We start from the raw sequence: 144,179 nt of genomic DNA on the forward strand, positions 1-144,179 counted from the left end.
TGGAATTTAACTCACTTAGGTTCAGACTTTCTGTGACAGGCAAACACATGTTTGTGGATGCTGGATTTATGTGCATAAACGCCAGCTGGGTAATCACAAATCAAGTATCTGCACACACATATACTTACATTCCAAGTAAACATAGGCAAACAACTCACGTTAAGGATAAGGATTCTCTTCTAAATCGGATATGAGCCAGTATCTGGGAGGCATTACTAGCTTCTACATTCAGATTAGTAAGAGGTAAGGTCTCTGAAAATAGATGAAGAATTATATGATTGAAAACATGAAGACTGAGAATATGTTTGAATTTCATTTGAGCATATGTCTATGAGACCAGATGGAAGTCACTCAATAGTACTGACGATACAGTACGTATGAGGACCAGCTGAGGGAACTAGGGTTGTTCAATCTGAAAGAGAGACTAAGGAGACACCTTCTCTCCCTCTAAAGCTATGTGAAAGGAGGTTGCAGCAAGGAGAATGTCATTCTCTTTTCTCAGGTGACAAGTGATAGGACATGAGGAAGTGGTCTCAAAGTTCGCCAGAGGAGGTTTATATTCTGTATCAGAAATAATTTCTTCATGGAGTGGGTGAAGAATATTCAGGGAGGAAATGGCTAGCAAGAACAGGTATTGTTCATTTCCTCCTGCTGTAGATGCTACACCTGACATTCTTTCACTTATTCATTGTAGGTGGCTCAGAAATTAGTTGAAAAGAGGTTACTCCTGAATTACGCTCCTGAGAGCCTGTCTATTCTTGATTAGATTTTTTAACTCATTTGTCAAAATGGGGGTTGGAACTACATGATCCTTGAGGTCCCTTCCAACCCGGGTAATTCTGTGATTCTGTGATTCTGTGAAAATTGGTAACTTCTGCCTTTCATAAGGTGTTTGATTTAGTACCATATGTGAGTTTTATTATAAAATTAGTATTTTATAAACCAATAAAGAACACATTAGATGTATTAAGAATCATTAATTGGCAGATGCCCAAATGCAGCTGTCAGTGGAAAGTCATCAAATGAGGCATATTTTAACAGAATGATCCCTTTGCAGAGATTAATTCAATAATGTAATATTAATGCTCTGGAAAAAATACACAATATCACTGCTAGCAGCATTTGTGTACGACACAGAGCTTACCTAAGTGGCAGACAATAATGATGAAGACACACAGCTTGTCAGTCTGGGTGCACTCAAAAAGCCCCAATCTTTTTAAATGCCAAGTATTTCTAGGTTGAAGTATCTGGACATTGCCTCTCAAATTAAATACTGCACATAGAACAGGCACTCTGTGAGAACCACACTGAGCAAACTACTGAACAGGAGATTTCAGTGTGATGACGTAGTAAAAGAGGGGTTAAAAAGTCATTGCAAGTATGTAAATTGAGTAGAGGTTGGGTAGCAGTGCATATCTCTGTATGGGACACAGATAAGACCGGCACAGGAATGATAGAGGAGAAACTTCCAAGAATTGTCACTGCCTAAACACATAGTCAGACACCTTGCTCACTGCCATTGTTCAGCACACCCATTTCTTTTTTATGTGTAGCAACCAGTGGACAAAAAGTATGAGCTGTTTCAGGAGCAGTGGAGTACCATACATAACCACTGGACAGCATAACATCACTATGCTCACAGCCTATTTTCCTTTGCCCTTCACCTTTTTCATTGGTAACAGTGTTGCTCAGCACATTCACACCTCAGTGTGGTGAGAAGTACACGATCCTGTATCCTATATCCATGCTTCCCCACAGCTCGATCTGGTACACATGGGAAACTTGTTTTTCCTCAGTATTAAGAGAACAGAAAATATACATGTTTTTAAGGAGTAAAACCTTCTCAGTTATTTGTTGTTCTGGATTTATTTTTTTTTTCAATGAAATTTTGCACAAGATTCCCATCAGCCAACATTCTATAGATCCTGATAAAGATTTAAGAGCCCTCCTTGGGGTTGTGCTCAGTCTCCTGACCCTTTCATACCTATACAGTCAGACTAAATACACACTACATTTTGTCAGCAGAACTCAACTTGTTGATTCAATGAGAACTGGAGAAGTATTCTTAATTCTACTCAAAATATCTGTGCTCATTTAATTCTGGAAATGAAGTGTGATATGTGGCTGCATATTTCTGTGCTATTGGATAGACATAAACCAATTAAATATACTTTTATTTCTTTTTCAGTTAAATAAATCTTTTCAAACACATTATTTATTTCCTTAAAATAAATATTTATGTAATAAAACAATAAATGTTTACTATAAATCTTCAAATAAACTTTCTAAGAGAAACTGATGTCCACCTTTCTTCTTGGCTTGTGACTGACATGATAAATGACATATCTTACAGGTTTTTGCTTTAAAGAAATGTTTCCCTTCCTTAACATGTTATTCAGACTACATAACTGAAATAAGCATATATAAGCTATGATTGTTGGTTTAGAATATTACAAGTTATTCAATACATATCTACTGTTTAATGTTCTTGGAGTAACTGTATTTCAGAAGACTGGCCTCCTTAGAAAATAGAGGAATGTCTTATAAGGTCTTTCGATGTGCACATCTCCTAGTTAACTAGTTTAGGCCTCATAGGCAAACATTTCAGTTTCATACGTAAAAACATCACATGATAAATCATTCTTGTTACTCTATTAATATAAAATACTCCCCTCTCCCCCAGTAAATTACAATATATGTTTAATTGTCCCACAGCACTTGCCTAAAAACATACCTGCTTTCTGCTTGCGTCAGTATGGAGTTTTAGTAAATATCAACATATATACTATATTAAACATTGGCAAATACAAAAATGTGCTCAGTGCTAATTTCCTCCTTTTTATGCCTGGATCTGATGGGAAGATCATTTCAGGTCACTCCCACACCAGGAAAATATTTAACTCCTGACCAGCTCCTGCATAAGAGCAAACACATATTCACACTCAAGCATTCACTCAGGCTTCTCATCCTCTCAGAGTAGGATAAACCTTCTTTGCCAAGACAGGCTCCTGTCCTCTCCTACCTCTCAGTTCTTCGAGAATCTCCACGTCATCTGAGCTGGAGTTTGCAATTCTCCTGAACACTTTTTGGAGAGATTATATGAGAGGCCATGAACAGAACAGAATAACTTTACTATCAGGGGAGATGGCAAACACAATACAGACTCTCTCAAAAGAGGAAGATTGCAACATTTATCTAAAAAAATCATCTGAAGTTGTTATCATAAATTCTTCCTCTTCTTGCATTCACAGATGAATTTTCTTTATGGATAATGTAGTGCTCAGTAGAATGAAAGCAGGCTAGCTTCTAAACATGCCAAGTTTTTCCCTGTAATCCCAGAGGAAAACTGTGATTAATATGCATCTTTGTTTAAGAATTTACTCACAGAGGTAGTACAGTTAATTAATATATTTTAGAGATGCCAGCCATCCTAAATCATTGGTAAATACAAGTCCAGGGAATCACAGACTGATGCAGAATCAATCAATGAGGTGTAATAGATTGCTATGATTAACCCAGTCTAACAGGTTCCCATAGAAGGAGTGACTGATTTCCAATCAGAAATCCTTGGATTCATGACAGGGAAGTTACCAACTGCTTCTTTTAAGAAGTAGGTCTGGAATTTTTAAAACTAGTTTCTGTACAGTTTTTGGTTTTTTTCCTACTGTGAACTCTTTAAATTGCCTTTTAACCATTACTGACATACATTTTTTTGTTCATTATCTTTAGGTAGAACTAGAACAAAACTCTCCCAATTAAACAACAACAACAACAAAAAATGTTAAAACTTGCATAGTAGTCATTGCTACTACCCACCTCTCCGTGAAAATGTGACAGAAGAAAATGGTACAATTTGTACACAAAAGAATAGACAAAGCATGGCTGAAGAAGGTAGTACTGTGATGTACTTGAAGGCAAGTGCTATTGAAGCACAGGTAGTTCTTGAGAAGAGAAAATGAAAGTTTTCCAAAACTGCTAGGAAGAATGAGCTGCCATTTTGCAGTAAGTTTGAGCCTCAGAAAATCCTGATTTCTAGTGAAATAGATATTGCCTGGCCACACTTAGTTTTCAGGCTCCCAAATCTTCTGGTGGTATTCAGTCATTCTGAAAGGTAGACACATTTGGATATACAGAAATACATAGATTTGGGCTCTGGACACGCAGCTTCTTTTGAAGGAGAGCCATCTCCAGCTTCCCTTGTCTGACTGCATAGTTAGCAACAGCTCTGTTTGTTCTCAGTTTCCTGCCACAAATGGCAAGTATGCAATTGTGTTTGTGTTAAATGAGAGATTGTGGCATTATAATAGAACTTTCATGCAATAAGATAGATATCCTAGTACTTTATGGATGGTTAGACTGGATGGTCATGGAGGTCTCTTGGTGATTCTGTGATTCTGTGACTACAAGTAGAAGGTCTGAGTCTCCATTGCTGTTTGAGTAGAGGCTGAGTTTTTCAAGAATTTGATTGACCTCAGAAAAACAAGTATCAAGATTTAGAGGCAATGAGTCCTTAGATCTGGTACAGTTGCCTATGATTTCAAGATTTGTTTGTTGTTTTTTTTGTGTGTGTTTTTGTTTTGTTTTTTAAGAAAGCAGACAAAAATAAAACCATGGCATACATACATCCCAAAAGCTACTTTACTGTTCAGTATGCAGAGAATGTGCTAAGAGTCACTTCCTGTTAAGATGCACTGCGATGTCTTTTATTGATCCACTACCATGCAGTAGTTTGGAAAGACCAAGCCTGCATGCCTCACACTTCTGAAAACTTTTATTCATCATTATTAAGAACATCTTGGAAGAAGTTCAAGCAATAATATAATACATTCCTTTTTCTTTGCTCATGAAGAGTAGACTGAGCACATTTCACTATACGCAAGAAAGGGAGAACATATTTACACAGCATCTCTTTGAAGATTAAGGTCTTAATTAAATACATTGTATTAAGAAAGCATTTTCCTTTTGGAGACCTACATTTTCATTACAAGTAAATGGTGTGAAACGGCTTACTCTTGGCATTTAATAATTTAAGAAGGAAATATTCTCTTTTCTGTCCTGATTCTGTGCAGCATGTATGCAATTTCAGTTTCCCAGTATGCCTCCCTTGCCAGTATTGCCAGCAGTTTTCCCTAGATAGGATGAGATGAATAATGCCTTAGAAGTAATAGGCAAGGCATATACACCTAGCTCATGTGTAGCTCACATTTGGTTAAATGTATTCCAATTATTTTGACTAAAATTATCACCTCTAGCTGTTTTTGTTGTACAGACTCCTTCAGATAAGTACCCCATAGCTGTACCACTACATCCCAAAAAAATCACACTATGACTAAAGGTTCAAAATTAACAGTGTAAAACATTTGGAGTTTAGATTATGTAAAGAAACCTGTCTCAGGATAGATGGAGTACCTTCAAAATGCTGCAGTAAATTTAATTTGGCTGAAGGAGAAGCAATGAGCAATTTAAGCATAATGAAGAAGAAATAATAGTCTATTATATGTTCAGAGAGATGTAAGGGGAAGAGAATTATGGCAACTTGGAAAAAAATATATAGTTAAAGGTGTAGGTATAATCGTAAACATATATACAGATAGACTTTGGGAAGATGTAATTCACTGAGGATAAGGAAAACATTCCATGGGAAAACAAACTTGCATATGTCAAGTCAGAAAATTTTAACCTAAATAACAGGAACAATTGGAGTATTGTGTCCAATTCTGTGCTACTCAGTTAAAAAAAAAAAAAAAAAAAAAAAAGCAAGGACCTCCTAGTAGGATTCCAGTGGAGGGCCACAAAGACAATGGGCCTGGAGCATCTCCCCTATGGGGAAAGTCTGAGTGACCTGGGTCTCAGAGGGGATCTGATCAATGTCTATAAACATCTAAGATGCAGGAGGCAAAGGGACAAGCCTAGACCTTTTTCAGTGGTGTGTGGCAATAGACAAGGGGAAACAGACATAAACTGGTGCATAGGAAGTTCTGCACAAATATGCATAAGGACTTCTTTGAGGTAAGGGTGACTGAGCACTGGAACAGGCTGCCCAGGGAGGTTGTGGAGTCTCTTTCTCTAGAGATACTCAAGACCCACCTGGACACCTATCTGTGCAACCTGGTCTAGGGAGCCTGCTTTGGTAGGGGGGTTGGACTCAATGATTTCTAGAGATCTCTTCCAGCCCCAACAATTCTGTGACTCTGTGATTCTATAATATTCCATGGGTATGTGCTTGTACATCTAGGGCTGACTGAAGTCCTGTCTGGTCTTGTTTCCAACAATGGGCAGGGGCAGATGCCCAGGAAGGATATATGAATGCTACAAGCAGGCAGTTGTGTTCCCGTGATGAACTGCATATATTCTTATAACTCTTGTATCTCAAGAACTCCCTGAGTCAGTGGCTGTGGCCGTACTTTTTTTTTTTTTTTTTCTGTCTGTAATGGTCTTATACAAATATTTCATTTATGAAAATGTCTCTGGAAGTCATTTATATTTTCAGCATCTATAGTGCCATGTGGCATTGAAGGACAAATTTGAATTATAGGTCACATGAAAACACGCCTCCTTTTGTGTTTTCCAAGTATGATTACAGACCATTTTGGATGGTGATTCTTTGTCCTTATATTTAAAAATAAATGAAATAAAGTTATTTGGTTTCTCCAAGCCATTCATGAGTTTGTGTGCCTCAAGCCCCACAGGCTACTTTCTGTGCTTAACTGTCCTATTGCATTTATTCCCCATGTGCAGACACTGTTACATCATCTTTGTTATTCCTCTTAGTGAATTTTTAGTTTTATTATGCCTTCTCTGTGCCAGTCAACTTATGAATGCCCTTTCTAGACTGACTGCTGATGGCAGTCAATAGCACTGCAATAGGAAGACAATCTCTTTTGTAAATAATGCACCAACACTTGGTGCGTTCTTATCTAATAAATGAAATCAATCAAAATTATATAATTGATTTTCATTCAATTAGCAAATCAAAAAAGAAAGCAAGCCCTTACACATGGGAATTACATGTATCCTACATGTACAATATACATCCTAAGGGTTTTCCATCTTGAGCTCAACTTGGCCACTTCAGTAAGAGGGAACAAGAAATTCTTTAACAAATATATAACAGTTACAGGAGGACCAAGAAGAATCTCCATTCCTTACTGGATGTGGCTGGGAATCTGACCACTGATGATAAGGAAAAGGCTGAGGTTCTCAATGCCTTCTTTATGTCTGTCTTTAAAAGTCATACCAGGTATCCTCAGGATACTCTACTCTCTGACCTGGTAGTCTCAGTCGGAGTGCAAAATAAAACGTCCATGATTCAGGAGGAAACAGTAAGAGACCTGTACTGCCACAAGTCCATGTGGCCAGATGAGATCCATCTGAGAGTTTTGAGATGTAAAGAAAAAAAGATGTAAAGCCATCATGAGAGTAAGGAAAGTTTCATGGTGTGTTTAACCTCTGCTACACCCAAACCCTTCAGTGGAAAATGTCTTCTTGTACAAACTGTGCTTTGTTTCCCTCTGGACAACAGCAAAAGCAAACCTTACTAAAGGAAAAAATTCGAAAGTTTAAAATATTTCCCTCCCTCTCTGTGTCATGCAGGTGCAAGCAGTTTCTGCTGATCTCTGATACTGAACCAATATACAAAATTCAAAAAGCATGAAATTAAGCACTATTGCTCTGCTCTGGAAAAAAAAAAAATGTACACCATGGTTGTAGATGTTATACAGGTAATAAAGCAGAAGGATGAGTTACTTACTCTACTACTTAGAGCAGGTGCAAGCGTTAGCTAAAATTTTTAGAAGCATAGGAGCTCATTATCTGATTATATTTCTAGTTCAGGAAATCAGCAAGTAAGTAACTTACAGTGTTCCTTTTATTCTCTAATCTTTGTTGGTTGCATCGGTGAAAATAACTGATATGTTTACCGCCTTTGGTTTCTCTTGACAGAAATTAAACAATAGAGCAGCTCCAATCTAAGAATTCCTTTTCCATGGGAATTTGTATTAGTTTCAATCCATTGACATAATCAAACAGAATATAATCCAAGTTTTACTTCAAAAAAATTAATGTTAAGCATTCAGGCTCTTTAATAATAATATCATTTTAATATTGGTAATCAGAATACTATTTCCAACAAGAAATGAAATCATTTTAACTATTGTAGTTATGTATGTCATGAAATCATTGTAAAATTAAAGACATTTTGAAAAGGAAAACCAAAGGCTAACATATCATTTTACTCAAAATGCTCTTGCACATAAAAACTGCAAACTAGAATATTGAAATCAACACCAGTCATACTATAAGCCTGTGGTAGACCTGTCACAACACAAAATGTCCCTTTGGGAAACTTTGATCTCAAGATAGCTGACAGTTACATTCTCTGACTTTCCAAAATGATTTTTCTGATAGTACCTATACATTTCTCCCCAGGGTGCCATACTCAGTGAGGGTATGTGACAAAAATTCCTCAAGAGACTAAGAACCATATCAAATATCATTTATGGGGGGAAAAAAAAGAAGGAAAAAAAAAAGAAAAAGGTTTGCACATTTCAAATCCAAGTCATCATCCATTCTGTAACCAGCCTTCATGGCCTCCCATTATTTATTGACTTCAGCCCATAACACAAATTCACTTCAGTAATCTGACAACCACAAATTACACTATAAACAAGCAGCAACAAATGCGTTGAGCAGGTGCCTGGATGTTGCATCTAAAAAACACACATTTGCTGGTAGTAATTTGTAATAGAGAAATTCCTTTTTGAACTAAAATAAATTAAAAAACTATATTAATATTGCACATTTTTTGTGCAAGGGAAAATGATGATAAGGTAAAAATTAATTATTTCCAGGGGAAAATACTCAAGCAAAGCAACATTTAATGCATTTTACTGTCTATGCAGAGATGTAAATTGCTGTCACTGGGTTTTATAGTGCACTGATAAGGTGTTTCCAGGAAAGGGAAACTAGGCAGAAAATTGGTATCATTGCACATAGCTGATATGCTTATATTTAATAATTATGAACAGCTGATCCTTGAATAATAAACAGGGTGGAAGGGGGGAGTGGTTTCAAAATCAAACAACCAAAAATAAATGCCTACAGCTGCTGAGTTATGAAAACGTCGCTTGATTAATTACCTTGAAAAGGAAAAAAAAAAAAAAAAAAAGCTTATCTCCTCACTTTTCTGTGAAAAAAAATAACCACAAAACCTCAGAATTGATAAAATTAGAAGACAGGATGCTGGCGACAAATGGAGAATAAAGAAATCCCTATATATGTGGACCATCTACTTCCTTTTGTAATGTAGGGACATCATCAAAGAAAAATTAAAGGTAATGGACCTTAATAAAGAAGCAAAGAATCAGTGGTAATAATTCATGTCTTTTCTGAAAGCTTCCATTAATATGCACCCCCAAAAAAGGTGTAAGTATGTCGTTCACAAGCATTCTGACTTGAGATGAATCTAAGGTAATGCTGGCCTGAATTTTAAACAATCCACACTGAGCTAAGGTTTCCCTCTGCGTTTTATCAAAACATTACAGTGTGGAGTATTCTGATACTGTGAACTAAAGAGTTGGCCAAAGTCAAGTTTTCATCGCAAGACTGCTTATTAAGTCAGTTTTTTTAAGCTTATTTAAGTCAGCTGATGTTCTGGCAGATATATGCATATTTTGCTAATTAGATTTCATTTTTTGGTTTTAAGGCCATTATGCCTTAAAGTGACAGCAAACCATACCCCTTGAAGAACAAGGTATTTGATATATCTCTTGGAAGGAGATACACTTCCAAACACTTTCTTCAGAGCTGTAAAATTATTTCATTATCAAGTTTAGTCCACAAATGCTTTGTAGTTTGAAAGCAATTGCACTACAATGACACAAGATGTTATAATGGTTTAATGTGCTTGTACATGGGGCCAGACAAGATCACTCTGGTGCAATGCACGGGTCTAATTATTTTAAAGAAAAGTAATATGTATGAAGAATGAAATAAAGAGAGATTGGCATGATCTGTGATAAGCCTTGTATCTTTTATCCTTTGTTGCTGTTTTCTGAAAAGAAGATGCTTTATTTCACAGAATCATAGAATCACAGACCCACAGGATCACCCAGTCCAACCATCCACGCATCACCAATAGTTCTCACTAAACCATGGTCTTCGACACAATGTCTAAACATTCCTTGAACACCTCCAGGGTCTGTAACTCCACCACCTCCCTGGGCAGCCCATTCCACTGCCTGACCACTCTTTCAGAGAAGTAGTATTTCATAATGTCCAGCCTGAACCTCCCCTGGCACAGCTTGAAGCCATTCCCTCTAGTCCTATCACAAGTTACATGAGAGAAGACGCCAACCCCCAGCTCACTACAACCTCCCTTCAGGTAGTTATAGAGAGCAATAATGGCTCCCCTGGGCCTCCTCCAGACTGAACAACCCCAGCTTCTTCAGCTGGTCCTTATAAAACTTAAGTTTATTTTTACTTCGGATCTTTGTTATCCAAGAATTAAGAGGACCTAATACTAATGTAAAGCCTTAATAACTAGAAAATTTTCAGTTGATAGTCTGATGAACAGCTGTGCTTTGTGTTTTATGCCGATCACTTTAATATTTCAGGTTATTTTCATGTTTGTTGGAATTGTGGTCTGGACTGTGAAAGTTTATATGCAGTAAAAAAACGAACTGTAAGCTTTTGAATGTTGCAATTTTTCAGCATTATGTCAATAGAGATAATAAAAATCAATTTCATATTCAATTTTGCAATTTTTCAGTTAGTACATCAAGATAAAATCAGATTTTGATATATATGTTGTTTCCATTAAGACCAACATCTAAACCCCGGCTTCTTTATCAGGGTTAGGCTTTCTGCAGGGATTCTGGGACTGGATATGGTAAAATCAGTCTAATTCCAAATTTTTTGCTTCATGAAGAAGTGACGCCTATTAAGGAAATGTATTGGTTTTCAGAGATTGAAATAAAAAACATTGCCATCAAATTGTATAATTAACTGCATCCTCTATCATTACCACTGCTGTAACATTTTAAGAATGATTTTTATTAATAGTAAATAATTTTTACTATTACTAGTAATTTTTTTTTTTTTTTTTTTTTTTGCAGATAGATATGAATAGAATCGTAGCATAAAAAAAATATTCTGTCTATTTTGACCAATATAACATATTTTTATCCATATACACATTTCTTGGTTGTTAATCTCCAGCATTTTCAACAGCAAGGTCAATGGGAGAATAATTGTTTGAGAGCCTGGTAATCTATCTGGAGGGGAAGGAACACTGTCAGTCGGGGTTCAGGTGCTGAGGTTCCCAGTGACAGGATGGGGGTCAATGGACATAAATGACAACAAAGGAAGTTCCACAAAGAACTCTAGTTTGAGAGTTACAGAGTACTGGAACAGGCTGCTCAGTGAGGTCACGGAGTCAAAAACTCATCTGGATGCTTTCCTGTGTAACATACTCTAAGGAACCTGCTTTAGCAGAAGGATTGGATTAGGTGATCTGTTGAGGTCACATCTAACCTCTGTAATTCTGTGGTTTACAGTGTTGTTTAAACACCACTAATTTTGAAATAAATCTCTCTGCTCACATTTCCACTAGGTGTTCCTGTAACCTATGCTATGAGAGTTCTATTTTAGCCTGCTGAGGTTGTGTGACCAGTAATTAATTTCCCAGGTAAGTTTCTGTGACTTCATGGAAGCTGGATCTACATTGATGCTCCATTTGGTTGGAAGGTGTGTATGACCTTTAGCTTGTACAAAAACACTGGTGCCTGACAGCAAAAGCTTAGCTCTATTAGCCATTAGGGATCTAGTGGGATTGCTCTTCCCAACTACCTGTTTTGATGACACCACACCTGTACCCTGTTCCTCTATTGTTGGTGCCCATTGCAACACCGTTCTTTCAGGCCAAACACAAAACTGGGCCTCCTCCCAGCCTGCAGCCTCGACTCCTCTGGTAAGAAGCAAAGGTTTCAACCAGATCCCCTGTATGGGCTCACTGGGCATGTTGCACTTTACCCATATCACTGTGAAGGTGTAATGTGTTAGCTGTATAAAGTTTAATGTTGGACAGAAAGAAATAGGTTTTTTTCCAAACCCTGTAAAAATCAAGTCAAGATCAGTCAATTAACATTTGTTTTTCACATATGGGTTTTTCTTTAAGTGCTAGCAAGCCAGACAAACACTCCCAAATACAACACAAAAATATATACATATTTTAATTTTCATTTGGTCATATTTTATTTAACAGAATGTTATTCTTCCTCAGTATCCAACAGTGATTTAAAGTAGTAGTATTCTCCAAAGCAGCCCACTGATCACAGAGAACTGATGATATTTAAATATACACTGTAAAGAGTGACATGTTTCACAAGTTACTTAATCTTCAGATTTTAGGTTGGAACACAACAGATCATAAGTAACAATCTTACTAGGTCAAAGAATAAAATTCAAACTGACAACAAGTTGTGAAAATAGAATACTTAATGAAAATATACATAGAGAGAACATGATTGATAGACTTGTCCTGACTTTACAAATCTCAGACCCCCTGAGTCCTAACAATACTAAATTAGAAACGAACAAACAAAATTTATCCTGAGGATACAAGCACTGTTTGTAAATTACTTCTGTAACTTCTGAATTCTTGATGTGGTGCTATAGGCTTTTCTGCAGGGCTCTGAAGTAGATTACTGCATGCAACAAACAAAAACTGAAAGTATTCAGTTGCTACTACTACACAAGTATTAGAGAACAGAGAGGCTTAAGGCACAGATAGCCAACCTAGCTTCTGCAATTTTAGGTGTTGCCATGACTAGCTACTAATCACCATCCTCTAGGATGTTTTAATAGATTACACGAATGCTTTTACATGTGTATGAAAGCAGAATCAACAGGCAGGGAGAGTAGTTCACAACATTCATTGGAAAAGGACTACTGCTATAATCTACTGCTGCTTAATTGTTGGGGCCGTAATCCTTAGCTGAAGAGTGATAATTAGCAGCCATGAGAAGGCAACACCTTAAATCACAAGAGCTGTCTCAAGTGATTGTCTATCTACACCTTTATGGATTCCTAGCAAAAATCTTTGTATAATCTTCTTTGTATTCATCTATGGCGAAGTCAGGCTCTACTCTCATCTTCCATTTCACTCTGGACGGGATATTCACTCACCAGAGATTTCTGTAAGGGAAATATTTTAAATAATGGTTTTCAAGCTCCTGTCTGTAGATTGTCAGTGTTTTGTTGGTTGATGGTTTGTTTGTTTATTTTTATAGTTTTCCACAATTATACACAGAATGAATTATACACAGAAAACAAGATGTTGTGGAAAGCAAGGGGTAAGAGAAGAATGAATTCATATGGGAAAAGTTAGCAGGGTACATTTCATACAACAGACCATGAAAATGCTAGAGCCCACTGATTTAAGAGACATTACTGTCAAGCTGAAGCCTAGTTACCTGCAAAACATTTTTACTTATTTTTAATACTGCTAGGTATTCTACAAGTGTCCATCTGAACAAATTCACAGCTTTAAAATATTTTCTACTGCTTAATTTGTTCTGCCACTGAAGCATGAAAGATGCACAGGAACCTCAGGGAAAATTGTATTTTAGGGAAACTGATTACACGCTAAGTCTCATCAAGGATACAATGCAACCAAACACTGAAAATCTTTAATTCATTATAATCTTAGGCAACACTTGCAACCATCACCAATTTAGTATTTTTAGATTTAAGTGTAGTGCTTAAAATTGTTACTTTCCTTTAAATCATCTCCTCTCTGGCTACTACTAATATCACCAGCAGACCTGTTACAGGACACACCATTCGCAACAACTTGAAAGATGCATGATTATCACATAGCACCAAGGTGTATAGGGGAGGTCTCTGTACCATTTATGCTCACAGCCTTCTACACATAACAGGAGCAGATACAGATGTTAGGGCAAAACAGACTTGAATCCATTCTCCTGTTAAGTTTCCTCTGCAGCAGGGACTTGTAGAAATCAGGTTTAAATACATCAAAATCACAATTGATTTGAAAAGAGAGAAATATTTTTTTTTTCCACCCTTCTCATGGCAGATTTGACATTGGGCTACATAAGGACTCTTTAATATCAATTATAGAGAAAATGAAAGCCTCTCTCACCACTGTATTCCAATTACTGCTCTGTTCACTTCCACCTCCCCATTGTCCTTTACTCTGCAGGCCTCACACCTATATTTTTGGGTGTATGGCTCCTTGCCTTCTCTTCCTGTGTGACTTCCTCAGCCAGGCAGGGCACAGGAGTTTGCATCTTTCTACAGGTGCCCAAGTCTCAGTCAGCCAGGGTCTCCTCTCTAGCTGAGAATCTGGTGGCAAGCACTGAACCGTTTAGTCGTTCTCAGGCTCAACTGCTTTGTCTGTGATTTCACAAGATGCTCAGAAGCATCTTCTGAAGATTTGGGAAATTCCATTATAACAATACCAGTGAAATAGTGTGGGAAGAATTGGGAACTCTGCTCGTAAAATATGTGGTAGACCTTCACATCATTTTTGCCATTCCAGCTTTCTATCACAGGCCATTTTCTGTACTTAATTATTGCATTTTATCATTTTTCTATTTATCTCTTCCCTTTCTGTTTTCTCTCCTTAAATTTTTATTAATCAAGGGATCCCATTTGAGATGCTTGCCTTTAAACATTGCTGTGCATCACTGATGACATAGCAGCATTTTAAGGAGTCACAGAAGTATTTCCATATTAAATACAAATCCTAATTAATTTCCATGATTTGTCTGCTGTTGAGATATTTTCCAGTAAATTGACATATTTGCTAAAAGAAAATAGATTTGTCACACCTTTGTTAGAGAGTACTTATTGTTTGCAGTCAGTACAGAAACAAATGTTGCCTGACCAGAGTTCCCATAGACAAAACACTTTGGTCATTTATTTTTTTAACATGAATAGCATGCTATAAGGGAACATCCACATTTTCCATTAGAGCAGTGTTTCCTTCCTATATGAATTCTGCAAAATTATCACCAGCTCAGACTTTGAACTCACTGTAGAAAGCTTCTTTTTCAGTTCTAAACTTGAGTTTGATATATCCACTATTAAACAAAGCAGTTTATATACACAAAACTTTGGTGAATGAATGACAAATTACTGTGAGCTTGTGACCTATGCTTCAGCTGCACCAATGCCCACTATACAACAACTCATCGTTTTTTAAACAGCAAAATCAAGTAGCAAGTTTCACATTCCATCGGGGCTCAGTGCTGTATTTGTGACAACAGACTTACATAAAGGAAACAAACTAAGATCCCAAAATCTGATAGGAAAAATTTCCCACTCAAATGGAAGCTGAAATGCAGACAGAATGATATATCAAATTTAATGTGCTGAATACAGACCGTTGAAACAGCATCATTAAGAGTTACAAGGTAATACAGAATGTGAAGTCCTATCTAGTTAATCTGCACATTCACTGGAGGTCACTTAAGAATGCCTCCAAATGAAATGTCAGTGTTCCTTGTATGTTTAACAGGAAATTAGTATTGTTCAAAGCTGTGATGAAGAGATCCTCCCTTGGCAAGTTCAGAGTTCTCTATTGGGCAGACAACAGTAAAAAGTTTTTCAACAATTAGATGTGGAAAATGTTATTTCATCTTGGGGACATAGTTCGTTTTTACCAATTCCTCAGCAGAAGGCACATACATTCAGATATAACTCAAGCAAACCATCCCTGGTTTGCAAAGGGCTCAAGCTAAAATGCTTAGGACATTTCTAAGGAAACTGGGCATGACGGAATAAACAGACAGACATTCTTCTCACACAAAAGATTTTCTCTCTTTCAGTTCAAACCAGACTGAGTGATCAAAGCAGTGCTTTTGCCATACGTAAACTCAGTATGAATGTCTTCTATTGAGATTTGAACATCTCTGCCTGTTTCCATATTGCTACCTGAGAAATGGGATAACTAGTATTTTCTTGATTTCATAGCGTGCTTTGAACTTTTTGGATAAAAGTCTTATTCTCAGCACCACAAACGCATGCACAGAAGCTTCTCACATAATGCCTTTCATTAAAAGGACTTTACACAGCTAGCCATGTGATTTTTTCAGTACAATTCTTTGAGATCTTTTCCCTTGTTTTTCACACTGATATTCTGACAAATATTTCCTAGTACCATGTTGATAGCTCGCAAGGACTTTCCCCAGAGGCAAATTAAAATTATCTAAAACAAATTCAGCTTCCCCCTGCCGACAGTCCTCTTTTAATATTGTAAACAAAATCCTGAAGTCTTATTTTGAATTCTTTTCTCGTGTATACCTTCTTCAAAAGGTGACTTTTTCAAAAATCTGAAAAATTCAATGCACCAGTAACAAAAATAATACATTAACAGGGACTTGACAAGAGCTTATTGCAAATTGATTTCCAGGTAATTCTGAATGGTAGGATTACATTTGGCAAAGTATTTAATTTCCCAAAGAGAAATAATGAAAATAAATAATAAAAGAAATTAACATGAGACCATCAAGTTACAATTTTGTCAGATATTGTGCTTAGGCTTTGCTGTGTCTGTTTAAATGATACAAATAACATTCCATGCAATGTAAAAACAATTCTTTAAGAGAGACACAACTGAAGAAAATCTGCTCTTCCACACAACAATACAGCTGACATCTTGAGGTCCATTCTACACCTATTTTCTTTAACTCTGTGTTGTTTATGTATACCATTATAAATATCTTTAGTGATAGGCATCTCATGTTTGCAGAGTGCAAAACATCTTTTTAAATATGCTATACAATAAATTTACATTTCTGTAAAGAAAGGCTTCTTAAAGCTATTATACACCTATTACCTACTGGGAACCTGCATGTTTGTTGGAGATAAGTGGGACTGATTACCTGTCTTCATAAGGCCAACAGACTTGCACAATGTGATTATAGAATCAAGGAGCTTTAGGGCATTAAGGTTTCCATGACTTTTCCATATATGTTCAATAAAGTCTGTCATTGAAAAGACTCTAAGAGAGCATTTTTTGTTCTTGCCTAAAGCATTAAATCTATTTGACACTTTTTTTTCTCTTTTTATTTTTATTTTTATTTTTTTCACTTAGCTTGTTGAACAGGTAAATCCAGTCTTTCCACTAAGTCCTTCATATGGCAGGATTCTTCTTATATGCATATCAGCATGCGTAAGCACAACAAGATTTATTCTACCCAATATACAACAAAGGTCAGAAATAAAAATGACCCTCACAAACATTTGAATTTTATTTTTAGCACTTCAGTTCTGCTATAAAAATTCAACATTAAGTGTTATTATAATAAAGATTGGAAAAAGTTTTCAGTCCAAATTTCAGCTATTAAAAATTAACCTATCTATAAAGATTTTCTACAACAAGCTAGGGAAAGAAGGAAACCCTTTATGTACTCTAATGAGTAAAAGAGAAACGCATTCAAAGAGTAACAAGAGCATGTGACAAAAAATTGCTTTTCTCATCTGTTTTTGGATTTTCTTCCAGTGTCACAACTGCAGTTACCACTGCAAGAATTTGGTTCAGTGAAATAAAACTGTAGCCAAGAAGACCTGTAGCCCAACTCCTTAACAGTGAGGATCTTATTGAAAAAGTAGGTTTGTTCTTGGTGAAAGATGAAGACCCAATAATGCAAATATAACCTACTTTTACTAACTGGAAATAATAATTAATGCTCATTAATTTCAAGCTGAAATCAGGTATCAGAAAACATTACATAAATTACAGCTAATAAAGAACTCACAAACAAAACAGATTTATCAGTTGGTATGCAGAAGCTTCATACAGTTGAGCAGATATACTTTTGTACAAAGATACTCTTCAGGATTAAGAGGCATTTGCGTTTTCTGTCCAGACAGCTGGTATAATCCACAGTCAGCGCTGGGCAGGCTTACACCAATGTTTGGCCCAAGTATACAAAAGCATCCATGAAGACTTTGATCACTATTGTGTCACAGTTTGCACAAATGTGACTAAATCCCAGAGCCCTTACAAAGTGAACATTTCTACTGATATTACAGTTTATCTAACAAGGATTTAAGAATCAGCTACAGCAATATACTATTCCACTAGCCATAGATGTGGGAATGTATAACATACATTCAAATATGGCACTTACATACTCTAGAGATATATTCTACCTAAATAGCATGATGTTACAAGATTCATGAAAAATAGAACAAAACTGTAGATAAGAACTCTTCATATTTTCAAGCCCATCAAAGTGTGGAAGTAGTATTACAGTACCTTCATCTACTGAAAACTTGTAGGACAGACTGCAAAGATGTAGGCAGCTAAAGTTCCCATTCACCCTTTCTGCAACTGCCACTGATTAATACTTCTCAAGTTCAGGCTCTGTATCTTTTCCCTTTGCATTTCATAACAGGTCATGAAAATAAAAATAAGAGAGTGGAAAGGAGATTATTAGTTCAGACAAGTTTCTGCAATATGCATGTTGAAGCATATTTTATTTATCAGTATTCCTAATGAACTGCTTTATCTACGTACTGCCTGAGCTAATCAAGGGTGATGCTGGAAGAGACTGGCTTATCTCAGCACTGAGGAATGCCAAAGTTGCCACCATGGATAAATTCTGAGATTTCCAAGATTTCTCTTAACTCTCCAGAGTCCACCAATTCTTAAATCTGGAATCATTCTGAGCAAGGAGAGGTGACCTATAACCAGCAATTTTGAAATTTCAGTGAACACTTAAGTGACGGAGGAAACTCTTACCACAGAGCTTCAGAGGCATGGTACCTATGAGCTATTGCCTCCCTAGTGGTCATCTGTTGAGCATATTATAAATGACTGCATTGTTCAGACGTGCTGTTGCAATATCTCCAGTTATCTGGATGTTTAGGTTAGCATCCTGTGCTATCTCATCCTGATCGCAGTTAGCCCTAATAAGAAATGCCTGTCTAGATCAAAGGATGTATTCTTGTCTCAGTATATAATAAATTGCACTCACATCAATGCACAACAACCATTACACAGCCCCTGCATTTCAGCTAACTTAATACCTAGTGAAACCTGTTGCTCTTTTGAGGTAAAACATATTTTTCCATTGTGGCACATGTTAAATGTATACACTTACACTACAAAAACAAACAAACAAAAAAAAAAGTGCCCCAAATACATAGGCTGAGGTGTTTGACTACAACTTATTTGTATTAATCCTTGCTTGGTGTGGGATGCTGTGGTTCTATGGAAAGTTGTACTATATTAATCATGACATCTCAATATACAATCTATAATATATCTAGAGTACATTGAATAGGTATGATTTCCTGAATAAACCTTCGATTAAATATTCTTGTCTAACAATGTCACCTTCTATGTTTGTCAGAGATTGGTAAAAATATATATATGTGTGTATCCAAGTCTCCCAATGCACAGGATTCAGTGATTAACTTTTAAACTCTGCTGCCAGGCTTTACCTTCAAACATTGGTTCTTGCACTGAACTTAGAGGATTATTTTCTCACTACAAGGGAGAAGAGAGTTCTGAAAAACTTCTTGACGTGCACCCAAAATTCAAGAGAAATAACTCCAATATAGCCCACATTACAGAACCTAGATTAGGGTAACAAGCCAGGTTACTTGCAAACTATAAATAAAAAGTTAAGGAAGAAACCACACAGACTCATACAGCCAAACATCAAAGCTGTCAAAGAGTTGGTTCCAGCTCATCAGTTATCTTCTTCACAATGCTACATGGTTTATGCTAAATCACAATTCTAAGCCACAAAGTTAGTTGGAAATAAATTCCTACATTTAGGAAATACTTGACTGGTTACAGCATCCCCAAGTTCTTATAATTGCTCTTTATCTTTGCACACTGCTGAGCATTGCAGAGAATATACTGTATATTGCAGTCAATATACTAGCTGCAGTATGGCTTCCTACAAGAAGGACAACATTTAGTTGGTTTGATACTTTTTCTTGTCCAGTATGTGTTTCTCTATGTGTGTGCACGCATGTGTGTATGCATGCACATTTTCTACTCCTTTGTACAGTGCACATCACTGACATGTTTAGTAGTCACTCATAGCATTTTGTTTACCATAACTTAGAAAGTCAAAGTGGAAGATTATATTGTATTTACAAACAAGTTGGCACTTACATAATAAATTATTGATTCCTATTTTTAAGTTATTTTCCTTCTTTCTTCTTTTTCACCCCAGGGCATCCAGAATTCAGGCAGAATAGTAAAATCTTATGCCTGCTTCCATTATGCTACGTAAACATGAGTAAATAGGATTCCAGCTGGTACACTCCTTCCCAATGGTTTGCTTGTTGCTGAGTGTCTTCCACTTCAGTTCACGTTTGATGCTCAGAACTGTTAGTCAAGGGAAAGCAAAGGCTGCATGTTTTCTTCCTCATTCTTATCCATGCGTTTTAGCACCCCAGGATCCACCACCGACTGAGACCTGAAAAAGGGGAACATGCTTATTTGACATTTCTAGATGAAAACGAATGTATATCTCAGCTTTCTTTTGCTTTTCCTTTCTGCCTGGAGTTAAAAACAATGATACTGTTACACTTGAGCATCCAACCACTGCAAATGCTTAGAAAATACCTTTAAAGAGTGGATACATGCATTTAAAGAGCTCTGTGTTGGTTTGTGGAAATAGGGGCAAGAAGTGCAAAAAAGAAGATCCTTTCTTCAGTGAAGGAGAGAAGGAAAGTGTGTCCTTTGCACACAACAAAGAGCAAACTAAGCTGTCTATTGTATTGACATAAGCACTGACCCTCTCTACCAGAAAGCAGTTGTCTGGTAAAGAAGGTATAATTCAGCGACCCAGATGGCTAATGGCATGCTGCAATTAGTGGCATGTATTAGCTAGAGGCCTATTTGTTCCTTTTCCGAACAGCACTTAATGCAACAGAGCATGCTCCTGAGCCAACCCTGGGGAAGCCTGCCATGGCCAGCAGGATTTCTGAAGCAGTGAACACATCTGTCAGACTCACTTGTCAGCTCAGTTAAACACAGCAGAAAAGGATGGCAAAAGGGCAAATTCAGTGATGACTGTAAACCTTCTCCAGATTCTCTGATTCAGCACAGAAGCATGACACTGGTATGGATATCATGCGATGGCCATTTGCAAGGGAGAAAGAAGAATCCCCAGCATCAAGAAAAATCAAAATATTCTGTTGGAAACAAAGTCTGAAGTGGTAAGAATGAGTATCACATCGTGTCACAAACTTGTCCAAAAACAGACACTTCTTGGGTACAGTAAAAGAAACATTTGATAGATGTTTCCTTTAAAGTGTGATGAATCTCATGCTAGAGATGCAAATCTCTCTTCCTTCCAAAGGAAGGAAATGTTGAAAAGACATGACTAGAACATGTGTGCATCTCAATAATGTAGGCACAATTTTTTTACCAGAAGAAGCACTACAGATTTTCCCATCTGAATGTCTACAGCACAGAGAAAAAGGTTTATGAATTTAAGATAAAAACATATTATCAATATCCCACTCTAGAATGATCCCCTGATGCCAATGAATGAGGCTGCTTGCAGGAGTTGATTCGTTTTTTCCCGCAAACTATAAGAAAACATTTAAAAAAACAAACAAGGAAAAACATCTGAATCAAACCTTATTTGAATACTTTAAATACAAGGATACTTTCTAACAATAATAACAGTCAAGAAAATCAGCTTTAAAAATCTGATGGTCTCTCTTCTGATAAACACAATTAAAAAATTTTAATTAATACTGCATAGCAACCATCATCTAGATTGTTAGTCAGCTCAACAGGGAAAAAGTTAAACCAATGAATTAAAAAAGCTTTTTTTAAATCTCTACAAGGAACTGTTCAAAGCTGATTAAAATTTGCTGGTGGGAAACTGTACTAGAAAATCCAGTTCATCAAGATAAAAAAAATGCTGTGGGAGCATACTAATTTCAAAGAATTCCCAATTGAATAATACTAGTACTAATAGCAGACTGAGCCTTCTTAGGCTGCCAATATCTGGGAAACCAGTTTCCATTCCACATTTGTGGATCTGAAGAAGAGATAAAAAGTCTGCAAACCTGGACTCAAATTCCCAGGGAGGCAGTTAGGACCATAAATTCTCAGGTCCTCCAAGCTTCCCAATTCTATGGCAGATGTGAAAATGAAACTGCACAAATCCTGACCTATGGCTTGCAAGTTCAGGAGAACAAATTCTTTGTAGGAGAAGAAGAATTAGATTTCATTCAATTTAAATCAACATTTACTGTCTTCCAATTCAGCAATTCATGCACAAAAGGGAACATAAAACATGTTACATAAAAGGGAAAGAATTTGTGTAAATCCATAACTTCTTTTATTTCTGTCTCCCAAACAACTTTACAGACATTGCTGAATATATTCTCACAGATCACAATAGGCCAGAGCTGTAATGCAAAGTCCCATTGCAGAGGCAAGGAACCAAAACTATACACAGATAATTTGCAAACTTGGTCAATCCAGACATCTGTGCTGTGGAGTTAGATGTGCAAATCCTTGTGACTCCATCTGAATGCCTCAGCCATGACAGCCATGGGTGTACAAACTAAATACAATTACTGAGGCAGCTGCAGCAGTGCCACAGTGTGAGGTTTACGCTACTTGGTGGGTTAATTTCCCCTTATTTCCACCTGTCTACCCATGATTAGTATCTTTAACCCACCTCTTCATGGACTTGGGAGAGAGGTCCTTTTCTATATCTTTTGCTGGAGCATTGTAGGAGTCTGCATTGCATTCACTGTCATCATCATATTCATGGTCTAGCAGTGTTCTTGCCCATGTCCCCATGTCATATGGGGGCAACATTCCTCCAAACTCTGAAGGCAGGATCTCAGGATGTATTAGCTGATGTAGACTGTTGAGGTTATTACCGTGAAGGAATATCTGTATTTATATAAAAAGATAAAGCAGTTTCACAAAAATCATCAAAGCCCAAATTACATCATCATTATTACATGATACTGTACAGTTTCAATATTATTTCTATGTTGAGCTAACAGTGATAGCCACCAAGGCACACATTACTTCTACCTTAAGTACAGTCAATGTTCATATACCTACAAAGCAACTAAAGCATTGATGTTTGCAGGACAAGCAACTTAAGGATTGCCCTTGCAGTCAAGAATGCCAGCCTTAAGCAGGGCTGCATCAAAAGAAGCATAGACAGCAGGTCAAGGGAGGTGATCCTGCCCCTCTACTCTGTGCTGGTGAGGCCTCATCTGGAGTGCTGCGTCCAGATGTGGAGTCCTCAGGACAGGGGAGACACAGACCTGCTGAAGCACACATCCAGAGGAGTGCCACAAAAATGATCCAAGGCATGGAACACCTCTCCTACAAGGATAGGCTGAAAAAGCTGGGGTCAACAGCCACTGCTTCAGATGTCTTAATAAATATTTAGATACCTAACTGATTTGCACAAATATTCCACTGCCCTGTCGCTTATTTTTAATCTTGTAACAAACCCAGGAGGTATACTGTACTTCCCGGTTGTTGATAGAAGGTCCTTGATTTAAGATAGGTCTCAAACACATCTGGCACTGTAATGTTCTTTGCTGAAGCTGTAGTCAATGAAGTGCAACTGTATCCTGCATAATGAGTTTTCATTTACATATTTATAACAGATATTATATAAAAACCTTTGTAGTCTATAGTTCAAAATCTGTGAATACCAGAGGCCTCCAAAGCATAATCTGACAGTAAAAAATAGGTAAACACCAAGGATCATTGTAGCCTTGTAGACTGTGTTTGCAGAGAAAAAAACAGCTCCTTAGAGACCTGACCTTGTAAGCAAACAAACAAAAAATATCACCACATTCTTTGTAATGATTTTGAATGGAATGCTATGTTTTGCTGGATGACAAATTTCTTGTTACAGAAATAATATCATTCTACATGCTATTGCCACCAAGCTCTAATTTAATTGCACTGATGCAAATGCTGCAAATTAAGCAACAACAGAGAAACTGCCTGTGCTCATGCACAGACACATGCACACATATTTCCTTTCACTGACTTTAGCTCAAGTGACTATTTTCAAGCTACTGTGCACCAGCTGTGTATTTTACTTCATACTAATATCAAATAACTAGAAAAGAACTTGATATTAATACGTCTATCATAAAAGAAAGACACAAATCATTCCAAAATGTTATTGCTACAACTTCCTTATAAAAATTGCAATACTGACAATACCATTACATAACCCAGAAGGAATCATATGCCTGTATGTAAAAATACATTTAAAAACACTGCTTTACAGTGTCCTTGAGGGATAAAGTTACAGGTGTCTGTAAAACCAGTAAATTAATTGCAATTGCAATTAAAAAATTTCCAACAATAATAAGCCGATGTATATCTATGTATATTACGATACATCTACTGACTACAATTACCAGGTTGCAAAGAATGAAAAAAGAAGTATACCCTTTTTCGTGTCTTCTCCTTTAGAAAGGGTCGTATAACAGTGTAGAGGGCGTGAATATACCATGGTTGGTTGACAAAATGTATTCCTCCAAACCGAGCTGGAAAACTGTCCTGTACATTGGAAAAAAATAATAATAGATGCAACGTGAGTTACTTGCTAGCAAAGTAGCACCACACTTTTTTTTTTACTTTTTTTTTTTAATGCTGAATGCTTTCATTTTTATAACTTACATGAAAAGAAATATTTTTCAAAAACAGCATCCTTTCAGTGTGTTTCAGCCTTCAGTACCAAGGAGCAACACATCCTGAGCAGAATGGTTAAGAACTGTAATGAAACAGCTATGACATTCAAAAAACAAGAACGGACACAGTATTTCTAGCCTATAGAAATGCTTTGAACACACATTTGTCCATAATTTATCTACGCAATACATTTTTCTCCTTCCCACTTCTTTAGAATTGTATTCATTTTCATTACTTATCACTACCAGTGTCACTGAAGAGCACCAGAAATGTCCCTCTGACTTCAACTACTGTTAAAAATGTCTCCAGCATTTCTCATATTTCATAAAGTTCAGAATACATTAGACATCATGCATGAATGTGTTACACAATATCCAGCACCATAATTTTTCTCATGTTGTCAGAAGCCTTCTGGGAAAAGGTATGGATGGAATATCTGTATTGAAGAAATGACTTTTTTTCTGATCAAAAAACACAAAGTGTAGATAACTCCCCAGTAAAGTTTCTGATTCACATTTTCAGTTTCTAAGTGAAGAGAATATGCCAGAGGATCTGGCTATCTGAAGAGGGCAAACACTCTGTCTTGGAATACTATTGCCAAATTCATCACATGTCCTGATTCTGTCTTCACCTGATTGATCATACTCTCAAGCAATGCAATAAGCTGCTGCTGCTTCCCATGTTGCCTAGACTTACAGGCATAATTTGATGCTACTTTCATCATCTGATGAATGCCTCCCTTTTTGTTTCCTCAGGTTATGTCAGAACCTTTATGATGTTCAGGTATACAAGTTTATTAAATGAATGGCCTCCTTTTGAACGTTTATTCAACATGTGATACACATCCCAGGCAATCACAATAGTCACTTATATCAAAACCATATTTCCTTACAGCAGCAGCAGTTCTCATCTCTTGCTTGACAATACAGTTACAGACAACACGTTTGCCAGCTACATGTCCTGCTCTTGCGTGGCTGCAATAATGCAGATTCAGGCCAGCGTCAGAGGGATCAGAAGCTCGGAATGAGGCAATCAAATATTTTGTCAGGACCACCTGTATGAATGTACTTTTATTTTTTAACCTCTTCTGGAGATAAGATAGCAGAACATATACAAGTATCCACCAGTCTGGATATATAAATATAACCCACAATGCACCACTTGAAGCATGCTGTCAAATAAGGAAAGCAGGAAGGAAACCTTTAATGAAATGTGTGCCCCGGTGGCGCAAGTGGTAGGAATGCCGCCTTGCAACACCAGGGCCCGGGGTTCGAATCCCTCCTGTGGTGCAAGTGGTAGAAGTGCCGCTCTGCAGCACAGAGGCCCGAATCCCGGGAGTTGGACTCGATGATCTCTAAGGTCCCTTCCAACCCACACGAGACTATTACTATTACTATTACTAATGAAATGTCTCCAGATAGTAATATACTTTGAAGAAGTATACGTGCCAAGAAACCTCCATAGTTCTGCAAGTCTGTACAGAACTGCTGCAAAAAAGAGGAGAGGCCATTTGATCCTCTGAACAGTGCCATTCAGATACTGGTAGGCATTCCTAACCAAGGAAGTCTTATCCGCTTACAAGCAACATGGCACAATGCAAAATTGTAATCAGAATGTAATCACACATGCAGGTGCCTTATACAGAACTGACAAATGCAGACACACATATGCATGAGATTCCGTTGTTGAAAATCTCAATCTATGTGATTAATATAGTATCTCCTTTTTCCCTTCTCTCTGTCACCCTTTTACTTCGTGCCACTTACCTTGTAATTCCAACATGTGTGTGGATTCAAGGAAGAAATACTTAATACCAAGCAGGCAATACCTTAAAAATATTCTGCAGAGAGGCTGACAGGTAAAACAGATACTACTAACACCTAGATGGCCACAGATGGCCAATGTGATTAACAGTCTATTTGGAAGATTTTCTCCAGGAATATTTCATTACCAAAAGCCTTGAAATAAAACAATCCTACTGGAAGACTGTGCTACTTCCTAAATGCTCATTTCCTGCCAACACTAAACATCAGACAGGATGGTTGATAATCTGACATGTAATTCACCCTGTTCAATATCATAAATCCCCAAGCACCATTTTGAGAACACAACCTCTGATCTATGAAAGGTAGTAAATTATGACCCTATCACAGGAACCCAAAGAATCCATTGGGAAGGATAAATCACTGGATGACACCTTAACCTTTTGTTGCAGGAGATACCATTCATCTATAGAAGACTGTATTTGGTTTATCCAGCAAGGAAGTGGATAAAGCCTTGTGAAGCAGGCTGCATACACAAAAGAACAATCACTATATCTGCAGAGGATATCTTTTGCTAGTGCCATCTATATGTATTTGAAGGTATCTTCAGAATTAACACTGGTAACAGTATTAAGGTTTGCAAGGATCAAACACTTCTTATAATCTAATACGGAAAACAACAAATTGAACAGGACATTTCTAATAGTAATGCCTTCCTGCATACTTTTTATAAGCTTTTTAAATTAATACAAGTACCCCCAAAATTACCCACACAAAGCTATGGAATGTTTATTCTTTGCTGCTGAAAAAAATGCCTCCCACAGAAACTAACAACTTTTTTAATGAAAAGATCTCAATAGGCTATGCACAGATGCACACAGCAGAGAGCCAACAGCAATTGCATTCTACTGTGTTCTCAAAACGGATTCCCTGACAATTTGTGGTTATTTATGGAGATAGTACATTTCTAAGAGATAAATGGGGTATGTTTAGAAAGTACCACATTGACACTTAGGATTTTCCTTCATCTTGGAATCCATTTACATGGACGATTGTGAATATGCCTGCAATGATCCCCCAACAGGACATGCCGTTTGACATTACAAGCAGCTCATCTTGTGTTTTTCAGTAATTTGAAAGGCATTTTCCAAACCTGACAGAAGTTCTTGGATATTTAGCATTTTATTTGACTGCTCTCATGCCCAATTTCAGTCCTAAGTGGGTACCCAAAAAATTTAGGCTCAGGATGAGAAAGACCGACTTGGTCAAAATATTCTAGCATTATCAACAGCACTGAGAGTAGAATTCAAAATATCCTGAATGCAGATTAAAAACAAAAAACAACAAACTAACTAACTAACTAAACAAGAACAAACAAACAAATAAACCTAGCCACATCAGCACATAAGACCAAACAAACAAAAAATAAGGCAGAGTAATCAACAACAGCTGCTGGAGAAAGAAGTGTTAGAAGGTTGTCTGTCTCTTCTCAAGTGTCTCTGACTAGTGCACTGGGATTTGCCAGACAGATGGCCATCCTACACAAACAGCAGGTAAGAATTTTCTCCGAATCACTGACTCTTGTGTGTTGTGTTTTGATTTGGTTTTATGTAGATTAAGTCACAGGTATGGTGGTAGTTACAACTGCCTCTCTAGACATACTGTATTTCAACAGAAAAGCCTGTAATCTATGAATCATACAAATCTTTAGTAAAAGATATCCCATGCCAGAAAAAAAAAAAGAAAAAAAAAAAAAAGAAAGAAAAAAATAAGAAATGGAGATCAGCTACAAAGCAATCCATGCATTTTACTTGAAAAGTAATAAGTTAGATAGGGAATTAGCTAAGCACTGAAAAGATTTAACTATATATACACAACACGAGGATTTTAACATTCACAATAAGCTATAACTGCTAAGCAGAAAACAACATAAGAGGTACTCCAGATATCTTGTGATATGGCCATTCCACCAACACAGGCAGACAGGTACCTGGAATTAAGGCCTGTATTCCTTCTGATACAAGGCACATAAATGACAATTGACAGTGTGCTGTCAGGAAGCGGTGCAGCCTTACTCTATAGTCCTGTTTGCAGGACTGGGAGACTGCCACTGCATGGTAGTAACTGACCTCCCCTCTGATATCTCCAGTCCAGGTCAGTTGTGGCCCAACACATTCTACTTTTCTGGGTTTCCAACCCTGACAGCAGAGTTTTGCTCACACACAGAAGTTTTTTCTCTTCCTCTCACAATTCGTAAGACCTGTCTCCCTTCACTTTCTTCCCAAGGAGTCAGCTGCTGTCTCATCTTACCACAGCACACACTGAGAGGCCAGGTTTCCTCCTGCTTTGCACCACATCCCACCTGTGCTAGGCTCAACCATGATTTGAAGAAGCTCCCTTGGATTCAGAGGGAATCCTGGCCTTCTCTAAAGAAACTGACAGCCTGAAGAAACATCTGTAGCACGTATAATGACACCAAAACCAGCACACAATATTATCAGCAGTACTTAAGGGAGGAAAGAGACACATTCCAATTGAGTATCCAAGTCGTCTTAGTGGTGTGAGCATTGTTACTGTACTAAGAGACAACAAAAATATGAAAAATAAAAGAGCTTTTTAAAGTCACAGTATTCTCGTCTCAACATAAAATGTGTCTGCATTTAAATACCCCCAGATATTTTCGTTCCCCCAGACAAAATCAGTACTGAGATAATCTACATTTTGATAGCTGTTAAAAATGGAGTTCCAGTCACAACTGGGACTACTGAAAGCATAGAGAGGCATTTACAGCCCAGCCACATCTTGACTGCATAAGCACATTGCCCACCACCAATAGCTTGTCCAGACACACCTTACCATAATAACACTGTGTTTAGGCACATGTGCTCTGGGGTTCGATTCTGAGGGTTTGTTGTCCTTTTGGGAAGTGAAACTGTTTTTGTGGACAGTCTCGAGACATCCTTCAATGGTCTGTCTAGACAATTATAACAAACACACTCACATGCTTTACTTAGGACTATGTTTGAGTGCTGTGCTGAATTTAGGCTGTGTTTGAGTGCTGTGCTGAATTCAGGTCATAGCATCCACGGGCAACAAGAGGCTACAGGGTAAAAACCATGAAAATTGTATCTTTGAAATAAAAATTACAAGTTCAAAGGTGGCATATTAAACTATTAATATCTTAAAAGTCACTTAAGAGTTATCTGTGAAGATGAAAATTTCAGATCTCCTCCAGTTATTCAAAAAAGTTGAGCACTTCAGAGAAAAAAAGAAATTATGATGAACCCAAACAGTATTTTCATAATGGAAAGCTCCATGAGAAAAATACTGAAACGTTCAGTAAGATGAAAGTTGCAGCACGTCTAAACTTAATTTTCAGTATGTTAAGGAGGAAACTACACAAAATCAGAGACAGAAAAGCTCTGACTGTAAAATTAAAGCTTCACTTCCTTGGCACTACAAGATTTGAAGTAGCAAAGGAAAAAAGGCCCACTGCTGTGCACAAAAGAAAATTTTTGCTCCTAAACTGTAATTTTCATAGAAGGAATTATAAAATAAAGCATTTCTAATACCAAACTTCCTGCAGACATCCATCCTTGACAAAAGTATTTACAAAGTCTTAAAAATAAAAACAAAAAAATGTAACTGTGCTCAGGGCATGGCTTTAGACTGGGACTATATCCACTGGTATGGTGGGATGATTATGAGACAGGATTCCAGAAGAATTTGGACTGTTAGGCTTATGGAATACCAGAAGGCAGATGCTATCTATAACCATGCTAGAGAGAATAAATGACAGATGAAGAAAAACTCATTCAAACAAAGAACAACAGTGAAACCCAAACAGAAGTGTAACAGTTTACCATGACCACAGCTTGGCTGAAAAATATCAGAGACGCTCTAATCATGAACGTAAAACATGGGGAATAAGCAGCCTAACTCATTTTCATAGAATCATGGAATATCCCAAGTTAGAAGGATTATAAAGTCAGTCAGAGACTTTGAGACAATTGTTACTAAATTAAGAAGAAGCTGATCTCCAGTTTGTAGCAACAGGAGACTTCACCTTGTGATCTCCCTATTTCTCTGTACTAAACTTTTTGAAGTTTAAATTCCAAAACTTTGTTAATGTAAAGATATTCCAGATACTAATGCAGATGTTTACTTGTCATCTATTATAGACCGCTTTTACTTCTATACTGCTGAAAAAGCAAACGGACATTTCATTTTTCAAGTTTCAATTTTTTCAAAGGTGGTGAAGTTTTTCATGATCTCTGAAATATTTGTAACATCTACATAATTTGAATCAAAACTAATGTTCAATGAAAGAGATATTAACTAAGAAATTTCCTCCAATCTAAAAATATATGGATATATTCATATGTTACAGTGAGTAGCTTTAATGATTTTCCTCTGTAAGAGTAAGGTGTTGTTATCCCCCAGCTGAAGCTTTTCATTTTCACTAAACAACATTAAACCATTTCTAAGACAAACTAAAAGTGCCCAAATAAATTTTTGTTCCTCTGTTCAACTAAAAGACTACTACCTAAAGGCAAATTAACATCATTCAGTGACATTCCTACCAAATAAGATTTAATTGTCTAGAACTGGATGTTGTCATTTTGCTAAGCTTCCAGTGAGGCAATTTGACTTTTGGCAGTCCTCCTTTTCATTCCTATTAGTCCTTTTATCTTACAGCTCATATAGAAATATGTTTAATTGAATGAGTTGAGAACAGACAGAAATGATATCCATACAGTGAGAATGTTGCTCTTTTTGCTGAAGTATCTGCTATAATTTCAAATAATCTTGCATCTTTCATTCCAATATGTTAATCATAAAAACTGTATATTGGAGAGATTAATTATGTGGATAGTGATTTAAAAGACATCAATGTGTGTGCATATTTATATATAAATATGACAATATATAAATCTATATAGAATTCATGTTTCCATTATTTAAGGAACTCCACTCGCTGTCATTTATTTTTAATTACATGCACTTTATAAAGAAAATATTTTAAATAAAAGCTCTCCTCTGCATTTAGAATTACTTTGTTTCTGTAAATTAACTTTAAGAGTTTTTTTGCCTGATATTTTGTTGGAGCTAAAGCTCAGTTAGAGATTTTGTGAAATTCTTTATGCAATATTTTCTTGTTTTTACAGGGGTTTGGGGGTTTGAGTATTTTTTTTTCCCTTTGCTCAATTTTCATCTTGAATTTGGAAAAATGAAGAATTTAATTAAAGGAAATTAAAAGGAAATTATGGAAAGGAAGGAAATTAAAAAATGCTGTTTTCCAAGGAGAATTTTATCTTCAGCTACAAATCCTGGCTCTTCTGTTAATTTTGCATAACACTTCAACAGTTTGGAACGTGAGATAATGGAAAGGAAAAAAAAATAATAAAATGAAATAAAATAATTCCTTTTCAAAGTGTAATGCTATTCTCAAATTGGCAAAACCAGAAAAACAGAAAGAGATAGTCAGTAGAATAGGTTCTTCCATACAATTTTCTTTTCCTGTGATGGAAACAGTTTTTTTACAATAGGCAATTATCAGATGTGGAAATCCCCATAGGGGAAAAAAAGTCCGTTTTCTAGGCAGCTTGTGAATGTCTTATTAAATTAAGGTTACACACAAATGGAAAAACACTGTGCTATCAGCAAGTTTGCTGGGAGGAGTGGATGACACACCAGAAGGCTGTGTTGCAATTCAGCAATACCTGGACAGGCTAAAGTAAACTTGGGTGGAGAGGAACCTTATGAGGTTCAACAAGGGCAAGTGTAAAGTCCTGCACCTGGATAGGAATAACCATGTGCATCAGTACAGGTTAGGTGCTGGAAAGGAGCTCTGTGGAGTAGGACGTTCCAGGGCCTCGATGTCTTTGTCATACTGAGGTGCCCACAGCTGAACACAATACCCGAGATGTGGCCTCACCAGTGCTGAGTACAGGGGGATGATTACCTCCCTGCTCGTGCTGGCCACACTATTTCTAATGCAGGCCAGGATGTCATTGGCCTTCTTGGCCACCTGGGCACACTGTCAGCTGATGTTCAGCCAAGCATCAACTAACACCCCCAGGTCCCTTTCCTCTTCACAGTCATCCGGCCACTCAGCCACAAGCCTATAGCGCTGCATGGGGTTATTGTGGCTAAAGTGCAGGACCCAGAACTTGGCCTTGTTGAACCTTGTTCCATTCACCTTAGCCCAGTGATCCAGCTTATCTAGATCCCTCTGAAAGGCTTCCCTACCCTCAGGAAGATCAACACCACCTCCCAACTTGGTGTCACCTGCAAACTTACAGCAAGTACACTCAATCCCCCCATGTCAGTCATCAATAAAGATATTAAACAAGATGGGCCCCAGTACTGATCCCTGGGGGACTCCACTTGTAACAGGTCACCAGCTGTTAACTCCATTAATTTCAACCAACTAAGCATGACCCTCTAGGCAGTTTCTTACCAGAAGAAGGGTATACCTGTCTAGGCCACAGGCAGCCAGTTTCCCCAGGAGTGGAGGAAAAGGCAGATATTAAAATTAATTTAGAGAGGAATACAGAGAAAGTACCGTGATGCAGAAGAGAAAAACATATTCATCATATTTCTTCTCCAGTTCCTCTTCAAAAAATTGATAGAAAGTCAAGGAAAGAGAGATGAATAACAATCTTGCACAGAGGACCCACATTTTTTGATAACAGGTCAAGACTGAGTGGATTTTGCAGACCTAATCTCAAGCAGGGTAAGCAAATACCAAATCTTATGGTTTCCGTACCATATTTGCATATTACCCCTATTGCAAATTTCCCAGATGAACCAGAGTCTACCTAAGGATTTCAGCCAAAATGTGAAAGAAATTACATCTGAACTGTATTTATTGCCTATACAGGCAATGAAGCGCACAGGTCTGCAGTTGGATAACGTGAACAGAGGCAAAAATGCAAGCTTCTTTGTTGTGACAGCAGCTAACCATTGAGCTGAAAATACCGATTCTCCAATCAAAATAATCCCATTTTTTCCCAAAAGATAAACTGTTGCCTACAATTTTATTATCCAAAACTCTCCAAACATGCAACATTTATTTCCAGACAGGCCACACTGAAATTGGATCATCACTTCAGCAGCTTCAGTTTACAATAATACAATAGATTGAAAACTGCAGTGCTTCAAGAGTTACTTCTTAAGCCATATTCTCTCATATTATGAGGAATTAATCTTCATCAGTGCAGTAGCCACTAAAAGCAGAAATTCTTCTTAGTATCCAATTTTAATCTGCCACTCTATGTAAATGAGAGTCCTGAGAATTGAACTGAACTGTAAAATTGGAAGGATACTGACTAAAGAAAAATCAGTTAAGGACAGCCACTGAGATCTAGAATGCAGCCTAATTAAGTTTTAAATTACTAGGGAAATTGAATATCTGACTTGAGATCCATTAATAAGTAATATATTTTATTAAAAGTTGAGTTATCTTGAACTATGAAGCATATAAATTTTCAAAAGGTCAGTTTTCAGCAGTAAAAAAACTATACCAGTTCCAAAAAAGTGTTCAAACATCTTCATCATAGCATAAAATGTAGATTTATGTCAGCCTTCCAGCTTTAAGAAAGCCTCAGTCTGAACTGCCCATCTGTGCTTTCTCTTTACAATGGTGCCTGAAAAGATGTGGCTTCCTATAAGGTAACCCCTCCACAGCTTCCCTCTTCTGCACTCCTGAACAACTGCTGGTAGTATGCACAAATAAAAACCTCCAGGAAGCCCAAGGAATTACTCTATTGTTAGAGGGAGAACTATCAATCTGATTATTACTCTGGAGGATCAGAAATCACTGTTAATGAATTCTAACTCCAGACATCAATTCCTTGTCCTTTTAAGTCATGTGAGCATGGCTGTTTCTGTGTTAGCTGCTGCAACTTAAACAATCAAAAAACAGAGGTTCACAAAAGCTAGGCAAATAAAGTAATATTTATTTTATCATACATATCTAGGACACGTAGTATGCAATTACTGTGTTAGGAATGAAGAAATGTGATGTTACCCCATCCTGAAATCCCACTTTCATGGCTCTTGCAAACTCGTACCCTAGGGTTTCAGGAGTTAGAAGATCAAAAGTAGAAATGCAAATCTCTTCTTGCTAAGAACAAATTGCAGCCCACATGAATCTCTTACCAAGAAGAGAAAATAACAGTAGCTTCATTCCACGTTATGTGGATATTCACAGAGAAAAAGAACTGGACTCTGACAACGTCTGGAGTGCCAGTCCAATTCTAGGCTCCCCAGTACAAGGTAGACAGAGACATACTGGATTAGGGCCAGCAAAGCGACACAAAGACAACTAAGGTACTGCAGTACCTGACTTTCAAGGGCAGGCTGAGAGAGCTGGGGCTGTTTAGCTTGGTTCAGGACATCTTATCAGTCTGTATAAATACGTGCAGGGAAGATACAAAGAGGTGTTGCCCATTGCCAAGACAAGAGGCCACGGGCAAAACCAGAATACAAGCTGTTTGCTCCAAACATAAGAAAACAGTGAAGGAGAGCACAACACCAGTTCTGACCAAGTCAGTCACTGACAAGAAATATAAAACTACAGGAGGTCTTTGTATATTTTCCAAAATGAAGTTCTTCAATTCCCAAAGCTGTGCTATTTTTCAACTTCATCGCCGGTCAAAACATAACGTGGTGATAGACTTCTCAAGATAAATTAAAAAATGATCTGCAGGTAGACTTCAGTATTTGCCCTGTGTAATGTACTCAAGCTCTTGGGTTGCCTGAGATCATTCATCTTTTCATCAGAAGTGACAGCATAAAATATAAAAGGTTTAATCCTCATAAATGAAGACTTGACTTAGTTGAAAATTCCAAGGTTTTGTGTATCACATTCACTGGGCAAAGATTAACAAGGTGTTGATACTGCCAAGCTGTCTGCAGAAGGCTGAACAAGCTTAGTTTCCAAAAACTGGGAATGAGCTCTCTCTTATTTCTGTATCTACACATACCTAGGAGTTCAGCTTGGCAGAAATGTTACAAGGGGGACAGTGGCAGGGAAAGCCTGCAACACTGACTAACTTCAGTAACAAAGTCTCTAGGAAAGAAGTTCAGTTTCCATTTTGAGGCTGTTTACTTCTACGCTGTTAGCATTGTCAATCTAATAAAAAGTGATTGCACCTGAAAGAATGCCTTTTTCCAAACATAGCAATTGTTTAATAAAATATATATTTTATTGCACATCTTGAATGTTTGTAATTGTCTTTTGTGAAATGTTTACTGAAATGTTTGTTAATGCACTATTTGGATTGTAATGTTTTAAGTGTGTTAGTATGCTAAAATTGGACAACCTATTTTTCACATACACAGCCCTAAAAAAAAGCACAAAAAGTACTATTTTCTTCCCCTTCCTTACTACTTTTCTGACTTGGTCACTTTCTGATTTGCAGTCCTCTTCTACAGCATGATTCAAGTTTTCTTCTTTCCTGCATTACATTCACTGCAGAGTTAGTAGTTGATAGCAAGTGGAGAATTAAATCCCCAGCACATGGATGATGACATATGGCATGCCTGAATGGACTTAATGGAAGGGAGAGACGCCCTGAAGACTATTGCTTGTTTCCCATCCATTAGAACCATTCGCTGTACCTTGCTATGCCATCCAGCATACACAGTCTGTTAGTCACACAACCATGCAACCGTCATCCCCCTTGTCATCCATAATACAGCTACAAATGCCCCTGCTGTGACTGTCATGTGTACCTTCACAAGAGCCTGAAAATATAGAAGAATACACTTCAGTGAGGATGTTATTAAATATCAAGCCTTAAACAAGCTTCCATCTCCTTTTAACTGAACAGTCAAGAGTCATTACTCAGCAACTAAGAAAAGTGACATATGCCAAGCTGAAGCAAAATCAGATCCAATGTTAATGTGAGCAGACACGGCCTTTTTCAGTCTGTCCATTTGCAAAGGGATGTAGTTGTTGAGGGAATCTGAAGTGAAAGGCACAAACATATCGCACCTCTACAGAAAATAGTTAGGCAGTCAAAATTTTCTGTTAGGTACTAACAGGTGTAGGACCACAGCAAGAAACCAATACAGACACAAACCACATAACATATCTCAGACATAAGGTATTTTCAAGAGCCAGTGAAGAAAAACACAAAGAAATTTTAAAATATGTGTCAAAAATACAAGTCTTTTTGTGCATAAAAATAATTATACCTCAAATATCACATTAATATCTTAAATAGATTATTATCATGGATAATAAACTACTGTCAGTTTCTGTATGTCCAGACATTATTTGTCTTAACAGTATTTGTCAGTTTCCAGTAACCTATTCACTTTAATTTGAAACAGACTTCAGAACTCAAACCGTCAGCATAAGACTAAAAAGAAGGCATTTCTTATTTCTGAATGAGAATCAGTTCTTTGAGTTCTACTGGTAGATCAATTATGTATTAGTGCTGCTTCTTGACTTTTAATCCACATTAGTTCACAGACCTTGAGCTAATGTGATGCTACCATACGAAAGAGAGAAAGGACTAGAATAAGCTATACACAAAAAGAAAGGAAAACAGATCAAGCAAAAGGCCAATTAATCAGACAAATGCCAACGATGGAGAGACGGGCTGCCTACTGCCAGCAAACGGGGAAATAGGAACTGTACAGATAATTCACTTTAATTCTCTCAAATGTAATAAATTCCAACTGAAATAACATAAGATCAATTTTAATATGCTGCACTGTTACCCTTCTTTCTGGCAATTCGGGAAGAGGAATCTGCTGATGTGTCCATACGTGTACATTTTAGCACAACAGATCCAAGATCTGATATTATCCTGAATGAATAATATTTCAAGCCACATTCTAGACATCAGACACCAGCTGTATGCTTAACTATTTAAAGATCGTAGCTATGTATTTACTGAAATAGATCATGTAAAGCACTACACCAGTCAGCTTTGCTCACTTCAGAGCCCAACATAAAAATATTCACACATAGCTCAAGCATTAGAAAGCCTTCCATTTTCTGAGCACAAATTCCTGCATCATCATATTCACTACCACAGCCTTGCAGCACTAAAATTAAAAGCAGCATGAATATTTAAGTGTTTTGTGATAAGAATGCAGCAGCTAAATCTGCCAATGTACAAAAGGCAAAGACAACCTTTGAATTTGAGTTCCCTGAGATACAGGATGGAGGGGGAAGAAAGGGGATTTAAAAAAAAAAAAAAAAAAAAAAAAGAGGGACAGAGAAAAAAATATCTCCAAATGCTTGCTGGCTATTACTAGGAGTTGCAATTTGAGTGCTCTAGGCTTCTATTGCTTTACACAGACAATGTTATTTGGTTGAATCTATTTCCCATGGTGCACAGTAGTTTCTCCTGGAGACAGGAACAGATACAGCCTGGAGGCAAATGGGGACGTGAGGTGTCTTGATATTCCATTCAGTACTGGCAGCTCTCCCAAAACAAAATGGTTCCATTCTGACCCATTTGATATTTGCCTGCAGGAAGAAAAAGCTCTCTATAAAGGAGACACTTTACATGAGCATTTTCATTTAGTCTTGATGGAAAATATACAACCCTTCTTAGAAAGAACGTAGTCTCAAAAGTTATAATATTTCTGCTTAAAGTTTTCAGAGAACAAGAATATCTGAATTTTTACGTGTACAAATGTAGCACCTCAGTGCTATCCTAATAGATTCCATGTTGTTATTTGACGTGATGGTATAAAATGCAAGCATACGCCAGGATCAGACATTGAACTGCATGCAGATTTGATGAGTGAAACTGTGTGATGAAGACACTATAGAAGTGCACTGTCTGTGTGTCTCAGTGCATTCTGAGTATATTTGTTATTTTAAATTGTTGTGCTGCTGGAAACTTTATCTCTCGGCTCAGTGGCTGTGACAGAGGTCACCTGAAAAATGAGGCTGTGCAGGTTCATCTCCAGGTGGCAGCCACAGTGCTGCACAGTGGCTGCTGGCACTTCAGTACACAGTCCCTCCTGACTCAGCTCTGCCCCTGAGCTCCAGCACCATCAATGAGAGACTGCTGTGCTTGCTGGAGTTGCCAGCTTTCAGCAGAAAAGAGCAACAGGGGCCTTGACCACTTCTGTTTGTATAAAGCCCCGTGGTGCCACTGTAGAAGTAGAGGTACTAACCCCAATGTCTTAATCAAATAACAGCTCAAGTAATCTAATTCTGCCCATCTAAATGCTACACTTTCAGCTGACTCCAGCATTTTCACTGCAGCTTTTGGCTGCCTCAGAGTGCCACCAGACACAGGAAAATTAAAAAAAAAAGACAGACATGACTATTCATTTCATGCAAGATACACTCGTGTCATCACACTGCAAACACTTCAAATTTTAAGCACATAAAAGCTAATAGCAGGTGAGCCTGCTAAACTCGACTCTGTGACATTCCAGCCCTGCTCCACCACTTGCCTTCAAGGGTGAGCGCAATGATCTCCAAAACAATGTTCTTCAAATAGAGCTTGCTCTCCTGAGCTCTTGGCTGATTTGGCATCAGTTTGACTGCAATAGGTGTACTCTGTAAACTGTTTATCTTCTTAAAATGTACCAGAGGAAATACCAAGATGCACAAATTAATGTTTTACTAAACCCAAGTAACATCTATACTGGGAATTTAGCGCCCAGAAGCATTCATAGAGGAGAAACTCAAACAAGTGTATTGTGAAATTTAGAGAAGGTCAAAGCTACCCCTCACTTTTCCAAACATATTGGCAGTTTGTGTACATCAGCACCACTCTCAAAAGGGTCTTCACACATAGCCTTCTGTTCAGGATGACAACTTTAATAGCCAGGTTGTAGCTATTCCGTGGCCTCATCAGCAGGCAGCAGCCATGGGCACATCTCCTGTATTAATACAGACATTGCTGCACTGTGTTAGAAATACTCTCCAGTGGCAGCTGCCCATTGTAAAACAGTGGAAAACTCATAAAAATATAAAGTAACTTAACATTATTATGTCTTACACAAAGTAGGTAAATTCACTTTCAAATGAAAGCTATAGACCATTTAAATACTATTGATTACACTGATTAAATCTTTTAAATACCACTAATTAAACAGGGGGGCCACTCAAGCAGTATGAAGCCAATTGTGTAAATACATTTTAAGGAGTCTTGAGAGCTGTTCCCACCCACTATAGTGAACTCTACCGAATATGTTTTTCTTAAGAAAATTAGTATCACGTAAATGCTTTTGTTCACATTCTGTTTTTGAAACTTTTCTTGTCCAAATTCTGTACAGCCCAGAAAACAGCATGGAAATGGCTTCAAGATGTAAATCACTCTCCAAGCAGAACACTTTCTAACTGTTACTTTCTTATCTGTTAGTGCTTCAGGATCCCAGTTCCTTTCCTATAGAACCGAGCAATGTAGCATCACTTACACTTAAGAGCAATGTTAAGTAGGTAGTCTTAAATAAGATTAAATAAAATAATTTGAGGAACTGATACATGGATGGCACTGTATTTTTACAACATCAGATGGGCCATACTTCACCATGCAACCAACCAGACACTTTCTTGGTGAATTTTATTATATTGTTAATAAATAAATAAATACATAAATAAATATGTGCATGTGCAAGGACACAACATGACACCTGCATATTTGGAAGTTCTGTCAATATTCTGCCTAACTCAGTAGTAACTCAAGAGCATCAACCTTAACAGATGAGGATCAGTAATAAAATTGGTTCTTAGGGGAACTGAAAGTGCCCAACTTGGAATCAGGACTATTCTGATGACAGATTAACCAATCCAAAGTATTTTCTCCCAGGCAACAAATAGGACCCAAGGAAATGGCCGCAAGTTGTATCAGATAAGGTTTACACTAGACATAAGAAGGAACTTTTTCTCTCAGAGAGTGGTCAGGCACTGGAATGGCTGTCCAGGGAAGTGGTGCCATCCCTGGCAGTGTTCAAGAAGCATCTGGATAGGGAGCTAGGAGATATGGTTTAATGGTTTTCTGTAGGTATGGTAAAGGGAGGATGGTTGGACTAGATGATCTTGTAGGTCCTTTCCAACCCTGTGATTCTATGATTCTGTGATACTATGAAAGTAACCAGTAATATGCTTATTCATGTTAGCAGTTAGTTTTCATGGTCTTAAAGAGAACATCACCCAGGCTGTAAACTACACTTGTCAACAGTTTCCTGGCAGAAAATATTTCTCTATTACTGAGTATCTACTGAGCCCTTTTTATGTATGAGAGACTTCATAAACATAATAATAAAAATAATTTACCTCCTATCATCAGCAGGGTGAAAAGCACAGCCCCAAAGCAAACATAAGCTAGGCTAACAGAGAAGTATAATTCATGGTAAATAAATACTGCCATCAAGACATTTTCACGGTCCTGTACTTCACAGAAGAAAAATCAATTTACAAGTATTCTATTTGTTGGGGAAAAAAAAAAAAAAAAAGAAAAAAAATAAGGATCTTTTCTTTTCTGAAGTGCTATTGCTAAACAAGTGGTGACAGGTTAATAGAATCCAGCACCAATGCAGAAAGCTTGATACACACATTCTACTAGAGTATCAACTTTATCAGAATATATATAGTCCACACAAACTCTGAACCTTCCCTGCTCTGTATCTATCACAAGGAGATATGTTCTCCAGTACCCCACAACTGCAGTTGCTGTTCATGTGCACAAGTGAGTGAGTGATCTAGCATTACTGCAGATGAAAAGTATTCCCAGAGATGATCATACGACATTGCCCTGAACACAGCTTCTAGCCAGAAAGACAGGAAGAGAAGGTACTTTCTTCCTCCCCCCATCTCCCGCCCCTGCCAGCCATGGGATCTGAAATAATGCCTGAAGCAAGAATCAAACCAGAAGCCAAAATTTTGAAATTCAAGCAAGTAACTGTCTGTCCAGTCTGGTAGGCCTAGTTTTGTTGAAATCCACATCAAATTGACACTGGCTCTGGTGATCTCTGTTGACAGGTGAACGCTGCAGGTCTTCAAGAGTGCAGGAGGGTACAGGATGCAGGCGCTATGATGCACCAAAGATCACACACATGCATACAGTGTGAGCACAGGTCAAGGAAAAGTGTGAGAATGGCTGATAAAGAAGGACACTGGCAGTGCCAACTGGAAAGTTCTGACCTCCTGCACTGGAGCATCTTACCTAGCACAAGAAAAGGGCATCAGTTTGGATAGGTTTTGATGAAAGGTACCTGCTTGAAGTTCTTCTGCCGCAATGGAGAGCAGCATTATTCCATTAAATGTGTTAACTAGAAATTAGATTGTTAAAACTAAATAAAGATGATCTTGGCTTTGACTCTTTGTTAAGTAACACTAAGGGAATCTTAGGATCTATTTTAGAAACATGAAAATGAGGACAAAACATACATAAACATGAAACCCTAATTCCTCAAGTCACACTGCACAGGAGATATGCTCCACATTTCGGTCTCACCTGCCCCATGACACTTTCACATGTTACCTTGGAAACCTACCCACAGATGAAGCTTTTTTGTACCAGCTCCTCTAATTGTACTCCCGATTATATTTTCTTGCAGCAGCTACTCCTATTTTCACTCCCTCTTGTTCCCTTGTCATTTTCTTTAGCATATAAATGCATTAGTATCTTTCACTCTTCATCTTTCCTCTATTCAATTATCACTGCTTAAGAAATGAGATGCCCTCAACTGCTGCATCGTCCATTTTCTGTCTTCTTCCCAGCCTCTTTGCAGTTCTTTCCCCAGTTCTTTGCAGACTGCCCTCCTCACATTTCAACAATGTAAGTCACCCTTATATTTGCAGCCTCCTCTAGACCTTTTCTTTTTTTCCCAACTCCACCGTTTCCCCTTTGGCACCCGTTCAGTTCCCGTTTTTACCACAGTCCCAAAGAACTCTGCCCTTCTCTAACATTCTCTTCCCATTAGGTGCCATCCCTGCAGAATTCGCTTTACTTGCAAGCATTTAACTGCCAGCCCCATGATGAAACATGCTGAAACTACAGACATTCTATCTTCCACAGACAAACCTCACATTTCATACTACTTGGATGAAGTAGCACTAGCCAACATGAATCTCAAATTCTCTAATTTTTTCTGTAGTGTTACTGCAAACTCCCAAACTCTCTGATAATCAGATACCATTGGTTTAATCTGTAAAGTCCTGCTCTCTTCTAACACCACTGCTCTCAGTACAAGACCACCACCAAAAATGCCTTCCATGGTGACAGTGTAGGCATAGTTTTGGTCTAATTAGTCCAAGGCTGTAGGATCAGTTCATACTGGAATGATTATACTCAAGAGAAGAAAAATAAGAACACATCTTTCACAAAAAAAGCAGAGAAGTAGACCAGACTGACACTATCTGGATGAGGATAATTGCAGACTACGTGAATCCTACATGAAACTGACTGAATCTCCTTTGTAGTTTTTAATTGCATGTTCAGAACAAAAACAAACTTCTGAATGAGGAGGTGTAAACAGAAAACAGCATCCAGAACAGTGTGATGCACTAATGGCAAAAAAAAAAAGAAAAATAAAAAAAGAAAAAAGTTCTGCTAAGCAGAAAAACATATTTCCTGTATTACAATATGTGAATCAAAGCAGATTATGCCCAGAGTTCGCTGCAGAATATGGAACAAAACAAGTTATTCTAAACCAGCCTTCCCATCAGTCTGCAGTTGATCCAAGCTCTAGAATGCCAAATAAAAATCTGAACAGCATGCCGGAGCTTTGCTCGCACCATTCCAGTCTTACTTCAAAAATAGGGACAGATGGTACCAGTGACTCAGAAGATCTCCAAAAGGCTCCCATCTCACAGCAATAACCAGTGTCCTAGTCTTGTAGCAGTCTGTCATGCACACAGGCAGTATTTTTCAAGAACGTAAGTGTGAACCTGGTGCTGGAAGGAAAATGCGACAGCATTCTCTCATGGATAATTTCTTCTATTGAGACTTGTGTAAATTTTATTCTGAGCTGTTTCACCAGTATGGACCTATGTGTGAGAAGGTAGTTCTTTAGCAAACAATGCTGGACAACATAAATTACTGCTTAATGTTCTACTTTCGACTAAGTTAAAATTGCCAAAAAACCTTTCCAGGAAAGAAAAGCCTCAGGGAAAACATAAGTCCTGTGAGTTAGACTTCATCATTTTGAAGGAAATCAATTTCAACATCACTGTTGGAAAAAAAAAGTTTCTATTTGGCTTTTCTATTTTCTAGGTGTTTTTGTTTGTTTGTTTGTTTTTCAATTATTGCATTTGCAAAATGAAGTAGAACAGTTGTAGCTTTGTTCTTTACTGCTTCTTCAAAATCCATTTCCAAGTCATAAAATTATCATTACTCCATTTCTAGTGCAGCAAAACAACTATGAAATTTTAATTGTACTTCTTTTCCCAAAAAGGAGCCAGATCACAGATTGAAAAGAACACAGATGAATTCTGTCTTGACATCCAGTCCTGGTCAGAGGCACCTACTGCTGGAGGATGAGGAGCCAGGAAACACAGCTTAGGTATAGCAAAACCTACACAGAAACAAACTGCAGATAAGAACGGTGCAAATGACAACCAGTGATGGTATTCTTAAAGCCATCATGCTGTAATCACACAAGCACATTAAAATTTGTGGAGAAGAATTATTCTAGACAATGATTTAGGCAAAATAGCACAGAATGAGACAATTAGATGTTGACCCAAACTGCTATTTTAGGGATTTGTTCCAAAATGAAAGATTTAGATGATACTTTTGTGCTCCTCATTGGTGATAGAGATACTTCCACTCTTTATTCAGCTCAGTGCAACAAACACAGTCACAGTCTACTTTCCATTTACCCTCCCAACTCTGCACACATTGCTCATTTGGAATCCTTAAGATGCCCTATAGCATATCACTGTTCTGCATTCACAGGTCCTAATGAAAGTCAGACTCTGTAGCCTGCCTTCCCACAGAAAACTACTAGTGCACTTGGCCGCAGTTTTGTAGTTATCTCAGACTGATTTGCTTTGTTGGCTCTCCTTTCTGCTCTGTCTTCTCCTGAGGTTCTCAGTCTTTCTTCACATGGGCCTGTAAGTACTCTTATCCTCAGTCCCTTCCATTTCTCTCCCTGTGTGCCAGCATGGGCATACACCTCCACAGATACAAACTCAGACATCTCCATGTTGGTAACTCACATGGTGATTTCCCCAGACTCCTGCCGTTCAGTAACTTAAAACTACACTTGCTGATCTGGCCAAGACTGGAAAACATTCCAGTTTTACCAAAAGCCCAAAGTAGCAAGAAGAAGAGCTGCCAAACTTATCATCCTTATCTCTATTTTCCAACACTGCATAACAGCACCAAGCTATTTATCACTATTCAGGCCCTGGTGTCATCCTTGCTTTCGACTGCTCTGAAGCACAACACATTTCAGCTCCCCTTACATCCCACAAATTATGTTTTCATGGTGTTGCATAGATGATATATGTGGTTGATAGAGTGTGCTCACCAAAGCAGCAAATTTTTCTTTCCAGAAACACAGAGACATGCCTTTTATACTTTTTCAGAGAATATGTCAGTGGTACAAATGTATGGGATTTTTTTTTCATCTCAGTCCTCATGCCTGCTTTCTTAGCCTGTGATATAATGAAAGATTAAAGACTAGCTTATGAAACTTCACCACGGCAACTGCTGATGTCACTGGGAGCTAGATTCCCAACAGAGGCTTAAGGAAAGATGAAAACCATATTGATAACTGACAATATTTTTGACACTATTCATCCAGCTAATTAAGGCACAACCCTATGCCATTACCTATGCTCAAAACTGAATGAACAGAAAATGCAGCATTAACTCAGCTGTGGGCATGATATTAATTTAGCCTCCAAAAATTCAGCATTTGTGGAAGGTACAGATTATTTAATCCTTTCCCAATCATAAGCAGAAAAACAGAATTATTTATATAACTAATTCTTAATGCAATGTCTTTGATTATGCTACTGATTAAAAAAAAATAATAAAGCATATAAATTTATAAATTCTTCCTCAGAAAATGGATTAAAGCACTGTATCCCACATACTGCAAAAGAAAGCAAGGTTTTCATCCATATAATTGCAAGCACAGTTAAGCACCGAAGGAAGAGAGACACATGCTACAAGCTGGAACAGTTTTTTATGTAAGGCATAAGCAATAATTCTCCCTCTTGCTCTATATTTCATTTTTATTGCAATTTTTAGAATAGGAAAGTTACCAAATTGTATGTGCACTCCACTTTTCTATTCTTCTGTGGCAAGTCACTGATAAAATAACTTTATGGTAGTGTGCTCCTCACAGTGTATTGAAATGCAGTCAGCCCTATGGCATGCAGGTACACCTAGTTTTGGAGAACACCTATCACAAAACCAAAATTCTTTGGGATCAAACATAGAGGTTTCATCAGATTTCATGATGAAAAAAAAAAAAAGAAAAAAAAAGAAAAAAAAAAAAAAAAGCATTAGAAGAGAGAACAAAGATCTGCATATGCTACAAACATGTTACATTGTCTTTGAAAAACACTAGCAATAAGCACATGTGGTTAAGTTTTGTATTTACCAGAACTTTGGTAGTATTTGGATGACAGGAATGAGAATGGATGTAAAAAGATTACATTGTTCCTGCATTTAAGTGAAAAGCCCTGAGACTTTGGACTGTGCCAGAGTCCTAGAGAGAAAGCCAAGAGGCTGCGCATTCATGCTGTAATATTGCTGCTGTCTTCAGGAAGGGAGATCAGAGCTCATTACAGAAATTGCATAAGGCTGTCAAAGGTGGGCTCTTAAAAGAAGATGTTTATGGTTGCCATATGAAAGTAATATAATTCATCAAGATTTAATGGGAGAGAATATCAACAGGATGGAGACAAAAATATATTGCAAGGATAACCTTGCAAGTTAGATACTATTTACTTTGATTTATTTCCTGTAACTTGAAGTAAGAACACACATGGTCCTAGCTTTTCCCATGGATCATCAAATAGATTCATACTTAATTGGCTTTCCATACAGCTTTCTTTAAGGGCTTGAGTGCTACTTTCATTTGATACAGCATTGATTTTCTCTGAAGTTTCCTCTTATTACAGCTACCCTGATCAATTAGTGTTCTATAAATAAAGAGGTCAGATTTCTTTCACTGGTCTCATTAAATTGGACCCCTGCTGAATTTCTGTGGAGAACAGAATTGGATCATACTGATAGCAATAGTATGAGGATGCCCTCAGGTTTTCCAGTGAAAATCAATTGCTGGATATTCATAATAAAATGATTTGAAAAGCAAGACCCAGCAAACCTTACTTGCAATTCTAAATAACTTAAAACCACCAAAGAGAAAGAATTGGAAAACAAGTGGATAAAGGGCTCAACCAGCTCCACAGTGATATATAATCCCCCATCAATTGTAACTACTTAACTGCATCACCTTGTAATGCAAATACCTTTCTGGAGTCTTGAGCAAACATATAAGTCACCACGTAATTGTGGTGTGTTTACCAAGCAAAGCTAAAAGTCACTGATAATGTTTGGTGGTATGAAACTGGCTAATTATCACAGGTATAGGAATGTAACTTTAAAAACCTATTTTAGAGATGAAATTTTACTCAGTGAGATTGGAAACAGCCATAGAATAGGAAACTGAATTGTCTAATTTCAAACATTTCAGAATTTAATCTGGAGGATGGCTTTTAGGTCTTCACTCTGCCCCTGCAGTCTGCCATATCTTTCCATAACTATTCAGTTTTCTCCTAATGTCCTATACAATCTATTTTCTCCTCTGTTAAGCACAACTCTTCCAACCCTTTTCCATCTTCTTCTCAAAATAAAGCAAAACTTTAATCATAGATTTTCCTGCAGATTTAAAGTCTCACTTGCAAAGGCTGGGGTTTTTAACTACAGTCCTTGATTACTGCATCTAACTATTGTTTCTTTATGCACTTACTGGTGTCTGCTTATAAACTATGATTTTTTTATTATTTTTTTTTCTGCTAAGGTGTCAAGGAACCATTGGAAACCTCAGAGGACTGGCTGTACCTTCTGAAGACTTTGTAAGAACAACATTGGAGCACTACCAGTTCTCAATAGTTTATCTTGAATCCTTCATATTTAGTGTGGTGGCTTTGAGCCAGAAGATGCAGTGCTCTAAATGACACTTTCAGTCAAATAGCTTAATGCAGGACAAGGGCACATCCCCGTAAACTCAAAAGAGTTTGCAAGTAATAAAGCACCTTCACTGAAAAATCGGGAAAGGATTCATGCCAACCACAGTGTAAATACACTTTTAAGGATGCCCTCCCCATATGCTCTCCTTCCAAAAAGGATGAGGAAGTGTAGAAAGTTGAAATTCAGCTCTTGCGGATTTCTGGATATTTCCAGAATGTCTAACAGATTCTTAAGAACCAACTTACACAAGCAAGATATTAACAAATACATTTTAATACAATCTTTAACCTCAGATTGTATGGTATTCGAGTCAGTCATAAAGACAATGAGTACCTATTTTATATTTGAAACTCAGGCCTAAACTGAGGCACCACATCAAATGTAACCCAAGAAGCAGTAAGTAATATAGCATAGCCAGAACTGTTTGGGGTGAGATGCTGACATAGGACTTTACCAGTTTTGAGTGCTGGAGTTATACGCGGTTTTTGACTGAATCTACACTTAGACTTCCACAAAATGAAAGGTAAGTGCAGCCACCTCAGAGTTCATTCCATATCCATGTTCAAATATTCATTACATTTAGACAAAAATTGGTGCTCATTCTTTTTCATTATAGAAGACACTGGAATGGATTACAAGCATTGTTTTCATACTCCATGCAGTAAGTCAGAATCGTTTTTTTGAAACTTCTTTCAATCTTTGCAAAATATGCAGGAAACGAATCGAGAAATCAATTTTGCTTTTGGTTAGTTTCCTTCCAGTGCTGTTTTTTTTTTTTAATGTGTTTTTTAACTGCTGTTGTTTTGTTTTGCTGTTCTTTTCTAATATATTATCCAAGTTGTGTTTCTTTTACTTATTCTTTTCCTCTAAAATATTATTTCCTTTACATGTTACAAATCTAAACTTGCAGAACCTGAATTGGTTTAGAGCACCAGAGTAGCACCTATTTAAGCACAGTTGCACCAATTAAAACATGAGAATCGAACCATCCTAATTTTTTATGACTGTGAAACATGATATGAGAAAAAAGCATCTCCAGCTAAACAATATAATTTCACATTTTTGTAGCAGTTCACCCAAGTCAAATCTCCCATGTGTGTTTTTCCAGATTAGGGCAATATCATAGCAGCTTTTCCCTTATGATAATCACTTATAACTAAAGCCAAATTTTTGCTTCTAAGCCAAATTAAATTGGACTCAACAAAATAATTTTCATAGGAGCTGAACCCTTGCTAAGAAATATAAACAAACAAACAAAACAATCACAGTAAACTGCACTATATTGTTTTGGGTAGAGAACACTGAAAGTTTAGCTGACAAGCTGGGGATGATGTGCAAAGATGCCATGTAGAGAAGATAGTAACAGAAATGCAACTGTGCACAGCCTAATAATATCACAGAGGATTTGTAAGTGTCACAGAAAACAAAGGTTACACTAATTTCAGAAACTAATTCCAAAAATGATCCAGCATGTCTTTCTGAGGTAAAACTAAAAGAAGTACATAAAAAATGGATTGATAATACAGGCAATCTAGACACTAACAAAAAACCAATTAAAGTTCCAAACATAAGAAGTATTTTTCAGATTTTCATACTAAGAAAAAGACCACAAATCTCACATCCCCTCTGGCAAATATGACAGGAAGAATCTCCACAGGTCCTGATTCCACATCATTGTTGCTGCAGATGTATCATCAAATAATGCCTTTTTTGCCTTACTGTAAGTAAAAAACAGCTATTCGCACACCAGTTTCTGCTTTGGACCCAACAGTACCTGATGAAATAATGAAGGGTTTATAGGGGGTGACATTCCACAATAAAAAATTAAGGCTTAGCACTGAGAGAAAATCTGAAGAGAAAGTAGCTGTGGAAAGGTCTCCAAAGAGTGCGCCAGACCTGCCTTTAAGCCTTTAAATTAAACTGTGCAAAGTTGTAGAAAATATAATACATGGGAGCTAATCATGCCTTAGCAGGAAGGTGAACTATGACCTTAAAATATGTCTTCTGTCTCTGTCTTTACAATTTAGAACAAATTGGTTTTATTTCTGATACGGAAAAAAATTATGATATGGGTGCAAAGAGAAATATTTAGGTCTTGATTGAAGAAAATCATTTCCAAAAATAATTATGTATTTTAAAATTGAGGAATGGTCATAACCATATATTCAATGAACCATGTTCTACTAGAGACAAGAAGTCAATGATGGAGCCAAGAGTTAATTCTCTTTGCCAAGCTTATACTGCAAGCCCTTCTTTTTTTACGTTGGTAGCATTCACCTTAGCATAACACTAACTCTTCAGCTTAACCAAGGCAATTTATTTATTATCATTATTTAATACAGATAGATTAAGTTTCCCAAATTAAAAAAAAAAAAAAAAAGAAAAGAAAAGAAAAGAAAAAAGAAAAATGAAAAGTCATTAGCATATAACAAAGGCTAATGAAAGAGGTAGTATGTACATACAAAAAAAAAAAATCTCTTCTACATTCTTTCTCTCAAGCAGCAATAAAATTAATTGGATGCTTTTCTCTATTAAAAGGATGATGGGGAAATGGTAACTATTTTCAACGGTCTTTACACTAATCATGGCTAGCTTGTTAAAGCAGAAGAAATCTTCAGATATATCTTCCCTGATCATGCAATGTCATTCCACTACATCTGCCAGAAGTTCCTGTCATCTCCAGGCCCCAAAAGCTCTGAGACATCTATATCAGACTGACTTCAGTCTGAGTAACTACAAGGACAGTTTCCTTAACAGCTTGGTGGCCAGAGGTCTTGCTTGTTTTATACATGAAGAGAACAGGAGTCATTCTCTAGTGCTGCTTTCTAGAGTGACACAAAGCAATGGGAACCCTGGTCACAGGGAGGCAGTAAGGAGACTTGAAGCTGACTAGACACCGTATGTGGAGAATATTTGGACAGAGAGACAAGAAAAGGCTGAGATCTCTTTAGGAATCTAGGATGATCCTACCATGTCATGCAACCACCCACAGCAGAGATTTCAGAGCATGACACTGAGACATCAATGAAGACTGGAACAAAATAAGTCAATGTGAAAAGGACTGGGATAAGGAATCGAGGCAGCAGCAGGACAAGGACAAAGGCTACGGGGAAGAGGGCAGGAGGAACTGGCATAAGAGTCTGCCAACTAGATCAAAGAGTCTGAATGAAGGCCAGGATCCTCACAACTCATTATGCCTTGCTTACAGCAAATAGCTGCAAAACAACGGCAAAGTGCTCACACTGCTTCACAAGGAGGATGACAACCCACTACAGTTAGTTACTCCACTAACTCCAGTGGCAGAATTTGCACGATTAATATTTAACCCCATAACAGATCCAGATGCAACTTTCAGCAAGATTTCATACAGCAGTTTCCAGGGGGAAGATTTTGCTTCCTACCACTTATTTCAAAGAGGCAGCAGCCCACGTAGACGCGTTCAAAGAGCAATTAATGAGAAACTCTAAATTTAGGTAATGCTAGAATTCAGGCTCCTGGCTTGACAGTTCAGGAGCAAATCTTCAAATTTTCTTCCTCATTGAAAGTCAAAAGCTAGACAGGGAAAATAAAAAAGGTGCACAAAAACAAGATCATGGCCTGACACAGTTGGCATCACAAATTAGTAGACATTTTTAGCAGTAATTTTTCAGTGGAATAGCTCTCGGCTGGCGAGAAAAAAAAAACAAGAGTGAGAGAAGAGTATCCCCACATCTTTAAAGTGTGTTTGTGTGAATAAATACATTAAAATTTAGAAGGAATTCAATGCCTTTTATTGATGAGCATCATAACATAATCTGGCAAGCAAATCAATTAGTCTGCCTTCAAATAATAGGTTTTTAACAGCCTGGATCTCACTGAAGAAGAGCTATGTCTATACAGACATGCCTGTAAGCAAATGCACTAAAGCTCTGGCCATCAAGTCCTTTCTTAACTGGCAGTTTTAGCCTATCCAAACAGCAGGTGAGGAGCCAACACTAACAATCAACTCCAGCCCACTCTTTTTCCACAGTAAATAGCCAGCAAACCTTAAAATAAAATAAAATAAAATAAAATAAAATAAAATAAAATAAAATAAAATAAAATAAAAGTAACTTTTTTTTTTTTTTAATCTATTTTCAGAGGCCCTTTGTTGTAGTAGTTCCTGACAAACAAGTTGTTTGTTGCACAGATGTAGTACAGAACTAGGTGGCTAAATTTAAGCACTGTATACGGATGTTTAATAGGAAGATGAACCAACCATAACGTTCAGATGGTCATAATGTATGAAACTAATGCAGTTTATATTCAGAGAAAATGGGCATAGAAAGCCCTGTCCCTTTCATCACCAGATTCTACATGCTCTGGTCTCTTTTACTTCCACTTTACACTGCTGCAGCAAATCTGTTTGGGGTTATTGTGCTCACAATTCACAAGAACAGCTGACTGAAAGATGTTTTGGATTGCTATAGTAGCTGCAAATATGCTGTCTTTGTGATCTTTCTGTTTTACTTTCATGTTCACAGTAACCAGTTTGTTTTAGCTTTTGAATCCTTCCTTTGTTACAAAAAGAAGTCATGATCAGTTGAAAGGCCTGCTTTGTCCCCTCAAGGCTTTCACTGTCTCCCTGTAAACATCCTCAATTTGAAAGCGAGTATTCTGCCTTCTGCAGCAGAACCAACTGTCCATATATGTTCAGTTTGCAGTGTAAATGTGTATTATCTCTTGTTCCCCAATTTGTCACTTAGGCAAAATGCATTAATATTCAGCCTTTAATACATGTGGGATCACGCAAAATATCTGTCATTTATACAACTACACTTATGAGCTAAATAAAAATAAACTATTTAAGAAGAATTTAGAGTTCAAGTTTTTAAAATCCTAATTATCAGTTAATCAGCCTTCACTTAGAGTGTTTCACGTATACCCACAACTTTCCAGTCTGTAAAGCTCATTTATAATTATCACCTAAGATGTGTATCAGGATTACTAATAAAACTCAACTTTCCATATAATTCTGAAATTGAATTTTTAGTCTTTGACGCTGTTTTTTAACTGCTTTCTGAAAACAGTGGCATCCTGATGAATAATAAAAGCCCAAGTAGCTATAAAACAGCTATCACAAATAAAACAGTCATACCTAGAACCTCCCTCTTCTTTCTGCCCAAGCATTCCAAGCTATGAAAACAGAAAAAAAGTAAGGGATAAAGAATCACAGAATTTCACAGAATCACATAATTGCAGAGATTGGAAAGGACCTCAAGAAATCATCAAGGCCAACTCCCATTTGGGGCACCTAAAAATTAGGCACTGAATACTCTGGTGAGAACGAGTACAATGTGCTAAGTGAGGGCACAAGTTTAGGTTTCACACTTGAGTATTTGATGCTTCCTTCCACTCAGGTTCATAGACTTAAGCTCTCAGGTACTCCTATTTACCTAATCCAGACAGACCATTCTCAGAAAACAGAATACTATATGTTACATTTGCATATGAGTTTATCTTTCATTGCAGAAAGGTAAGTGATCTAAGTTTAAATTATCTTTCTCATTGACTAGGAGCAACATAAATCCCATACCCACTTGCATCCACAGTGAAGATCATTGCTTTTCCGCAAGGACAAGGCCAGTGAATCAGCTGGGACTGCAGTGTCAAGAATCCCAGCCAACTGCATCAAACTCCACAGGAGATAATAACTCTTTCTTGGCTAGTAATCCCCTTTGATCTAAAAATCAAAAGTGATCTACACTGCAACATCAGGATGGCACAGCACAGTTGGAATGGATATGCTAGAATTCACATTAGCTAATTGCTGAGTCACAGATAATCACTGTCTTTTAAGATTAAAAAATTCCATGACCAAAAGGTTCTTTTCCTGAAAACAACTGCATGTGCCTAGGATATTTTTCTAAAATATTTAAGTTAGTCAGAGGTATGAGCCTTTTCATACTCCCATTTAACACATACATGTAGACAAAGTGTAAAGAGGAACTTACATGCAGTAAAAAGCTGTATATATTTACTTATCATATTTTCCAAACAGCTTTCTTGAAAAATAAACAGTTATGAAGGGCCCAGAAATGCCATAGCTTGTAATAAGTTTAGTTTTATACATGCCATATTCTACTCACCATGGAAGCTAAGCAAATAAAACGTAAATTTAGTAGATTTCATTGAGAAGGCAAAAAGATTTGGTTAACATCAAATATAGTGGTCTCTAATCCCATCTTCCCTGTTCCTTCCCACCCAAGTAAGAAAAATATTTAAATTCCCTGAGTTCAGCCTCTTGAGCCCCGTTAAATCTTATAAGTCAAAGTTAATTCTATTTCTGTGATAAGAAGGTATTTACAATGATCATAAATAAACGGAGCTGCTCTGATTCTTCTTCACACCATCTGAGTGTTTTTTTACTTTAACATTGTTCAGAATTATGTTTCTGCTGCAAATTCTTGAAAATGAAAGGCAATGACTGTAGAGAGTAAGGAAATTTAATATTTTAGACACTAAATGCTGCAAGAAGATGCAAGTAAATGCAAGTAAATGTATACCTTGCCCAGGGTCTCTCTACATAATCTTTCTACCATGATACTCTCTTATTTCCTTACCATAATTAATTTTGAAGTGAGATTCTCTGTCCAAAACAATCAGTGCAAATGGCTTGAGCCCTTTTTATCGATTCTAAGATAAATCTACATAGAGTTGCATCTCCACTTCCCTGGAGTCAACAAGACTGGAGACAGTGAACAGAAAATGATGCCCTGGGTGCTGACCACTGTCAGATTAAGGATATTAGGATATACAAAACTGAGGACATGGGTAAACCTATCAAATGGACTTCACCTCAACTCAGCAATGAACCAACTAATGCCATAAGAACATAGTTTAAGAGCCCAACTAATTTATCCACTGACATCCTCAAAATAACCTCTAGTTAATGCACAAGAAGAGACACCATCATTTAAAAGCAGAGTACTGAAGTATTTATTCATTATCTAAATGAGTAAACAACTGCTAACATTGAAAAGCAACACAAAGAGAAAAACAATGCTGAAAATAATTTAAAAAAAACAAACAAACAACAACAAAAAAGGACTTTTAAAGCGCTGGTCCCACTGCTGCTTTGTGATACACATCTGAAGACTATGGAATTACACCATTGTATAAGTAAGCATAACAAAACAAAAATTCAGATCATCATTAATGTCACTACCTTAATGTCACTACCTTTCTGCGAGCAACAGCAGGCTGAATACTCTTTCAGACATTTCAAGATTTAGATCAAACCTCCAAATTACTGCTATATATGTTTCTTCAAAATGGCAATATCAAAGTGAAGAAAGTTCAAAGTTAAGGTTGCTATTCTGCTTTATAAGTAATAAAAATGTATAAATGATATAAATATTACAGAAAAGAAATATATGTCCTTGAAAAATCAAAGAGCACTACCATGTTCAGCAGTGAATTACTGGTGTTTTTAACACAGTACTTCAAGATTCTACAGCAACTAACCACTTCATGGATTCTAGTTTTTCATTTTAATAAGCGTTAAAAAATCACAGAAGTCAACAGTATCTTTTCCACATTTGTGCCTGTGCCATATAAAGTACATTTAGAAGGAGGAGAAAGAAATTTAAATCACTGCATGCTCAGTCCTAAAAGATGCCACTCAATCCCAACCCAGTAAAAAAGTCAAACACATGCTGACCTTTCCATGAGTAAGTAGTCCCAGCTACCTGTCCCACACTTTTCAGGACAAGTGATATAGTGTGAGCTTGTCTCCAGTAGAGCCAACAAAACAAATGGCCTAGCAGGGCAGCAGCACCCCACACTCCATTAGCCCTGTTCAGAACGACAAATAACTGATAGTTTCTAAGTTGCAGCTGGAGAAGCTATGGTCTGAATTTGCAGGAAGACAGAGACTTTGGGGTAAAGACAGAGATGTTACCTCTTATTTATGGCAAAGAAGGAGCCTACACACCAGGACTTACTGCAGTAACCAGATTGAGCTCACGCATTAGCTTCCTCTACTGTAATTTGTCTAACAATACATTAAGGTGTTAACAGCCAATGTGCATAATACTTGGATTTTTCTTTTGGTGCTTTCTTAACCTTCCAGATTTAAAATGAACTGCCAAAAAATGAGGGAAAAAAACGGGGAAAAAAAAGAAAAAAAAAAAGAAAAAAGGAGAGAACTGGGAAAAGAAAGAAAGAAGAATATTACCTGAAGGCCCTCTATGGCTAACCTAAGCATACTTGGTGTGAGCTTAGAGGCCTGCTTGAAGGTGAAGTTGCTCCAGTCTATAATCAAAACAAATCCATTCACTTGAAGCTCAGGATCTTCTATCATGGCTTCTAAAGAAAGAAGTATGGCGCGCAAAATATCCACCAATGTGTACCTGTGAATGTGAAAGCAAGAAGTGGTTAAGCCATGTGTATCAAAGCATGGTGGGTGTTCTGAGCATTCCTCCTCTGCACTGCATATCCAGAGTCTAACAGCACACATAACTTCAGAAGTCATGGGGATGTAAACTTAGGAATGCCTCAAAAGCTTGGTTAGTTGACTTCATCCTCTGAGGCATGATTACATACATCTAGACCATCAGCCAGCCAAAAAAAGAATACAAGAAACACCAAGAGCAAATTTGAAATTTTCTCTAGAAGACTGCCTAATAAATCTGAGTATTATCTCTAATGTCTGTACAAATGTATATAAACAAATGGTGTTTTCTTGAAATCATAATTATATCAAATCTGAGTCCAACTCCAGAAGCCTAAACCCAAAGTTTCCTCCAATATTTTTTTCCAAATAATTGAAATAATAACCTCCACAAAATTACCCTCTTAAAAAAGATGGAATTTCCACATGCTGCTCTTACCCATAATGTTTTATCTTAAATCCACAGAGGGCATTACAGAAGGCTGATCTGTAACAAGCCTCAGGGATCTCAAAAGTTGAAAGTAATGTACAATAGGGTTGGAGTGTCTGTGGTTAAGAATAATAGCCTTTGCTGTTGTCTCTGGTTCCTTAAATAAGGCCCTGTGACAGCATCAAACACAGAAGTTCTCAACATTCTGAACTCTCAGAGAAATCTCCACCATATTGTATATCCAGCAAAAAGCACATATGTTTATTTCAATGTTGCATTAAATGCTACTTCTTTTAAAACAGTGTGTGCACTGTTCCATTAAATACAATATTATGGTTTGAAAGAAGGACAAAAGAAGACAAGGGAAATTCATCCAATGTAGCTAACTTCTCACATTTTTCCACATATTTTTGTTTTAGCCTAGTAAAACTTGAGGAATCTCCTGACTACACAGTCCCGGGAAAGGGACAATTAATGTCAGCCTAACTCAAGTCAACAAGAAAAATTGTGTTTTCCCCCTGAAAATGGGAAAAAAAAAAAAACTCTTACTTTGATTTTAATTTGGTTCTGTTGACTAGGATAAGAGTTTTCATATCCCCCTTTTCCACTTTTCTGACAAGTTACGTTTTTCTAATGTTTTACTGTTCAAAGATCTCAAATTTGCAGGTAGTTTTGTATGCTCCCTTTTATTGTTCAGATTTTTCCAGCAGGGAGAGGGAACTGCAGAAGAAGAATTATTCTCTGTAATTTCCCTATGGAAATCCTCAAAATTCTGAAATTCTCTATTTCCCTTTAGCAAGGCAAAATAAAATAATAATAATTTTTTTAAAAAGGCCATTACTAAAAATGGAAATATTTTTCCACAGAGAGATCAAAGAGCTGTAATCCCAGGACTGCATTTCTGCAGGAGGTACAATAAAGCAAGCCTGGGCAAAGCTTCTCATGGGCACAGGCAGTGCCTCAGGCATGGCCCAGTTGATGCTCTCTCCCTCTCCCCAGGCAGAGCAGTTCCCCTAGCCCAATTGCTGCATGCAACATCCATTTGGGAGGGGAAAATGCCAGATTTGCTGCTGATGTCTCTGAATAAGCCAAAAAAAAAAAAAAAAATCTGCAGCTCTGTACTGTGAAAAGTGACTTGAGGAAAAATGAAATCATCCATCAACTCTTTCCTGACCAAGGTGCAAGTGAAATGAGATAATGTTGGGAGTGTTCTGCAGCAGGAAGGCTACAGAAGGTTACACTGATATTAAAATGGTCTTAATGAACCTAGAGTCACCAGTTCACCTATCTGCAACAGCACAAGCATGCAATGACATTAGGGGATACCTAATCATAAAGAGTACTGAAGGTCCCCCATATGGTCAGTGTCTTGTATGACTGCCAGCATTAGGATAGAAGCACACTTTGCCTGAGGGGATGAGATACACAGCATCATGTTCGGGGTCAGGGATAGAGTTGGAAAGTGGCCAACTGCCTTCAAAACCAGTTGAGCTTGTCTCAGAATTAGTATTTTTTAATATAAAATTAGATAGAAATACATCCTGTAAGAGATCTTCCAAGGGGAAAGGTGGCACAGAGAAGGAAATCATCCCCAGGTGAGTCAATGTGAGAGCAGCTATTTACAAATATCTCAGTCTGAGGCAGACCTTCTATCAGGTCTCATATTTACAAGAAGAATAAACTGGAATTACTCAAATTACAGTTAGCCTCAGTTCCACTTGCCATTTGTGCTACATCATTCAGACAACCTTATTCTCCATGACAGAGACTCCACAAAGCAGGGGGCTGCTGGAAACAGCCAACCTCTAGTCCAAGATTCTTAGGTTCCTGCACCAGATTCCTAAACACTCTCCCTATGGGACTTAGGAAGACATTGCATGCCCTAGATTAATGGCTCTCTGGTGGCAAAAGGCTGCTTTGCTTTGTTTGATCAGTTCTGTAAACAGTACATCCTTATTTATTTATATACCTGAATGATATATGTATATTTGTATACATACATGCACCTAATAATATCCTGATATTGTTCAAGTCAGTGGGAAAACTGTCAGATATCAATGAGGACTTCAGCTACCACAGAGAGTAACCAAAAACCACAGGGCTGGGTCTCCAGAAATATATTCACTGTAGCCTACTGCATGTTTGCTTAGTGTGAGAAATACTGTCTACAATGACAATGACAACATTGTATGTTTACCCAATGTATAAGACAAAAGGTTGTTTTCTCATTGAAAACAACATCCTGAAGAACAAATATCTAGCTAGGAGCAACAACTCTCTCTGTCAAAAGAAAGTATGTGAGGTACCCATTTAAGTCTAAAAAGCCACATTAGGTTTACACAGAGACTTGACACTGATAACCAAGCTTCCTCCCTCTTATACTCTTTAGGGCAATTAGCTGGAAAGAAAAGTGATCTTTCATTCTGTAATGGACCTCCTCTTTGCTTCTGATACATTACTTAAGTACACTACAGAAAACCAGACAAGAAACACAAATCCATTAATGAATATTTAAAGCAGCTTTTCCTCTGGACACATGCTGAGGTAAGCCAGAAATGTAAGTTTGGTGTGACAGATGAAATCTCAGATGTGCTGCAGAAGGCAAGCTGAGTACTGAATGTATCACCTGAACAATCCAAGCAAATGAAATGTGATTGAAGAAACTATATTAAAGCTTTCACACAGTAGAGAGTTATTTGCGTACAGACTCATCTTAAATCCACTCCAGTCACATATTGTCCAGTATTTCACCTCACTGCTACTACTGTTCACATTAACACAAGGGTGCACAGGCTCTACCCCAATACATGCTCCAATCATAGCTGGGCTTTAGGGACATAAAACATAAACAGAAGGTGGAAAAATTAATTTGATGCAAATACACAAAAAACACACACTTCAAGTAAACCTATGGCTATACCATTGCCTGTGGACAACCACAAGCTAACCCAAATACCACTGAACTTCTTTACATAGTCCTACACAAACTACCTAATACAGTCAGTCTCTAAAGAAGCACTCAAAATTTAACCAGTAGGTATGAAAACTGCAGTATTACCCTGGAAAAATAAGATTCTGAGAAATGTGCATTACTCTGCATTTAATAAACTCTATTTCTTCAGAAATACAGCACTGAGAGCACTATGTAAAAGCTGATATAGAAACTGCAGCTTTAAAGCGATATTCAAATTACTGGTTTAATGCAGGCTTTTATTTTAATGTTTTGCAGATTACCATCAACTTTTACAAACTCCAAATAGGTAGCTTATTTTTCTTAGAAAAAGCCTTCCTCTAGATAAGATAGTCTTAATACCTAGTCCTTGGGATTGCGCTGCTGAAGCTTTCACTCCACACTGAAATTACATTCTATAAAGATTCAGAAATACAACCAAAGAAAAGGGAGAAAAGCAGGATGAGAACTACAAGTGATTTTGAAATAAATTTGGTACAAAGTGGCTCTGACTGCTGTTGTATACTTCAAAGCAAAATGAAAATTTATATATAACATATTAACCTTTAATGTGAAGAGAACATAGCACGAAAAAAAGACACTATCATTTTATTCTTACTGATGTATGTTAAATTGCAGCACTTACTTAGGAGACCCTCATGTCACTCTGGTCCCAGTTCCAAGGCATTGGCTACAGAGCAGTTGGAAGCAGGGTGCACTAGCACCCCCTCTGCAGTGCATGTCCTGAGGCAGCCTGGGCACAGACAAGTCCTGCTTTATTTATGCCTAACTTCAGTCACATTCCCTTGTTCCAGCAGATTCTTCCAGCACCCTCTGGCTAGCAAGGTACCACTAATTCCTAGGGTAATCTAGAACTCATGGCTAATTTATATGTATTTAATGTCCTCTATTTATAGAGTCATGCTTAATTCAATGAAGAGCTCAGACAACTTTTTCAGACTGGCTGTTAAAGTGAGTAACACAAGCTGAAAATACATCATCAGATACATAATACACTCATAATGTTCCTTTTCTATGTCAACCCCAGCTTGAGTTCAAATGAGGTGGGGACCAGCACACAGATACCCTCTACTGCCTTTTGAAATGTTCTGTTCCAGTTGACTTTGAGTCAATGAGGCTAGAAAGACTTGACAAGTTAATAGCCATGCTGACAGTGATTCTTATAAATGTAAGAGGGCTACCATTTATACCATGACAGAAACAAGGCCTACTAGAGTAATGCCTCTCTGAGGCCTTTATTTGTCAAGAACAGAACAGCTCAAGCTGCTGAACATCCCACTCTCTTGTTATTTAACAATGGCAGCAATTTACAGAAAAGAAACACAAAGGGCATCAAAGTTTTCAAATGGAAATAGGAAAAACAGACTGGAGGGCATTCTCGGTAGTACTTCACTATGATTTTTCACCTTTTAACTCTCACTGCTACCAGAAGCCACTGTGGTTTCCACAATGCCAATAGAAGGACAAGATAGGGAGAACACAGGAGACAGAAGTCTCGTGGCAAATCTATCTGACAGCTGTTTTCAATACTGAACATCTTTGGTGATAAGTGGCAACCACCATATCTTATGTTGGGCATATTTTGGTTCCAGCCAGTTCACTTTCAAACTGAACAACAGATAATCTAATTTGGCAGAGTTATCCTATAGTCTTAATTGCCATCTTACCCACAGTATCAAAAAGTTTTAAGTCAATTTGAAGATTCAAACTGAGTGGAATGATTGTGTCACTCAAGGTGCAAACTGTTAGCTACAAGAGATGAATGACAAATCCTTTGCATTAACTTAAGCCATGTCTCCTGAAAGTACCAAACATGTAAAGAATCCACAACTTGTATTTTAATACCATTATTGTCTTGGCAAGTAAAGAATTCTTTCAAATGAGCCCTTGTGCCACTGTGGTTTAAAGGAGAAAGCTATCTGAGTCTGAGCCATCATCTCATTTCTAATCTACTGCTCTGGCTTAATGTTTTTAGAATTTCAGTGAAATAATTGCTTTCAATATGTACACAAGATACACACACTCAAATTTCCTTGCTTCATCAGTCTGGGTACAGATTAAAATGGTTAGAAAGTAGGGGATAAAAGCATCTCTTACAGCTATTCTGTTTAAATAGCGACAGCAGACCCTGGGAGCCCTCATTCTGAAGAGAAAAGAACCAACAGTGTTACAGAAATGCATAGGAAATTAGAAAATACATCAAAGATTTTATCAGGTTCAGTTTTAGATTCATATTTTATACCATTCATATCCCATTATGGTAGATCAGTATCTAACATTCACAGTCATGGATAAAGATTCAGCTGATCTAAGTTTTACACAAACACTGATCAAAAAGACCCCTAGCCAAAACACTCACAGTCTAAACACACACATGAATAGGTGGATATGGGTGGATGAGGGAATCCTAGGAAAGAGTGAAACAGTATTAGTCAGCAAAAGAAGCTACGGAATAAAACATCAGTGTGTGCCCTTTGAAAGACATGACTTCCATACAAAAAATGACTCTATTAACCAGGTATTTTGTTACTGTTAACATGTTACTGCTGTTAGTACTGCTACTTGTTTTGTCACACTGCCTTCCATCAGAGCTTGAAAAATGACCTCCCAGCTCACCTGTGAGCTGGAGAACAAAGCAGCCTCCTAGCAGCTACAGAACTTACATTTTCATTTCTCTGGTGGAAAAGCTCTTAGCACTTCTGCATAGGTATAGTTTTGAAAGTAAAGCTTTCAAAAGCTGTCTTTGCCCTTTTACTGTAAATTATCTGAGGAGACAGTAGTACTGATGGTAGTAAGCACAGTAGATTCCTGTATTCACTGTTGGGTGCTACTGGGTCACTACACCACAGACAAGAACCATGGAACCATGGATTAGTGCACTTGTCTCCTGCACTTTGTAGGAAATCTCTGGGATGAGTAGTACAAGGAAAGAGCTCAAGAAAATACCATCAAAATTGATCAGTTTTACTGAACTTGTGTACAGATGCTACAAAGCACAGAAGAACACGAACAGCAGAAGATCCTTTGCTGTGAGAGCTGAAGTTTTTCATGCCATTAACCCCAAAAAACTTCACCATCTGGACATGTGAAAATGTGGAATCTTCAAATGCATACACACACCTACAGGCCACACATAGATATGAATCCATGGCCTGGAAGCTCATATAGAAGGCTGATCCCACCACCCCAAGTGTCATCTTAGCAGGAATGATGGAGAGTGAACAGGGTCCCATTGGAAAGCTATTGGGCTACTTGATGCTTTATCCTTTACCTTCTTCTTTTTCTCTTTTTCTTTCTTTTCTTTTTTATTTGCTTTTGTTTGTTTTAAACTCATGTCTGATTTAGTTGTTCGGAAAGAGGGACAGCTGGTACAGTTTTCAGGCCCTGCTTTAATATAATGATTTAACACTGAGTAGATGGGCTTGTTTTACCATAGGAATTCTTGCCTCCCATGCTTTTCTTTCTAATTGGAACAGTGTAAATGACAGACTATTGATGCTAAATAAATCACTTATAGCATGTCTGAAATTCATCTAAATAAAAGTGATCACTTTTTATTTCTAATGGTTCCATGCAGGCCATAATAAATTGTACACATGATACATTTGGAGGCTTGCTGTGCTCTGTTTACTTAGTTTACGAAGCATGTAATGAGGTCCTAACAAAACAAACTTTGAAAAGGAATCCTCCCAGCCTTGCTGTCAGAGGAGCACCGCTCACTTGCTACAATACTTCAAATCAGTTAGAGCATCAGCTTGAGACATACTGCACAGCAACCTCAGTGCGCTCCCCACACAGTACCCCACAGGTTCAGCTGTTGAACAACAGAAAATGGAAATGGATAATTAGGAAAAAAGAGTGGCCTAGCTTCATTCCCAGGTCTGCCGCTGATGTGTTCTGAGCCTTGGAACAAGCCACTCCCCACAGCTAGGCTCCAGGGCTCACCCCTTTGTCTGTGCTGTGGTCTGAATATGAATCTCTCAGCCAGAGAAGAGCATGCCTGAGGCATGTGCTGCTGAGGAGCAGGCCCTCTGCTGCAGACATGGCCACTGGGTATGCAGGTGGCCCTCAGTCACTCTGCTGTTGTAAGATAAAGAATTGTACCAACACTTATGGAAAAAGATCACAGTAAATGTACTGCTGTGTCAGCTGGTCTCCTGCAATTTATATATCAGTACAGTCTATATATCAGTACAGTCAAAATAAAGTTATCCTTTTCACATGGCAATTATATATATGTGTGTGTGTGTGTATTTAAGTGTTACCCTCTGCCTGAGCTCAAGTTACACAAAACCACAGAATCATGAGGGGTCGAAAAGGACCTTAGGGGATCGTATAGTCCACTTCCCCTGCTAAAGCAGGTTCCTTACAGCAGGCTTTCAGTTCTTGGCATTCATTTAAGTACTGATGATCTGCAAAGTGTCACAAAGTTTTGGGAATTTTCTTCATTACTGAGAAATAATGGCATTATCAGTCCATGCTATCTTAAACATGAAATTCTTCATGATAGATGCATGATTTAATAAATGGCCCGAACATCCCCTCATCTTCTAACTCTTCCTTTGGGGATTTTAAGTTTGTGGAGCTTTTCTTAAAATAAGAATTTGAGCTGGTCCTGAGGAGGAACAATGAAATCATTCAGAGTCCCCAGCGACATCACCTTGCTCATCATTCATCATCAGTGGCTCCATATGCCAGAAAACCACAGCAACATGCGGATCTGGCCCCAGCTCTGCCCACCTCCATCTGTATTTCCTGGTTGTCAGCGTGGTGGTGGGTGCAGTTTCAATAAGTGCTAGACAGCAGCTTCCTGATCCCTGGGTACAACCCAAGGGCTAGCAGGGACCAGGAATCTTCTCTGGCAGGCAGCATGGATGTGGCCACTCAGTATGGAAGTAGAAAGGCACAGCTGGCTGAGACCCACCCCAGCTGGAGCACAGTGAGCCCCCTCCCACAGTAGCCATGGACAGCCTATGGGAGGGCCTTGCACAAACACTAACACTTCTGCACCCATTCTAACCACCATGGCCAACATTTGTGTCCTGCCCATTTAAAAGCAGCTGAGGGCAGGATGTCAGTGCTCAGCACTGCCAGTGCCCAGCTTGCATTGTTGTCTTGTGTAGGACAGTGTGGGTGAAGACAACTAGCAGGTGTTTCAGTTTTCTCACTAAGTACTGCAGATCTTAAACCCACCTGAGATCCTAGAGAAGTCTAGAGACACAGTGTTCAAAGGTGTAGGCTTTAGAGTCTTCTCTTTATGGATGCACACACTTACATGCACTGAAGTCAAACTATGTTGGTGATTTACAACTGCAGGAGAAAATAAGCACGGGTCCTGATGGTAGGCAGCTTTCCAGCCAGCCTGCTAAGTCATCTTCAGGCTAGAGCAGTGATGAGACTACTCTGGAGAATGCACCAGCTTCCTTCAACCTGCTACCAGAGCTTTGTGTGCCTGAATCATTCTAGCCAGCAGATTCTCACTCACTCTGAGTGGGGAAAATAAGTGGCTTCTCTAACTTTCATCCAAGCATTTCCAGGTGACTCAGAAAGGGCTTTCTTTAGATAAGGGAAAGGATTCAGAGCCTCAGCTTCCTGCATGGGCAAACTTTTCAGCTCCAAAACCACGACGGATACCTTTGATTTGCAAAGAGCATCTCCCACTTTCTCCTATTGTACCTGAGCAGCTCTGTGTGTGCTGAAGCAGAGAGACCAGCACAGTGCGTGCAGCTAGCCTTTGTCAGGGTTGAGTGCAGCATCTGCCACATTGGCTCTCTGTGGTGAAGGGGAAACAGATGGACGTAAACCCCAAAGCACCCAACTGAGAGCACTTGAGCAGCTCCCAAAAATTCAGAGCCTAAAGGATGATAGGACTGAAGAGGTGCTAAGCTATCAAATACATTTCTTTTCTACCCTTGCCTCTAGGCTGCTGCCCAGCTCATGTGTCCCACTGCCTGCCCACCCACTCCCTCCACTCTGGCACAGCTTTTCCCACGCATCCCCCTGGGAAAGAAGGGGTAAAGGCAGGCAGGTAGCCCCGCATTTACCTGCTCTGGTCCCAGTTGGCAGCAAAAAGGACGAGGATCTTCCTGCCATAATGGTCCAGGTTGGCTAGCCCACCAGGAAAGCCGTCCTTCAGCGCCTGCTTGATGCCCGGGTCGGTGGCCTTGAAGCTCTTGAACATGTCCAGGTTCTGCTGGCGGTACTCAAAGTACTGCGCCAGGAGGCGAAATGCCTCGAAGTGTTGAAACTTCCTGGCCCGCAGAAACCGCAGGATGAAGGCATCATCGGTGCGGAGGAAGCCGATGTCCGGCCGGGTGATGACCATGTCCCGCACCTCCTGGATGTCCTGGTGCAAGGTGTCGGGGTTCTCGTTCAGCTCCAGACGGGCTTTCTCCAGAGTCTCAGGGGAGAGCCCTGCCTGTAAGTGAGTCATGGCGCTGCCCTCCTCCTCCTCCTCCTGCTGCCGCCCGCGCTCCTCAGCCTCCCGCACGCCGGCCCCGAGGCGCGGTGCCGGGCACGGCAAATCGCCGCTCCCCGCCGCCGGGTCTCGTCCCGCCGTTCCCCGGCCCGCTCCGGAGGTTCCCGGGTCCCGGGGGCTGCTGGCTCCCCCCGCCGGCACCGCGACGCCCCCGGCTGCTGGCGGAGCCGCGTTATCTCTCCCGCATAGCGCCCTCCCCGCGGCGGGCTTCGCCGGGCCGCATCTTCCCCGGAGCCGCTCAGCGGAGGCGCCGCCGCCCGCCACCGGGGACTGGGCTGCGGGCTGACGGCTGCCACTCGTCCCCGCTGCCGGTGCTGCGGAGAGGGCCTCTAGGCAGGGCGAGTGAAGCCAGGGGCTGCTCCCCCGGCCTGGGGCTGGCAGGGGGGCTGCCCTCCCCGCCGCGGCACCATCTACGGGAAACCAGCCCTCGCCCCGCTTCGGAAGCCTCTTCGTGGGAGGGAATAAAAAAAAATAAAAAAATCACCAAGCCAGAAAAAAAAAAAAAAAAAAAAAAAAAAAAAAAAGGAAAGAGAAGAAAAGAAAAGAAAAAAAAACCACGAGGAGGAGAAGGCAAACCGCTCCGCAGGTACTTCACTGGTACCGGTGCCCAAAAGCAGGCACGGAACCCGCAGAAAAGAACGGAGCCTCGGCCTGAAGGATGCTCGTTGCCCCCCTGCGCCCTCCTCCGCTCCACGCCCCGGCTCCCAGATGGCAGCAGCCGGCGCGGGCTGCGCGGCCCCGCCTTGCGCACACGGACGGACCGACGGACGGACACACGCCCAGGCAGCAGAGCGACGACGACGCCTGCGGACGCCGTCCCCTCGGACACGATCGGGAGACGCGGAGACTCAGCCTCTGCCTGCGGCGTTGCGCGGAATTTGCGCCAGCGCTGCGAGCTGCAAGATGGTGGTGTTGCGGCGGGAGGGGCCGCGAAGAGCTTGGGATGCCGTCAGCGGCCGGTGTGCGGCCTCCAGCCCCCTCGGGCTCCGTTTCTTAACGTGAAGCGTTATAGGGGTAAGAGCCTGGGCTTGAAATACAGCAGCCTTCTGTTTTGGCCTCGCGTGTCTTAAATTGCATTGTGTTGCAATGAGCAAAAATACCGTGCTCCTGTATATTGGAGATGTCAGTGTGGAAAGATGTTTTTCTGATGCAGAAGGTTTGGGTCTGCGTCCAGATTTCAGGGAAAAGTTCCCGCTGAAGAGCATCTGACCTTTGTCTGGGGGACTGGACCTTTCTGATGCAAATGTGTCTGAAAATGAAGTGAAAGGCACGGGGAAACCTCCGCCGTGCGCCTCCTCCTCCCGCCGGTGGGATGCGCAGCGCCTTGGTGCTTCTTTCCCGAGATGACATCGCTAAAGCACACAGCCTGAATTATTGAAAAGGCACTGAAATCGCTGATCCGTATGCAGAGTGCAGATGGGAACGAGACCAGCGGGAAGTATAGGCTGAGTTCTATGGCAAATAAAGATACTCATAAAAACAATTAAATGGTGCCCTGCATTTTCTGCAAACCTTTAGGCGGAACATATGAGGTCAGCAGCAGGAGGGGCTGTTGGCAGCAAGTGTGGGGCTAAGCTGTGAGCAGCTGTCAGATGGCAAAATCATTACTCATCAGGGGACTTCAGGGAGGTTTTTTTTTCACAGGGTTCCATGGGGTATAACAGTTCTTCACCAGATCCCTTGTGCCAAGACAGGTTTCACCTATTTCCTCACAGCAGCACAATCTCAAAATAATTGCACTATGAGTGGCTGGGAGGGCAGCAGGAACAGCCCTTCCTGGGATGGAATAACGTGGTCTAGAGATAGGCCAGTGTGGGAGAGCCCCTATCTCTTCCATCCAGCTGTACCATGTACTGTGGGATGCCACACAAGAGAGGAAGGAGTATGGTCTAGCTTTGGACTGAATTGTTCTCTAGAAATACCAACTCTTTCTGGGAGGGGGTGGATTGAGGGGAGGCCTCATAGCAGCCCACTGCACCTCAGGACGGTAGCAGAGGAGCAGTGCTGAGATCTGCTCTCTGGTGACAGCGACAGGACCAGAGGGAATGGTATGGACTATGTTGGGGGGGTGTCTCGTGGGTGTTAGGGAAAGGTTCTTCACCAGGGGGTGATTGGGCATGGAACAGGCTGCCCAGGGCAGTGGTCATGGCCCCAAATTTCTAGCCAGTGTTTCGTCATATTAAAATGAAATTCAACAACCATTAACAGAATTTCAAGAAGACATTTTTTAAGCGAATTCTGTAGTTGAATCATAGATGAAACAGAGCAATTATCATAGACCAATTTTGTAGTTGAATCACATAGATCAAAACATCCTCAACGTGAATGAAATGGTTTACACAGCTCTCTCTCCTGGTCTGAGTGGATTGAGAAGGATCTCATTAAGAAAAGTACATGCAGCAAGGCAGCCTGAAGATAGAGCAAGTCATTGAAACAAGCTTTTGGTCTTGTTCTACCTAAGCCACTGTTGGAGCTTAATAAGATGCTAACATTTAAAAGTATTTTGAAACTTTGCGTATAAAAGCGGGAAAGATTTGTTTTAAGTATAAACAACTTGGTAGGAGCAATAAGATTGTCTTTATCATCTAGAAGCAGGTCTACCAAGCCATTTAAATAATATAATGAAGAAATATGTGTTTTCCAACATGTCGTGCTACCTAAGTCATGAGGGAAAAAATGGAGCCTCTAACGCAGTTAAATGCAACATATTGATGGCACAGTGTAATTTATTTATTGTGCACACATACTTTCCCCTCTGCGAAACAGCAGGGTATCTGAAGAAAGCCATTATGTAAATCTAAGCATCTTTTCACACTTTCTTACAAACTATTATTTTTTCTTGATATTTTTATAGCTACATTTTCTTGAACTAAAATCTGAGAGTCTTGCAATCCTACAAGCACTACAATTAAGCACCTGATCTGAAATAAAAATAAAACTCAAATAAGGTAGAAAGGTGTTTGTGTAGGTTGTACCAGGCTGCCATTTGACATTCAGAACAAAATTCTACAAAATCAGTAACAGACTGGAGCATTCAGGAACAAATACGGAATACAGGCACAAGGCTAAAAATGTAGGTCACTCAGAAAGTAATGCCTCCTATTTATTTCCATAGGAACTACAACAGATACAAAGAGTACAATAACAGTATTTGATAGAGAAATTGTTTGAATATAGTCACTACCATTAGCTATGCATTTTGACCAATGATGAAAAGCCTGAATGCCACGCTCATAAATATCTGCAACAGCAGAGGTAACCCACTGTTTCACACTACTATGATGGCAACATTGCTAGTAAAATGCTGCCCACACAGTCCATCTTTCATCTGTCCAAACAGATGAAAGTCAGAACGCACCAAATCTATACAGTTGGTATGGTAGGAAAGTGCAGCCAAGATTGGCAATGCACTCCATAGACTTCAAAATGATATGGGGCATGGCATTATCATGTTGCAAAAGAAAGTTTGTCTTCTCTGGCCTGATTCTGGACATCTGAGACTTAATTTAGTCAGTGTCAAGATGTAGCAGTCAGAATTGATGGTCTATCCAGGTTCCAGGAAATCTGGAAGGATCATTCCTTTGCTATCCCAGAAGAGAATACATGTCATTTTACCTACTGAGAGCTGTGTCTTGAGCTTTTTGAAAGTACATAAAAACAGGAATACATGTCAGCATTCAATTTTCTTCAGCAAAGTATTTCTATAGGTGTATATAGTTAAGCATCTCCTTGAAGATTTTGAAAAGGGCTAAATATCATTTCAGACCTAAATGATGGCTTAATCAAGAGCAAATAAATTCAGAGTCTAGGTCCCATTTTCAGAAGTGTTTTGGAAAGTTCATTTAAACACTTTAAAGCACAAGAGCAAGTATAGAGGGTCAGAATAAGCATCTTTGTAGCTCCATAGCATGCCTTTACAATGGCATAGTGTAGAGGACTAAGGAACAGGACTAAGGACTAAGGACTAAGTTGGTGTTAAGTTCCTGAATTCCTGCTCTAATTAAACAGATACATAGAAAGGGTCAGGATGCTTGACCTACAAAGTTCCATCATAACTGGAACAAGGGAACAACTAAAACTAAGCTTTTTTGACAACCCATCTGTAAATTCAAATGCTGACCAGCTGAAAAATTGGCTTTAGAAAGCGAAGTAGTCATCTATGTCTTTTATTCATCATCATACATGATGTTAGCATGAAGATAAATAGCCCTACAGTAGACAAGTGATAGTATCAGATCTTAATCAGATAAATATTTCAGTATGACAAGTCTACTTAAATAAATAAATAAATAAATAATAGAACTATAAGAGTTTTTAAGAGATCGTCTAGTTTATCTATCCCCTATCCTGATAAATGGTTTTCCGAATGGTGTTTAAAAATCTCCAGCAGCTCTACAGCTTCTCTAGGCAGCCTGTCTCAGAGCTTCAGTATCCACATCACACATTTTTCCCAAGGTCTAATCTATCTTTCACCTGCTGCGATTTAGCCCATTGCTTTTTATCTCATCTACTGTAGACTGACAGCGTACTTTATAGTGTACTTCATTTTGTAGCTATGTTTTCTTTATTTGGAGATTGCCATAAAGCTCAGGTAAAATGTCTCTCTTCTTTCTGTCTTCAAAATCTCAGTAATTTGCATCTATAGTATTGGAAATGGGTGAGAGCAGGGCAGGGTATTAACATCCTGGGGACAGCACTTTGCTGGGCTTTCCTCTTCTATCCACTTGCCGTGCCACTTTTACATGTTGGAATACACAGCCCTCCAGAGGTCAATTTCTAGATTAAAAAAAAAAAAAAAAAGATGAACTGTGATATAGAAAAGTCAGCACATCACAAACAAGTGATAAACAAAAATGAAAATGTCATCTGTCATTAGAACCACCACAAAATGTCTTAATGTCTGTACTTTTTTGCTTTTTAATGGGCAACTCTAAGGACTTTTTATCAAGCAAGTTCAAATATTAATTTACTCTAAGTAAAAAGGTATCTGGCAATATAATGAAGTTCATTGTTACATTAGTACTGCATTAACTGGAAGCAAAGCAGTCATTCATTGCTATAAAAATTTGCATATCAGAGATATGTGAGAAATAAAAGATTATGAATTCATAACAGAGTCAATAGTTTCCATAGCTTAGTAAAATGATGAGTTAGGACATTAAACATTCTAAAATTTAGGTACAAAATTAATACAGAATGTGAAGATTGGAAAGTTTGGAATAAATGTTCATTTAATTAAAAATGGATAAATGCAGTCACAGAACAAAATTATTCATTTTTATTCAAATACAAGAATAACATGCAAGTCTGAATAGCTCCAGATGATGGTCTTTGCCTTGGCTTTCTTGAAGTCAGTATCCAAAGTTGCATGCCTAAGTAGAAGATGCCCTTGAATATATAACAACATATGCACCAGATGAGTGAGAGCCACATATGGATGCCATGCAGATTGAAAAATCCAGGCTAGTTTATGTTACTGATACCAGAGTAGCTACTAAATTCACTGCATTGGAAACCAGGTAATATCTGTTTTGTCTATGCAAATTAAGGTGCTTCTAACTTCAGTAAGCCTCATTTATCTCACAGTTCAGGAAGCTGAGCACTGTCTCATCAAAGACTGGATTCTTCAAATCCTGATGGGAGAGATGCTATCAGATGGAATCATGACCATAAAGTTACTTGAAGAACTCCACTGCCCAATGGGAACAAGTTTTCACCTTTTTAATAGTGAACTTGGGGAAACTAAGATTGTCCAGCTTCAAAAGCTTCAAAATCTCTTGGATTTGCTTTTGGAGTTAGTTGCAAATTTCATCTGACTGGACAGACATCAGTACTTTGTTTTCATAAAAAATTGCCTTCTGTTGCTGAAAATATAGCCCTTGCAAATGTTTCTGTGGCTCATTACTCTCCCTGACATATTTTTCTGTCCGTCTAACTATACATCATGTTTGGAACTCATTTTCTACCAAAGCAAGTAAACATTTCCTATTTAAATTATCATATTCTGTTTCCCTGCTCTTGTTTCCTGATGTTTCTTTACAATATTTTGTAACTCCCACTTTGTCCACATGGTCAGAAATCTTTACACTTCTTCACTGGAAGTTTCCTCTACAGTCTAGGAGGCATGGATGCCTGATGGTGTGCATAGCATCATGTTTTATCCCCAGATAAGTCACTTTGTACCAATTCATGTCTCTTGATTAAGATATATAGGAATTTTTTGTTTTAATGTAGCATCTTTTTTTACATACTTTTTCCATATGTGATTTTATTACCGGTTTCATAAGTACTTAGTACTATACTATTTTCAGTATTCTTTATGTAAACTGAAATAATCACAGAATCACTGAATTGCAGAATTGGAATTGGGACCCCAAAAATTCATCAAGTCCAATCTCCCTGCTAAAGCAGGTTCTGTTCAATAGGTGACACATACAGATGTTCAGATGGGTCTTGAATATCTCCATAGTAGGAGACTCCATCACCTCTCTGGGTGACCTGTTCCTGTGCTCCATCACTCTTACCTTAAATAAGTTCTTCTGTATGTTTATATTGAACTTCCTATGTTCAAGTTTTAGGCCATTGCTCCTTGCCCTATCGCTACACACTACCAAGAAGAGCCTGATCTCATCCATTTGCCTCCTACCTCCCTTAAGATATTTATAAACATTTATCAGGTTCTAGCTCAGTATTCTTTTCCCCAGGCTGAACAGACCCAGGTTACTCAGTCTTTCCTCATACAGGAGATGCTCCAGGCCCTTAATCATCTTTGTGTCCCTACACTGGACTCCTTCTTTGTCTATTTTGAACTGGAGAGCCTATTTGTCTATTTTGAACTGGACACAGTATTCTAAATGTGGCCTCACCAGGGCAGAGTAAAGGGGGAGGATCACCTTCTGGTAGTGTTTAGTCCCCAAATCAAGATGCAGTAACTGATTTCTCACTGTTGACTTGGTTGCATCCACTGATCACCAGATTACTTGTTGTGATTTAGAGGTGAATTCTATGAATTTTCAGGTCACCTTCCATATGTAGAAGGAACAAAACCACATGCGATCTGTAAAAATTGACTATTTTCATCTACCATTACAGTATAGTTCTGTCCAGAAATTTTCATAGAAATATCCATTCTGATCTTATAAATCATAATTTATATGAATTTGAATGTCTGAGCTTGTACATTTGTTTCAGTTCTGTCAGTCACCTTGAAATAGCAAAAACTGCCTGAAAGCAAAACCACTGAATAAAGCTGAAGTCAGCTTGTTTTCCTACGGCAAAACTTTCAGCTTGCTCAGCAAAATCTGCTGGTTCTCCATCACAATAAAATACTTGTGTGGCAATGTTTGTAATGTGTACACACATGGACTATGTTTAGTGATACAGCCTAATTTCATTAGGATTTTCCATTTTTCTTCTCTTTTATTAAAATTTGGGATATCATCCTTATATTTCATGATTATTTATTTATTTATTTATTTATTCGAATACTGTGAGGCATAAATGAGCTTTCTGCCTCTCAATTTTGTCTCTAGTATTTTTATTTTATTTTATTTTCCAATTAAGGAATTCAGGCTATTTGAGAGCTTCATCTATTTTAGTAAGTTAAAAACAGATTGCACTCAAAGCTATCAAGTAGCAAAACTACCATCTGCTGTAACTTGTTCCAAAATAAATGTAGCCACTGAAAATCCTTAGGCTAGAAGGGGCAGAGAAATGGTTACGTTTTCTAAACTTACTCACATGGTGCACAGAGAGCTTATCTGCATTTAATACAGAAAATGAAGCAGTGAATTAAAGCTCAGTTTTCCTTGAAAGTAATGATGGACAGAGCTCAACACTACCAAATGCTGACACATTTGTTTTTTGGAAATAAAGTTAATTCTGCCACTACTGCAGGTGATTTGATTTTACCACCTTAGAAATGCTAATTTTAAACTTCAATCAGTCACTTAAGATTCAGTTCAGCTGCAAAAGCACAGACATTCAGAGTCACTTGAGATGCCTTCAGCAATCATGCCTGATCTTCAGCTGATGCCCTTGAAGGCATGGGTTGCCTATAGCTTTTGTCTTCCACCTGCCAACTCAATGCAGATACCACAGATATCCCACATGGTACTGGATAACTGTCTTTTCAAAACCAAGTCACAATATAGAGTTGTATATTTATTTCCAGTAGAATTTGATATAGTCTGGTTTAACAACAAGCATCATTACATTAACTTAAGGACCAATATAATAGTTCAGCAAAAGGAATTAATGTGCACTAGTTCTAAAACTTTCCAGTTTAGTTGTGCATGGTATGTGAACAGCCTTGTTTTTCTGAACTGGTTTAGTGAAGCATTGAAGTCACAACAGACTGCTTTTTTAGACTTTTCTCTTGGATTTCATTTAAGTTTTTTAGAGTTATAATTTGCCAAGAGAGAAAGTTGTTCATTATGGAATAACGAGACACAAAAATTGGCCAAACTGGGGTAAAATAGCTAAAGGTCTGCCAAGGGGCACTGGGAAGAAGAGGATGACAGAGTTATGAGAATGAAGTAAGGGAGAGACAACCCCCAAATTTTGCACATGCCCAGAGGGACAGTAGCATATATTAATGAGTTCTTGGAAAAGAGAGAATATGTATGTCAGTGTATTGCATATATATGTTCTAACTATTTAAGTGTAGCACGTGGACCTTGAGAGTGCATGCTTGTTTTGTCAAGTCACCTGGTAAATATGGTGAGAATAAAGAGATGCTAGCTCTCTAACACCACATTGAATTTAAAGAGTTTTCTTCACAGATTTTTCTGATGACAAGGTTAAATATTAGCTATCATTTGGCTGTTTTACTGTTTGTGAAACTATGATGCACTAAGAGGCAAAAAGTGCTCCTATACTCAGTCTGTTAATTACAGAGGCAAACAACCACTTTTAGTTTTGTCTTCTTATGTGTTAGGTCCTGTTATACCTAGAAAGTTTATGGAAAGAAGGGAGTGCAAAGTAAGGTGGTTCTTGAGCACTTTTCACAATCTGAGATTTCCAAGCACTGTTTGATTCACATTGGATATTAAACAACAATCACTGAAGAATCATGGGTTCCATGTCTAAACTTCCTTCACAAAGGCAATGCAGAAGATAGGGGAGCAAAGAAGAGGTGAGGCAAACACTAACACAGACAGAAATGCTCATAGCAACAAATGGAGTTCTGGTTGAACCTAGTCTGTTCAAGGAGAAACTCCAGCATCTGTTGTGGACTGTTATCGGTGAAAATGAGGCCTCTGGGTAGAAGAAATGCATTTTCAAGAAGCTAAGAATATGAGAGGATTGAGTGTATTCTGTGCTGCAGAGAAGACATTTTGAATTTGTGTCCCAGTCATCAAATTGTAAATGTAGGGAGAAAAGTGGAGTCAAGAGGTAGTGTTATAGTGTGGCCATGGCGTTGAACAGGTCAGTTCTCTTTGTACTTAGAAGAAGATGTGGGCACTCTATAGTGACTCATCACACTGGAAATGAACCTATCTAACTTGTCTTTCAGTATGGCCAAGTTTACCAATAGAGCCTAGGAGGGGTCCTGTAGATAAAAATGAAATGTGGCCCATGTTTTACAAGACTCTTGTATAGAAATTCTTTTGAACACAGACATTCCCTTATTACCTTTACCTTTCAACTTCTTTCAGTGAATTACCTCACAGAAGTGATCACACCAAGCCTATGAGTTTACTTGTTTCTGCACATCAGTTCAGGAAAAAAAGTAATGCAGATCACAAAGTCATGATGCACAGTCAGGGGGAGTTTTCCTTCTGCACTTGAGAAGTAAGGGAACTCAAATGGAAGAATACTTTTTGTAACAAAGGAGGTCAGCATAGACTAACACAGAAGTGCTTCTGGCTTTAAAAATACAAGTGAATCTGTAAAGCTTAATGTCTGTGAAAAGGTTAACTACCTAACTGATAATAGTGAAATAAAAAGAAGCAATGACATACCACAGTGCTGACTAAGAAAATTACTGCCAAGGAATTTGTAAAATTAAGGGAAAAGCAACATCAACACCACTGGAGAAAACAGATGAGTTTCCAAGATTTTGTTAGAAATACATAGACAGTGCAGCTGGGTGTATAGAAAACACATTTGATGGCAGATCAGATGTAGATCTACAGATTCTCTGCCCTTCATGATAACTGGCCTTAAAAATGAGAGGTATCTTGTAAAAGAAAGCACCTTTTACTGATTTGACATAACTTATTTGATATTCTTAAACCAAAGAAGTGTTAAGTAAATTTTTAACATCTCAAGTCCAAATGTCATGAAGACTTAAACTACCAGGACAACACATAATGAGTCCAGAATATGCCCAAATCTGTTGGAAGGTAATGTTAGAAAAGGAGTTCTGAAAGTGTATTTTGCATTGGCATTTTCCCCAACTTTCACTATATAGATCCATAGTCCATGGTATAATAGCAAAATGCTAATGAGAATCGTTTGAGGTAAAACTCACTAATCTGAAAGTTTACATTCAAAGGTCAAAGTCATCCCATGGCATTTGAAGACAATGAAATCTATTTTCCGGGCACTATTTATTCAGCCACATAAAATCTAGCTCTGGAGTCTCAAAAGTCCTGCCAGTTACATTTATTATAATTTATAAAGGGCAGAAAGCTATGCTGACTTTTAAAATAGCAAGAATGCAGACAGATTCTCCTTCTCTTTATGCAGGAAATAACCATAAAATCAAGCTAGAACTGTAATAAACAAATGAATAAATAAAGTTGCATTTAAAAGTTCTAAACTTGTGTGAGATGCAGGCACGGTTTGCAACTGTTCCTGCTTGGTAAATTTGTTTATACGATGAAGTTTGTGCACCCCATCTCCCTCCCCCCATGCACACATACACATACACAACCCCCAAAAGAAAGAAGCCAGGAAGCTAATTGATATTGCATACACAAAAGCAAAGTTTGGGATGGTTTTTTTTTTATCGGAAGAATTAGCTGATCCTCCAAAACAGTCTGAGAAACACTGGTGTAGAGCCATGAGTGAACACAAGTCTTCTTACATTCAGGAGCTGGATGTCTCCTGTAATTTGAAACTCAATGACCACTTAATTAATTCTGATTAAGTTTTTGAAACTGACATCAGAATAGTTGTGAAAGGCCTGAAATTGTTTCCTCTACACAGAAGCAGTTATGGCAGGTAGCTCCTGTTAGGTGGCATTCGATTCATACCAACCCTCCTAACAAAAGCTGGCTGAACCAAGAGGATGGAAATGAGATATGCAATAGAGCATTTTCTATGACTTTTTTTTTTTTTTTTTTTTTAATACTCTCCCACATATTCTATCCAGACAAAAATTTAATGCTCTTTTCTTCATAGCTGCAGGAGCAAATTGGTTCTGTCTTACACAACGTTTATGAAAGTTACAAAAATATGCTTCTTTTAAAAAGACCCTGACAACATCTGTATTGTATGGCCAGCTGCCATATTAAAATTTAAATATTTACTGAGGAATCAAGAAAGAAAAGTAAGTAACTGGATTTTCTTTTGCTTGTCAGGAATACATCACTCAACACTAGGCACTGAATGGAAAAGGTACTACTGCTTATTAAGTCATGGTAATTTGACAGTTGACCAAAAAGGCCATTTAATTGTGAACTATAAGTATCTATTAAGGATTTATCATTGCTTCTGATTATATTACCAGGGTCTTGCTTAGAAAAGTCAAGAATATCCAACAGAAGCAAGCACCTCCTTATGTTGTTATGTAAGTCCAACAGCCTTAGAAGGATTAAGCTTGATTTACAGTGGTAAGGGATGAGAATCAAGTCAATAATTTTTTTTTTTTTTTTAAGTTAAATGTTTGCCCCACCATGTGGCTATTTCAAACTAAATTTTTAAAAGCCTGGTACATTTTACTTGGGCATAAATGCAGATTAAGGACAGGTCAGCACATGGTTATATTGAAAATTTTTCAAGGGAAGATGAGAAGCAATAATTGGAGATCTAAGATAATAAATGAGGTACAGTGCTGAAAATTATTGCTTCAGTAGACAAAGTACAAGTGGAAGACTTGCTCTATCCACTAGCATTCTTGTTCTAAAGAAACAGATTCTTTTGTTAAGTTCTGGATATTTAAATAAATTTCCTGGTTTAAAAAACAAACAAACAAACAAAAAAAACACCACATGGATTACTTAAGCAACTCTAGCCACCTACTCTGACTGCCAGGATATATTAGCTCTTCTTACCAAGTAGGATCTATGTCTTCCCTAGTTTTACTTTGAACTCATGTCTTCAGTACTGCAAGTTATTTGTATGACAAATTTGTTCAAGTGAATTTTATTTGACATTGAAGTGTTGAAAATAAACTCACAGATGTTAGGAAAACAAACCTGAACTTGAAAACCTGTGGAATGTTATTCTTCATACAACAGTTCATTCCCATGCAAACTCCAGCTCCTATAAATGTGAAAAAGTAACATCAATTAATTTAACACAACTCTTGCATTAATGTGAAGGCAAGTATCCAGTACATGAACACTGAAGTGAGTAGTCACAAAACATCAGCTCTCTAAAGTGAAGAATCACCATTTTAAAACAAGAATCAATCAGAATGGTAAATATTCAAGGAGAAAGTTATCTAAATTTTGCAATTTGATTCGGTTTTTATCAAAGTTAATGTTTTGACTTTGCAGAGTTATGATCTTTTCAGTGAGTTTATTCATATTTCTCTTGGATGTTACTACGTAGACTTAACTGGCAATACAAAAGAATGATGAGCTTTGGCAAGGCCAGCAAACAGTTTTCTTCAGAAAAGATCCATAAGACAGTAGCAGATCAATTACAGTAGAAATGTAATTGTAAAGAAAAAAAATTATTTATTTTTTTCCTAGAACAACACATATCTGCCCTCACATACTTCCAGACGACTTTACTGAATTTATATTTCTAATACAAAAGAGTCGTCCTCTTTTCTCCTTAATTTTACAGGTTAATGGAAGGAATTTTTTATAGCAGTGCTTTACAAACATGCATTGGAAGGTTGTTTTTGTACAGAAGACTCATGGCAAAAACCAGGGTCAACATTCAGTCCACTGAAGTCAGTAAAAAGAGACTTATAGATTTCAGCAGACACTGCATCAGACACTAAGTGCTGATAACTCTCCAGAGTAGCTGTGAAAACACTTGAAAGCCAGTTCAACCTATCAAGACTAAAGAAGCTACCCAAGCTTTCCCAAGGCTGCTATTTTCAGTTTGTGCTGTAGTGGGAGGTCATGGGATAGACTTGACACTTGGCATTTTCTTCTCCTTCTCTGTGTCTTTGCAGAATTACGCCTGACACCCTCAGGCTGTCACCAAGGTGTGTATGGAGGGCAGAGCAGGAGAAATGCAGAGGGAGAAAAAGAAAGGTGATTCCAGCAGATGACAGACTCCTTTTAGTCCGTCAGAAGAATTTGCACATTGAGTATTTTTGCCACCATTCCTGTCAGTTTCAGGTTGGCATCTTGGGAGTTTACAGAAGTCCTTGTCAAAATAATACAAGCAGAACTGTAGAAGGAGAAATGAAAGAGACATCACAAAAAGAGAGATTTAAGTTTAATTGCAAAACTGCGCTTTTCCATTCAGAGATTTTTTTCTGCTAGCTGGTTGCAAGGTGACACTTGACTCTTGTAGGTGTCCTTCAGCACAGCCAGATTACAGAAGCAGGGGAAAACTGAGGGAGGAGAAATTCAAAAGCACAAAAGAGAAGTTGAGTTCTTCCTCTATTCAGGGAAATAAACCTTTCCTTGGAAAATAATCTCCACAAGAATACAGTCCAGTTAGGAATTCTTTCAGTTGCCCAAATCTGAGAGAGATTCTCTACCCCTTAGTAATGTGATTTTACTACTAATTTTAAAACAAAACAATTACAAGCAAATGTTGCTGGGATGTAGTAATCATTACCCTAACAAGAACCCTAAAAAAGGGATGAAGGGATTTTTAGAACAGGAAATAAATGTTCTAAGAATGCAATAAATGCTTTCTGGCAAACAGTGAAGAGGTGGGTTCCTGAAAACCCAGAGACAAGCTTGGGTAAGACAAAAAAAAAGCTGCAAAAGATTCAATCATATTGATTTCTAGAGGGAACTTTTAAGTTGAGCTGTTTGGGGGGAAAGGGCGTATTTGTTTATTTGCTTTTGGTCTTTTTTTGTTTGCTTTTTATGGTGCTCATCAACCATTAATTTCTGCACTCTCACTCATGACAAAAAAATTGTCCTCAACTTTTCTCTGCACTTAACATAGCCATATCTACATACTAATTAGAACAATGGGCTTTATTAGAAAATATTACTACAGAAATCATCCCTGTTGATTTCCCCTGTCTTTTAATGCAGATGATCACTTAGGGGAAAAAAAAAAAAAAGGCCCAAAAAGCAGATAGCTCACTGTAGGCTGTCAGCATATGTTCCATTAGTCATCAGTTAATGAATTATCCTTGGATTCTCTTTTGAAGCCTATGTCAATGCTTCATTTATCTCTCCTTTCTGTAGTCTGAGGACAAAAATGTACTCATTTCCCTCTTAGCAGTGATATGATAGAAGCAGAAAGATGACTAGACAGAGCAGTTCAGGTCAGAGAAGATCACTAAACAAAATCACAACTAGTGATTTTCCAGAATTTATTCACAAAATAAATAATTTAAAGCAACCTTCAGCCTCTGTCATTTTTTTAAATTCTTGTAAACAGTAACTGACATCACCTACATCAGTTTGAGATTTCACTTGTCTGTTACATAAGAATAAGGAAGTTAAAAGGATGTGAAGTAGGAAAATTTATTTGTCTCTCCTAGTTAAATTAGTGGAAACTTCATGTTTACAAATTGGACTTTTCTTTAAGTTATATGCTTGGCTCTTGTCCTATATGATGCATGAAACTTTCTTCATTTCTCCTAATATTGCAGGTAATTTTTTTATTTTTTTTTTAAGTAAACTGTCAGCTATCCCAAGCTCTAGAACATCTGGCAGGGAGCAAAAGAATGAACAAAAACAGATGCATCCTCCACTTGTACAGGATCCTTGGGATTTTCTTCGTAAACACTATTTTAAAGGCAGTACCCTGTTCCAGAGCAAGGGGCTTACACAGTCTGTGATCACTATGCTTTACTCTGCACTCAAGGTAAATAAGAGACAACAAACTCTCATGAAACCAGAAAAAGGATGAATTGCATTTGCAATTGTAACAACCTAGGATATGTATCAAAACATATAACATTTTAGATGATCAAAGTGACTTGAGAATACTGTACCGCACAGCACTTCAGCGCGAGAACACATAAGGAATAAGCCATGTGCAAGTTGGTATAGTTACTTTTTATCAGTGCGCGTAGCATTTCAGCTTGAATCAAATCCTTCAGGTAGCAGAGGCTTGAGATCTCCTCTCACTTACTTCTTACTTTCGTCAATTTCAGTCAGTTTGCCAAAATCAGGATATTGGCATCCCTAAAACACCACTATAGGACAGGAAGAAATGAAATTACTGACCTTCTAGTTATTTGAAATTACATGGTAAGCAATGTGTCCTTCAGCATTCCCATTTTAAATGTTCATGACTTGCTAGGGAGGCATGCACAGGCCATTAGCTGACTTTTCCTCTAGAAAGGCAAAGAAAGGTTACAGCCTATCTCTCTGCAAGTAAATTTATATTAAAATACTTGTCATTTCTAGGAAAGAAAAATTTCCATTTGGGTCAAGGAAAAAGATATTTCCATTTGGGTAAGTTTTACAGCATCTGCCAGAATTGGTGTCCAGCAGACATCAGAGGTCTGCTACCAAGACATCTTACCATTTGTAAAAAGAAATGAGGCAGTTCATTTCAGCTATGCAGTATGGAAATTAATGATAATATAGACAGGAAGGGATAAAGTGGAAGGGACAAGTGTATAGAATGGAGTTCATGAAGATGTTAAAAATTCTTTGAGAGGCTTGTTTTGAGGGGGTTTTTCTTTTTACAGGTAATAGTTATAGTTCAGTGGAATAGCCAGCAGTAATACTTAAATAATTAAGAATTCTTAAAAAAAAAACACCTCTTCATTAACATGATTAAAGATTTATATGAGTTGTAGAAATGAATGCGGGAATGATTTTATAATGGTCAGGTAAAGAAAACTGATTGCATGCTTTTCACATGAATCAGTTACTTCAAATTAAATAATTATACTCAAGTGTCCAAGAAACTAGAGATTGCTCGTCACCTTATCATTTAAATAGCTTCACATAGCTAGGACTCTGGCTTTTTTGTTGTTGTTGTTAAATTGAGCACATTTTCTACAGCTTTTTTGGTCACTTCCTTTATCAAAAGAATGCAGTAACATAGTGATATATTTCTTATTTGTTTTTGAAATGTGTAGGGAAGATGCTAGATTTATTTATACTAATCACATTTCACCAGATTTCAATAGCTTTTAGGTTTTTCATCAGCCTAGTCTAATAGGTAAACTCTAAGGCTGATGTAATATTTAACATATGACAACCGGGCTGAAGAGAGAGAAGTTAAAATGGGCTAATGTGCGAAAGGAGTTACTGATGCGTAAACTAAACACTTCTCTTAAATGTCTGAATGGTATTGGAACCACAGTTATCTTGTTCCTCAGGTTAAAGGGTAAGTGAAGGACCAACAATCTAGATGATCATAGAATCATAGAATAGCCTGGACCTCAAAAATCATCTAGTTTCAATCCCCCTGCAATGACCTTAAGCAATGTAGTCCAGCCAGCCCTGCTCTAAGCCAGAGGTCTGGATTAGTTGATTTCCAAAAGACTCTTCCAACCTCAGTCATTCTGTGATTCTGTGATCTTTGGCCTTAAGATTCTATTTCTCCCAATCTCTCTTTCCTGTAAAATCCTGGAGACTATATAAACACATTAACTCTTCCATTCCTTTCTTGAAAATTACTAGAATAATTCTCAGGAGTTCTTTCAACTTCATTAAATCTAGATTAATCTTTTGATGAAATTCTGTCTCATAGCTCTGTCAGAATAAACACAGTCAAATATATTGTTTTAACAACTCCGGTACAAAACTCCACAAGCCAAATATGAACAGAGAAGAAAATCAGACAGTAGTCAACACTGATAAAGGATTCAAGGAAATGAAGACATTGTCTAATCCAGCCAGAAATCTCATTATGTTAGAAAATCTCAGAAGATCCTCAGATATCATTAAAAGTAAGACAGCTTGCAGAAATCTACAGATCATGTTCTTTCAGGCACGGTTTTATTCAGTTCATGTTATTCTAGTAGGGAAGTGTAATTTCCATCCATGATTATTCTCATATTGCCTAGAGACACTATTTTAGTGAGCACAATATTGGAGACATTCTTTACATACTACTGAGAGAGAAAACTTTCATTAGTTCAATCTTATTTCCCTCTAGGTTGCCCTCAGTCTGCATCTATCTCTCCACCTAGTGATATTTAATATTCCAGCTTTTGCAAAAATGTCTGGAATTATATAAGAATGACCCCCACACTCTTGCTGGTTCACTCTTTTCTATCCTCTCCTGCTCCTCTGAATTGTTATTTGTCTCTAGAGGAAATGAAACTTTAACATTAACTCTCCTGAAGGCAAGTGCTTTTTTACACATTTTTTAACTGATCACAGGGGTAGTTTTATAACTTACACATTCCAAGAATGTAATCACTATCCTCCTCTGAGAGTCATATCTACCATTTCAAAGGGAAAATCAAATACTTGCACACACCAGCACAACTGCTGCTCCTTCTTTCCCCAACCTTCCTACTGTCGGGAAAAAGATACGGGTAGGTACTTCAAGCATGTTGATGTCAACAGGAGCTGGATTCTGGAATCACTTGCGTCTTTATAAAAACTCATGTCAAAGAGAGCTGAGTGCAAGTCTGAAGAACTGTGGTAAGGAAGTTCAAAACTCCACTACTTTGTGGAACACAAATGCTGTCAGTTCAAATGTGGTTTCTAATTCACCATTTCCTTCTCCAAATGTGCAGCATGTCTACAGCACTACTGAAGTCTTCAGACTTCCCTTGTAAAGTATTAATTGCTGGATTAAGCTCTTGCTATAAAATGCCTCATGAATTACATGATGTTATATGACAACAGAGTTTGATGACAGGATAGGATAGGATAGGATAGGATAGGATAGGATAGGACTGGATAGGATAAAATAGAGAACCAAATCAGGCTGCTTACCACACTGCTGTGTGGTAAAAAGAAAGCCCAGGACTCCTTGCCCTAATATAGACCAGTCCCTGGCTTCTGGGTTGTCAGGACCAAGACCTCCCCTATAGTCTCCAGAGTGCTAGAGATCCCAGCAAAACAGCCGGTACTCACTCACTGGCCTCCAACCATAGCATGTTCACAGGCATTCTCTCCATAGGAGACAGCATGATTACAGCTTGTCTCTTTAGAAAGCACTAAAAACAGATACTTAAGCAGGCCTTGCATAATCTCCAGTGGCCTTTTGTATTTGATAGTTTCTTTGTTATTTGCCTTACATATTGCTGGTGACTCTCCTCAGATGTGAACACATCAACCAACTTTGTTGAATTTGTTTAATCTTTTTCACTTCCTAATTCAGGTATATATTTCTTGCCTCTATCTGATTTGATGCATATGACAAGGAAAAGTAAATTTCTTTTCACAGGGTTGGCTCCCAAATTAAGCTACAGGCAACAAGCCACCCTTCTACATACACTCTGCTTCTGCTGATTACTTAGAATCATGTTCTACTGCAGTTAATGGCAAAACACATTCTGACCACAACATGGTCAGCCTAAGGGAGTATCACACCCTTAGAAAGAAAGAAAGAAAGAAGGAAAAAGAAAGAAAAAAATGAATGAAGGCAAGGGCAAGGCAAGAAAGGAAAGGAAAGGAAAGGAAAGGAAAGGAAAGGAAAGGAAAGGAAAGGAAAGGAAAGGAAAGGAAAGGAAAGGAAAGGAAAGGAAAGGAAAGGAAAGGAAAGGAAAGGAAAGGAAAGGAAAGGAAAGGAAAGGAAAGGAAAGGAAAGGAAAGGAAAGGAAAGGAAAGGAAAGGAAAGGAAAGGAAAGGAAAGGAAAGGAAAGGAAAGGAAAGGAAAGGAAAGGAAAGGAAAGGAAAAAGACTGATGCTTTTTCATGATCTCCCATGAAAGACCAAAGGGTGTTTTTTTTGTTTTTTTTCTCTCCTCGTCTGTTTTACTTTTCAACAACCTTTCCTATCCACTTTGCAAACATAGTCAATATGTCTTGCTTCAATGTTTCCTCCAGCAATCATACACCCTTACCCAAACAAAGGTAAGGCAAGGAACTCAGAGAAATTCTACACCTCTCATGCATTAAGTTGCTGTGTGAAACCCTGTTTCCAAATCCAAGATTTACTTTTCTTCGTCGTCAGTCGGCTTTGACTATCGAGTTAGAGAAATTGATTCATGAGGAAAGGTTAAGGAGCTAAATACAAATAGCTTGGCTGCACAATGACTAAGACAGATGGGAACATCATAATAGCCTGCAGAGTACTATTGGACTGAGAAGGAAGGGCCTCCAGGGAAAGGCATAAAACAGAATTTGGCTCATTTTTTGAGCCGTCCAATTGTCACAAGAATCATCATGGTAAAAAGGGAAGCAGGTGGCCACTTAACATACTTTTTGAATTTAAATAAGTCTCAGCAGAAGCACTTTGTCAGTTATGGGTTATCATAAGAGTTCAATATTAGCCTCGCTCCTTTAGATCAAAGCTCTGCCCATCTGTGACTCTCGCCTCCTGCATCACTGTGTAGCAGATGCTTTGGAGCTGAGCAAATGCACAGTATTCCTTCCCTTGGTCTTCTCCCAGTTCCCAGCAGTTTGTTTCTTAGGGTGGTTTTTTTGTTTGTTTGTTTCTTTGGTTTTTTTTCCCCCCATGTTTTATTAAGAATATGAGTTTAATACCTAAACATTTACTTAGACTTGTTAGTCTACTTTAGGACATTTTTGATGTTGGGAATAGTTTTCCCAGCTTAGTTATGCGTGCAGTGCAACTGTTGTCCATTTAGTTAGTAGACTGTATTTTCTTGGCTGTTCTGTTGAAAGAGGTAGTAGATGTCTTTCTAGTTATTCAGACATTGAATTCAAGATTTACTTTGTTTTTCTTCTTTCCAAGACAGTCCTGGTCTATGCAGTCTCTATGCTTAAAATCTTCCTTTAAATAGCCATTCTACAATTCTTTGTTGTGATCTTCTGTTTGTGGATTTTTTGCCTATTACTGAGCAAGGCTGACATGTTCACAGTGCCATAGGGTAGGTCCAGTTCTCATTCCTACTCAGTGGTAGTAAATCATACTGATTTTGCACCAGTGTGATTGTTTTGTCCCAGGTGACTTTAACATCTAGATGCTGAAAATATTTTATCCTCTGTCTAATCTTTGCACATATGCATCAGGAAGGCCTAATTCTTTTACTTCTCTCCCATAAAGTACAAGGAAAAAGGCTTTACTTTCCTCCACCAAAGTTGAGATTACATAGAAATGATGGATTTTAAAAGGGTAATTCTTGCCTTTGTCCAAGAGCTAAAGGCATGGAACAGATGGAAAGGCAAGAATTTTTATTTTCTGTATTCCTTCAATGTGTCAAATAACTTGCTGTTTTAAGCAGCAAGCTGTAATGTGAGAAAGAGGAAGAGGAGAATGAAAGATTTACATAGGTGAAGAGGGGAGAGATAGTAGATTTAAATGAAGAAAGATGACAAAGATGGCGAGTGGAGGTTGTTCACAGCAGCAGTGCTTTTTGTGAAACATCCCCACGTTGGTTTAGTCTGCAGAATGCATACAGCATTGCTAGGGTTAGGTTAATTCAGCACAGAAATAAAAGCAGTGTTGAATTAACTCCATGTGTGCATTGTCTGAGTTTGCTAAGGGCTTTGCCAGTAAGTGCACAAACTTTCATTTGTGATGAGTATGACTTTAAGCAACAGAGATGCCACTATGATTTCTAAAATCTCTCTGATAAATCTGCTTTGGAACTGAAAAGACTCAAAGCTCTATTTATGCCAATACTTCCCTGAACCAACAGAACCTGTAGAAGAACATGTTCCTTCCAAAAATAAATCTTTTTGTTGTTGTTGTTCAAAGATATTGGCAAGATTAGAAGAACACAGGAATCTGAGAAAAAGTGCATTAGTATACATACATAGTTTGTGCTATTCAGAAGCTGTCATTTAAAAACTGATGTTCAAGCAATTAACATATTAATACTAACATCTCAATCTATAATTTAACTGGAGCTTTGTGACTAAGACACAATAAAGACAAGAAAATGTCAAGCAATCAATGATCTTTTGGAAATGCAAAAGGGGGAAGCAACTTGAACATAGCGCTCATGTCACTTTATAATCTCTCGGAGGTTTTCCAGAAAAACTCAAATATTACATTTCAATCCTTATGTACGTACAAGAACATCTCCTACTGATACCTCTGTGAGCAACAAAACCCTAACAGTGGGGAAAAGTTTCCCCCATTTAAAACCAAAGCATTACGCAGTGTAACAGTATGTAAAACTGTTCAAGATAATCATATTTCATGTGGAACTCTGAATATAAATTAAGATTCTGAACAAAGTTCTGACATGCAGACAAAAGAATGTGCTTATACTGATAACATTACAGTGGGCATTGAGTGCAACATTTTAAAAATTACTGACAACCTGCTTTGAGTCATTTTGTAAAACTCACTTTTCCTGATAGAAATGCACCTTAGCAGTCAAGAAGAATATTATAAGTATGCATTTTTTATATAGTTTGCATTCCATTTTGTAAGGAAAAAAAGGCAGTGAAAAAGATATTTTTCATCTATAAAAATATCAACATATTGAGTGTTTTGTTGCTAACTTCTTCTAATAAGATGCTTTCTCTAAGTCTCTGCTTTCCTGTAATCAGATATCAAATAGAGACTATACATAGTATGTCACTGGTGTAAGACAAAATGATCCACTATAATTCAATGCACTCTTAAATTCTTCATTTTCCTCCATTATCTGGCCTGATGGGGCAAAAGACAGATATCAATAGCAGTATGAATTCCATCATTTCCAGATGCATCCTTTGCTTTGGGAGGAAATTTACTCTTCAAACTTGGACTTCGTTAGTATTATGATTTTGATTGACAATACTGGATTAAGCTGATGAACATGAAGATTTTCTACATGAATTCATGAGCTATTTTTCTGTTTTCCTCTAGCAGAGTGATTCCAGGCTCTCCTGGTTCATATAAGCACTGTGAAAAAAAATGTTGCATATGAATGCTCTGCTTTTGTAGCACATTGTTTTAGACATTACTCATCTCCAGGATTCATATACTGTGTGGTAAAGAAAACGTCAAAAAATTCAATCGTAACTTTCATTTTAAAACTTATGTTTTTATTCAGTGCTTCAAAAGGAGATATAGTGAAGCAGCCTTATAACTACTGTCTTTTATGTTACTGAAACCACAAGAAATGATGAAGTGAAAGAGGAGTATATTTGTACACATTTAGCTTGGCTGTTTCTTGCTAATTTGTGTTAGTTTTCTGTATAATGATAGAATACCAGACAATAATTAAGTTAGAAGCAATCATTTCTGCACTAAATATCCATAATATCTTTTTGTATTTAATATTTGCCCTATACAGCTACTAGTTTTCTTGCAGGTCATGCTTACATTACTCTACTTTACAGCTTGCCTCTTAAAAGTGTGGCCTATTTATTATCTCTTATTTGGATTTATATTGCCAAAAGCTGCTTCTATTTACTGTGCAAATCCAGCCTCCATACCTTATTTTAACAGGTATATTTTTCTCACCTTTTTCTTGAAATAATTTTTTGATATTTTGCATATGGGCTATTTAAAATTATTTTTTTCCAGAGCTGTCAACAAAGCACATTCACTGCTTGCCTTCAGGCTCTCCTTTGCAAGGGGTGTCTGCCAAAACCTAACAAAACTATTAAGCTACTGCCAGTCCGAGGGCACATCTTTTTCCACTGATCTCTGCCTTAAGAAGCTGAACCTTTCTGAGAAGCTCAGAAATTGAGCCCGTCTGACAGTGACAAACAAAAATTAATGTCAGATCAAAATAACTCTCCTTCTTTAAGAATGAAAAACAAAATTGAAATAGGAGCAAACGTTTGTGAATATATTGGACTAGCTTAAAGAGCCAAGGGGAAGTACCTAGAAGCACTTCTTTTAAACCTATGCTGTTGGATGTGCTACATTTTTGTGAAATCTGCAAAATTCAACACAGAATGTGCTGCTGGCATACTTACCTTCAGGCCGGCTGATCTGAATCAACCTTGAGCTTGCAGGGTCTTATTTAATAACTTGTAGGACTAACAAGGACAAGCTGTGACAAAAAAACATGTGTCTTTTAAGTAAAATAAAAGAGGTTTGTTCTTTCTACAACCTACTCATGCTTAAAGCGCTTAAATACCAAGCAGTATTTTCATGGTCCAGCTGTACCCTAGGCAAGGCTGGGCCAATTCACTAGCACATTGCATGCTACACTGGCTGAAGCCTCAGGGAAGATTCATTAGTTTTGCTGTTGTAAAAGCAACTCAGTCAGCTCCTTTTCTGAAACACAGATAAGCACATTTTCTAAAGTAAACAGAACTTACTTTTCTATGCTTATCTGTACCACATATTTTCTTGGAGCATTCAAACAAGTACTTGCTATGAACAAAATCATAATATCTTGCAATGCCTAAAAGAGTCTGTGAGGATCTGAGTTTTAAAATCTTTGTCTGGCCACTACTGAGGCAAAGAATACAATATTCATAACCAGGAATGAAAAATTCTGGCAGCCACTTTGATAATTTTAGAAGACAGAGGACATTAAGTGAACTGGGGAGCATGCAGAGTGGTAAAGTTGAAAGCCTGATGCTGCTGCTCTTGGTGGAGCTCATCCAAAGAATAGGACAGTGACTACAGTTTCAGTGTCAGTAGTCTCTTTCCACTGACTTTGATAGAAATCCGAGTCAATCTCTGGGAACAATTCCACCAAAAAAGACATTTCCATTTGGCCTTCATGTTTGTAGTTACACACACAGTGGCTGTCAACAGAGAAATCTGAAAAGCTGAGGAAAGATGAAACCTTGTGGAGGGATGATTCATTTCACCTAATGCGAGCTAATGTAAAAGGTCAGTACCTGACCCAAGCCAGTTGTCTGGGTTCTTTATCATCAGGAAAAGCACAGAGATAGATGTTGTCCAAGGGGTGACCAATCTTATGTACCTTAAACATCCATCTCAGGACAGAGAGAATGAATTGACAGTGGAGATGGCTCTCTCTTTTTTCCAGTAATTAGACTGCTATCCAAGGCAAGATATTTAATTTCTAAATGGCTAAAGATAAGCAAATTGAGTCCCACAATCTTTCTCTAATCATCAGAATATATTTTGTTTCCTAATTACCCATGCATAATGACTTCTTGTACCATTTATTTTGGATATATAGTTGCTTATTCAATATTTAAAAACTGTATTTACATCTTGTCAATTTTTTTCTTAAATTAAAATGACAGAGAATAGAATAATGGTGCTGATTATTACTTATATTTATCTTCTTACCCACTTTATTCAGTGTGTTTCAAGCAGATTAAATCTTAATAGGAAGCATGAAATGCTGCAGTAAGAAAATTACGCTTACAGGTGTCAAAAGATGGAGAAGGTTTATTTTTAAAAGTAAAGAAAATATTGCTCTTTCTAAGGAGCACATTTTTATTTCCTGTGTTCCCCAATCATTGCAAAGGCTCTAGAAGACTTCAAGCATTTAGTGAGCAATACAAGGAGTACAAAGCATTACATCAATAATATTCTTTCCTTTCCTTTCCTTTCCTTCCTTCCTTCCTTCCTTCCTTCCTTCCTTCCTTCCTTCCTTCCTTCCTTCCTTCCTTCCTTCCTTCCTTCCTTCCTTCCTTCCTTCCTTCCTTCCTTCCTTCCTTCCTTCCTTCCTTCCTTCCTTCCTTCCTTCCTTCCTTCCTTCCTTCCTTCCTTCCTTCCTTCCTTCCTTCCTTCCTTCCTTCCTTCCTTCCTTCCTTCCTTCCTTCCTTCCTTCCTTCCTTCCTTCCTTCCTTCCTTCCTTCCTTCCTTCCTTCCTTCCTTCCTTCCTTCCTTCCTTCCTTCCTTCCATTTCTCCCTCATCCCTTCATGCTGTTCATGCTGTGGCTTTGAGAAATCGAGAAGCACTCTGAACCTCTCAAAACATTCCCTAATGGAAAAACAGGAAAAGGAGGAGGCAGTAAAAATAATTGGTTATCCAATCTAAACTACCTTTATTCCAGAATACTTCTTTCAAGACAGTCTTTTACAAGTCTTTGACAATTTCCTCTAAAGAAAAGATATTTCACTGGGAAGAGTGTAAATCAAGGTCTGCCCTGTTTTTGGAAATTTTCTTTTTTGTGGTCAGTGAAATGGATTTTTTGGTTGCTGATTCAAACTAGACTTACACAGCTGCTGAGACAGAAAATTTCTGTGGATCATAGCCCACAAAAACTACATTTTGTGATGAACAAGGACCTCAACATACTGCATTATCAGCATTTGAAGTACATTTACAGACATCTTTGATAGCACTCATTTTCATGCTCTGTGGGTTACTGGCAGTTTAAAGATAATGAATTAGTAACAGTATCAGTACTTTTGTTAGAAGTATGGATGTGCTGACTCTAATAATATATACTTTTTTAGAAATGTATGCATATTATGTACCTATATATTTCACTAGATAATTTTGTTGCTTGTTTGCTTTTATTCATTGATTGAATATCATCTACAGTACACAGTCTAAGAAAGTTTTATGTTGTATAACACCACAAATTCTGATTTGAAGCTATTTTCCATAAGTTTTAGTAGGATGAATTAAAATGAAAACTTTTTAATTAAGAAGAACATACTATTATGGACTTTGGTATTGATTTTGATCTATTTTGGGACATTCAAATTAATGTTCTCTGTACACTAAATTTGTGCAGTCTAGTCAGTTATAAAGGTTGTTCTGTACAGAACCTTGTTTGGCACAAAGCTGCCTATCATATGAGCTGCAGTGGTGAAGAAAATTTTGGGATGAAGTTCAGTCACAGATTTCTCAGGCAAATGAACTAGCAAGTATCTTTCATTGCCTGGTAGTGATAGTAGCCATTAATGAAGCATAAATAAAGATTACTAGTTGGTACAATTTCTCCCAACTTCACCAAGTTTTAACTGTTCACATTCATTTTCATAATTCCTCTTCTCTGCTGTGGTGTTTGTATGAAGTTTCAGCTCCGAAATCAAAGATTAATGAAAAGACACAAAATTCCTCTGAATCAATATGTTAAAGCCAGATCTGCTTATGGTTACCTCTACATGGACTGTTTGTCTTGGTTATGTTCCTGACCATCTTGACAGCCTTTTCTCAAAGCAATTATAGATGCCATGGAGAATGGGGTTACTGGTGGGAGACTAGCCATCAGCTCATGCTAAACTAAGAGATTAATGTAATAGGATGTATGGTAAGATTTTAGGAATTGAGAGCTGATAATCTCTCGAGGGTTATCCTTGTCTATCTTCTCAAATCAACACACAGACTGCAAGATGCGTGTGTCCAAGCTATCTACCCAGAAATTCTTGTTGACCCAGAGGGTTATAGAGCCCTCACTGTGTTCCCTGTGTTCCTCTTGATTGTCAATGAAATACTGATTTTCACGCAGGCCTTTTAAGACTCCCTGTTGAAGCCTAACAATTATAGCAGTGGGATCATTTGACTCAGAATTCTGCTTACCTCATCCTCCATAAATCTTAGACAAGATTGCCATGCAATCCATGCAATCTTGCAAAATATTAGAAGATTCTTAGTGAACTCAATGAGATTCCAAGTGTCACACCAACAAACGTTTTCTTCAAAACTATCGTTGCTTCCAAAAAAAATCTGATATAGATTTCTCATATTTTCAAACTATACAAAATTTCCTTGGTTATGAAATGAAATGTTTTATTTGCAAACATTTTATTTCTCAAAAAATTCAAAGGGTGTCTTGAATGACAGAGATATAAAATCCCTTTCTGGGTAAGAACTGGTTGGATTTAGGAGCTGTGAAAAGAAGCTTTTCTCTACAAAAAGCTATGCTCAAGCTACACTGAAGAGAAAGTTGATATCTGAACATAAATCAGTTCTGCTGCTGTACTGTACTGCCTCCCCCTCTACTAATAGCATGATCACTGCCATAAATTTGGCACCTTTACCTGGTTATTACTGGCACAATTAGTTCTTCAATGCAGAGAATGCATTTGTAAGTGAGTAGCTATTAGTTGAAAGCACACTGTGGACAGGGGTGATTTAGTTTAATGCAGCCTTCCTGAACTGTATTTTCTATCAATTTCATGTGACATAAACTGATCAGTCGCTGAAAATCTCTTTGTAGTGAGAATTTTTTCCATGAATAATGGGTAAGTCTGATGAAAGCAGAACATGATTATAGAGAGGCTAGAAGTGAAATAGAGTAATTTTTCTGGATGATAAAAATTAAATAGTAATAAACTTTGTTGACAGAGGAAAAAAATATCTATGATTACCAAATACATAAAGAAGAAGGGAAAATTATAATAAATACGACTTTATAAAATAATATTTCAGTAATTCTACTTGTGACAAATTACAGCTTTAAAAATCTCTTAAGATTCTTTTACAGTTGCATTATTTAAACTTTACTTCTTCCACTGAGCAAACAACATGGTACTAATGGACAAATAAATCTTTTTTCAGAATTATTTCAAGACACAAGAATCAGAAAAATCATTAAGCATTTGATGACAGCTTCAATATATGCCTGATTTAGGAGCAGATCTATTCCTAGGAAAATACAGAGAGAACGATAAAAAGGAGATAAATAAATCTCTGCTTATATATATCATATGAAGGAAATAAAATGAAGATATAGTAGATGCAATTTATTCCTAAATGGAACTACAGATAGAATATAATTTGTTTCCCTCACATTTTAGTTTCCTTGGAAAAGATAAAAACAAAACATAAACTTCATAAATTCATTGACAGCATGCAAAGTAAAAATCTTGCTCTGCCAAAGTCAGAGGATGGCTTATCACTAACCTCAGCTGGGATGGATCATCTGTTATGCTCAGCACTTGCTACAACTAGATCTTTATCTTTGTGGATGCAAAAAAAAATTGTGAAGGGTATATAATTCATCTGCTAATCTCTCAACACAGTTTTTAGTCACTTAGCCCATGTTCAGAATAGCAAGTTCTGCAGCTTAATTCAGCTGTTTTGCAGCGTCACTGCTGCAGACACTGAAAGTTGCACTGTAGATAAGATGAAGGCATGCCTACTGTTGTTTCATCCCATTCTACTGATGTTGATAGATTAGATCAAAATTATGTTAGAGACGCGTGTGCTTAGAATCTGTTAACACTAAGCCTTGTGTGCTATTTATTTCAGTTGTACTGATAGTAAATCCCTAGGTAGGAACTCAGAGAGTCACGAAGGAAATTATCATGGAATATCACATGACAGAATGGCTTAGGTTGGAAGGGACCTTGAAGATCACCTTGTTCCAACACCCTGTCATGAACAGGGTTGACAACCACTGGGTTGTGGGTTGTGGGTTATGGCTAAGAAAGACTCAGAATCACAGAATCACTGAGGTTGGAAAAGACCCACAGGATCACCCAGTCCAAACATCCACCAATCATCAATAATTCTCACTAAACCATGTCCTTCAACACAACATCCAGATGTTCCTTGAACACCTCTAGGGTCAATGACTCCACCACCTCCCTGGGCAGCCCATTCCACTGTCTGACCTCTCTTTCAGAGCAGTAGTATTTCCTAACTTCCAGCCTGAACCTCCTTTGGTGCAGCTCAAAGTCATTCCCTCTAGTCCTATCACCAGTTACACAAGAGAAGAGGCTGACCCCCAGCTCACTACAACCTCTCTTCAGGTAGTTATAGAGAGCAATCAGGTCTCCTCTCAGCCTCCTCTTTTCCAAACTGAACAATCCCAGCTCCCTCAGCTGCTTCTCATAAGGCCTGTGCTCCAGACCCCTCACCAGAAGTCCATTTATATCTCTATAGTAAACCCAAACAATCTTTCAAGGCATTAGGGTATTACTGTCAGAGCAGTATGGTTTTTTGTTTTGGTGTAGTGCTCTTGTAGATGTGTTTAGTGTTTGTTTGCTTTGGTGGGGAGAGGAGGGAGGCAGTGTTTGATTCAAATATCATATAATCATAGAATCTGTAAAGTTGGAAAGGACTTCTGAAGGCCAGCTGTTCCAACTCCCCTGCAATGGACAGGGACACCACAGCTGGATCAGGTTGCCCAGGGCCTGATCCAGCCTTGCCTTCTAAGATTCCAGGGCTGGGACATCAAACACAACACTGGACAACCTGTTCCAGTGCCTCACCACTCTCATTGTAAAAGATTTTTTCCTTACATCCAACCTAAATCTACCCACCCTGAGCTTCTATATGAAATTAAATATTTGAAACAACCTGCTTTACACTCAAACAAGAATGATCACTGTGCTTCTTGTAATGATTTTGACTCAGCTGCATACAGATGAAAGCAACTCTAGTAGGTAACTTCAGGTTGGACCCCGTCCTTGACAGCAGGGTTAATTCTGTATGTTCTCATTAGTTTTACTTAACCTGTAGAACACATCTGAAAAGCAAAATGTGTGGTGTGCCCAGCTGACAGCCTGGTCCTGCTGCAGTGGGAGGGCTATGCACTGACGTGCTCAGACACAGTCACAGGCACAGTGTCTGTGCACAGCACCAGTTGGTGCTAATGCAAGGGGCTTAAGCTCCTTATCTTCCTTCCATCCCTAACCTTAAATCCACGCTGGATTTTTTATTGTGCATGTCCACTATTTAAAAAAAAAAATAGAACAGAAAGACATTTCTCAGTGCTATTTTTAATTTCTTCCTCTTTGGTTTTAGTGTTATGTCCCTTAATTGCTGTCTTTCAGAAAAGGATCCCAGTCTTTATCATGCCAGTAAATAAATTATTTCCATTTATAACTCCAAACAGTCTGTTCATAGCTGACAATAGCTAATATATTCATTTGAATCCTGAAAGGGCTCCAGACTGTAAAAACTAATTAATATTTACTAAGCAGAAGAAAATGGTGTGGAAGGAAGCATTTCTTTCTAGCATGTATAATGTGTATTTGTTACTTCTGCCTTTTCCTCTGTCCTTTACCTGTACTTGGGTCATGCTATGAATGCTTCGTCTTTAAGCACAGCACACACAGGCCCCTGCTGCCATGCACATTTCTCTGGGAGCATCCTCCTGCATGAGCACAACAGTGGCTTCCCACTGGCCTGAGAGATCAGTATGAGTGGACATGGAAAGCCACGGTACACTGTGTTCCTGTACCGCTCCTGCTGGTCCCTCGATCGTGTCTGAAGGCTTCACTCAGTAGAGTGAGTAGTTCAGGTTAACACTGTATTTAGTAGAAGAGAGAAACATTCTTCAGTGGTTCTGACCATCTGAAACTGAGTTAAATCCACTCCGGGGGGCAGTCCTCTGAATTAGTGTAACAGATTTTTTCTTCTCTGGCACTGGACACCAAAAATCCTAACATCTTATCCTACGCATCTTAGAGATGCAGGCTAAGTGGATTGCATCCATCAGAAAGCAACCGACCCTCTACCATTCTGCTGAGATCTATCCCATCTGCACTGTTTCTCTGCTTTAGCCCTGACAGATGGAAACTTGGCCTCTCCCCACTCCCCTCCCCCTAAATCTCATCCTAATAGGAGCAATTCTCTTAGCATTCTGTAGGGGAACAATGCAGCCAACCTTTCAATAATTTGGCTCTGATTTATTACCATCTCTCTTTGTTGGAGGCGCCTAGAATTTCTGTTATGATAAAAGCTTTCTCTGATTGAACTTTGTTCTCCTGCCAGGTTTTTTGTTTGGTTGATTGGTTGGTTGGTTGGTTGGTAGGCTTTCCTTTTAGAGCATGGCTTAGCCAGAAGAATTGATATGTACACACACCTAATATGTTTCTTTACAGACTGAATTTGCTCTCGTGAATGTGAGAAAATTTACTTTTGCTATGAGGCTTCCAGCATTGGTTCTGCCAGCATTGGTTCTGCCTTGACTGAAAATCGTGGGGTACAGTCTACAAAAGAACCTGCTTGCTGTGATCCATCAAAAAATACATGCATACATATACAAAAAGTCAAACTTAAGCATTTAAAATATCATAGAAAGGTCTCCTTTTTCCTACGGTGTGATTTAGCAAAATGGTTTTCCTCCAGGCACAAAATCCATGTACCTGCTGTCCTGGGTCCAGGCCCTGCAAACCTGTTCTTTGCTTAACTGTTCTGGACACGGCAGTGAAGGGGCAGAAAGGAAGATGGGTAACCAGACAGATGGGACAAGAAACCTAGAAGCATTTTATAAGGAATTTATGCCTTTTCTGGGAGTTTCAGAGCTGAATTTGTTAGTCACGAGAAAAAGCACACTGCTTTACTGAAGTGACTTTATCCTTTGGAATGACAGTTGTGATATATTTTTAATTCTGGAAAAAGAACCTACATTAACAAAGGCATTTATCTTTTTTTTTTTTAGTACTTACACATTTCATCATCTCATTCTACTTAATCTGGATGGGCACAACCCATTAAACAGCAAACCACAGCTGAAAAAACTTCTTTGCTCAGACCAGTCAACAAATTGTCATAAATCTCTGAAGTGCAGCTCTGTATTCTTTATGAGCTTTTGACAATTGTTCTTATGGCACATTTGTGATTTAGCTTTTTATCTGCATGGGAAAAACAAGACAAACAAACAAACAAAAAACCCTATAAGTAAAAAAACCTGCTTACAGATGATTTTTTTCCTGCAGTGGTGTAACCCCGGAGTGATTCTCTTTGTAAATGCTTGGAAATGAAGTACTTGGCTATTTTTAAAATGGAAAATCAAAGAAAGAAGACACTATTTTTATCAGCTTAATTTTTTTTTCAAATATTTTGTTGTAGAATAATGGAGAATCAAATGTTAGAGGACATTTTGGATTATTGATTTTGCTGCTGTGATGCTGTGAAAGGATTGTGTTCAAACAAGTAACTTAAAAAAGAACAACAACCCATTCTGAATCTAAATACCTCATGTGAATCATCACTCTGCATACAACAGGCCTGGCCATCAGCTGTGCCCTATCTTCATGGGGCTGGTGTCACAGGCATCATTTAGGTATCTGTTGGAGGTTTTTTGATGTGTGAACTTTAGAATTCTTACCCTATGTAAGGAATAGAATAGAAAGGCACTCTCTGAGAGAAACATGGCCATGCATCATAGAGACAAAGATTCAGTCTATAAAGCATTGAGAAGTCAGCAGAAACTTTTAAAAATTATTTTCAAGCTCTTGTTTATAAGAAAAGTTTACATATATTCTTAATGATCAAGATTTTAAATAGCACAGCTAAGTAGAAAAAGTAATAGCAAATGGCTGGATCCCAGGGGTGAAGAGGAGGTACTAGTAAAGAAGACTTTGAAGAAATGTGGTACTTATTAAAACTCTGGGACAATAGGATAAAAGTGAGATTGGCTTTTCATGCTTTGTAAGGCACCAGCCAAACCATGGAGGAATATGCAGAGAGCAATCCACCTACTTGTATCTGAGTTGCGTGACATAAATGTGCTCTGAAGTTGTCCTTTCTCTCCACTAACTTAGATATCTGGCTTAGACCAGACATTTTGCTCTTAGACTAAAAAATTAGATGAAATGTATGCCATAAAAAGTGTAAAAGGATCAGCTGCTGAGAAACAAAAGGGGGCTTTGGGGTAAGTGGAAAGAATTTGGAAGATGGGAAAGAACCAAGGCAGGTAATCAACTGGGACCACACAAAAGGATTCAAAGTGCAAGGAGAAATGATTTTGCAACAACTAGATATATCTGACTGGGTTTTCATGTGGTGTAGTATGAAATAGAAAAACTGTCAAGAGGAATGGTTTGTAATAATCAGTGCAAGCTTTGCTTCATGTGTGAATACAAGAGTGTCCTGAAGGGATGCAAAAGAATCAACAGACTTTGGGGCACTGTGAGAGCACAGAGGGTAGTCAGCCACAGTATCTGCAAAAGATGAGAAAGGCACTGAAGGTGGAAAGAGATTGTATTTTTACTGCTCTGGAGGTAAAAGAGATCATATGCAAAATGTGGTGAGAAAAGATACTTCATCTTTGAGATGAATTTGAGTCTCACAATGAGAAATAATTAATTGCATGCTAGTATGGATTTTTATTCTTGTTGTCTATTGTGGCAGATTCGTTTAGTGAGATGCTAGAAACACTTAAGCAGGATAACTTTAATGTTGCATTAACAAAGGCAATCTATTTTATTGAAGGAATGAATAAAACTGACATGATCAAATAAAGAAACCTGCTCACTGACTTTGTATTTTATTTTCTAGTCTGAGTAGTCTTACTATATATTTAATACTATTAGTTTGTACTATGATAATAAATGCCACATATTCCAGTCTAAAAAGCAGAATATATGAATCAACCAAATTCTAATTACTGGCTGAGAAATACTGAGTGAATGCAATGGCTTCCAGGATTGGATGTTTTAGGAAACTGTGATAAAGTGCTTTAAAACCTGTGATGATCACCAACATCCTGTGCTATCTGAAGCCAATCCCAAGGTAAATGAAGACACTGTTAAAGCAAATCAGTGGTTTATTACTCTGATCTGAAATAATTTTAGATATTTTTTGCCATTTTCCTAGTTCAAAATCTGAGCTATACTCATTGCGTTATCTAGAGATTCATCTACAGTTGCTAGTTCTCTCAGTGATGTTCTGACTATATTTTTAAGCACAAATATTATGAATTTCTTCCTGTCAACATTTGATTTACTGTGCATTTGGCCAAGTCGGTGAACAGATTAAGCTCACTGCATAATACCAGATGGCTTTATGGTTTTGTGTCCTCTCCTGGGCAGGGCTCGCTGTCATCTCTGAGCATCTGCACAGAGACACGAGGGACGCGTGCACTTTTCATTCACTCAGCTGGGTCACTCATCATTAACATTCAGAGGAGGAAAGGAGGTGTCAGACAAGAGAATTGGTTCTGGCTTCTGTTAGCACACTGACATGTCAATCACTCACCCTGGAGGCTGCCAGGCCCAATTTAGAACAAAAGTAACTGCTGGGCTGAACACATCATAAAAGGAGATGAGATTTCTTTGTGTTAACCAGCCCCTTTGCAGGGCTGAAACGTAATTAGAGTCTTCCCTACAACCAATAACACATGAAGCTGAGTGATTAGCAGGACCTACTTTGAGATAAAATCACTGACCTCAATCACGTTATGAATGATTCTGCTGCAATTGCAGAGTGCTCGCAAAATGAAACTGTATTTAAAACACCTCTCTGATGAAAGCTGCCCAACTTGGCACCGTTATAGCCTGAATATGTGAAGTTCCGTGCAATTTCTTACACGACAGCTTTGATCACTCATAAAAAGTACTGTTGTTTTCCAAATTAATATAGTCACCTTTAAAGGAAAAAAAAAAAAATAAAGAATTAATCCTCACATTGTTTGATCTGAGTGCCGTTTCCCAGCAGCAGCAGCAGCAGCAGCACGTGTAGCAGCCTCCTAGTGCACCCTACTGGACTCCCTCAAGAATGCTCCCTGCTGCCAGGGAGCAGCTTGAATGGGAAAAAACCTGGTTGCGGTGACAAACCTCACATGGGCTGAGATGCTCAGAAGAGGAAATACATTGCTGCCCCTCCATAGACCCTTCGATTCTTTTTGAACCTTTGATCCTTTTTAGTGCTTGAATTAAAGCAAATGTAAGCATCATCAGTACTATTTATTTACTATCACCATTCATATCTGTTTACCATCAGGATGCAGCAGTTTCTTGTTATTCCAATAGGCAGCTCCCCCTCCAGCAGAGAGGCTGACACAGGACAGCTTTCATGCATCTACTATAATACTAGCAGACTTAAACTTCTCAGACACCAGAAAATAAACATTAAAGGTAACTTCTCTGGCAAAAGTTCAATCAACATCTAGGTTGCAAGAAACAAGGGACAGGTTAAATATTAATTCTGTTGATCAGCTCCATCTCTATGTGCAATATTTCTTAACACATAGGGATAAACCAAGAAATATTTTTTTAGGACCTGCCACAGGTAGAACTCCACTATCATCAGAATCAATAGACAGACATCTTTCCATATGAGCTGAAGAACCAATCTGTTCAGTTTTAATATAATGTCATCAGAAGTTTTCTTCCATTAAGCATGCAGCTATCTGCTGTTTACTGTATGTGATACAAGCAGCCCACCCTAAACTTCTGTCCTGATCAGGTTATAAATCTTTCACCTCCAGCATTTCTCATATCAGATAGCAATTGTTTCACACACTTAATTTATTTCCTGAAGAAAAGATTTATTCCAGAGTCCTTAATCCATTCATATCCCTAAGCCTCACTGTCTATATCTGACTATGTAATGAAAGATGTATTCTTACTGCGGCTTGGTTTTTATAATTAAATTTTATACCCATTTAGATGTAACCCAAAGTATGAACTCTGGATCTCTGCTTCAAATCCTGCAAAACAAATACATAATGTGACCAATCAGGGGTTGTAGCTAAACTGCAGGTGTAAGAAGTGACAGCAGGGAAAAGATAGCCACTTCTGTTTCAGCTTTTACAGGTATATCTTACTAATGCTGTTTAGCAATGAGTTTATTTGAATCACTGCATCTCCTGAGCAGGAGAGAGGAAAGCTAGATTTCCCTAGACTCACGGCCATTTCAGGTACAAGGAGTGAAATACCATGAAATATTTGGCTTTGGATTCCATTTCTACTACTACTCTATTCATACAGTTGTTTTAGTATTCAGTTATCTAATGACTGATTTTATGGCTGACTGCAACAGCTATTCTGTATCTCAAAAATCTGAAAATGTGCACTAAAGACCAAAAAGACAGCATTTTAATAATCTTTTAGAAGTATGTTTTGATCAGTAGCATAAAGCAATTCTCCTTTTATACTGCAAGAGATTAAATGGGAAACACGTGGCCACTTATTTGCACTAATGTAAAGTACTATCATATAAATTACAAAATTCTTATTAATAATACAACCTTCAAATAACATGTTTTTGTTTAGTTTGCATAGGGCTGTAAGGTTAGTGAAATGATACAGCACACAGACTCTGACCTTAACATCTGACATCACCTGTGAGTACATGTCATCACTAAAGAAAGAGGGGCAGAGATTTTTGTACTCAGAAAAATGGCCAGAAGTCACTGTGTCTCTGCCTGGCATCTTCTCTGAAACTGTCTCCTCTAAGCTACGTGAGGGGCCAAAGAGCTGCCGTTCATACTTTTCTTTAATGGTATTTCCTCAGAAAAAACTTTGGTCCTTCACTATTTCAGATAAAATTTTGTGCAAGCCCCACTTCCCCACAGCCTATCCCAGCATGAAGAAATGGAAGCTAAGTACTGTACAGTTCTGGGCAAGAGCCACCTCTGGTTACAAAATCCATGGTGAATACCTCCAAGTTCAGTTATGTCAACAGCATCAGAACTACACTGCAAATACATGCATATGTAATTGTTTTATCAGAGAGAAAGAGCAGGTCAGTGCAACCTGTCAGAAAAGGCTGATTCAGTTGTTTGCCCAACAGAGACTGCCTGAGTTCCTGTTTGTCCTTTTCAGTTCCTCACCTCTAAAACACGGGCAACCTTTTCTGTTTACTTTACAGAGATGTATGAGGTCCTCAGAAAGAATATTAATAGCAATGGTATAAATATCTTTGTTGGACTGTTCTTTATTTGGGTGTTCACTTTTTGTTTTCTTGTTAGTTTTTTGGTTTTTGGTGTTTTTTTCAGCTTTTAATTGAAATAGCTTTCAGTTGAAAGGAATGTTGTATGCCAGCACATTTTGGTATAAAAGTACTCACATTTTCAGCATGTTTACAGTATTTTTAGCATATCTTCTTTCCCTTGTTTCTGTAGGCATGATAGGCATGGTTTTTACATACAAAATAACTGGTCCCATTGCAATTCATTACCCATATGTTGCATTTTCATAAATCATTTCATAAATCAAAGACAAATAGTTTGAGCAGGCCATATGCTTTCATTTGCATCATTCACCATGTGCGCTCTGCTCCAAGCTACATCTGCAGCAACTGCCGAAATAATAATCCCCAAATTGAATTATCTCTGTCTCTTTAAAAGAGAGTAGGAACTCTTCTTATTACAAATTTTATCTGTTGTGATATAGTAGAGGAGCAGATATACACAAGGAGAGGCAATAAGTTTGCATCATGAGTTTAGGGAGTTATTTTTACTTTTATTTTTATGTTTAAAGAAACTGGATGTACAAAGATGCTACATCATAGTGCTGAAATAATCAAGATTTCTGGATCAAATTTTAAAGGAAGGTAGCGCTATATAAGAAAACTCAGGCCAAATCTTCAACAAGGGTACACAGTACTTATTCAGTATTTAAGGCAGGGGTATTAAAATATCAAATAGAAATTTCTTAGCCATCAAAGAGAACTTGCATTTAAAAACTTACGTTGAAAATGAAATAATAATAATGAAATTTACACAACATACTGATTGTCAGAATACGTCAAACTGACTAACCCTACGTTACAACACTATTGAAAATGAATATAAAACACTCATTGCTAAAATTAGTTAACACTCAATGATGAGTCTGACAGAAACACAGCTTCTTTCATCGGAAGTTTAACCGAAAACCATCTCTGAGGCTGTGCCTCAAAGTTATTTGTTACAAACAATCTTCATCTTCCTAAGATCCAAGGTGGATTAATACTTCTAACTGTACAACTTGGTGCACATGCTGAGATTAAAAAGAGCTTCAGCCAATTTAAATCAAAACAATCTATTTTAATGGTATTAGAAACAAATGCAATACTTCATCATTCTGTTCCATAGCATGACTTGAAAGCAAACAAAGAGACCAAGTGACTTTCTTTGGTATGGGACTCAATGATCTGACGAGCCTTCATAGAAAATGGATGGTGAGCTCCTTGTTGAAAGAGGTACTCATTACATTGGCAGAACTAGACGTTATATTCACAAAGGGATTTAGTATGGGAAATTCCTCTTTGGGTCCATAAGGTCAGTGCTTAGCCACTGCTAGTATTCCTACCTGTGACTAACATAAAGTGCAAGCTCACAAACACCCATTAAGATTCTTCTGTACTACTATGGATGGACTCCTTGTGGTATTTGCATTACAATACCCACCTCATGAGTATCTCTGCCAGAAATACACAATATTAAGATTATCCTTAGTCCCAGCTATCCTTACTATAGTCCTTACCACCCTAAATAACATTTTTCTCAACTTCACTCCTCTCATTTTAAATGGGGTAGAAGGTATAGTTGCAATACCAGTGAAATCCTGTGCAAATTTAGGTGTTGGTTCTGAGAAAGTGCCAGCAGTGCAGTGATATGTGTGACACACTCACAAAAAACCTACAGGATTCCCAGCCCAGTGAGGTGCATTTCAGGGGAATGGTAACCAGATTAGATGTCATTGTCTTCCTCATTAAATGGGACAGAGGACAGAGTGGGATGCTCCCTCATGCCTGTCAGTGCACTATTCTAGGCTGAGGGACCCTCCCATCCACTTGACAAGATCTTTGGCTCTGGATGAAGCTTTCCTGGTCTTTCCTATTGGAGTTTCTGCACTTCATGTACCATACACCCAGAAATTGAGACAGGCTGTGTCAAGATGCCCACCTTCCCCCTGTCCTCTTTCTTTCTGGATGGGCCATCTACAGCAAGGCAGGAAGAAAGGAACCAGAGTTGTTGCTGTCAGCACAGGTCAAGGCTAGACAAGTTGCCCAGGACTTCACTCCTGAAAGAGGTGAGGAGATGACTGCCTTAGTGCTGTCTGGCTACCAGAAGGAGAAGAACATGAAAGAACGGGCAGTTCCAGGCCTCTGAGGATGAGGAGAGAAGACAGAATAAGAAAATAAGATCCTGAGCAAAGAAATAAAGGTGGCAGCTGCTGACAGAATGCCTGTACAAGTGGCAAAGAGAGTGGGATGCAAGGAAGGCTGAGCACAGGCTGGATGGGGAATGCTATCGGGAGGCCAGGCCAAAAAAACTGATATTTTGAGAGAAAAAAATGGTAGAGATTGCCACATTGAAAGAAAAGCAGTGCAAGGTAAAACTTGAAAAATCAGATCTCTAAGATTAGTGGTATAAATGTTTTCAAGAAAAATAACTGAGAGAATTGCAGATCATGGAGAGAGATACTAGAGATGTGAAATGTACTCTGCTCAGAAGCAAGGTTGCTAGGCTTTTAAGAAATGGTGTTTGAAAGAAACTGAAGAAGAGACAAGAGTTAAACTCATACAAAGAAAAGAGAAGACATGAATGCCTGAAGTAAATTAATCACCAGGTCAAAGCTGATGGGTTTAGCAAGAGAATTACAGAGTAACAAAAGCTTCAAAGATCTCAAGATATCCTTGATCAGCTGATTGAGGGAAGGATTAGAAAATCAGAAGGCTCTAAAGAAAGAAAAAGGATGTTTGATAGATATATTTGGAGTGAAAGACAAAAAGAAAACATGAAGGTATGTTGCTAAATATAACTGACATGAAAATTCAACGAGCCCAAGAAATGCTGGACAAAACTGTGGAGCAGAAAGTAAAACACAGCAAGGAAATTAACAGTTTGAAAGACACAAAATTATGTCAAAGGCAAAAACTTGTAAATGGTGAAAAATATCAGCCACATGAGGTGAAAGACATAGTCAGAAGAAGAGATCATAGGAACAATCCACCCTTAAGAGACAAGCAATCTGCTGCAGAAAAAGCTAGAAAAAAAATACCCACTGCATTTTACAGTAAAAAAAGTGAGAGATAATAAAATAATTTTTTTAATAAAAAGCTGTACACTGGGTGTTTTCAGATGTCTCTTACAATGCAGGTGTTCTTAAGACAGAAAGATTATTGCCATTGTTGTGCTAAGAAGGTGGCTTGCAGTTTATTCCTTGTGTGATTCTGGAAGAGCTCTAGGTTATACTGCACTAAAACAGTTTCATTTAATTCATTATATATTGCACTAAAACAGTAATCGGGCTGCACCTCACGAACAAACCAACCACTTTCTGAGGGCACTGGGTCACCCAGACTCCCCTGGGGACTCTCCTGCCCTGCTGAGAGCTCAGGCCTGTTTCAGCTCTGGCCTTGTTCCCAGACTGATTACAGCTCAAGCTGCAAATGCCAGAATACTGCCTGCCTGCATCCAGAGAAACAGATCTAGTTGTTGACTCTAACTAAAAGCACTTGAATTTTACATGGGATCCTCAAGTTGAACTCGTTTGGATTTCAACCAGCTGCCAATAACCTACACAGTTGTTTGTTCAAAACAAACATCATAAGAAACCTTGTGGGCCAAGATACACAATTTAATGGATGAAGGAAAGAGGAGAAAAAACAAGTGATGCAAAGGCAGTCGTATACCGTGTCATACAAGCCAGTTTCTGAGAAACAGCCAAGCTAGAAGCCAAAAACCTCACTTTATTCTTCTCCTACCTCAGTTTCTGTTGTTCAGTGTGACATTGCATCATACAGATTATCGTTTCTGCCAGGTCAAGTCAGCTGTCTCAGTTGTATCCCCTATCACCTTCTTGCTCACCCCTAGCCTACTTCTAAAAAGAGGGGCTGATGATGACCTGTAGAAGCTGACAGTGGATTATTTTATTTTGCATCAGAATGCTTCAGATACTTTTGTGCTCCAGTGCTGAGTTGCAGGATCATAATTCTTCTTCAGAGAAACACCGAGTGTCAAACATCCTTCATTATTTCGTAAAACATTTCCATGATATTTAATTTCATTTAGAAATCACTTTTAAATCCTGTATAATTAATCATATGAACTAAAAATATGTAATGCAAATAAATTTGAAATATGTATAATGAAATCATACCCGATGCTGTCATTGTTTTTCATGTGTAATAAATAGATATCTCTTTACAAATAATTCTTACATTTCATCGCCTGTTTTTGCTTTGAATAGTATGAGTTGATTATATCTGTTACATAGTATCTGCTTATAGCTGAAATGCTTGTATGTTTTTACCTCAGGTGTGCAACATCTGCTACTAATGCAGCATTATCATCATAGAGCAATATCATCAGGTCCTTTCTCAAGCTCAAAGAATTAGCAGTCCTAAAACAAAAAGGCAGTTATACTTAAACTAACACTTAGCTAGCTAATGTGCAGCCTGAAAGGAAATTTAGTTTTATGAACTGTTGGGTCAGTGAATTGCATGACTCACTGCAATGACATATTCTTATTATATGACATATTGAGCTCCAATACATTACACTTTGTAATACTTTAAATTTCATTTCTGGAAGTTGTATTATGGCATTATTCACAGCATTGTACTTGTATTTTATTTTTTTTTTTGAGAGAAAAAAAATGCAGTACCTGTGATGTAGGATTTTGAATAATTAATAATAAATATTTTAGAGCGGGGGAATTTTGTGCACCACAGTCAGCAAAATATACTCCAGTTCAAAGGCTGCAAAACAGTCCTATTTGCTCAAACTCTTCCTTTGATCTCCATTTTTGTTTTCGACTATATCATTAGCCAGCAACCTAGGACAAGAAGCAGCAACATCTGTTAAAGAGCTCTCTATCTTAGAGGGAAAGGAAGGCTGAAAGAAAGTTTGTAGCAGTAGATTGTACACATTTGTGAGACTGAAGGAAGAGCAGCAGAGCATCCCAAAGTTAGCAATTTCAGCTGATGTCAACTACATAAAAAAGAAGCTGAAAGAAAATAGTCCAATTCTGATGGCAAGCCAATATCTGAATGTCAGCAGAGATTTTTAGGAGTTCCTGCCTTGTGGAACCATGACTGTTTGTTTGTTTGTTCCAAGCAGGTGGTTCAATAATAATGTCTCTTTTCTAGAAAAGAAAATAAACTAGCAAAGTAGAGAAATCCAGTGACTTATAAAGTCTGTGACTTTCATGGCTGCTGCTGGAACACCATTAAAACAGATTTGTATAAGACTGTGTGAAATTTCCAACTTCGTGCCACAGATCAACAAGTAAAAGGCAATCCTTGCCTGAAAAGAAAGTAAAAATGTATTTTGCCAAAATAAACCAACTACAGTTTGAAAACATTTTCCTGCTAAAAATTCAAACAGATCATAGAAGCGAGATAACCTAAGAACACTGCAACAGGAAATAGGCCTGCTCTCAGTAGACTTCAGGAATCTAATTTGTAAATCATAATTGGAAGATATTTCCACACCATCCAAATCGGTGGAGTTTTCTAAACTGCTTTAGAACACATTAGTCATCTGCTGGGAGATTTCAGGTTAACCTTTCCTGCTTTCATTTGGATTCAGAAATGATAATGCCCATGACTCAGATTTCTGCACGCTTTCTACTGAGGCACAGACAACTGACTCATTTGCTGCTTGTTACCCACAGACACCCACTGCAGTTCAGTAAGGAACATTCTAATGTTATCTACTGTTATTTAATGTTATCTAGTGTTATCTAATGGTATGCAATTAATTTTATTTCAGGACAAAGTAAGCACTATAACCAAATTCTCTCTTTCAAAGAGAAGATATTTCCCCTTTTTTGCCTAGAATCTGGGGTCTTGCAAGTTATTTCAAATGGAGAAGGAACTAGCAGAGTTGAGCAACTTATTACAAAGTCACCTTTCATGAAAGTGAGAGAAAATAAGCAGCAAGAACAAATTTCTTAGCACATAGCTCAACATCCTTTTGTTAACAACTCTCAGGCGTAATATTTACTGGTTTCATCTCTAACTGCCTCTTGTAGACTACTTTTTCTCAGCTACTTTTGTCAATATATACCTCACAGATCTGAAAACCATCATACAGCAAAACCTATTCATGCTTTGTCTTTATTTTAGGTGGAAGCTCTTTTTGTTTTAGCTCTCTGAATACTTTCAGAAGCTTGTTTTAGCTCTCTGAACACTTTCAGAAGCTTAATCATTTCTTACCTTTATCCTTCACAAAGAGCCATTGTTAAACCCAGAAGTTTTTAATGAGGTTTAGACATCCATAACAACATCTTGGTTTTGAAGGCTTAGCAACAGCTACAAAATCTCTCATTGCTGTGAGCAGCAGCCATAGACAGCTCTGTGCTCCAACATTTTTTTTCAGCAAAAGACAGATAAAGACAAATTATTCCTGTCTTTGGAGATAAAGGCACAGAAATGTAATAGTCTCATGATTTAGTGCTTTGGCTTCACAGCGATGATAAAAACTGAATCGACTCAGAATGTCTATGGGTAGACAGCACTGCTAGCCAGTGTGGTGCTGCAGGAAGACAACCTCACCAGCTTCTAAAATTCCCTGAGCATTTGAATGGTCTAAAATAAACAGCAAATAATAGTATTGATTTATGCTCAACAAAACCTTGAAATGATACTACATGTCTGCCAAGGTACATTGCTGGAATACTGTTTTCTTTTTTCTGTAGTAAAAGAATATTTTCTCTAACTAGCCTTATCTGAGAAAAGAACCCACTGTTCCTTCTAAATTTGAACTTCTGTGGGCAGATATCTATCTACACATCTGTGAGTGTGGCTGCATGGCATGTGAACATCTCAAAAATATCATCTTAAAGCAAAGTCTGAATAGATTGACCCATAGAGATGATCATGAAATAGCCAAAGCTAAAACACAAATCAGCTACAGGTTGTTTCAAATGTTATGATAAATTCTACAAATCTTCAGTCCTGTTTGATAATGTTTATAATGTTTATAATAACCAACAAATATGCTATGCATTTTTGTTTCCATTGTTTTAACTGAGATGAAGGAAGGAAGGAAGGAAGGAAGGAAGGAAGGAAGGAAGGAAGGAAGGAAGGAAGGAAGGAAGGAAGGAAGGAAGGAAGGAAGGAAGGAAGGAAGGAAGGAAGGAAGGAAGGAAGGAAGGAAGGAAGGAAGGAAGGAAGGAAGGAAGGAAGGAAGGAAGGAAGGAAGGAAGGAAGGAAGGAAGGAAGGAAGGAAGGAAGGAAGGAAGGAAGGAAGGAAGGAAGGAAGGAAGGAAGGAAGGAAGGAAGGAAGGAAGGAAGGAAGGAAGGAAGGAAGGAAGGAAGGAAGGAAGGAAGGAAGGAAGGAAGGAAGGAAGGAAGGAAGGAAGGAATATAAAATAAAATACATGTAGGATTTTGAAGCAATATTCATAATTGATTTGTACAAGCTCAGCTTTTAGGATTAAATTCTGCTTCTTTTTAAAATAACTGGATTATCTGAAGGAAGAAGAAATCTTTGACCTATATATTCTAGTTACTGTCTGTCTTTTTTCCATTTACTTGTCTTTACATAATTTTAAGATAAGCTAACCCATATAAATGTCTTGTGGAATTGAAGATCCAATTTTAGTTATGAAAAAAGTAGCTGTGTACCAAAGGAAGACAGATGAACAGATCCTTTTAGCACACACTGCCTGGCAGAAGGAAGCCAGTGGAAAGGGAGACTTAAATTTCCATCTACTCCAGAGAGTGATAATAGGAAGAGAACAGAACAAAACAACAAAAATGCCTCATGCTTCTGTACCTCTCATATCACCACTTTTTACAATGCTAACAAAAGATAGGAACTGAATACATTATTGAGAAGAAAGGAAAGATGAGACAGAAAGAATCAGACACATGGGAAAATTATTATCTACTAGATAAGAAATGAGATGGATGTTGCCTAAATAAATATTATTGAGGCTCTGCACCAAGAATGTGAAGTCATAAATGGAGCAGACAAGTAGTGGAGACAGTGCCCTGGATGTCCACTGCATCCATGAAGCTCTCTTCAAGTACTGATGATGAGAGCATTCTGCATCTGCAGACACAACAGATCTTTCATTCACTCTTCTGTACATTGCCTCCACCACTCCTTATGATACCCTTACATTCCTTTCCTTGATTAATGTGACTATTTAGATGGTGCACAGCACACAGATCTTCTCTCATCCATGTCAAATGCACAGCATGTTCAGTGCTAAATGATCCAGATGAAAGAGTTCCTGAGTGATGGAGAGAGTGGAGAGTTTTAACCATTAACTTGAACTTCATTTCCGTTTGCATTTCTGACATATTTCACCAAGAAGTTACTACCATTATGTGCAAAATAAAAAGGCAGCTTGCACACACGCCTATTCCACTCTGTGATTTCTTTTTCTCCAAATGAATGAAACATGATGCTCTCCACTTTTGAAACAAATTGATGGAATTTGGAGAGAAAACAAACAACAGTAATATTTCCTTTTAGGAATAAAGTCACAATATAATGTTCTTAACCACGGACGGAGTGTTCCCCTGCGTGACATAGGCATTTCCGAATTGGAACAGGGGAGGGCACTAAAGAGTTGCACACTAATTTGAAAGAGGAAGAAACGCTTTGTCCAGCATGTAAATTGGCTCAAAAATTATTTCAGACTCATCATATTGGATTATTCCAACAAAAACATACTTCCTGATTGTGGTTTTGTTTTGTGTTGTTTTGTTTGTTTCTTTGTAAAGGAAGAAGAAGCTTTGATAGAGTCAATTTGTGTTAACCAAACTAATTTCTTAATCTTTGAGAAAAGCTGCTGAAGCCAAGACTTGCTCTTCTGTTTTATCATCCTCCATTCAAGAAAGGGAAAACACATCCTTGTCAGTAGTTTACAAAGAGCCTGTTGGTCTCTGGGAAGGGCAGAGAGATGGTGTGAACCAGACTGTAGTCTGCTTAGGTATTTGTCTCCATTTCATACAAATTGAGTTTCTGTGTAAAAGAAAAGCATGTTTTTTCCTTGCTCTAGGTGGGCTATAGCACTGAAGAACTGACACATTTAAATAATGGATCACAGCCCACATTGCACTTCCAAGAAGTCTTTTGCAAGGTTATTTGTAAATTTATTACGTTTGCTTGGGACTTTGTTCTTTACGGGAAGCAGCAATTCATCTTCATGTGCAAAGGGGGTATGTTTTGTCAACAATAATGAACAGCACACATCTATTTACATAACTAATTGCCATCAAGCCCACAGTAGCATAAAGAGCTGAGACAATTCTTCCCATTTTCTGCCTGTCACAGTGTACTGTCACAACAGAGAACATGCACAGAGGTCCATCCTTGTAAAAGCACATCTGAATGAGGACTCTGTTTTAATTATAGAAACTTTTTTGTTGTTGTTGTTTTAAGTAGTGGATCATCCTGTAGCCCATGATTATTCTCAGTGGTTTTTTAGGACCAAGAGACCAAATAACTACATTATCATTGCCACTTGGTTTAACTGCACAGCAGCAACTCTAAAATGCCCAGGGTGAATAAGGTTCCTCCTAGCCACCCAGACAATGCCCTCCTTTTGACATTTTAGTAAAGGAACATCACATACAGCAGAAATGGAGCAGACATTTCACAGGAGCTGCACCTTTCCCCAGAAGATGGAAATGAATCAGGGTGTCCAGAGCATCCCCAGTCCAGGTTTTTAGTTTTGAAAGAAACACCACCTAAGGCTGCCATTGCATACAGAAAATCCAACTTCTTTTGAAACTCAGAACAGAATAAATTAGGCATCACAGTCTCTTAAGGTAATACAAGAATAAATAAATAAAGGTGATCTGTGTGTGCTCACCACCTTGAATTTGTGGGTGGAACAGAAAATCGGTATCACAAACACATGCTGTGCACTGTAATGCTTTTTCTAAGAGAGATCCTGCTGCTGTGTTACCACAAGTCTCTCAGCCCCGCTGTAAGGGCATCGCTGTGATGGACGGAAACAAGGACTGCTGAGGCTGATTGGAATCCCCGGAGACCTCGGCACAGTCAGGGAGCTGTGAGACTGCCGGTAATTTCCTCGGCATCCTTTGCAGCCCTGCCTCACTCCTCCGGATTATTCTTCTGCTTTTGTGAGTCCTGACTTGGAGGGGGTGGGGAGGGGAGAGTTGTGCGCTCTTTGTTTTGTTCCCTTCATTACCATGCAGACAATATTTGGCTGTTCTCAAGGAAGGTCTGGGATCCCTGCTCTTTTCCCAGGCTTTCTTCTTGTCCATTAAGAGGGGAAAAACAACGAAGAGCCTGTTTGGCTCTGCCCGGCCGTGCTGTGGGCTGACGCTGATGTAACGGCTGAGCACGGTGCTGAGTGGCTGCCACCAAACTGGTCATGCTCTGTCCACACATGGAACACAACCGGCTGCTGGCCACCTCACACCTTGGCGGACACACACAAAGGCCGGGGGGAGCTCTGAGAGGCCAATAGGGTGCTGGCTGAGCATGGGGTCCTCCTGCCGCACCGAGGGCTCCCTGCATCCCAGCAAGGCACAGCAGTGACGATTATAACTAGTGGAAGTGTTCCCAAGCTGAAAGAGGGGAAGAAAACTAAAGTTTGGTTTTTTTCCTCCCCATAGGATATAAAGCCAGATCTCAACAGACATAAATCAGCATGGTGTCACTGCCCGCAGTGGCCCATATATCCAAGCATCAGCATGAAAGCTGGTTGACAGGTAGCTGAGCCCCAGAATTGTGGCACAGCTTCTTCTAGGACAACGAGCAAGTCAAATGCGTGAATGTATACAAGTATCTATTTGAATCCGGGTGTTTAGGGGGTGGATTTAAAACTAGTTTGCTGTTTTATTACTTTAGAACTTTTAGTGTTATTTTAAAAATATTCATTATTCCCAAAACACCACTAGATCCCCCATCCCACCCTACCACCCCCACCAAAAACAAAACAAAACAAAACAAAGCAATAAAACAACAACAACAAAACCTTAATCAGAACGTGGTGATTGCCTATGATGGACTTCTCAGTTCTAATTCTAAAAATGAGTTACACTCCTGGAAGGAGAGACATTTTTCACTTCTCACGCTTACTGTGTGATCTCGCCAGACACCTGCCACAGAAAGGTCTGATTAAATACTTGAGGTTCTTTCACATTAGAAGGTAGCAAATGCAGGATTTACACTCTGTAACATACTTGTTAACTAACTTAGCTCTTTCAGTCATCATTCTGTCTTCACTCAGACAATCAAAGGTTGACTCCTGTGGTGAGACATCCAAACACTTCGTTGCTCACAGTAGCTACAGCCTCCTGACAGATTTAGACTGCAGCTTGTTTTCAGGCAGGTAAGACATGGAAAGCATATAACCATATTTTTCTAAGAAAATATGAGACATTTTGGGGAGGGAAAGAGGACAAATGGGAAGAATCTTTCATTCTAAAATTAAATCCTCTAAACTATAAGTCAACTTACTGTTGTAACCTACCAGGACAGTTATCTCTTAAACTTGCATGAACAACTCCTGACAGTGTGCAGTTTTATTCTTTTAGATGCCTCCCAGAGCCTTGAATGTGAAATGTGCTGTATCTAAATTATCTAATTAAGTTTGGAAATTGATTCATCAATTGTTAATTATAATGGAAATAAGTACCCAGATGACTGAACAGAATACCTTCATACTCATCAAAACTTTGAGTTGAAGTACAAGAATAAAGGCCTATCAAGTAAGCATGTTCTTATCAGTCAGCAATGTAAATAATAGTTTTCAAAGGCCCTTCCCTCAAGTTTTTCATCAGCCTTTTCAAGTACTTCCATACACTTAAGCAATCTTTGTTCTGTTTCAGTCCATTTCTTCAGAGTGCTGCCTATTTCTACAGGTCAGTGGCATGAGTTGTATGCACATAAAGTATAATGAACATTTTCATTTAGGATATCAGGGGCTGCCTTCTCTGCATTGGCATTTGGAAATCAACATGTAAAAAACGATAAAACCAGAACTGTGATATTGCTGTATACAGCAAAGCTATGTTATAAGTCCTCTCCTTTTTGTTTCATGGTACTGTTAGGCACAAGGCTTTACTCTTCACAGTTGCAAGATGATGAAGAAAACAACTAATTCTAGGTGTTCTTTGTTGTTAGGATTCTTATTAAGACTCAGCACTTCAAAGCTCAATCCGATTTTACTTTACTGCCAGTAGAGAAAGCCGCATTCCAGACATGAGATCCCAAATCTTAACAGTCTTCTTCAAGTGTTGAAGAAGTGTTGACTTCTTCAACATTTGAACTTTTAAATCCTGTTTTGGACTTTAAGTTTGGATCTGGGGTGATCCAAATCAACAGCATCTCTTATACCTCTTCCACCACTCCCAGTTTTTCACTGGGTTCTCTATTTACAAAGCTAAGAATTTCTTGAACTATAGTGTTTAGCAAAGAAAAACTTTAAGCAATGTATAGAAAATATCCCCAGAGAGGAGGGAGACGAGGCTGCCAAGTGGCTTTGTTACCATGTTTCTGAACTGTAGCAATATTTCCACAACAAAAACTAGCTGTTTTTGATTCTGATGGTGTCTGAAGCACAGCAGAACAAACAGAAGACCCGGGGAACAGATTACAGATTCAGACAAACTACAGAAGTGTTAAATAGGATCTGCCACTTGTGAATCCTGTTTGGGGTTGTTTGTTTTTTTTGGTTTTTTGGTTTTTTTTCTTTTAATGGTAGAATTAGCAGACATTAAAAAAAAAAAAAAAAGGAAAAAAGGAAAAAAGAAAAGAAAAAGAAAAAGAAATGAAGTACACTAAAGAAAAAATAAAAAAAAAAAAAAAGTAAAAAGTAAAATATTCATAGACCACCAGAGAAAAAATACAGCATCTATCTATGCTCTGAATATGTGTTTGGTTGTTTTTGACAACACTGGGTTTTACTGCCAGGGGAATAAACATTTCCAGTTGCAGAGAATAATCTGCACACTTCAGAAAGGCAGAAGGAAGAAGAGGCTTTTCATTCTGATGTGAGATGCTTGTTTTTGTACTTGTTTTGTATGTGGGACCCAAGCTTTCATGCTGATGTGGAAGTAAAATAGTTCTTTATGGAGTATTTTATAAAGGACTATCAATCATTTCAGTATGAGTCTGAATCAGAAGGGGAGCAAAGAAGGGGTCATGCACAAAAAGGTTGTGTTTCCAGCCTCGCAAGGAATGGGGATTGAACTGTGGGAAAGCAGATTCACATTCATGCAGATCCTGAACTTGGCCTTACAGAGCAGATAAGTGCTGCTTGTGCTTGCAGCGTCTTCTCACTGAGGTCTACCACCTATAAAATAAATCCTGTAATGAAAGCAGATTACCTCATAATGCAGCCCTGGAAGGGGCCAATTCGTCTGATATCTCTTGCTTACAAATGTGCAGTGGGGTTACCATAGTTCAGGCAGCCTCATTAAAAGCAGTGCAAAACATGTAGAGCCTGAATGGAGATGAAATAAAAGCTCTATAGATGGCTCTTACACATAATCCATTTGTTACTATGCTTCTGGCAAACAAAGGACCACACTGTTTTTAGAACTGCTTTCCGCCAGGGGCAGGAAAATCCTTATACGATTCTAGTGAATATTTTACAATGCTCAACAAAATGAAGAGCGTGTTTTCTTCATAAGACTTCTGATTCATAACTGGGAGATTAATGGATGCAGAACAGAGAGAAGGAGTGTAAAAAAGTGAGATTGGATAACTGGTATCAGCTTTACAGGGAAACAGAAACGTTTACTCATTCTGAATCCCCAGAGAGTTGCAATGGAAAAGAGGCAGCTTTTCTCATGATTTGATACACTTTCTATATAATATATATAAACTTCAGTATATATTAAAGCACTAAATTCAAGTGGTTTTGCATATCAGTGAGTGACAAAGTCTTGATAAATTTGGACAGATACAAATAAAGATATTCTTGAAATAAAAATTGGCCAGATGCTGAAAACCACCGCAGCAGGCACAGAATAAAGTAAGGAATTCAACAAACTCAAATCCATCTAGTTAGATAGTAAATAAGTTTAAAACAAAATCACTGCTTCTAATACTTTTTTTTTTCATACATTTGACATACATATGAAGGCTTTTTTCACCCTGTACAATGAGTGGGAAACAGTTTGCAGTCTGTGTGTTATTTGCCTTCTCATATGTAGGGACTGAATTGCATAGATGCAGGGCTCATCCTGAACTCACTGGAGTCATATCAATCCTATGCCTGCTAGCTTAGGTCTCAGCCCACACAACTCAACCCACTAGTGTTGGTTAATTCACATTTTTACCACACCTTGCTCACTTTCCAGAGTATCTGAGAGCACACTCTTCTCCCTCAAATACATGGGGGAAAAAAACCGAACACTTTCTATGGTCTGATTTCTAAAAAGATGAGAAACACCCCTTGTTCTGTTACAGACTGAGAGATGGCTTTTATACCTAAACAAAGGAAATGAGCAGAGAGGATTCTTCAAGCTGAACACCCAACAAGCAGTAAATCACACAAAGCTAAACACTGCAGTTTAAGGACAGATGCTGTTCTGTCACCTCAGCTACACATATACAAGGTGCATGAAAAAAAAATACTACCCAAAAACAAACCTAAGAGGTAATTCAGAGACACAGCCTATATATATATATTAATTAAATAAATAAATATATATTAAAAATCTATCATGAGGTTTCATTCAGCAGCAGCATAATAACACTTCTCACAAAGTGTAGCTGAAGGAACAGATTTTCCCCTCCCAGGGTCATGATGTGCCTTACCTCCGCTTGGGAGAGGAAAGGAAAGGTCTCTTTCTAAAAGCCTTAGATCTGTTTCAGCAGCAAAGCATAAGAGACCAAATGCAGCCAGGGGCCCACAAAGGGAGTCAATATATCTGCAAAGGAAATGGCATTCATCTGAGATTTTGACTGTTATTTTGTCCCATGTAGTGGGTTCTTAGCATCGTCTGATGTAAAGACATGAGGACGGCACTAGGTCAGATATGCAAATTTCTGTGGGAAAACATCCCCTTCAAGGCATTGAGAAGCTCTGACATGTTTTCACATAAATCATTAGGTACGATGGGATCCTATTTTCCATCCCAATGGCACTCCAGAACATTGTGGGGGCTGAGGACCACCTGCCTTCCATGAACAAACAGTCACTTCTGCTTCCACCCGGCTGATCACACAGCAACTGCTGTTGTGTCTTATCGTACAAAAATAGCAACTATGATTAGAGTATAGAAATACTCTATGTCTTCATGCTTTTCTTGCTTGTGTATCACGACAAATATTTACAATTAAGACACAAGAAAAGCCACATTAAAATTTGCTGATTGTTCATTTTTCTGTACTCTGAATTCCAAGAAGTATTTGAACTGGCTGTTGGTATCATAGGCAACTGCTATGTTCAAGAATGCAAACTTCAGTGGGCTGGATTTCTGTTGCAAATGGCGCATCTTATGGAACACTAAGCAAGTAAATGCAGATTGTTTTGATTGGTCAGAGCTTAGCTGTTGGCATACCCTTGACTCCACTGAAAACACACATTGATTTGAACTGATTCTATGTAAAAAGCAACAAGTAATAGCACAAATTATGGCAAAAAAACAAACAAAAACAACAAACATGGAGCTCTGGAGGATGAGTTTAAGACTTTGAGTAGAGAGATTAGCTGAGGAAACAAGTGATGGCTATTATTTCATCAGATGCTGAGAGCAGGAAGCCTGTGCTGCTGGAATGAAAGGAGGCATGTCCATGCCACGAGTGGGTCTCTAATAGCCACAGCCCAAAGGAAACCATCAGATGTGTGCCCTAAGTAGCCCACCACCCTGTTCTGCTCTCTCCTCTGCCCTTCCAGCTCTGCCTCCAACCTACTCCCACTCCTCCCGCCTGGTGAGAGGACCCCAACATCTCTGTAGCCTCCTCCTGCCACACACTGTGACTAACACGCTGCACTTCACCCATTGGTTGCTATGATGCGAATATTCAACTTGCACAAATATTTAGCAAGTTTTTAGCAAAAAATAAAAATAAAAAATCCCCAGAATCACACTGGACAGGATCATGGTCCAAGGGCAATGTAAGATTAATGGATCCTTTGAAGAACAGAAGCTACTCAGATCTGTCACAAGATAGTTGCTATGGTTTTTTGACAAAGCTTAGCAGAAATTTGCTTTGGCTGCAGACTGGAGGAGGAGAGAAATACACACACACACAAAAATGCTATAGAAAAGTCCTCTATTGTACACCAGCAATTATTCTGAGCAAAATCCTGTGCCTGTCCAGAATTTCAAGCTCTGTATAAGTACTTTCAGTTCGATTAAAAAAATAAAGAAAAAAAATAAAATAGAGGAGACTTAAGAACAGACAGCTTGAAGCATGTCTTGTTAGCTACCAACAAAGTCTGTTAGAAATGTTGGAAGGTTTCAGCTAGGTTGATGTAAAAACAACATCAAATGTCCCCTCCTGTGAGGCTAAGTTAAATGTTCTTTGCAGTGACTCAATTAAGGCTAGGTAAAATACACGGTTCATTGCAGTCAGCTGCAACAACATCAGAATCTTTTAGTGGGATATTTTACCAAAGTCTCCTGTTTCAACTGGTTTTAAAATGTTCTGTGGCAGACAGCAGTTTTCTTAGGTGTAAAATATTCCAATATGAGCGACAAGTTCTGCCTCAAATGTCCAACGAATTAAGAATGAGCAGTTGTCCAGGAAAGGCTTTTCAGAATGTCTAAAAACAGGTGCTTCCCACTTTATAAGGTGTAAGAAGCCACGGAAGTATGCAGGAGTTTTAAGATTCCAACTCTATCTGGAAGAAGAGCTTTTCTGTGTATATTTTGAGTGACACCACTACAGGCTTTTCTCACCACACCCACAGGAAGGAAGATTCTGCTAGACTGGAGTAGTTGCTAAGTTCGTTGCTTATACAAGAACCTACAGAAACTGCCATCTTTTAGCAGCCTTGGAAACATAAAAATCTGAAAGATGCACATCACCTCCCCAGAAGCACTACATAAGGGCTGTCCATCCATAGCCAACAACCATCAAACCAGAATACCCAAACCCAGGAAGCACAACTTCCAACTCTTTTAATTTGGGTTTGTATGTTTAAGTCAGATAGTATTGTACTGACAGGACACAAATCGATGCAATGTAGGCAAACACTGGATTTAAGTTGAAAGAGGGAAGATTTAGGTTGGATGTCAGGGGGAAGTTCTTTACTAGGAGAGTGGTGAGGTCCTGGAACAGGCTGCCCAAGGAGGTTGTGGATGCCCTGTCCTTGGAGGTGTACAAGGCCAGGTTGGATGGTACCCTGGGCAACCTGATCTAGTAAATATGTATGATTGGTGGCCCTGCCAGGCAGGGGGGTTGGAACTACATGATCCTTGAGGTCCCTTCCAACCCGGGTCTTTCTGTGATTCTGTCATTCTGTAAACATCCCAGGAAGCCTGGAAGATTTCACCTGCATAGCACAGCAAGAGAGCTCTGTTATCTCATAAATCCAGTTTACAAGAAGAATTATTCCAGAAAAAGCACTATGGCTGATAATTACTACTGTCACCCATACCTGCTTATTCAAATAGGATCGCATTATGTCCCGCAAATATTTTGATCATTTCTTGAAAACCTGTTCCCAAATCTCAATGAAATTAATATTTTATTAATTAATTCATAATTAATCTCAGTAGTTCAACGTCAGTTTTTATCAGATGATCACCCAGCCCACAGCACCATCAGAAATCATAAATTACATAGGATAAAAGAACTGCCTGAATGCAAACGTTGGCATGTATCATGTTGGACAAGCAAGATGTTAAACTGTTTATCAAGTGGAAATTCTTGAGAATTGCTTCACACTTCCCAGCAGTGTGTCCCTATCAGATTCTTTCATATGAATGCAAATTTTAATTAAGGAAGATATGTTCCAGGGTAGGAGGAGAAAGCACACTCGGCACCATGACAGATGCAGAGAAAATGCCAAGGGGAAAAGTAGCAGGCTCAGGTGCAAATCTCCACTTTGCATATCTCCTTGCCTAAAACCTCAGCAAGGACTTGGTTTTATTCCAGCGCAACATATTGAAATCTCAGGATGATTTTCAGGACAGGAAAACAATCCAGCTCCATGGAAATTTTTCTAGCTTAAATATTCCTGACATCCGAGCGGTCGCTTTAAAATCTAACTCAAGAGTTTTACAGGGTATGAGAACATTGTGCTCATTTTCTTTTACTCAGTGCACATTAGAAGACATGATGAAGGAGTAAATACTTCATCAATTACCTGAAATGCATTTAACAGCTAGATTCAGATCACTAGATGAAAATACAGATAATTGAAGGATTTTTTCAGGCACTCGTTAAATATAGGTCTACCATTTAACGCACATGTTTAACACCATCGGTGCTCCTCCCACTGCTTCACTGAGTGTTTTGGTCTGTGACTTGCCCAGTTTCCAACTTCAAAGTCTTTTCTTTTAAGCAGTTCCCTCATTGTGATTTCAGTCAGTCACCTTCCGCATGTTCTGATCCATTTGTGACTCCTAACATCTGCAAGGGCAACTCTGAGAAGCACAAACTGCTTTTTCACAAGATCTGATGTGATTTGCCCAGTAACGCTGGAAATGTTCACTTAGTAAACTGCCTTTGCCATTCCCACAATTATCAAAAACTAACTAAATGGGTGATGGTTAACATTTTTTGTTAATTTTCTGTCCATGTGTTTTCCTTGAATTTCTATAGCTATGATAGTTCCCATCAATATAAAAACAACATTCATGTTACCATGACTAACAAAACTGGGCAGAATTCCTAGGTAGGATTTTCCTCCACCAGAACAAGAAAGCTGGAGCTGACAGATGACAAGTGAAATTACAGCAATAGTTGTTTATTGCCTGTTTGTTTTCCCCCCTGAAAGCTGTAGCATTAAGCAGATGAAAAAAACAGTCTCCCTCCAGCTTTCAGAAAGTAAGGAAGGAAAGCAGCTAATCTTACCTAGACATTTACAGTCCTTTTCCTCATGGACATCGGTACAGTTCCTCTTCATTGTGCATCAGGGATTTCCCAGTGGTTTTATTCTGTGACAAATGTAACGACTCACCCTCCTGAACAAATGTCTGCTTCCACAAAGAGAACTTACATGACTGCTAAACTAGACACTCATTCTTAAAGATTCTGTGTGTTCATCAATTGCCCACACAGATAAATGCATCACAGGGAACTACAAGTAACTCATTACCTATTTCTGTCCTCAGGCAGCTTAAGTTCAACACTACTTTCACAAACAATATGTTCACATGCTGCACATCTCCCCCAGTCATCTCTTTAAGTTGACAAGTGAAAAACAATTGAAACGATGAGACAGCACTTCGTTCCCCAACCTAATTCAATTAACGGTGGCCTCAGGGCACACTTTCATTTTAGTCTGCATCATAAGCACACCTCTTATGATCATTCCCACTTACTACGCTTTCATTCAGGTTGTAGAGTGCTCTTGGAAAATGGTCTTTCAGCCTCAGTGCAGACAGTGGGTGCACTTCAAGTGTACATCTAGTGTCCAGCAACTGCAAACGGGACCTGCTGCAGTGGAATCAGCTCCTCAGAACCAACTTTCTTGTTAAGGGAAGTGCTCCTATTAGGTGGCAGTACCTTTTAAGGTAGACATAAGCTCAGGCAGTTAATTCCAGGAGAGAATTAAAGCAGAAAAACTAATTGGAAGGAAATGTTTTGTTTCCATCACTTGCTTTACTCCTGCCTAGCTGAGCTAGCCTCTGAGAATCCCTTCTCTAGGTTCGTTATTCTCAGGTTATGGGCTAAGCACCACTCCTGTCTCAAAGTTCAGGCTCCCCTTAAGTGACATGGCCTCTAGGAGCCTGAAATCATTTAATACCCAGGAAGAAATGTGCAACGTGGCAGTACTGCTGCAAAGGAAAAATTAGCAGGTAACTCCTAGAATATTTGAGAAATAACTCTCCATTTCAATACTTCTCAAACTGTATAGATATAAGCAAAGCTGTCTACTCCACTAGGTGGTGTAATTCATTTTTCTACCACATGTGGCCTTAAAAATATTCCTCCAAATCTTTTGTTGAAGATGGAGCCACAAAATATCATTTGAAATGTAAATTATCATGTGAAATGTTGTATGTGTGAGTCAGAAGCTTTATTTTGTCATTCCTTTTTGGTGTTTAATTGTCGGGATTCCATAAAAATCTGCTGTCAGGAAAGGATAACTTACTTCTAAAATATTTTTAGATTCATAGAGGAATGAAGTACGAACCTGAAATAAAAAACATCACCTTCTATTTTGTCTTACATCCAGTTGACATTTAAGTTTACGTGATCTATCTTAGGATTTTGTCAGTGTAAAATTCTTAGCAGCTCTCAGTTCTTTTTATTTTACGTCCAATTTACAAGCTGATGCAGTCAAACTACTCCTGGATCCTTCTTGGCCAGTTCAGTTTGCACTTTGCACAAGTAGTTATATGCAGGAGAAGCAGAGAATGCCAGCCTGCCTAATAGGGTGCATCTAGTTGGACATACCATGGCTAATATATCCCTCTGACTGAAACAAAAACAGCTTCCTTGGCTGATGCCATCCAACTCCTGGCTCCAACTAAGGCTTCAGCTAAAGTTCAGATAAATTTAGATTGTATGTCTTTAGAAAAAATCTCAGTCATAGTTTGGTATTTAGACATTTGTAGACATTTATTTGTTCATGCTCACTAAATAGGAACACACACACACACAAATCTAGGAAGCAAAAATCCAAACAGATCATTAACAGCATCGAGGCACTTTGTAGCTACTAATCTGCTACATAGTTCTGTTTCTCCCTAAGACTCGGCAACAGAAGGAAATAACTAGGTAATTTTTATTGCACGTTTCCAGGTAGTTTGTATGGTTTGTTTGGGGTTTTTTGTTGTTGTTGTTGTTGTTTTGTTTTGTTTTGTTTTTTGTGTGTGCTTTTTTGTTTTTTGGGGTTTTTTGTTTTTCTGGGGGATTTTTTTGGTAGTTTAAACATAAGTCAGAAAAAATCAAAACAAAGCAAAAAACCCAGAACAGAGAAGGAGACAGTTGTCCAAAGCACTATACTGAACTGAACAAAACCCATCTGACAAACTGGAGCAACCTCTTCTGTCCTGTTATTGCCTGCATGCTATTCACCCCTAACTATGCTTGCCCCTGGAGAAGAGACACTGGTAACAGAAGCATTTTTTAATGAACAAAACCACGAGAAACTCAACCAAGAAACACATTCAACACAAAAAGAATCACCACTTTTTACTACTGAAATTTTTCCATACTTCCATCCTTTACTTTGGATGGTTGGACTAGATGATCTTGTAGGACCTTTCCAACCTTGTGATTATATGATTCCTAACACCATAGTCTGCCAAAAATCCCTATTAACTCACTGTTCTTGGTTACATTACAAACTGTCTTTTTAATATTATTATCTTGCACAAACAATCACCATATTAATGGCCTATTCTATGATTCTATGTGATAAAGCTTTGCATTAAGAATGAGCGCTCTTTGAAGAAAGAAACCTGAGAAACCCAAAAAATATCATGATGAGTATGTGTTTACATGTACTACACATAATACGTGCATGCTTTGTCTAATGATTCTTGCTGATTGATTTAAACCTAACCCACAGTGTACTGCAAAATCTTATGCCAGTTGATTGCTTGAGAGCAGTACTAATACACACAGCCCTATTACAAGAAAGAGGCACTTGGTGCTGGACACTTATTCTGAAACTGCACTAAGCATTTTCAGTTTGGAGTTCTGTGATACATTAAGTCACATTGCTGCTGTCATTAGAATATGACTCCAAACAGAACTGGATTTAACAGCTTAACAGAGAAAAGGAAACTTGGCACAGGGACAGGAAGATGCCTAATACTGGCATCATATTGACAAGGTAACTGCTCCCCAGCCTCAGCAAACACAGCTTTTGCAAATTTTGCTTTGAAAATACCTGCAGATGACTGAAATCTGCCCCTATATAAATCCCTTGCCCGAAATGGCATTGTCTACATGTATAACTAACAACAGCCTTGTATTTCCAAGGAACTGAGTAACTTACATTCCCATATATTCTGATGCCTCATACTGGAGACACAAAACACTTGAAGTAACAGCCAAATATCTGCCCACTGTTACATAGCCAATAAACTTTCATTTAGACATGGAAGAAAAATGTGATTACTCGAAGAAAAATCTAGGGAGATTTATTACTCCCCTGAAACTCAGAGAAGTCCCACAGGTTCCCTGCCAGTGCATCACAGCTTGAATGAGAGGATGAGCGGGTTCTTTAAATCAAAGGCTCTGGTTAACATTAGCATAAATTGCATTGGCGACTTCATCTCCACGCTTCCTCCCGATTGATACAATCTGTGTATGAGGAATAATCCAGATATTGGATTGCACATATTTGGCAGGTCTTGCACCCCTCTTCACAGACAATGGTTTTGTTATAACTCACAATGAAGTTATTGTAATACCGCTCAAACAATGTGCTGTGTGGCACAGACAACTGCTTGGCCATTTCATATAAACTTTCTGGCTTCAAGTCTTCAATGCTGTAAGCTTTAGTCAAGATGTATTCTAATTTCCAGTTCGATTCATTTTTCTTGTTGGCATCTCTGAGGTCCAAGTAAAACTGCCAAAGATCCTACAGTTAAAAAAAGAAGAAAAAATAGGCACGGCTGTATTGCTTTCTTTCCTGCTTCATTAAGTCTCTAGAGTGATATATTGATTAGGAAGCTGTCACTCTTTATTATTCACAACTGAATAGAAGGTCACGTCCCACCCCAAGAGCTGGGCTCACACCCAAAGCTGGTACTTGCAGTGTGGTAATCGTGGGGGGATGGGGAGAAGAAAAAAGAAACACAAAAGGAAACTGTGGCACTGTTAGAAGTCTTTCCTGTCCAAATTGTAAACCAAACACCACTTTGCTTGTATCTAGTTTGAGACTGGCACAAAGTGAAACTCAGAACTTTAAATCAAATCAGACCATAGAATTATTCTAATTTGTCTCTCTCTACATTTCTTTACAATTTCCTACTAAAAGTATAAACATTATTCAGAAAGCTACATCATTACAAAAGGCATCACGTGGCTGAAAGTGTGATTTTCTTCATCTGCAGTTCTACAACCTCTAGAAGCATTTCATGGACCGCCTCCCAAAGCTCAGGCAGACTCCAGCAAAGATTGGTATGTAAACAAGCCTAGGATTTAGGTGAACATTTTTCACTATTGCGGAGCTCCTGCTCCTTGCAAACAGTTTGAGGATTCTGCTCAGAGATTTGTGATCATTTTTGCTTCCATATTGTAAGATATTCATAGAGAACAGGAAGCACTGGGTAGCCTTGCAGACAGAGAAAGACTGATGAAATTGCCTTTCAGATTTCATTTTCTTTTCCCAGGAAGAAAAACAAAGTAAGCACCTAAGTTCCACCAATTGCCATAACACTACAAAGGCTGACATCCTGCTGTAATTTTTAATGACAATGTACTTAAGTATTTCAAAAGTCTTAAGCATGTTTTACAACCCTCACTTACCAGCAAGCTGTAATTAAGGAGATCATATTGATAGAATCTGACACCTGGGTTATTGGACTCCATTTGCCATACATTCTTCACTGGGGTTACAGCAGGAGCCACAAACAAGGAATTTACTGGCTTTTCTGCAGGAAAGGGAAAGATGAGGAAATAGTTACCCTTCAGACATTTATTTATTTTCACCCTGGATTAGCTGCATCATTGTGAACTCCTTCTGCACTTCCACTGTGTAGACCAAAATAAGTAAATAAATAAATGTGTAAATCACCACAGCCCACATCCCACTGCATATCAGTTAAATTTATCTGCGCTGGAGGTTTCCCACCAATTCAACTATGTAAGTGCTATATGGTCTTGTCTACAATGAAGGTCTCTTTATTTTGCATATTTCTACTGAAGAAACATTCTGAACTTTGAGTCTTCATGTTGTACTTAACATGTAGCTTTTTGTACTTTTTCTTCATGTAGTTATAATGTTATTAGAAACATGAAGATATCATGAACTGATATCTTCACACATGTAGACCAGCCCAGAACGTAGGATTTGAACACTTGAGAGCAACTGAAACACAAGGACATGCAAAGGTTTCAATAAATTAGAATATGTGGCAAGGGTATTTTGAGGTTCCCTGTGGAAGAAAATTCACAACCTTAACTATTCCTTTCTCTGACAACACAGCAGAAAAATCTCAAGGCCAGAAGCTTTGAAAGTTAGGAAATCAGCAGAAACTTCTAGAAGAGATTGAACTGAACTCTGTATCTCAGCACATTGATGTCGGCTACATCAATCAGTATGATATGATATTCTCTGAAATTCTGAGACAGTGCGAATAAATATGAGTTGCATCTAACTACGTTAAAGTTCACTGTTTAAATTCTGACAAAAAATGCAAAGTTATTAAAATAATCTGGAAGCTGCTACTTGCATATGAAAATCTTTTTAAGTTCTGTATTGAAATTTGCAGTACAGGTGTTGATTTCATGCACAAATAGGACAAGGTCCAAAAATATGTGGGTGTATGTCTGCCTTGAAAACCACTTACACATATCAAAGGCTGTTTCTTTCACTTGGATTGGATTCCTTTCCACTTGGCATTAATTCCATGATAATTGCATGCAAAAAGGTAAACTCAAGTACGAAGTATCTTGGCAGCTGTCTAGATCTCTTTGAGTAAACCTACCACTGTATATGGACAGTTGGACTAATGATCTTAGAGGTCTTCTCCAACCTTAATGATTCTATGATCCCACTCATTATTTTGGGCATTACTTTTAGGAGTTCATATAAAGCAAAAAGATAAAGAGCCACTTAATATTTGAGGATTTTACATAAACCAAAGCAGTGGACCACTCACTGTGGTACATACACAAATATTTAACTAGCTACTTGTTAGAGAGATTCAGTTAAAGATGTAAGAGTACACACATAGCCACAATTAAAATTAAGGGATTTCAAAGCAATAAACAAAATTTTCAAACCTGGGTGCTTTTCATGAAGGGAAATTAGCTGATCTAAGAGATGCAACAAGCAGAGACTTTCTTTTCCCTGGCTCCTGCTTACCCTTATCTTAATTAACTTCGAAGCAGCAGGGAACTCAGCAGAGAGGCACAGTAATGATGCAGGAAACACAAGAACACAGAGCATGTCTACTTGGCCTGAGAACATTCTCTTTGACACATTACACAATAGCAACTAGCTAGTACAATTTGCCCCTGTCACTGAGAAAGTAGAGAGCTAAGACTAGAAATTCTTGTCTAGGCATAAGCATTCATTAAAAAAAAAAAAAAAAAAAAAAAAAAAGGCAGCTTGCAGAGGCTCTTCTGATATCAGAAAAAAAAAAAATCTGTCTTGCAAGGTTCCCTTCAAGCGTGTGAGACATGAATTCTTGTAGAAAAATAGCAGAATTTCCCTATTTCCATTTGTAGCAGAGTCTGACTGATAACACTATGTGATAAAATAATAATTTGCTTTTAAACAAAAAGAAAAAGATAAAGGATTCAAGAAACATCACTACCTTCTTCATCCAAGAGGACCATGATACTGTCTCTATGAGTGTGTCCAAAAAACTGCCCAGCAATAACACCACTGTATTTGCGAAAAATTTTTACCAGTCTCTCATTGTAGTATTCTCTGATAGCTGTAGTATTCCTTGCATATGGCAAGTATCCTATTGGTACATGTCCTATTATATACACCTAAGGAATTAGACAGAGAAAGCACAATTAGAATCTTCCTTCAAAACTCACATTTTTAGCTGTAACTTAGCATTATGATAAAACTGTGTTAATTACTGTTATCTCTGACATGGTATTCTGAAAGCTGGAAATCACAATAATTTTGTTAGACAAAATACAGACTGTAAGAAAGCTTAAGTTTGTAATGAGACAAGTACTTTTTTTCTTTGTGAATTCAGTGTATCCTTGAAAAAAAAAGTTCTGATATGTCTATGCATGATTATAGCACAAAGAAAAAATTAATTATGTCAAATGAAAAGAAGTAAGTTACTACAGCAAGAGTTATGACTTAACACTTCCAGAAGATAATAAGAAAATCTTATGTTAGAATATTTTAGAGCCTGCATGGTCAGACATTCACCAGAATGTAAGAGCTAGTTGAAATCCCTTTCTTGGACTGAAAATGGATTCCTACTGCACAAGGAAGGGGACTCTGTCTTTTGTATTATAATGTTTAAAAAATTACAATTCTCCTTGTTAGTAAAAAGGAGAGAAGGTCTGTAAACATGGTTCAAATTAAACAACTTTCCTGGTCAGCTGATGATCCAGTCCCCACATCAGTCAATTAAAATGAGCCAACGATTTATAACCTCACTTTAAGAACTGACTATTTATAAGGCAGTTAATTATTAATGCTCAAATTGTAGCAATTGCTACAGTTTGAATAAGTTCTGTGGTTGATAAAATCTTTCCCCTATAATTACATAAAAATGTAAAAGATATATGCCACTTTTTTTTTTTTTTTTTTTTTTTTTTCTTAGACAAAGAGTGCACATACTAAAATTAAAGGCTGTGAATAAAAAGACTCAGAAGCAAAAGTGAAAATATTTCCATTCTGGTTCCTACAGTATTGTACAGAGTAGGCAAGAAAAGCGATTTTACTGCATATCTGCAGAAAGAGTATTCAATTATTGTATTGATTACTGTAGTATGTACACAATATGAATAATCAAGGAAGAACTATTAATACCTTCTAATGAAACTTCAGTTTTTGCAATCTCTTTGGTAACATTATTATTCTTCTAGAAATATGTTTATATTTTCACTGTCTTCCTCTTTATTTTTTCTTTTTTAAGTGTCAAAGTTTAACCAAACCATGCCATTGGGTTCTGTTCATGGCCCCTACCTTTTCCTTCTTTTGTGAAGAGGCTTCTAGTATTCCCTCCAGCCAGGCCAGCTGGTTGGCTGGGTCTGTGATATTCACAGTCACGTGGTTTGGGCTGTAATACAAATTTGTGTTCAAACTGATTATCCTGAGTGGTTCAGAGCTCACACTCGATTCAAACAGTTGTGTGTAGAAGCCACCTGTGAAAATAAGATCAACATCATCTGAAAATAAAGGCCTCAAACATGGACAGTCAGCTGAGTATGAGCCAGCAGTGTGCCCAGGTGGCCAAGAGGGCCAATGGCATCCTGGCTTGTATCAGGAATGGTGTGGTAAGCAGGACTAGGGAAGTCATCCTGCCCCTGTGCTCAGCATTGGTGAGTACCTCAAGTACTGTGTTTGGTTTTGGGCACCTCAGCACAGGAAAGACATGGAGGTACTGGAGCAGGTCCAGAGAAGGGCAATGAGGCTTGTGAAGGGCTTGGAGAATCAGCCCTACAAGGAGAGGCTAACGAAGCTGGGGCTGTTTAGTCTGGGGAAAAGGAGGCTGAGGGGAGACCTTATCGCCCTCTTCCAGTACCTGAAAGGTGCTTACAGTGAGAGTGGGGCAGGTCTCTTCTCACTAGTGACAAGTGAGGGGATGAGGGGAAATGGCCTCAAGTTGCACCAGGGCAAGTTTAGGTTGGATATTAGGAAGAACTTCTTTACAGAAAGGGTGGTTAGCTACTGGAATAGGCTCCCCAGGGAGGTGGTTGAATCGCCATCCCTGGTTGTGTTTAAGAGCCGTTTGGATGTGGTGCTCAGGGATATGATTTAGTGTAGGGTTTTTAGAGTTAGGGTTCTGGTTAGGTTGTGGTTGGACTTGATGATCTTCAAGGTCTTTTCCAACCTGGGTAATTCTATGATTAAACCACGGAAAAAAAGTTTTCATTCTAATAACACTGAACATGTCACATTTAGCCGAGCTGTGTACCACCTTATCACATCAGAACATCTTAAGAATCTGTTTTCACCAACATTTTAGTGGGAAAAGTTGACATTGAATATTTCATGATTTTTCTTTTTTTTTTTCCTGGAACTGCTTTTGTATGCATTTATCCAGTTCACAAACAAAAGTGTGCGGAAATATTTCTTTCATAGACAGAGATGCAGTAGTTGCTAAAAGTATACATTTCCTAAAATACTGCATGCAGGTAGGTTCCTCCTTCCTCTTGGAAGAACTGTTTGAGTTTAGTAGTCTCGTACTTTGAAAGTCTATTAACTTTAGACTGGAATATAATTAAGAGTAAACATATTTTTCTATGAGTCCAAGCTCCTAAAATCCTCCATGGCATACAGAACATCGATGGGTGCAGTTTCATAGTTCTCCAGACTCCAGAGAATCTATGACAATACAGCTGTAACACTATGCTTTAAGATCTGCCTTGTTGAGCTTTATTCATCTAAAAGAATTCTTAACTCCATTCTTACCCAGAGGACACAAAACACAAATTAAAATTCCAAATCCATAATTTCTGGGTTGGATATTGACTTGGATTTTTAAGTCATTTGCTAAATGGAAATCACAATTAGGATATGAATCGTTTCCCAGTTTAGGAAGCTGAATACATTGTTAATTACATTGTATTTGTAAGAAAGACTATGTGCTGTTCAAATTTAAGACATGCACAGTTACAAACTTACTCTGAAATACACATAGTATCAAAACAGAGGCAGCGTTTCATCAATTTCTGCAAAACCAAATTTAACTCTTCTTGTGCATCTAAAAACTTGTTTTTATTATGAAATCCTGAGGGTAGCTTCACAAGTATTGGTGCAAAGCCAATAAAACTGCACTTGTTACAAAAAGCAGTAGTAATTATTGCATCAGAGGAGATTAAATGTATCCTGAAGATAAACAATGACATACAAAAAGATAAATAACTTCTTCCAGAAGAAGCGTTATGTTATCAGCTAATTGAACTGATTCACCCTGTGCGACTTACCTGAGCAAAGGGGGCAAATCTATAGGATTATTAGTTGTCTAAGTCTTAGCCTTACAATATATTACTGATGTGCTTTACCTTTTCTGAAGGTACCGATGGCTTCATCAGTTAGCCAAGGCTTCCAGAAATCTGCTACAGCATCATAAACTTCACTGGTGGTTACAGGAAGCTGATCCTGTGAGACAGTAGAACCTGCCTAAGTGCTGTCATTCAGCCATATGTATAAAACAAAAACCAACATACCACCTGACTTTTCTCAAAACACGTAAGTATAATCAGTAATCACCAGGAAGAACTTAAAAAAAAAAAAAAAAAAAAAAAAAAATTTAAAAAAATTTAAAAAAATTAAAGAAAGAAGAAGAACTTCTCTCCATCCAGTGATGCTGATCAGGAACATTTGAACTTAGCCAGAACTGACAGCATGGTCTATATTCCTTGAATGTTAATGCACTGATAATCTAATGCCAGAAATATTTCAAGCCTTCGGAACACACCTAAGTGGAAAACCATACACACTGCAAAACTATAAGCAGAAGATTCACAGTTCATTTACCTTTTGAAAATACAGTCTCTTGGAGGAGAATCTTGAACTCAAGTTTATTATATAGAAGGTGCAACTTCATGCAACTTGGGGTTTATAGCAGCTCCCCAAAATTCCACTAAGGTGCTAAAAAATATTCTGATGAAATTTGACAATATTTCTATGACATCATACAGTTCTGATGACAAAGCATTTAAAATATAAGGCTTTTTACTCTTTTCTCCCAGCAGGACTGTAGCACTTTTCAGTCTAAGCCAAGTAATGCCCAATTACTGCTGCCTACAGTACTGCCACGCTCACATCTGAGCCCAGGAGAATGATTCCAGCTTATCCCTGTCTTTCCTAAGACAGCTGCTTGGATCCTTAGTGCTGGAAGAAAAACAATCAGGGATCAAAAAAATAGGAACACTCTTACAGTATGTTTTCCTCGGCTTAAAATTTGACCTAGGATCTTTGAAACTAAACATACTTTATTAGAGGCTTAGGCAATAAGTCTCAGTCTAGAAGCAGTGCAATCAGGAGTCTGTTCAGACATTTGTTGCTTGCAATGCACAGATATTAGTTACTAAAAAAGCTTTGTACCATAGCAGTTCAGTCAGAGTTAAGTCACTAACAGACATAGCAAAGTCTGATTTTAGATAACAGGCCACATTATGGACTGAAAGTGGTTTGGTCTCAGGCTCTAAAAGGCAAACCAGTGCTCTGTGGACCCTTGGATCAAGCAGCAGTTAGGGCACTTGTAAGCAGGGGCAAGAATGTGAAACAAAGTAAGCCTATGCAGAAAGATGAAGGTCACAAAACACAGCTTGAAAGGTATTCCAGTGCTTGATTAATCTGACTAGTACTTTTAATAGGTTCTGCAAGAAAAATCATCCAAGATGATGAAATTGTTATGATGGATAGGTCAGAACATAACAGAAAGCAATAAAATTCTCTGGAGCACAATAAGCAAACAGCCTTCACAGACACCCTGGAACAACCTGTGGTTTGCTCCACACCACTTCCAGTCTCTGGTACATCTTGCCAAGCAAGTCCACAAGAAAAGCAGAAACATCTTCAACAGCAAAACATAAATAAATAAATAAACTCAAGAACCTCATAGTGGGGAATTTCTAAACCCACAGTATTTCTCCAACAGTGACAGCACAGTTCTGCACATTAGAAAAATGTGACATTTCAAACAAAGCAACGCAGAAATACTCATGTGTTTTAGCACAGAGAAAACTACAACAGTTTTCCCAATAAGCAGCCTGTTTCAAAATGTTATTTGTTGTCCAGTTGCCCCCGCTGACAACCTTTTTTCCACCCTCAAACTCAATTTCATAAACAAGCTCATCTGTCAGAAAAGTCACTAGACTCAAAGTCGAAGTCTGCCATGTGGATTTACATCATTCTTTGTCTGAAAGGTTATTGTACACAGCTTTTCCTCTCTATACCAAAAGACAATGCTGAAGGACAACTCCTCTCTGCTAACACACTAATAAAGAAATAAGCAAATAAATGCAACCAATTCGATTAATTAAACTTCATTTAAGGTGGTAAAATGTTTTACTAATAGTCTCTGGTGAACCAACCTGATCTCCTGTGAGCACACATGGCAAGGTGAAGCTATACTAAATCCCTGGAACACAAAAGGCTGAAGTGTTGTCTTCAGCTGGGCACCTATAGCTCCAAGCTATGCACATGATTAGCTCTGATTTTCCTTCTCATACTGCTTGCTCCCTTCTCCAAGCATTTCTATTACTCCCAGATTTGAGAACCGCTAACTCCAGATAGTGATACTAGTATACCAAAATCATTTACTGTAGCAAACATCCCATTATAGGCCTAATGAATAGCACAGTAGGCTGGAATAAATGTTTTTATCAAATTATTTTAGTTGACCTGTTCAACATCCCTTCCGATCCTCTCAGATCCAATGACTGAATTTGTTTCTCAGTCCTGAGTGCTGCCAAATCAACTTGCACTGGGACAAATGAAGCAACTGTTTATTTTTGAGCTGTGCCAAGAACAATATCCATACAACACTGAAAGCAAAGAAGCACTGTTCTCAGCTGCAGTGGCCCACATACCCAGTAAACTGTCAATGGGAATATTTCTAACAGTTGAATAAGGAAAGAAAAAAAAAAAAAAGACATTTTAATAATAGTGTTAAAACTATGAGCACATTGCAAAAATTCTTCCAACAGTCTCTGTTTAAAAAAAAATAAGCCAGTGACATACATAGATAGATTTCCAGTATGCGTTTCAGTATGCCTTGAATCCTACCACATGCTGCAATATGCACTGAGGATGTACCTCTGTCAGGCTGTTATGGTACATGCTTGCCTGACATACACAGCAAGGAAAAACTGACAGTCTATTAATAACACACTGATAAGGCCTGGTTGTTCTAAGCCATGAAGAATGATTAGCACCAAATTTGCATCACCTCAGGCAACGTACAGATTTTACCTGACATCAACATTTGTTTGGGTAACTTAATACACAGGCGTATACTTTGTATTCTTGATTGGAATTACTGATAATTTTAAATGCTAATTGGAGAACTGCAGGATACTACTTCCAGAATAACAGTTACACATACTCCACTGCTGTTATGCTTTTTAAACTTGCCCTCTGAAAAACTATGAACAAATTCAGTATGGCACATAAACAAGGTTCTCATTTGCTCTACCTGTGGCCAGTAATCATGATTTCCCAAGGCCGGAAAAACCTGAAGATCTGGAAAGAAACTCTGAATTGTAGAGCTCATATTGCCAATGATATTAATGACCAACTTTGTGGAGAGTTCTTCCACCGGAACATGAGGAGGACTATCTCTGGAAAAAAAAAAAAAAAAAAAGATTTTATGATGTGAGAGGCAACTAGAATCAAACAAAGGACATCTCCTGAAAAAAGAACCCACTTCAAGTTTAATGCCCTTAAGACTTAGAAGATCCAGTACCTTCCATGATAATTCATTCCAGTTACTTATCCCTCTGATCTTTCTTTATAGTTCAGTTTTTGTCACTTCCCACCATCCCTTCACCACTCCTATTAATTTGTGCTAATAGTCACGTTGTAAACGTCCCAACAAACAATATCTTCAGGTGATTACGGAGGTCAAGATCTGTTCCTGAGGCCTTATAATACTCAACCATTCACTTACTAGCCATTCAGACAAGAAAACAGATGTCAGAAAATAGTATTTTTCAGATACTAAAATGAGATGTGTCGGTGCAAACATAAATTTGTGAAGTACTGCTCCGTAGTGTGACTTGAACACTTACCCTGTCCAAATCATGAATGAAGCCTGCTGTTTTGAATCCTTCATGAAAGTAAATGCTGACAAAATAAGCTCATAAGGAGAATCACATAAAAAGTCTCCAAAAGGGCCTGGGTTAGAGGCATTGGCTCCTTTGGAAGAAGAACAAACTTTGGTGTGATCAGGAGTGATGTGGTAAGTTGGATCTAAGTGCAGGTCAGATATATGCCAGAACTGCCCTGTTTTCAGAAAACAAAAATCAAAGAAAATGCATTATTTCCAGCAGGCTTTCAAGAATACCATTCCTTATATAGCCTGGGGGGGAAAAAAGTACTTATTAGCTGAATCTAAAGCTCACCAGGAATTGCTGACATTGATTTCTGAAAAACACAAGTCGTTTTCTTTTGAAAATGTAATAGTTTTGTGGCTTTATGATTACAACTTGCAGAATCAAACAGGATACACATGGGTAACTCAAAGTTTGCTCCAGTTTCTGTACTGCCTTTCCTCTTTGAACTTGTGGAGTATTAATCTAAACAAATTGCTATTTTTTCTGTCTGCTAAGTGTGTGTGAGAGGTGCATTCCTGGCACGAGTCCTTCCCATAATCTGCTTGGGAAAATAAAAATGGAAACAGAAGCAGAGGCACGGGCTTGACCAATTCAGCAGGAAAACAAAAAGATAAAAAATAAAGAAAATAGAGGTTGGGTGGTATGGGCTGGTATATGAAGCTTTTCACTTATAGTAATATGGAAACTAGAGCGTTGAGGAAGCAACAGAGAGCAGAAGAGGTGATAGAGGGACTTCTGAATTCCACCAACTGAAAAGTGAGGGAGTTGCAATCTTAGTTATTTTTCTAGATCTTGCCTGTCTTGAAGTTACTATAAAGGACAATGGTCTAGAAATTAAATAAATAAATAAATAAAAGCAGGAAATAACACATGTGCAAGGATTTCTAATGATGTACTTCTCCCCAGCAGCCAACAGACTGACTGGGCTCCTTATCAGAAAGCCTTTACTTACTCAGTACCATCCAGACTGACACGTTCTCAGCCACTGCTACTTAGCAGCACATATTAAGGGAAATAAAAAAGAAGTAAAAAGCACTAAGATGTATGGAAATACGCTGAATGTGATGAACTATGCTTATGTGAAACTGCCAGCTTTTACATTCTGTGAAGTATATGAATACTTTCTTTCTGTCAGTTTCCAAGCATTTGGAAAAGGAACGTGTATCTGGGGTACTTGCTGTGAAACTGGGACAGCCACCAATTGATTTTCCCAGGGTCACATTCTCAGCCAGTGACAGAGCAGGCAGCACATGAGCTGAGCCTGTGGAGTTTTATTTCAGGAAGCAAAGCCCGGCAGCAACCTCTGAGCTCTACAACACCATGAGAGACACAGAAACATGTGAACGTGGCTCTGCATTGGTTTGTGTTGTCTGTGGGCCACGAGAACTGAAAGTCCCATGGAACCAATTCCAAAGCACTCACCTGTGTCCGTCCCCGTGCTGGAGTCAGGCCGATCAGAGCGTGTTTGCCGGCTGACAGCACAGACACACAGCCAGTGTTTGCAGTGCACACAACACAGGCAGGGCAGGGCTCACCTCACCTACCCGCCGCTGCCTGGAGTGCCAAGTACCCTGGTGACTACAAAAAGGTCCCCATTTAACCCTCCTGTAACCTGAACAGCACCGTAATCACGTATATTGCAGCTAGTTGGATATAGAAGCGCAGTTGGCTGGCTATATTTGGGTAAAAGCACGAAGGGAGGCACAAAACGGCGCTCGGCGTCGGACGAGGTAGGAGGTGCGGGTCGGCCCGGCTCCCAAAGGCAGCAGCCGGGCTCCCCGCAATGCGGCCGGGCTGGGCAAGTCAGCAGGGACAGGGGCAGCCCTCACCCGCCGCCCGGTTCGACCGCTGCCCTCCAGGAGGACTCACCCACAGCGGAGCGGGGCCCCGGGCCGGCCGGCGCCGCCACTGCAACTCGCAGCGCAGAGCAAAGCAGCGCCAGGCCGAGGGACAGCCGGGCGGCGCGTATCCCCGGTGGCTCCATGTCGGCGCTGCCGGGAGCGCCCTAGAAGAGGAAAGGGGTGAACCCGAGAGGCTTGGGCAAGCCTTCACCTTTCGCAACCTCGCTCGGGCCGCCGGAAGCCGACGCCGCGCTCCGCCCCGGTGCGAGCAGCGCCCGAGCCCGAGCTGCCTGCTCGGTGCTGGGGAATCGCAGCGACGCCCGGTGCTGCCTTCTTTATTCCCAAATGGGGCATCTGGCCTGGCCGTGTTGCCAGCAAGCGCTGCTCCTGGAGCACGGCCTGGCTTCACCCCTATGGCTCTGGTCAAGCAAAACACCTTGATGACCGAGGTGCTGTGTACCCACAGTGCCTACAACCCTAAGGGAAGGCCTCATCCTTCTGTGCAGGCAGTGCTCGGGTGTCATACAGGACTTTAAAACGTCTGCAGCATTTTTCTGGAAGGAAGATGTCTTTTACTATACACGTTCAATTCTTCTGATTGCTTAACATGCTTCTAAGATAGTCGAGGAATACAGCTTCAGCATTAAAGGCGTGCTATTAAGGAAAATGCTGAGGTGTGCTGTAAGCTGTCCTTGCTGCTGAGTCCCTGTTGCTTCATGGTTAAAGATCTGCTAAGGAACAGCCTCCTGTGAATGGCTCAGTGTCAGATTTACTAGCAAATCAGAATGGCTGTCAAGAATCCCCAGCTGCCCCTCAGCGTCCCCCACTGTGAGTGCTTTCTGCTCAGCTCTGCTTTCCGGTGTTGGCAAAGGCAGGGCTGGCAGGGCTGCAGGCCTCTCGTTTGGCGTTCCCGTGGTCTTTCCTCTCCTACAGTGCTGCAGGCACTTCCCAACCACCACTTCTCTTACCCATATTGACTTTGGCATTAACACTGTTCCTCTTTAGAAGAGCAAAATACTTTGTCAGTAATGATGGTTTCATACACTGCACGTAGAACAAAGGGAAAAGGCTTTTTTTTTTTTTTTTTAAGTGGTAGCAATGTCAAATATCTACCATTCAGGGTTTAAGACAAGTTTTAACAACACGTAAAGCAAGTTTTAACAATCTTTCCCTGTGTTCCTTTTCTAAATGTGACAAAAACCCCTGGGTTTTTACTTCATGGTCTCATCACTCATCAGGAACATGAATGCTACAGGGGGAGCCCAGCCTGTATTCCCTGTGACAAAGGCAGCTTCTGCCTTCCTTCAAGGGCTACAGGAATGCAGTCATACAGAGAAGGCATGTGGGTTGGAAGGAAGCAGCACAGGCAGACTGATGGGAACAGCATGAAGCACAGGGACTGCAATGTAATTGAGCAAAAAACACCTAAGGGCAGAAGGTGCCACTCAAGACACATACTATAGAACCTTATGCAGCCCAAAATGCAGAGAATAAAGCGCCCCATGTCAATAAAGCAAGTTTTCATTTCTCTGATGAAAGAAGACATCTCCTAGATTTTAAAAGCTAGCAATATCCACCACTTAAAACGTATTGATGATGGTTTATAGTTGAGGACTCAGTCTCCTACATTTATACTGCTCTCCATAGGAGACAAACACCCTGATGTTCTTCCTTTTCTGAAAAAGCAAAGGTAACACATTAAACCTTGTATTCTCGTTGGCTGGGTTCCACAGCCACATCCAAGCTGTTTTCAGGTGACTGAGGCACACTTCTGGGGTTACCATAGCCTTCAGGGAAAAATGCCATTCAGGGATGCAGGAGGCCACTTCTCATGACAATGGGTAGCAGAGCAAAAGAAGCATAGTTGCAGGATGAGGCCTGGAAAGCTGGGCCCCCTCCTGCACCTCCCTCTGCCTGCACAGCCCCAAGTAGCTGAGCACCGTGCTCCCTCAACCTGGGTGAGAGGGTATAGTACTAACATATCAAAATAGGTCATGGGTCAGCACACAAGAAAACATGGGATCTTCCAGCTATGCTCCTCTGTAATGCCAGCAACCCATTTCAATGTTCCTAATAACCATGCTAATCCGTTAGGGAATATTACACAGGATAAAGTTTTAATTTCTCTTTTTGTTCAGAGTGCACATTATTATTGCACCCAGTACATATTAGCTACAGCACAAGGAAAAGAAGCCCAAAAGGTCTGATACCTGTTTCCTCCCAACCCTGTGGAGACTGATAAAAGGCAAGCTCTGTGCTTGGGGTTCCCCCAGTCCCACCCTGTCCTTTCCTCTCACCCTATAAAACACTTGACTCCACGCACTCTGCTGTACTTCAGTCTTCTGTATATATACTCTGTTCTGTTTTGGTAAAACAAAACAAACTTCTCTTAACTATTAAAACCATAACAGTATCAAAGGTTATCTATGTGCTGACCTCAGCTGATCACAAGCTCCAAGAGACTAGCTGAAACTGGGTTGAGCCTCTCACCTACTTGCCTATATATGTAAAGAGTAAGGGCTTCAGATTTATTCAGCAAAAAGCCACTCAAGTGGCATGAAGGCCCTTTTTCCTTTTCCACATCCTCCATGCTGACCCAGTATCCTATACCATGTTTTTCTGCTGTTCAACTGTGGAAAAGAAAGGAACTCTTACAACAGCTCCCTCTAAAAGACTGAACTATTGGCCCAAGAAATACAAGAAGGAGCACAAGTTTAAAAAATTGTTTAATTTGTTGGATCTCCATTCCAAAGCAACTCAAATATCTCTCATTTACTGTAAAAACAAAAACAAAACAAAAAACAAACCCAAATGTCTCAGAGTTTTTATGCAGACTTTAACTTGTTGCAATATACAGCAAAAGCTCACAAAAAAGTTCTTTTTAAAAAAGAAAAAAACCAAAAAACAAGTCTTTATTAACCTTTCATGTCAGAAATGTACATTTAAGCTACTTTCAGTTACGGACAGTACATTAATCCATCCATTAGACGTAACCATCTGGTAAGGTGAACTCTATGCTTTCTCATAGTGGCGAACAGCCACCACATCACCAAAGGTAAGAGTCTGCAAGGAAAAGAGAGGTATTAAATGCTCAACCATTTTGCTAACACATTAAGAAGGCTGTACAAGAACAAGATTTTTCTATAAGCAACATAACATAACAAGCAAGTTGGTCAGATTACTGATATTTTAATTAAGTAACAGGAGAAATCTCAAAGTTGTAGTTGCCACAATGAATCCAACTTTCTCCCTGCTTTCAAACCTAAGAAGCTCATAATGCACTTCTGCAATGCAACCAAAGCAAGGACAGAAATAACTTTCTAATTTTGTGAATGCAATTTCCTCAAATACAACATTGGCTTAAAACAGAACATAGAATTTTAAAGCTAACTCCTCTATTTTCACATTCTATGCTATTCTACATAAGCACATTCTTAGGAAGAATCTCATACTGAAGTAGATGCACCCTATGCACTTATGTGGCTAAAATACCAACTACTCTGGTTTCTGCAATTGTGTACAACACTGACTGCAGAGTGTAAGCCTGAGTATTTCACTAAGTGGAATACTGCATCTAACTGCAATCACATTCAGAAGGAAATGCTTTCCTGCATATGCATGGGGATATGTCCCTAAAAACCAAAGCACATCATTTTCCCTGAATCACTGTCACATTGTGCTGCACTGACCATAAGTGTTAAAGTTCCTGCTGTTTGGAATGCTCCATCCACGAGAGTGTTCTCTGAAGTATTCAGAAAACAAAGCCAACTGCTTTTGTCCACCAGCCAATTTACATACATTACTGTGGGTGAAGAAGTTCTTTTTTCCCTGAAAGATGCATCCATATGCCAAAAACAGCTATGAGAATCAGCCTGGACATTACAATAACTTACACCACTTATTCACCCCATAGTCCTGCTCCTGAAAATTCAGCAAGACAAATTTAAAACAAAAATTACTTTTTCTTTTTTTTTCCCCTTACAGGTGCTATTTTAATCATTTTTAACAGGGAAGGGAGAATAAGTCCTTTTGTATGAAATATTAAAAGCTATTACCTCCTGCAGTACTGAAGTTTTATTCTAGAGAAATACTTGTTCTATATAACTCTATTATTTACATGTGCATATATGGAACAAGCTACTAAAGAAATCTAAACAGGCCATTGTCTATATAATAAGAACTTAATATACTTCACAACTCACCAGAATTTATGTTATGTATAAATATACATATGAAAAATGTGATTTGCACTATATATTCATTTGGGCATTTCCATGCACTCTAGAAAGGAAGGATACACATGGAGAATCCACAGGCTGGCCTGTCTGGAGCCACAGAACCACCAGCAATTTTCCAGCAAGGTACCAAATGAAAAGTAATAACCTGAGAAGCCTCTACTAGCTTGTCCCCTGGGTTTAGGTTCTGCATAACACATACCTTTGAAATTCACAAGCTTGGAGTAAATGTGAAGGAGGACCATTAGTGGCATACATGAATGCTCAGTGACTTCTGTACTCACCATTACCATTTTGCCATCCTTTATTTCTCTTACAAAGTTTGTCTCTTTGCCATCCCATTTCTGTACGTGCACTAGCTTGTCTCCATCCAGGGTCACAACTGACTGCAAGATACCAAAGAACACTCATTTACCTGGGGTATTTGAGATTCTACTCACAGTTTAAGCATGCACTTCTCAATGGAATTCTCTTCAACAGATAGATACACGTGGACCTACAACAAAGTGGTCCCCAGCAGGTAAAGCAAAGTATGTGAATCACCTTTATTTTAAGGATGGGCTCCACACAATTCATGTTTGTGTCAAAAAAAAAAATGAGAACAAACTGCTTCTTTAGAGTTCCAGTCTCTCAGGAACCATCATTTCAGTTGTGCTTTGGGATAACATTTACGTTAAGCCCCCAAAAGACAGAGGGAGAAGTGCTCCTTCATTTCAATTGGGAAGGGCTACACCAAATGGACTTTGTGTCACAAGAAAAGAAAAATGGTGGAATAAAATAGAACTCCTTAGCACTGGACAGGAGAAATAGGGCTGAAGACACAAATATGCTGATTCAAAAAGAGACCCAGCACATATCACCAAGTAATAAGCAATCCTGTCTTTCTTCCCCCCATCCTTCACAGTGCTACAGCCATAGCAACAGTTAGATATCACTGAGGAGAGGGGAAGGTGGACAAAAGAAGGGATCTTCGGCCCGATAAGTCACTTACTTTGCAGTTTCTGTCGTCGGGGGTAGTTTCATCGAATTCCTCGCCGAGTTTAAAGCTGATTTCTGTGTTTTTGAAAGTGCTCTGAGTCTTGATAATGACTTTGTCCCCCTCGCTGCTGATGACCACCGTGGGCTTAGTCACGTTCCCCACCTGCCGCATCGCAAACCCCACTCCTACACCATCGGGAAAAAGCAGAAATCACCAACCGTTTCTTTAGTTATTCTTTACACCGTTTCGGCCGCTCACACGGGCACAGACAATTCTAACCCCGCTCTACAGATTCGGGATGCCGCTATGCGATGCTGCTTCCCGTTTCGCTTCCATCAGCGCAAACCCGTCTCGCCACGTGGGTCCGGAGCTGGATCACCCCTCGCGGAGCCCGAGAAGCTCCTCGGGGCCGAGGCCGCCCGGGTGATGCCCCGGCACAACGCTTATCTTTGTTTGCCTGCCGCGTAACTGCAGGCAGCGCTGCCCTCATCCCACGCTCTCCCATGACCCGGGGTTGTTTGCAGCAGGCTGGGGGCAGCCATCCCGACACCGAGATCCCCTCATAGCTACCCGGACACCCCCGGCACGGAGCAGGGTGCTCTCGTTCTCCCCAGCACCTCTTGCTACGGGACTCTGATTTATTTTGTATTTCACTGTGGTGCATACTCCCGGCTCCGGATCTCCCGGTCGCACCTACCCAGCGCCTTCATGTATTCGTCAAAGTTGTGGCTGTCAGCCAGCTTCCACGTCGCGCAAAAAGCCTCAACCATGGCAGTAGGTGTCGGTGTACCGAGAAACGCTACAGCCGCCTCACCGTCCCGCATTTAAAGCCCGCGCCCGGTGGGGGGCCGGCGGGAGGGGAGCTGCTGGGAATCCGCCCACGGGGCCGGGCGGGGCCGCGGCCGGAGTCTGCCCGCCCCGCCGGGTGGGCTCTCCCCGCCCCGCGACCAACCGGGCTGCGTGGGGATTGGTGGGGCCGGCGGTGCTGGGGCACCCGCGGGGCGGCATCGTTATCCCAGCGGCGGGAATTCTTCTATTTTTTCAGCTGGATGGAGAGTTTTCTTTCTTCTACTTGTTCTTTAAAATTCACTGGAAGCACTGGCGCATGTCCCTTTCGTGTCTTGCAGGAAGTTGCCCAGCTCTGTAGGACAAGATTTTTTGGGAGCTTTTCTCAGCCGGATTCCACAGTCTTGAATGTAGCTCTCAGTTCTCACAACAAAGCTCAGGGGCACAGTGAAGGCAATTTGCTGTGATATGGGAATAAAACCTCAACAACTGTCTACCTGGGCCAGCCATAATAATTATTAATATTTTCAAAACTGGTTTTAGGCTGCCATTTGATTTTCTTTCAGGCTTTTGTGATATGGCACTTTCCTTTGGTCTGGGGCATTGATGCTTGATGTAGCACTTTTTGACTTGTCCTCAGAAGAATTAACTCCTCTCTGAACCCCAGGGATACAATCCTAATTCCTCGCGCCACAAAACTCAAACTTTATTAGTCCTGATGGACTAACTAAGGGTAGGGACTATTTCTCTTTAGTCTTTCATCTCCTTTATTTGAAGTACAGGTGGAGACATAAGGTGTCAGTGGTTATGCATGCCCTCCTGAAGCTCCTTGGTTTATGTTCAACTTCCTTTGTTTTTAAGGTTTCTGAATCTTTATTTCTGGGAGTTTTCAACTCTTCTGAGCTGTATTTCCAAGACTTTTCAACTTGTGA

General features: G+C 38.6%; 3 protein-coding genes across 4 annotated transcripts; all 3 read right to left on the reverse strand.

The window, feature by feature from the left end:
* Positions 1-12,227: 12,227 nt before the first annotated feature.
* Positions 12,228-67,376, reverse strand: CLVS2 (clavesin 2). Its single transcript, XM_015858780.3, has 5 exons — positions 65,474-67,376; positions 55,813-55,987; positions 24,461-24,571; positions 22,701-22,921; positions 12,228-20,471 (listed from the first exon to the last, which is right to left on the reverse strand). Exons 1-5 carry the CDS (start codon positions 65,860-65,862, stop codon positions 20,384-20,386), a joined length of 984 nt encoding a protein of 327 aa, XP_015714266.1. The 5' UTR covers positions 65,863-67,376; the 3' UTR covers positions 12,228-20,383.
* A 55,956-nt stretch (positions 67,377-123,332) lies between these two features.
* On the reverse strand, positions 123,333-137,490 carry SMPDL3A (sphingomyelin phosphodiesterase acid like 3A). Of its 2 annotated transcripts, none has more exons than XM_015858747.3 (8): positions 137,276-137,490; positions 135,362-135,575; positions 134,767-134,911; positions 131,627-131,723; positions 129,585-129,763; positions 128,239-128,419; positions 126,224-126,348; positions 123,333-125,333 (listed from the first exon to the last, which is right to left on the reverse strand). In XM_015858747.3, exons 1-8 carry the CDS (start codon positions 137,388-137,390, stop codon positions 125,022-125,024), a joined length of 1,368 nt encoding a protein of 455 aa, XP_015714233.2. In that variant the 5' UTR covers positions 137,391-137,490; the 3' UTR covers positions 123,333-125,021. The 2 variants fall into 2 exon arrangements, with proteins under 2 accessions (XP_015714233.2, XP_085397879.1); XM_085541753.1 differs by having other exon boundaries at positions 136,829-137,490.
* A 2,466-nt stretch (positions 137,491-139,956) lies between these two features.
* FABP7 (fatty acid binding protein 7) lies at positions 139,957-143,262 on the reverse strand. Its single transcript, XM_015858748.2, has 4 exons — positions 143,159-143,262; positions 142,474-142,646; positions 141,767-141,868; positions 139,957-140,310 (listed from the first exon to the last, which is right to left on the reverse strand). Exons 1-4 carry the CDS (start codon positions 143,229-143,231, stop codon positions 140,260-140,262), a joined length of 399 nt encoding a protein of 132 aa, XP_015714234.2. The 5' UTR covers positions 143,232-143,262; the 3' UTR covers positions 139,957-140,259.
* Positions 143,263-144,179: the final 917 nt, after the last annotated feature.

The sequence above is a fragment of the Coturnix japonica genome, chromosome 3, assembly GCF_054131305.1.
Source record: "Coturnix japonica strain WE chromosome 3, WE-NBRP24, whole genome shotgun sequence".
NCBI lineage: Eukaryota > Metazoa > Chordata > Aves > Galliformes > Phasianidae > Coturnix > Coturnix japonica.

Bases quoted from the DNA above. Each gene is read 5' to 3' on its own strand.
- FABP7 (XM_015858748.2), bottom strand. From the start codon at position 143,231: ATGGTTGAGGCTTTTTGCGCGACGTGGAAGCTGGCTGACAGCCACAAC. The intron at 142,647-143,158 runs GTAGGTGCGACC...CCGATGGTGTAG, and splicing joins CGAATACATGAAGGCGCTGG to GAGTGGGGTTTGCGATGCGG. The intron at 140,311-141,766 runs GTGAGTACAGAA...TTTTCCTTGCAG, and splicing joins AGGATGGCAAAATGGTAATG to ACTCTTACCTTTGGTGATGT.
- CLVS2 (XM_015858780.3), bottom strand. From the start codon at position 65,862: ATGACTCACTTACAGGCAGGGCTCTCCCCTGAGACTCTGGAGAAAGCC. The intron at 55,988-65,473 runs GTAAATGCGGGG...TCACATTCACAG, and splicing joins GCCAACTGGGACCAGAGCAG to GTACACATTGGTGGATATTT. The intron at 20,472-22,700 runs GTGGGTTAAAGA...CCCCTTTTTCAG, and splicing joins TCTCCCAAGTCCATGAAGAG to GTCTCAGTCGGTGGTGGATC.
- SMPDL3A (XM_015858747.3), bottom strand. From the start codon at position 137,390: ATGGAGCCACCGGGGATACGCGCCGCCCGGCTGTCCCTCGGCCTGGCG. The intron at 135,576-137,275 runs GTGAGTCCTCCT...TTCTGAAAACAG, and splicing joins GGGGCCCCGCTCCGCTGTGG to GGCAGTTCTGGCATATATCT. The intron at 129,764-131,626 runs GTAAAGCACATC...TTATTTTCACAG, and splicing joins CATCGGTACCTTCAGAAAAG to GTGGCTTCTACACACAACTG.